Source organism: Vigna unguiculata, chromosome 8, assembly GCF_037176805.1.
Source record: "Vigna unguiculata cultivar grain cowpea cultivar isolate G323 ecotype 2 chromosome 8, ASM3717680v1, whole genome shotgun sequence".
In the NCBI taxonomy this organism is placed as follows: Eukaryota; Viridiplantae; Streptophyta; class Magnoliopsida; order Fabales; family Fabaceae; genus Vigna; species Vigna unguiculata.
Genome location: NC_140799.1, coordinates 1,406,032 through 1,525,077, shown reverse-complemented (window position 1 = coordinate 1,525,077; position 119,046 = coordinate 1,406,032). Strand labels below are relative to the sequence as shown.

The 119,046-nt window shown below is 30.4% G+C and overlaps 10 protein-coding genes, 1 long non-coding RNA gene and 1 other non-coding gene across 19 annotated transcripts; 4 read left to right on the top strand and 8 right to left on the bottom strand.

The window, feature by feature from the left end:
- Nucleotides 1–8,999: 8,999 nt before the first annotated feature.
- Nucleotides 9,000–11,573, bottom strand: LOC114195663 (outer envelope pore protein 24, chloroplastic-like). Its single transcript, XM_028086210.2, has 3 exons — nucleotides 11,264–11,573; nucleotides 10,829–11,188; nucleotides 9,000–9,353 (listed from the first exon to the last, which is right to left on the bottom strand). The coding sequence occupies exons 1-3, from the start codon at nucleotides 11,462–11,464 to the stop codon at nucleotides 9,273–9,275; spliced, it is 642 nt and encodes a 213-aa protein (XP_027942011.1). The 5' UTR covers nucleotides 11,465–11,573; the 3' UTR covers nucleotides 9,000–9,272.
- Nucleotides 11,574–13,452: 1,879 nt separating this feature from the next.
- Nucleotides 13,453–13,538, top strand: LOC114195730 (small nucleolar RNA R16). The gene has a single exon (XR_003606563.1). It is a non-coding gene; the product is annotated as a small nucleolar RNA R16 (small nucleolar RNA).
- Nucleotides 13,539–21,237: 7,699 nt separating this feature from the next.
- LOC114194603 (GYF domain-containing protein) lies at nucleotides 21,238–29,298 on the bottom strand. Its single transcript, XM_028084939.2, has 9 exons — nucleotides 29,111–29,298; nucleotides 28,084–28,172; nucleotides 27,023–27,925; nucleotides 26,807–26,933; nucleotides 25,639–26,427; nucleotides 22,739–25,472; nucleotides 22,139–22,332; nucleotides 21,961–22,020; nucleotides 21,238–21,780 (listed from the first exon to the last, which is right to left on the bottom strand). Exons 1-9 carry the CDS (start codon nucleotides 29,181–29,183, stop codon nucleotides 21,404–21,406), a joined length of 5,346 nt encoding a protein of 1,781 aa, XP_027940740.2. The 5' UTR covers nucleotides 29,184–29,298; the 3' UTR covers nucleotides 21,238–21,403.
- Nucleotides 29,299–39,973: 10,675 nt separating this feature from the next.
- Nucleotides 39,974–42,785, bottom strand: LOC114194539 (protein LIKE COV 3-like). Its single transcript, XM_028084844.2, has 6 exons — nucleotides 42,585–42,785; nucleotides 42,440–42,492; nucleotides 41,431–41,540; nucleotides 40,911–41,078; nucleotides 40,595–40,816; nucleotides 39,974–40,164 (listed from the first exon to the last, which is right to left on the bottom strand). Exons 1-6 carry the CDS (start codon nucleotides 42,693–42,695, stop codon nucleotides 40,061–40,063), a joined length of 768 nt encoding a protein of 255 aa, XP_027940645.1. The 5' UTR covers nucleotides 42,696–42,785; the 3' UTR covers nucleotides 39,974–40,060.
- A 3,202-nt stretch (nucleotides 42,786–45,987) lies between these two features.
- LOC114194538 (glucan endo-1,3-beta-glucosidase 7-like) lies at nucleotides 45,988–48,593 on the bottom strand. Of its 2 annotated transcripts, none has more exons than XR_003606397.2 (5): nucleotides 48,440–48,593; nucleotides 47,656–48,323; nucleotides 47,161–47,514; nucleotides 46,422–46,971; nucleotides 45,988–46,333 (listed from the first exon to the last, which is right to left on the bottom strand). XR_003606397.2 is itself a non-coding variant. In XM_028084842.2 (5 exons), the coding sequence occupies exons 1-5, from the start codon at nucleotides 48,501–48,503 to the stop codon at nucleotides 46,296–46,298; spliced, it is 1,440 nt and encodes a 479-aa protein (XP_027940643.1). In that variant the 5' UTR covers nucleotides 48,504–48,592; the 3' UTR covers nucleotides 45,988–46,295. The 2 variants fall into 2 exon arrangements, 1 of the variants encoding a protein (XP_027940643.1); XM_028084842.2 differs by having other exon boundaries at nucleotides 46,422–46,737; nucleotides 48,440–48,592.
- A 9,759-nt stretch (nucleotides 48,594–58,352) lies between these two features.
- LOC114194771 (uncharacterized) lies at nucleotides 58,353–64,391 on the top strand. The gene is made up of 4 exons (XR_003606440.2): nucleotides 58,353–58,560; nucleotides 58,668–60,604; nucleotides 60,972–63,722; nucleotides 63,985–64,391. It is a non-coding gene; the product is annotated as an uncharacterized LOC114194771 (long non-coding RNA).
- Nucleotides 64,392–68,605: 4,214 nt separating this feature from the next.
- LOC114193890 (Sec14p-like phosphatidylinositol transfer family protein) lies at nucleotides 68,606–71,060 on the top strand. Of its 2 annotated transcripts, XM_028083865.2 has the most exons (6): nucleotides 68,606–68,802; nucleotides 68,960–69,084; nucleotides 69,267–69,443; nucleotides 69,775–69,873; nucleotides 70,147–70,392; nucleotides 70,489–71,060. In XM_028083865.2, exons 1-6 carry the CDS (start codon nucleotides 68,793–68,795, stop codon nucleotides 70,777–70,779), a joined length of 948 nt encoding a protein of 315 aa, XP_027939666.1. In that variant the 5' UTR covers nucleotides 68,606–68,792; the 3' UTR covers nucleotides 70,780–71,060. The 2 variants fall into 2 exon arrangements, with proteins under 2 accessions (XP_027939666.1, XP_027939667.1); XM_028083866.2 differs by lacking the exon at nucleotides 69,775–69,873.
- A 50-nt stretch (nucleotides 71,061–71,110) lies between these two features.
- Nucleotides 71,111–74,131, bottom strand: LOC114193891 (Erythronate-4-phosphate dehydrogenase family protein). 5 transcript variants are annotated; one of them, XM_028083868.2, is made up of 3 exons: nucleotides 74,064–74,131; nucleotides 72,765–73,557; nucleotides 71,111–71,641 (listed from the first exon to the last, which is right to left on the bottom strand). In XM_028083868.2, exons 2-3 carry the CDS (start codon nucleotides 73,464–73,466, stop codon nucleotides 71,405–71,407), a joined length of 939 nt encoding a protein of 312 aa, XP_027939669.1. In that variant the 5' UTR covers nucleotides 73,467–73,557; nucleotides 74,064–74,131; the 3' UTR covers nucleotides 71,111–71,404. The 5 variants fall into 5 exon arrangements, with proteins under 5 accessions (XP_027939669.1, XP_027939668.1, XP_027939671.1 ...); XM_028083867.2 differs by having other exon boundaries at nucleotides 72,765–73,580; nucleotides 74,064–74,110; XM_028083870.2 differs by lacking the exon at nucleotides 74,064–74,131 and adding an exon at nucleotides 73,967–74,034.
- Nucleotides 74,132–85,196: 11,065 nt separating this feature from the next.
- Nucleotides 85,197–86,819, top strand: LOC114193426 (uncharacterized). The gene has a single exon (XM_028083219.2). The coding sequence runs from the start codon at nucleotides 86,071–86,073 to the stop codon at nucleotides 86,467–86,469; it is 399 nt and encodes a 132-aa protein (XP_027939020.1). The 5' UTR covers nucleotides 85,197–86,070; the 3' UTR covers nucleotides 86,470–86,819.
- A 3,448-nt stretch (nucleotides 86,820–90,267) lies between these two features.
- LOC114194476 (flavodoxin family protein / radical SAM domain-containing protein) lies at nucleotides 90,268–95,189 on the bottom strand. Its single transcript, XM_028084728.2, has 8 exons — nucleotides 94,193–95,189; nucleotides 93,924–94,039; nucleotides 93,245–93,420; nucleotides 92,391–92,581; nucleotides 92,216–92,302; nucleotides 91,269–91,426; nucleotides 90,976–91,186; nucleotides 90,268–90,897 (listed from the first exon to the last, which is right to left on the bottom strand). The coding sequence occupies exons 1-8, from the start codon at nucleotides 95,030–95,032 to the stop codon at nucleotides 90,745–90,747; spliced, it is 1,932 nt and encodes a 643-aa protein (XP_027940529.1). The 5' UTR covers nucleotides 95,033–95,189; the 3' UTR covers nucleotides 90,268–90,744.
- A 1,190-nt stretch (nucleotides 95,190–96,379) lies between these two features.
- Nucleotides 96,380–102,459, bottom strand: LOC114194124 (S-adenosyl-L-methionine-dependent methyltransferases superfamily protein). Its single transcript, XM_028084190.2, has 8 exons — nucleotides 101,224–102,459; nucleotides 100,760–100,909; nucleotides 98,687–98,957; nucleotides 98,493–98,585; nucleotides 98,172–98,346; nucleotides 97,575–97,817; nucleotides 97,173–97,367; nucleotides 96,380–96,818 (listed from the first exon to the last, which is right to left on the bottom strand). Exons 1-8 carry the CDS (start codon nucleotides 102,052–102,054, stop codon nucleotides 96,620–96,622), a joined length of 2,157 nt encoding a protein of 718 aa, XP_027939991.1. The 5' UTR covers nucleotides 102,055–102,459; the 3' UTR covers nucleotides 96,380–96,619.
- Nucleotides 102,460–103,174: 715 nt separating this feature from the next.
- Nucleotides 103,175–107,956, bottom strand: LOC114194123 (putative LRR receptor-like serine/threonine-protein kinase At2g16250). Of its 2 annotated transcripts, XM_028084188.2 has the most exons (5): nucleotides 107,362–107,956; nucleotides 105,216–107,276; nucleotides 104,888–105,013; nucleotides 104,405–104,427; nucleotides 103,175–104,209 (listed from the first exon to the last, which is right to left on the bottom strand). In XM_028084188.2, the coding sequence occupies exons 2-5, from the start codon at nucleotides 107,045–107,047 to the stop codon at nucleotides 103,614–103,616; spliced, it is 2,577 nt and encodes an 858-aa protein (XP_027939989.1). In that variant the 5' UTR covers nucleotides 107,048–107,276; nucleotides 107,362–107,956; the 3' UTR covers nucleotides 103,175–103,613. The 2 variants fall into 2 exon arrangements, with proteins under 2 accessions (XP_027939989.1, XP_027939990.1); XM_028084189.2 differs by having other exon boundaries at nucleotides 105,216–107,956.
- Nucleotides 107,957–119,046: the final 11,090 nt, after the last annotated feature.

Sequence of the window (119,046 nt, the reverse complement as noted above, 5' to 3'; positions counted from 1 at the left end):
GTCACTTAGTAGTAGACTATTACACCGGACAAAAATCATCAAATAAATACTTTAGAAGGTTATTTTTTTTAATTTAAAAAATGTGTTTAAGTTTTTCATTTCAATCCATGCAGTGATTTCTTTTTAACATTTAATTTGACAGACAAATTTAAAATATTTTGTTTATAAACTCTAATTTCAAATTGAGCATCTTTTAGTTCTGGCATCTGTTAAATCAGACCACCAACTCATTATAAAAGCTACTTGCATCACTTACTTTACTAACTATAAATAAACAATTTCTAGTTCAATAAATCAAATCAATTTTCAATTTATAATCAAAGATCCTATCAAAGGCATCAGTATATTTCAATTTCTCTCTATATTTTAATTTTAATTTGGGACTTTTTGTTGATTTATTTTTATGATAGAAGTTTTTGGTGGAGATAGTGAGAAGATGACTTTAGACATAGAAAAAAAAATTGAATGAAGGTTTTCTAATATTTGCACACATTTTTGCAAAGTTGGATTTTAATAAAATAAATAAATAAAATACCCAAAATGAAATAAAGATAAGCAAAAAATATTTTTTTTTCAAGCAAGATAAAAAGATTAACTATGACAATAAATCATCATTTCCTCTCTTCTGCATGTGCTAATTTTAATGTATGTGACTAATGTTGGTCCCATATGCTGAATTTTTAGCATTCTAGACAAAGACTTAATTATTAATGTCACTAGTATTAGAAACATACCATCTTCCAAAATATCAATATATCATTGAGCTAAATTTCATCCAATTATCTTTTTAGACATTTATATAATAAAATATTTATAAAACAACAATAAATAAATAGACATTTTTTAATGACATGAGATATAAAGTTTATGCTATTGTTTTATAAGCACTACTTAGAAGATTAAACCTTACTCGGTCCATAATTTAAAGTAGAAGAAAAAAAACTGATCTTAGTTGGATTTTCAGTAATATAAAAGGTAAATGAATATTAAAATAAAAAAAATGTTTATAACATGTTTATGGAGATGTATTTATGTAGTGTATATCAAACACGATTTTAAATACAAGTAGTGTAACAAAAAAATACAATAAAATATTACATAGTGTTTGGGATCTACATGATTAGGAAATCATCTCTTTCATAAAATAAATAACATGTCATCTAAGCTCTTGTATAAATGATTATATTTAAAATCATTTTTGTAATTCTATATTTTGATCTTAAATATAATAAAAAGTTATTCATATTCACTGTCATTATTTTTTATTCTTAAACGAAAAAATAGCAAATTCATATAATGTTTAAACTAAAATCTTGATAAAAATATAAAAACTTGGTAAATACATCTTTAAGATTATCTTTATAATTTTGACCTTTCTAAACTCAATTACCTCTTCAATAAAGTGTAGTCTTATATAAATGTTTTTAGAACTCTAATAATAAATTTGTTGATCAAATAACGGATTGCTGAATTCACAAAAGTACAAGAGATTTGTTTATATAGAAATTTATAAGTGTGCCTTCATACATACTAGTGTATTTCACTTTTAGAAAAATTAACTCATTCCGAGTATGATTTTACCCCGAATTAAAAGGAATGGACAATGCTTTTATATTTATATTAGTTTTCAAACAAAATAAAACTAGTGATGATAAAATTAATATCTTGTGCTTATACTCTATAAGAGGTACAATCATAACACAATGTTGTCTTCTATGTCTCTTATGTTTTATTTCACATAACTTGTTTATGTTGGTAGTGAATGTTATGGAATAAAACGAGATCAACCGTATGACTCATGTAATGTAGTAGTTATCACATTGTACGATTTATGTTATATATCAAACAACACTTTGTATTGTATTTTTGATTAGGGATGGTAATTGTTAGGAATCCAAGTGTGAGTCTAAGTCCCACATTGACCAGTATTGAGAAAGTAGAGCACCATATAAGGATCAAGGCCCATAAACCCATTGCCTTAAGGTTTTGGGTTGAGAGTGGTGTCAATGTCTTATGTGATTGGGCTCAGGTCTCATTGGTGTTGTTCTCCCCGGTGAAACCCCCTCTGTAAAACCCATCAGAGTGGCATCAGAGCTCTTGGTTGGGCTAATGGTTGCTTTGAATGGTACAAATTATCATTTGTGGGATTTATTATTTTTCAAGAAATTGCATCTTCCGGTTTTTGCTACACAGAAGCCAGATTCTATGTCTGAAGAAGAATGGGACTTTGAGCACCAACAGGTATGTGGTTTTATTCGGTAATATGTTGAAGATAATGTTTATCATCATATTGCTAATGAGACACATGCCAGAGCTTTGTGGGAGAAGATTGAGTCTTTGTATGCTTCTAAGTCGGACAATAATAAATTGTATTTGTTAAATTGCTTGATGAATTTGAGGTACAGGGAAAATTCTTCTATTTCTGATCACTTAAATGAGTTTCAAGGGCTCCTAGATCAATTGTCAGGAATGGACATAAAGTTTGATGACAAAGTTATGGGATTATGGTTGCTTAATACTCTACCAGAGTCTTGGGAGGTATTTCGGGTTTCAATTACAAACTCTGCCTCGAATGGTGTTGTTTCTTTTCAGATGGCAAAGAGCGGTGCTCTTAATGAAGAGATGAGAAGGAAGACACATGGTTCTTCATCTCAGTCTGAGATGCTTGTTACAGAAGCTAGGGGGAGAAGTCAAAAAAAGGAACATAAAGGTGGTAGAGAGAAGAGTAGGAGCAAGTCCAAGTCAATATACAAGAATTTAGAGTGCCATTTTTGTCATAAAACTGGGCACATTCAGAAATACTGTTTTAAGTGGAAAAAGGAGAACAAAGACAAGAAGGGCAAACAGAGAGAGAATGATCATGATGATGATGATCGTGTCACTACTGCTACAGATGGTGATCTTGTTCTTCTTCGTGACTTTGAGTCCGTTAATCTTGTATCTGATGAGAGCATGTGGATTATTGATAGTGGTGCTACACTGCATGTTACACCTAGGAAGGAGTTCTTCACATCTTACACTTCTGGTGATTTTGGAGTGTTGAAGATGGGTAATGATGGTGAGTCTAAAGTGATTGGTGTTGGTGATGTTTGCCTGCAAACCAACATGGGAGTGCAGTTGTTGCTTAAAGGAGTCAAACATGCTCCAGATGTTCGTTTTAATTTAATCTCTGTGCAGTTGCTTGATGATTGTGGTTATGACAATCACTTTGGTTCTAGTAAATGGAAGCTCACTAAAGGTAACTTGGTTATGGCCAGAGGGGAGAGACAATCTAAATTGTATTGGACTAAAGCTTTGGTTGCTAAAGACAGTGTGAATGCTATGTATATGGAGGCATCTTTGTGGCACCGGAGGCTTGGTCATATAAGTGAGAAAGGGCTTAACTGCTTAGCTAAAAAGGATGTGCTTATGGGATTGAGAAATGCAGAATTGGAGAAATGTTCTCATTGCATGGCTGGTAAACAAACCAGAGTATCTTTTAAGAAGCATCCTCCCTCAAGGAAGTCAGAATTGCTTGAATTGGTGCATTCTGACGTTTGTGGCCCATTAAAGGTAAAGTCATTTAGTGGTGCACTTTACTTTGTTACTTTTATTGATGATTGTTCCAGGAAGCTATGGGTCTATGCTCTTCAGCGGAAAGGTCAAGTACTTGAAAAGTTCAAGGAATTTCATGCTATGGTTGAGAGGCAATCAGGTAAGAAGCTGAAATGCATCCGTAGTGATAATGGTGGTGAGTACCGTGGACCTTTTGATGTTTATTGCAGGCAGCATGGTATTAGACACGAGAAGACTCCTCCTAAAACTCCTCAGTTGAATGGTCTAGCGGAGAGGATGAACAAGACCTTGGTTGAAAGGGTTACATGTATGCTTTCGGAAGCAAAGTTGCCTAAGCACTTTTGGGGAGAGGCATTGCTTGCAGCTGTGCATGTTATTAATCTCAGTCCCGCTGTTGCTTTGAATACTGAGGTGCCAGACAAAATTTGGTTTGGTAAGAATGTTAGCTATGATCATTTGCGTGTCTTTGGTTGCAGGGCATTTGTTCATGTTTCTAAGGATGAAAGATCCAAGTTAGATAAAAAGACAAGGCAATGTATCTTTATTGGCTATGGTGAGGATGAATTTGGCTACAGGTTTTATGATCCTGTTGAGAAGAAGCTTGTTAGAAGTCGTGATGTACAATTCATGGAAGACCAGACCATTGAAGACATTGATAAGGTGGAGAAGACCACACCCGAGAAAGATAGTAATCTCACTGATGGTAATCCGATGAGGTTGCCCGCTCACAATTTGGAGAATGTTGAAACGGAAGCTCAAGACAATGAGCAACATGGTGATGTTGATGATCAACAGTTTGGAAGTGGAGTAGAGGTTCCAATTGATGATGCTCAAGAGGAACATGATGATGATGACGATCTTGGTGATATACCTGAATCACCTCAAGTCCAACTCAGGAGGTCTAATAGACAAAAACAACCTTCTACAAGGTATTCCTGTGATGAGTACATAACCTTGACTGACGGTGGAGAACCTGAGTGTTTTGAAGAGGCTTTGGATAGTGAAGAGAAGAAACAGTGGCTGGATGCAATGCAAGATGAGATGAAATCTTTGCATGATAATCACACTTACGACTTGGTGAAATTGCCTAAGGGCAAAAGGGCATTGGAAACTAGGTGGATTTTCAGGGTGAAACAAGATTCAAATTCTACACTTCCAAGGTACAAGGCCAGATTAGTGGTGAAAGGTTTCAGACAGAAAAAGGGTGTTGATTTCAATGAGATTTTCTCACCTGTGGTGAAAATGTCATCCATCAGAACTGTGCTAAGTTTAGCTGCTACTCTTGATTTGGAGGTTGAGCAGATGGATGTGAAGACAGCTTTCCTTCATGGTAATTTGGAGGAAGAGATATACATGAAGCAACCTGATGGTTTTCTTGTTAAAGGCAAGGAAGAATATGTGTGTAGACTAAGGAAGAGTCTATACGGTTTGAAGCAGGCTCCAAGGCAGTGGTATAAGAAGTTTGAGTCTTTTATGTGTGAGCAGGGTTACATGAAGACTACTTCTGATCATTGTGTCTTTGTTAAAAGTTTTTCTAATGATGACTTTATTATCCTGTTATTATATGTTGATGACATGCTTATTGTTGGAAAAGATATTTCCAAAATTGACAGGTTAAAGAAGACACTTGGCGAGTCTTTTGCCATGAAAGACTTGGGAGCTGCTAAAAGGATTCTTGGCATACATATCTCACGTGATAGGAGAGAAAAGAAGATTTATCTATCACAAGAGCAATACATTAGGAAGGTGTTGCAGAGATTCCAGATGGAAAATGCTAAAGCTGTGAGTACTCCTCTTGCTACTCATTTTAAACTGAGTGTTAAACAGAGTCCTTCAAATGAAGTTGAGAAGACCAATATGAGTAGAGTTCCTTATGCATCTGCGGTGGGCAGTTTGATGTATGCGATGGTGTGTACAAGACCAGATATTGCACATGCTGTTGGTACAGTTAGTCGATTTTTGTCAAACCCAGGTAGAGAGCATTGGAATGCTGTGAAATGGATTTTGAGGTATCTTCATGGTACAGTTGATATGAAGCTTTGTTTTGGAGGTGATAAACCTACTTTGATGGGTTACTCAGACTCAGATTTGGCTGGGGATATTGATTCCAGAAAGTCCACTTCGGGCTATTTGATAAAGTTTGCAGGGGGAGCTGTGGCTTGGCAATCAAGACTACAAAGGTGTGTAGCGTTGTCTACTACAGAAGCAGAGTTCATTGCTATTACTGAAGCATGCAAGGAGGTGTTATGGTTGAAGAAATTCTTGCAGGAGCTTGGTTTTAGGCAAGATAACTATTCATTGTTTGTTGATAGCCAAAGTGCTATCCATCTTGGTAAGAATCCAACTTTTCATTCTAGATCCAAACATATTGATGTGAGGTATCATTGGATACGTGATGCTTTGGATGCTAAGTTGTTGGAGTTGAAAAAGGTTCATACAGATGATAATGGTGCTGATATGATGACTAAAGCATTGCCAAGAGGAAAGTTTGAAGTTTGTTGTGAGATCGTCGGTTTGGCGGTTATCTCCACATAGTTGTGAGGGGGAGATTTGTTGGGTATTGGGCTCCCTTCCTATGTGGAGAAAAGGCCCAAAATTTGAGAAGCCCATGTCTCACTTAAACCTAGTGGAGAGGAGGCTATAAAATAAAGAGAGAGGCAGAACAATAGAGTCAGAATACACTGAAAGCCCTAACACATAGAGGGAGAGGTAGAGGGAAAATTCTGTTCACGTTTTTCATAGAGCTGTCGCAGTAAATTCGGCGCTGCGGATTCGTTCACCGTTGGATCGGGTTGAAATTTTTACAGCAGGTTCGGAACTCATTGCTCTTCATTCTGACCGGTCGGATCTTTGATACGAGGTCTGAGTTGGGAGATATTAATTTCGCACTGCAGCAGTTTTGTAGAGGTTTTCCCCTCTTATTCTTCTCTATTTGAGAGCTTTGTTGCTTTGTTATTTGGTTGGGTGTTGGCACTAATTTGTGCTATTGATTGAGACTCTTTTGTAATCTTGTTGATCATAGTGAAGCTATTTCTTTGGTCTGGACGACTCGTGGTTTTTACCCTTGATTTGAGGGGTTTTCCACGTTAAAAATCTTGGTGCCTTTATTTGTGCTTTTGGTGATTTATTATTGCTGCTCTTTGATTATTGCTCCTCATAGATTCTTGCAAGTTAGGGGAAATTATATCCGCTGCATTCTCTGGTATATTGTTTGTTGTTGTTTTCCCCATCAGAGTGGTATCAGAGCCGATGGTTAAAATCGGTTCAGACGAGTGCAGTAAGGTCCCTGTATCGAAAGTCTTCCTGGCAAAGAGTTCCAGGTAAGCGTGTCCCGTTAAGATGAACGGCGGTACGAGAAGGGGTACTCGTGGTTGGGAATGCTTCCGCTGGAGGGGGAGTGTACCAATGTGGTTGAAGGGACTCACCCTTGAGGGGGAGAATGTTAGGAATCCAAGTGTGAGTCTAAGTCCCACATTGACCAGTATTGAGAAAGTAGAGCACCATATAAGGATCAAGGCCCATAAACCCATTGCCTTAAGGTTTTGGGTTGAGAGTGGTGTCAATGTCTTATGTGATTGGGCTCAGGTCTCATTGGTGTTGTTCTCCCCGGTGAAACCCCCTCTGTAAAACCTGACAGTAATATAGGCCTGGCTCGTCAGGTCGACCCGTAAAAAAAATGCGGGGTTGGTCAGGGTAGTAAGCCCGCAAACCCACAGTGGCCCGACTCGAATAAGCCCACGCAGACTGATTGCGGTCCGCATAAAAAAAAAACTTGCACTTGTGTATATTAATTATTTTTTTTATGAATTATTGCATTAACGTTTCAAATTCTTGTATAACTGAAAAAGACAAGTATTATGTATTTTTTAATGTGCTAAAATTTAAAGAATGCATTGTGTATGTCATAGTATGAATATGATGAAAATGTTAAATTATTAATTTATTATCCAACTATCCAAAGTCTTTACTTAATTTTGTGAACTTCTTAAAGTTTCTCAATTTTATCATAAGAATTAAAAAAAAACGGACCAGCCCGCGGACCCGCAGACCAAGTGCAAGGCGGGGCGGACCAATGATTGCAGCCAACATAAATTGTACATGTCGGGACAGGACGGACCAGCCCGTGATGTATAAACCTTATGTGGACCGAGTCTAAACGAGTCGGACCACCTGCATTGACATCCCTACTTTTTACGCAATTTAATGATCTTGGTGATTACTCGTTTTCTCTTTGGTGATGTGAAGTGTCACTATATCTCAGTGGTTATCGGAATGTGCAAATGATAGAATATAATTTGAGTGAAAGTTGAAAACACCCATAATAAAAGAAGGCTTGAAATTGGTGAAAAGACTTATAAACTTTCAACGTCAAACTTCCAATAGTAAAATTTAACATATTGTAATAAAGCACTGATTCAATGCAGTGTTAATTTACTACACCGCTTTTGAAACCTTTTATTTTTCTTAAATTTTGACTTCAATGCAAGGACTCCTAATCACATTAATATTTTATTTAGCTGTAGACAAAAATATCCATTTTCAAGAGAAAAAAATAAACTTTTATTCTTATAACTTTTTGTTCCAATTTTTTTTTGTCATATCTATATACTTAAATAAAAAACATCATTAAAATTATGATTTTAATGTGATATATCCTCAAATGAAAGGAACAGATTCAGCATTGACTTTTTCTCAGAAATAAATTAGGTAACTTTCAATGCATTTATATTTATCTTGGTGTAGTTTAACTTTGATTGAATGATAATGAAACTTCAGCCAACAGAAAAACAACAAAAAGGAGTGTGACTTTCAAAACTGACTTTTGGGTGCTCATAATCCATACACACTAATTTATCTTGCTATCACTAGCGGTTGAGTTCAAAAATTGAAAATTTTCACCGTTTTGTTATTATTAATTATTACAAACTTAATCTTAACAAACTTCTAGTAGCTATAAAAAAAACGGCGTTGCCACGACAATGATTCAATGCATTCACGCCTCCACGGTACAACCAAAACAATTGCTTATTCAGAGTATGATTCACTCTACCTAGTATTTTTCCTTCTCATAAAGCTATAACTACAGTTTGAATTCCAGAATCACGTTCAACCACTCCCAATTATGATTTTAATAAACATATTATCAGCAATAAAACTGTCAATCATGCTATGTATCAGTGACTGATACAAACCACTCTGCAATTTGCTTGCTGTACACAAACTCTAATTCAACTAGCTATAAAATATATTTATATTGTCCCACAAAAGTTTTTTTCAAATTGCCAAGATAGTTTAGATGTTTGGATATGCAACATAAAGTGATCCAAATATGTTGTAAACTTCGAACTTACATTGAAAATACCAGCTCCGGAAGTCATGATAGAACAAGATATCCTTCAAACATTATAGTAAGAATGGAAAAAGGATAGATCAAACAGAAAAGCTACATAAAATGACTTCTATGAAAATAAAAGTGCCCATATTTTATGGGCAAGCAATTACAGGATGTTGTAATGTGGGGAAAGTTCTGTAGTTTAAAAATCAAATGCGAAGTTGCTGGTGGACAATTAATGCCAGATTGCTCATAACATGATCAAAATACTTTCAAGCACATAATATAATATTCAGAGGCAAAATATGCCCAATGGTGATCGAAAAAGCCTTCAAAACTTGACAGTAAACCTATCAAGCAATTGAAACAATATATTGGAATCAAGCTACATCTCAAAATTCCATGTGGTCTCAGCAATAAGTTTGGGAGCTTTCAATTCCTCAGCCAAGTTAACAGATGCTAGAATCTGGAAGACAAAGCTTAAAGTTAGAAAATATGTGTGAGAAACAACAAGATGATACTCAGGAATTACTTAATTATATTGGGGAGGGGGAGTCAATCCATTTAACCAAATTTAATGCAGAAAATAGATTATAGCAGAATCCTAAGAGTCAAACCTAAATTGATTAATTTATTAATAGAAGAACACACAAGGCATCCATAAGTCATGTACGAACGGTTCTAACTTCTAACATTTCCAAGACTAAAATATATTTAAAAGAAACGGAGAGCAAGAAAGATCACAACCATGACCAGTATCTTGTTGTATGTATGCCGCCACATATGTAAGCAACTAATTAAGGCTAGGAAACTTAAGGGAAAAATCAAGACTACAGTATAAAGCATTGGCAACTTTCAAGTCAAATGAGAATGAATAAAGATAATCAATCAGTACACATTGCATCCCTTCTTTGACCAATAATTGTCCATTTAGGATGCTGATCGAATTATTTATGGTTCACAATATATATAATAAATAATCCGATACAGCCTTTACACTGATTGTTAGCACCCAAGAAAGGTGAAATTTCCGGTCCCCCTTATCGCATTTCCAGCCAGCAAATTGTGCCTCCTCGCACATAACCAACTTCACGATAAGCTACTGGCTTCATTATATTCAAACACCCCAAGATGAATGACTACATCCTCAGTATAACAGTCTTCATTCATAAGCTTAATCATCAGTCAACTAAGAAACGTTCCCTTGGTAAATGAACCCTTGAGGTTCCTTCTACTAAAAATCAACCATGAGCGAATGCTCTAGCAATATTCAATAGAAAAGCATACAACAAGACTCGTTGAACCAATGACCAAAATTCGTAATTATTTGCTGAAAGAGATTAAAGTTACACAACACACTAACACGCAAAGTTCCTCATCCAAAATCAACTCAAGCAAAACACAAACACATGAAAAAGAAAATCTTAGATTTTGGATTTACATCTAACTCAATCTCAAATTTGGGATGACCGTTACACTTCCCTCGCGCTGAAGACTAAACGTTACAAGCATATGCTTAAAAGCTAGCTCATACAATTAAGTTATCTTTCACATATATTCATTCACTAATTTTAGTCCTATCATTACTCAATCTAAGATCACTAATACCTCATTCTAAAGACAGAACATATCAAAAGTGGCATTATCAAAACTAACCACCTGCAAACGGTCCAAACGGAGTAGCCTCATTGACCGAACAACAACATTCTAAAACCATATTAGAATTTGGGGTTTCCTTCAAACCTCAAAAGCTAACACATGAAATGGACTATTTTGAATTTGTTAGTAAATCCCCAGTCAAATATGAGATCCACTCCACATATCTATAAACTCTATCAGAAACATCAAAACTCAAACATATAAAAATTCTCACAAAAAAAAAAGAAAAACAAAACCACAACTATCATCCAAATATTCATATTGATTTCCGGATTGCCTCACCTTGAATCCAGCATTGTGTTTGGGATTCCGCGCCCACTCAACTCCCAAAACCTTGCTAGATGTCTGGTATGTGGCCCTCAACGAGTCATCACCGTAAACCTTTCTCGAAACGGCGAAATCCCACGAGTTCTTCGCCACATCATAGGTGGGTTCAATCGTGGTCAACCCCTTGTGAACATAACTGTACTTCAACTTGCAGTTCCCCGAGTCCAGCGCGTAATTCGCCGAAACCTTGTTAGCAGGATCCAACACAAAGGTCCCGTCCAGTACGGTCCGGTTATCCCCTCTGCTATGCATGTAGTTCAAATTCAACGCCCTGTCCCCAACCCTAACCGTGTTCATGAAATGGAACCGAATGTCCTGCAAGAAAAACGGTGTCAGAAAAGGCTATTATTGAAGTAGTGGAAGTGGCTGGAATTTGAAAAAAAATGGAACCTTTTTGGGAACGTTGTAGTCGACGATGAAGGAGCCGGGTTTCTCGACGGCGAGAGACAAGCCGGTGAGGCTGGGGCCGTTGATGAAAGTGGCTTCCGTTACGGAGGCGCGGAACTTGACGTCGGCGGCGTTGACGGCGACGGTGGCGAAAGCGGCGCCGTTTTTGTCGACATCGTACTTGCCTTTGAGAGTGGCCTTCATTGTAAACAACGGAAGGGAAGTGCGAAGAGACAAGAGAAAAGAATGGTTGCTGGTTGCGCCAAACGCAGCCGAATGTCTCAAAACGCGGAATAATAAATGGTTAGAATCCTCACGCTCTTCACCAGCCACGCCCACATTCTCTTACTTCCTTTTTCTGGGCCTCACTAACTACTACTGGGTTTCGTGCTGTGAACAATTGGCCCGTTCAAAGTCAAACTGGGTTTTCTGCTTTTCCTTTCTCTTCAATTCCTGTTTCTTTCAATTATATATTTCACCAAATCTTTTATAAATCTAGATATTTTTAATTAAATTATTATTTTAAATTTTGGACTTTTAATTAAGTTTATATTTTTAATTTTTTCAATAATTAAACATTGTTTGTTTATTTTCTTTTTATTTATTAAAAAAATTAGTTTTGTAATTGATATAAAATCATGATCATTAGTTTGAGGGTACAACAAATAAACAATACAAAAGAAAATTTGGTAGAGAATTCAGATTTAACGATTTAATGAACAATACAAGAAAATCTAGTAGAAAATTCAAATTTAACGATTTGAATATAATATTCTAACTATTAAAACATTTTTTAATTAAAAGTAAAAATGTTCATCATTTTAATTAATCGTAGTATCATTTTATATCAGTCACAAATCATAAAAATTAGCAAAATAATATAATTATCTACAACTTAGTATTTTTGCGCTAAATAAATTTAATAGAAATTCATTTAAAAATATTCAAACTTATCTACAACTTAAACTCATTTAATCTTTGCATTTGTATTCACAAAAATATAGATTAAGACTTTAGATTATAATATCTCACTTAAACTGTTTACTTAGTTCTTTGATTTGATTAATTAAAGTGATTATGATTTCTTTACATCTTTCGGTCTTGAATTGTCATCAAATAATTAATTTTCTTTGATGGCATAATAATAATAAAGAAAAGTAACAATGACTTTTCAGATTAGGGTGAAGTTACTTATGAATTTCTACTGTAAGAGCCTCTGTATTTCAAACACAATTTTAAATTTAGACTAAAATAGTTATTTTAAAAAATCCCCGTACAATATTACCCTTACAAGTTTTTCAAAATATGTAGATTAAAATTGAAATACAATATTTATTTAAAATTATTGAAGATTAAATTAAAGAGAAAGGCAAAAGAATATACCATGTTCAGAATACATATTTTAAAAAACTTTTCAGTATTAGCCTTTATTTAATTATAAAAGAAAAATAAATTGATTTTCATTCTGTTAATTTAATGAAAAGATTTTAGATAAAAAGAAGGAGAACAATACGACACCGTATATCTGAAGGGCATGTATGAGTGCAAACCCTAATCTTCACGCAACCCTTATTTAAAGTCTTTGAGTTCAGCCTCTTTTAGCCGTCTCTCAGAACAGAGTTGTAATTCTCTGATTTCGAATGTGTAACATTTTCTATTTCTCTTCGTTTTCTACTTCCGCAATGCATTGCTATGATTCCGATTATGCCATAAATTTTCTGTGTTGAATCCCTCTATAGCATTGTTTGATTCCAAAGGAATTCGATTGGATTGTGCATTTTTAGTTTTTTTAAGTTGTTTTTTCCATTGTTGATCCACTGCATCTGTTTTACCCTCTCCTTTTTGTATCCAATTCCAATGGCGATGGAGATATAACTGATGCACAGATTTTAAAGGTTGGCTTACCAGCCCATTGCACATATTTTGAAATTGCCATGGGTCAAATGGACCTACCGAAATGCCCTAGATGAAAACAAAACACGATTTTTTTATGCATTTATGTGTTTTTTGTATCTGCAAAAAGAGATTTGGCAGTGACGATTCAAATTTTAAACCGCTTATTGATATACTGATAAGCTGTGATGACAACATTTTTTAATCTGATGCCATTAAGCTTGTATTTTAGATTTTCGTTTTGTTTTTGTAGCGTCTCTTTCCCTGATTTTTCAGTGAATCTAATATTGTGACCAAGGGTTGGCAAGTGATGCTAAAATTTCTTATCCTACACACTGAATTACTCTGTGAAGATCAAAAACTCCGCTTATTATCTGATGCCTTCCTTGTCATAGGTTTGTATTGTAGAGTTTAATGTTAATTTTGATTGTCTCTGTGTTTTATTAAAAACTAATTGATTTGTTTAAAGTATTATTGAAATCATCAATGATGAAGAAATGCAGACGGGCGGACTGAACTGATGCCATGTTGATTGTCTGCCACTTCCACATTTGGAATTTCTCTGAGATTAAGTTTCGTGTTGTTTTTATTTTAATTCATTATGCGATTGATTGTGTTGTTTAATGTTTTTATTATTATTTTTTGCTGGGAATTAGTGTTTGATTTTGTTAAAGAACAATCTTTCTGCTATGATGAGGTTGCATAAATATGTCTGGACATATGAGAATTCTGTGATATAATAATTGCTTCTTCTGAGCAGAGGTATTAGCCTTGAAGTCTGGATTTCAAAATAGATTAGAACCCTAATTTTTCATCTCTGGTTTTCAAAATAGATTAAAACCCTAATTTTTCAGGCGTAATAGGAACTTATTTTTTCATTTATATGTTCAATATGAATAAGCCAATTGGTGAAATAAATGCATACGCTTAAAAATTTGGTAGTTTCTAAATTTTGACCTACTTCACAATCATATCTCCCACTTTTGAACATTTAGAACAATAACTTATATCTACTTCATCTCGATTTGAAAGTTGTCGAAATGTCTTGGCTCACAAGAGAATGAAAGATTAAATAATGTAATTATGGCAATATAACTTATTTTGTTTTTATCTAAGCTCATTTTGATTTAGTTGACCTAATTGAATCATAAATTTACTTTACCTATAAAATAACCATTTTAATTTAAAATTACAAATATTTTAGAAATATATAACGTTATGATTTATATTTATATATGCAAGATTCGTCTTGTCGTGAATATTTATTTTAAAACACCAATACATCGTGATGATGACTAATTATGCAATTAAATGACATTCTCATCCGAGAAAAGAATTAGAAAGGGTTATAATATAGATGATGTCTTATGTTTTGCACATAATGTCAATTTAAAAAAATGTATACATTAAAAGCAATTTTTATTTTTTAGCAGTGATACAACTTCTATCATTCTCAATAATCTTTTACATACAACATAATTCACTAAAACAAAATTTCAAATCTATTATAAATTTCACTTGATATTTTTTTTACATTTATAATTAGCATTCAAATACAATCCATTAAAAAGGCAAGAAGAGAAAAAACAGAAATCCAAAGAGTGAAAATATTTTGGCTTCAACAAAAATATGTTCACTTAAATAAAATTGAGTGAAAATATACTAACTCGGTGTTAAGTTTGGGTGAGCAAAAATCCTTTCTTTCAACGAAAATATGTTGTTTTTTATGATGTCCCGGGATTCTGTGTTTAGAATAAATGTAAGTGAAGCCTAAAACTCTTGTAAATCAATTAATCTAACTATTTTGAGTATTAGCATAATTGTTTAGGACAACTTTGAAGCATGGAAAGATTTTTCATAATCCAATAATTGATCAGCTTACTTTTTTAATTTATTAAGTTATTCACTAGAGCCATTGGATGTAAAATATGAACTCGATAATTGATTAGATTATTTTTCTAAGCAATTAATCTTAGTAGTATTTCCTTTTTAAGCCAACATTGATTTATATTTTGAAAGATGATATTTTTGCAATCAGAGGCAATTGAGTATTGAGACAGAAGAATTCTTATGTTCTTGGAGATCACAGTATTGGGTTTTTAAAAATTCGTCAAAAAATTTTTAAGATGAATATGATTTTGAGAGCTTTGACTTGGCACTAGGGATTAATTGTAATTCCTGCACATAAAGGTGTATTTGTTCCTTCTATTTTTTTGCAAATTTCATTTTTTTGTATTACTTTCATTGTGTAGGTGAATAATTGATTGCAATTGTGTAAGTGGGGATAGTTCTTGACAAGTATATCGAGTTCTTGGTTCATTAGAGTATAGAATTATTTAAATGTGCTTGTAATTAACTCTTTGAAATAATGGAAATCTTCTAAGCCGAGGTTGCTTAGAAGAAAACTCGATGTAGATTTTAATTTGAATCGAACTTGTATAAAATTGATGTCCTCTTGTTCTTTCCATTATTACTTTTCTTTGTTGATTTCAAGATAATCCATGAAATTATGGATCTTAACATAATTTGTTAATTGATTAGAGAATTTGATAAAGATCGAAAATTTGTTTCAAAATTAATTAAAAGATTAAATTTTTGAAAAATCAATTCACTCATTCTTTGATATTTGTATATTGGACATATCTCCAATATATACTAGTTTGTTGTAAAACACTTGTCAAAATCACTTAAATTAATATAGTTTAATGCTAAAATTTTAAAATTTAACACATTATAAATAAATTGTTTATTTTCAAATTTTACAATTGCTGTATATTTTCAATTTTACAATAGATTGAATATGAAACCGGGTTTTGTCAATTCGGGTTATCATTGACAATGAATCGTTTAATTCGATTTGAATTTATTGTATATGAAGCCATTTTTTTTCAAAAAGAAATTAGAGACTTAAAAATTATTTAATTTCCTTATAATGAGCTAATTTTGATTTTTACATTTAGACTTTCATAAGTATTTACTTAAAAATGTCTATTTATTCCGGTGTATAATAATTAAATTATAATTAAAATTTGTTTGCATCATAGATTTTTATTTTCAAGCACACTTTGTCATTTTATTTACGTGAATAACACATTGTACATAACATTTACATGCATAGCACACTTTTCTCTTTAGATGGGAATTCGGTTTCCAGGACCCGAATGTCAGTCTTGGTTTTGGATATTTTTTTCATTTCCCATTCAGAATTCGGTCCTCAGTTACCCAAATTCTGAGATGGTTTTCTTTCGTGTTTTATATAAATAAATTAAAATTATGGTTTTTGTATTTTTTTTAATAAAATAGATATTAAGAGTTAATTTTTTTTCTTTTTGTGAGAAATGTTTAAAGGTTAAAATTATTTTTTTGAAAAATACATTTAGTATTGTGTTTTTAGTTATTTTAGGTATTATTTGAAAAAATAATTTTTTTTTCTTTTTGAATTTGCTGATTTAAAAATAGATTTTGTATTGTGTAGTAAGTTATTTTATGTGTAATTTGAAAATATAAACGTCAATTTAATTTAATTTTTTTTATAATTTGTGTAGTATTAATTTTTTTAATAGATGTTTATAAATATTGAAATTATAATTATCTTTTAATTTTGCATAATTTTAAAAATTTGTATATTATAAACACTGAAAATTTGTAAAAAATAATTTAAAAATGAAGGAAATAACTAAAATAATTTAAAACTATTTTATTATTGTATTTTAAATAATTTTGTTACTTGTTTTTGGTTTATGTAAAATAAGTAACAATAAAAGATAATAAGAAAAGATGTATCATTGAATTGAATTAAGTATAAATTTATTGAACACAATTAAAAGTACAACATAAACTAAGGGGTTTGATGTGGATCATCTAAGTGCAAGGTTATTAGGACAATAATTTCTTGTGTGTCCTTCAGTTCTACAATAGAAACACTTTCTTGATTGTCTTCCTTCCTTAATGTCCATCTCAGTCCGAACTCTACTTGATTTAGGATGACCCCTCTCGCTTCTTGTTGTGGCAGGATGAGGTCAAACCTGTGGCCCTTGGTATGGTGGCCAATATTCTTCATGTCTTAACTCGCCAAATAAATTTTCATATACTTTCATGACGACATCCAGCCTATAATGCAATAACATGTGAACATGGTAGATGTATTTTTTGAAACTTTCCACAATCGTACCACCTTTCATCTAATCTGACTACAAATTTTCATGCAGGACTTACTTCTCTGGAATTCACCATCTCCTCCACTCTGAATCTTGTCGTATTTCTATCAAATTCAACGACATGGTGCGTGTTTAACTTGGAGTCCGCATCTTGTAGGAAGTTGGTCGCATATTTAGAGTACACATGACAACCACTGACCATTGCAGTTATTTGCCTACCTCTTTTTGTGGAGTATGTGTTGCACCTGGTGTATGTGGGCTATAATATGGATGAAATTGGCAAATTCCTAGTCTTCTTCAGGACAGAATTTATTGCTTCCGCTAGATTTGACCCCACCTTCTTCCTTGATCATATGCAAGACAACACTGCTCTCTTAGTATTTGGTCTACCCAAGCTGCTGCTCATGGGTTGTCTTCTCTAATGATGTTGTAGTAGTAGTTACAGCGTGGCTCTGTCAATGCGTACGCTACAAATATAATTATAGGACGAATTTATTTTCTAATAATGGGTGTGAATAATTAACAACTAAAAAATGAAAAAGACAAATTTACATGTAATAACTTATCCATGTTGACGAGGTCCTTTTTCAGAGTTGTATTCTTGAATCTTTTTGTAAAATTTTGTGCAATGTGTCGAATAAGTTTGGAAGTCCATCCCTTGGATCTTTATTTGCCTTGTCCATTATTATGCGAATAAGTTTAGACAGCCGAAACCTCTATGGATGCAGATCATGATTGTCTTTGCAGATGCAAAGTAGACACCAGTTTGAGCATCACTGGCGATTTCTCCATCGTCATATACACAGACAAACATTGATCCTTCCATCTGAGGTTGTGGTGTAACCTGACTTTCGATGATTTTTTAGAGTGAAGTGAAATTTCAAGATTAAGATAGTGAGTTTAGAAAGTGATGGTAGTCTTTTATACCGAAATTAAAGTTATCATGTCACTTTCTGTTATGTGAACATGTGACTTGCACGATAGTTAATATTATCATGTGAGTGACACGAGCTTTTATGTACTCATGTGATTGACATGACTTCTTATGTACCCATGTGAGTGGCACGAATTATTATGAACCCATGTGACTGGCACGACCTCTAATGTTAGCATGTGACTTGACTACATTTTATAAGAGATTAGCATTTCACCACCCTTATTTTTTAAGTTCAAATTCATTGAAATTAAAAGCTGCATAAACATTTGATGAAGAAGAATGTCATAAATAAAAATACATACTTTAAATAAGAAAATATAAACCTCAATCTAAGTTGAGGGATATGTTGAAGTTATTAGAAAAATCAAAATAAACTTCGTCAGAAATTGCGTTATTATGCCTTGTTGTAATAAATGTCATTATCTCAACTAGAAGATGACATGCTTTTATCGTTCACATGTAAAAAATGGATTCAGCATCGTCATCTCCATACATCGTCATCAATGCCTTCCGCAACAAATCCAGGAGGGACATGGTACCACGGATGGCTTAGTGGGGGCTTAGATGGTCCCATCAAATGACTTCTTATGATGATGCGCATATGGTTAAGTGTAACCCCATTTGGAAGTCTACATAAGGAGAACCTTCCATCTTCAAAATCAATAGCAGCATTAAAGGAATTATATGCATTCAACTGCTCAAATAAAACCATTTTTACTTATTATACTAGATCACTCCACAACTTTCAAACTAAAGAACCACAACCTTAAATAGAACTGATTACCTTCACCTGGATAGCGTGGTAAGAAAGATAATTACTTTCACCACTGTAAAAGTTGGTGCATCTTTGAAATAAATGGTCTCACTTGCACCTTCTAATTATGACAAGACTTATCAACTTTATTGGGTGGTGCCAAAGTTGATTTATTATATTACTCTTCTAAAACGTGATAGATACTTCAATTGAGATTACGTACCAATTCAGAAATTTACTTTGACCATTGTAAAAGCTGATGCATATTTCAAATAATTGGTCTCACTTGCACCTTCTAATTATGATAAGACTTGTCAACTTTATTGGAAGGTGCCAAAGCTGGTTTATTATATCACTCTTGTAAAAGGTGACAAATACTTCAATTGGAATAATGTGCTCATTCAAAAATTTATTCTCACCACTGTAAAAGTCGACGCATCTTTGAAATAAATGGCCTAACTTGTACCTTGTAATTATGACAAAACTTGTCAACTTTATTGGAAGGTGCCAAAGCTGACTTATTATATCATTATTGTAAAAGGTGACAGATACTTCAATTGGGATAACGTGCCAATTAAAAAATTTAATTTGACCATCATAAAAGGTTACACATATTTGAAATAAATGGTCCCACTTGTACCTTCTAATTATGACAAAACTTGTCAACTTTATTGGGAGGTGCCAAAGCTGATTTATTATATCACTCTTGTAAAAAGTGACAAATACTTCAATTGGAATAACGTGCCCATTCAGAAATTTACTCTCACCACTGTAAAAGTTGGCGCATCTTTGAAATAAATGGCCTAACTTGCACCTTGTAATTATGACAAGACTTGTCAACTTTATTGGAAGGTGCCAAAACTGATTTTTAATTCAGAAATTTACTCTCACCCTGCAATTTGGACAAGACTTGCCAATGTATTGGGATAGTGTGCGAATAAAGATACATATGGTCGTACACAGTAAATTCATTAATGGTATCACATGCAACCTGACACTATGATAAGATGTGTGCACTTTTTTGGGATATCAGGTCATGTAAACCTTATTTGAATTCATAGCAAGACCCACAACTACTTGCCTTATAAATACATAAACTCCAAAAAAAAACTTAGTATACTCTGTTACTGCATAACAAATCAACCACTATCAACTCAAACCACAATCAAAATATGAACTCATTCCAATTTTTTGACATGGAACACTTTGGCATTATGGTACTTGTAATGTCTTTCATTAAATAAATATTTTTTTGTTCAATTATACTTTATAAATTTCAATTAAAATACACAAATATTACTAAAACAAAATTTCAAGTTACAAGAAAACAAGAAAAATAATTAATTTCAATCAAAATTTTAGTCATTTATTTATTAGGATATTTGAAAAATATAAATTCTAACTTTATAATTAAACTTAATACCTACAATAAACTTAGTCCATTATTTTTCTCAGCAATTAATTATTGTGTTGTAATCCAATCACAAATAGTTATATTATTCATTTTTATAATATATCATACAAATATTATAATTTCAAAACTTAAATAAAGTTTCAAGTCTAAAATCTAAGAAATTTATATACTTTTAATAAAACAATAAAAACAATGTGATTTTATATTAATTTTAATATCACTTTATATTAGTTATGAAAACTCATTCTTGAAACAAGATTAATAAATATGTAAGATAATAGTCACATCATCTAATTAAGTTTAAATGAAAAATTTAAATATAAAATATAAACTATATATTTAATAAACAAAAAATAATAATTAAAATTATCTAAATTTATGAAACTACATACAGAATATTTTATAAAAAGTTGACACAAATTTATGAAAAAGTAAATAAATTTTACTAAAAGTTGGCTATTTATAAGAAGCTTCTAGTATTTCATTTATTTACATTCAAGAATTATTCAATAGTTGTAAACTGAAACAATTTCAAACAGTGTCATGTTTTGCAGACAAAAAATCTTCCTAGAATTCATTAGTAACTTATTTTATTTAACTGGACCTATAATATTTTCGGCCTATATATTTTATTTAACTTCATGGGAAGTCAAACAAAAAATGTAATTAACTGGACCTATAATAAATGGTAAAGCAGAACTAGCATTTTCGGCCTCCATGCTTTTACTATAGTCGCGACTTTGAAAGACGCAAGAGTTGAAATCATTAGGAAACGGATTTGAAAGACGGTAATATTTAGATAAAATCATTGTCACCGCGAAGTGTCAAAACAACTCCTAACATTAGATAACAAAATTGGTTAAGCAGATCCAATAAATTCTGCTAATGTTCTGTATAAAAAAAGAACATAAAACACCTAAAACGGGAAAAACCATTTACAAAGTACGACCAAAATGTATATACATCTACCGACACAACCTCTCTTCAATTAATCTTCTACACTTTGGATCTCACCCATCATGATACGGTTACTCACAACGTTAAATCCCAAAACTGAAGGGCTCACCTTTTTCCCCTTCTTACCTTTCTTCTTTCCACCACCACCTTTAGAGGATCCTTCAGAGTAGTCAACATCCTGTGTGTCTGCATTACCTGAAGCTGTCCATGATGCACCATGTCCACCAACTTTCTTCTCATTCTTACTCTGAAAAGCTATATCCAAAACATCCGATGGTAACAACTCCTTGTAATTCAGGAACTTATCAATGAATTCATGCTCGGGATCATATGATCCAAGGTTTTCTATGAGGAGCAGTTCAGCTTCCGATCTGGATTGCTTCAAGCAAAATTCAAGGAAACTTGTATCTGCAATAATTACCATGCAACCGCACCAGAAAAATTAAGAGCTAAAACAAAATTTATGGTGATTAAAAAATAAATGTTCTATTCAAACGCATGATTCAATCCATGGTTACAATATACAGAGCCAAATCCATGGTGTCATTTAAAATGTTCAACTCAAATAAGTCTTAACGATGGACATACCTTTTGAGCCAATAAGCCTAACACACTCATTCTCACACCAATCTCTAAAATCCGTGGCTTCTGAAAATGTAACAAATAATTTCATCTCTTAGGAAGTTTGTCAAAACACCCAGACAGGATTAGGATATTCTGCAATCGGCAAGTACAATAAACAAATAATAAAGTATCTTTGTTTTACCAGAATGCTTTGTCATGGCATCTTTTTTCAATTTCAGCATTGATTGAGAAGAGGCAGGAGATGATGCTAGAGACCGTTCAGCTTGTTTACCACTCACTGATTTCTGTTTCGTCAATAGTCCGGGGGAATTACCTTTCGAGGTTACGTTTTTTGAACCCCAGTTCCCTTGGCTAGCAAGCTGAGGGAAATCAGACCTGCTCAAAGGGACAACAAATAAATCAGCCACAGCTCATCAACTGTGCTACCAAAACTGGATTCAGTATAGACGAATATAATTTTTACAGATGCCAAAACCAAAAATTTCATAACAAGAACAAAAAACATACTTTTAATTTTCAACACCATTAATAATAGAGGGACTAAATTAGCAAATTATCTAACAAGAGAAACAAAAAACAAAATGTTTATCACATTCTTCCCGGTGTAATATTTAAGACGTAAAGATGTGTTAATTAGTTGCAGTGCTTCTGCAAACATTTCTAAACAAAAATGTGTTACAAGTCAAAGAAAGCCTATAATAAAAATAAGATTGAAAGTCTTAAGATAAAAAGTTGGAGAGTAAAATTTTCAAACGCAAATACAAAGAGATAGAGATCGTACTGCTTAGCATCTTGCTTAGATTGCTCCATTGGACCCCAGAACAAATCATCATCCCCTTTGTATTTTGATTGAGAAGCTTGGGTATTTATCTGAATTGGAGAAGCAGCTTTAGATGGAGAGGATGCAGAAACCGACCATGAAGAAGCATTACTCCGTGTAGACTGGGTAGGCTGAGATTTTGGAGGCGGAGGCACTGGGCTAACAGGAATTGCAGAAGAGGCCTTTTTCTCCTGCTCCTTTAGAATGTCCCTCAATGAAGTAGGTTTTGGAACCCTACCGGAATCAGTAGACCATGCTGGAGAAGGAGACGAGCTTGGTGGTTCTCGCTCTCCTTTCCAAAGAACAAAATCACTAAAAGAGGGTCCTGCGGGGATGACAGGCAACTCTTCCTTTTCCTGCTGTGCCAAACGGGAGTTTTTTCCCTTTTCATTGGGGCTTGAAGCTATAGGTACATCAGATGATGCAATGGGCAATGAAGCTTTAGTTGCTGAACCCTTCGATTTTGTTGACTTTTTTCGGCTTCTTTTAGTGTCTTTCGCCTCAATAAAATGGCCGTCATCCAATGATTCCGACTGTACAACTATATTATGTGAGGGCAATATACTATCTGGAATCTCAGCATCTATTTCATTAGATTTCTTTAGAACTTCTTCAGCTAATAGATCATGCAGAGGACTTTTCTTGCTCTTGACATTTTGAGAAGTTTCAGACTTAACATGATTCTCGGTATTGCGCCCTTCTTTGACACCTTCACTAGATACCTTCAAGGAGTCAGGATTGGCCACAATCCCAGCCCAAGGACTTGCTAGGGTCATTGAATTGACAGAAACAGCAACATCAGATACAAGTGTTTCAGTCTCAGCCTTCCTTTTTTCTTCCTGTTGAATTTCTAAGAAAGATTTCGCTTTGACACCTGGAGCAGGTTTCCAAGCCCGTCCGGCAGGTACCTCAGTTTTTTGTGTCAAAAGAGTAGTTGAATTGATCTCACCTGCATCAACTGCTTCAGTTATCTTTCCAGTAATAATACCAGACCAACCACCAGCTTGTTGGTGATCATCACCAGTCTCTGGGACAGCACTTCCAGTCCGAGTTCCCTTAACTCTTGTTTGTTGCATATTTGTATCATTTAACGATTCGTCAATCTTAGCTTCCCTAAAATCACTTAACTTCGCCATTTCAGTTTCCGACTGCTTTGATGGCTGCAAAGTCAAATTTTTTACCACTCCCTTTGTTTGATCAAAAGACTGAGATTTGGTTGATTTTTGCTTCTTAGATTTCTTCTCACTAGCCTTTTTAGGTTCTTGAGGTTCAATCTTTCTCATATCTCCCAGAGAAGGCTCGGATATAGTGCTGTCCTTCCCAGCATGTTGCTCTTGATGCACAATATCCAATTTGGTCTTCACCTCCGTACCAGGACCACTCACCGGTGGTGACACACTAGATACAGCTGTAGATAAGGCGATGCTGGATGCAAAAGACTCCACATTTCCAGAACTTTCCCCAGGCTTAGAAGTTGAGGTCACAACCACGGCATCAGGCCTAAAATTGCTTGGCTGCACCTGTTCCACTGACTTAGCAGCGTAATCAGAAGGAGAAAGAGATGGAATGAGTGGTTCCTCTTTGGATCTGTTCTGATCAAGCAATGCAGAACCATCAACCTGAGTTGATGATACTGGAAATGACTCCTTCTGATACTGATCAATAATTTGTTCAGTAAGATTAGGGCCCCAATGTTCTGGAAGAGTATCACCAAATAATTGGTGTGGAAGACGTATAGAAGCTTGGCTGCTTACATTAGAACTTGTATCTTGACTAACTTTAGGTGGTAGATTCAAAGAATTAGAATTATGCTCATTATGCACATTGGGGATTGCTGTCTGAGAGCTCATGGGAAAAACCTCCTGTTGTGGTTGAACTAGAGAAGGATCCACACGCAAATTACCCATCGGTAATACACCTTGCAACTGTCCATAAGATAAATTACTGAAGAGCTGGCTAGACGGTTGGTCTTGCAACACTTGAGAAAGCAGTTGTTGTTGCCGTAGTAGCTGCTGCTGCTCCTCCTGCTTCTGTTGTTGCTTCAGCAATAGGAGTTTATCAATCAAGGGGATCTGCTGTGATTGAGCAGCCGCTTGAGAATGCAGTTGCAACAAGTACTGCTGTTGCAACATATTTAATATCTGAGGATCTTGTGATAAACCTGAAGAAAGTAGCTTCTCCGCTGTCAAAGCGTTATTTGGGTTATCAGCAGCAGCTTGAGACAATAAATTGCTTAAAGACAACTGGTTTTGTGCAGGCAGCCTTTGCTGCTGAATTCCAAATGGCATTTGAGGAAAATTAGGATCATGAAGCAAATCAATTTTATTCTGTAGGGGATCCAATGCACCTTGTAAGGGATAACCAGGCCAGCCAGCAGCACCATTATTTAGACCTGCAGATGTCCTATCGGATAAACCTTGGATGATTGACATTAACTCGGAATTTTGGGATTGAGGTTGCCGAGAGTTATCACTCACTGAAGACAATAGTTTAGAATGCAAGGAGGCATCTGGGACAACATCCGGTTTTGGAGCAAACGAAGCTGCATCACGCCCTGGCCAGTATGGGTAGGGACTAGGCAAGGACCGTTGTCGTTCAAGTGCCATCCTCTTAGCAAGCAAGTAAAGATTATTTCCATTATCAACCGCTGATGGACCCATATTACCAGGATTATTTCCAACAAATCCTTGCAAACCTGAATTGAATATGTCAAAATCAATGTCAAGCCTAAACATCTCAAAACATGGTAGTGTACAAAAAAGAAAAAGATTTGAAGAGAAAAATATCAATGCAGGAAAAAATATTATAGCTTAATTATCCAAAAATGAATACCAAAACAACCAAGTATAACAGGTAAGAACCTTCTGACAATGCCAGGCCATCAAGGGGAGGACTGTTCTTGCTACCAGACATAAGTGACTCCAGAAACCTATTTTCAGCTTCGGTATCAGGATTCTGACGATGCCTAGAATCACCACGCAAAATGTCAAGCTCATTCAAACCAGTAAGAGTACTCCCAAATGTACTGGAAATTTGCCGTCCGGGAATATCTGTGAAGTCATTTGGCTTTGGTGTAGAAAACCCAGGTGGAGGTCGAGCTTTAGCTCGTAAATGGGGCATGGCATCACCAAGAGACAACCATGGTGAGTCAGCTGCTGAATTTTCCAGGCGAACAGGTAAATCAATACCAAAATACCCAGCCTCAAACCATCCAATAATATCAATTCCTTTAAATGGACCTTGGATTAGACCCTTAGGATCTTTATACAAAAGGGATAACTCCTCTGGAACAGTCTGTTGAACTCTTCTGATTTCAAGTTCGCTGTCCAAAATGCCAGACAACTGCCTCTTAATAACAGGATCTTCACTAGCTTGCCACTTACCTACATCTTTGGAGTCAGATAAATAACCCAAATTATTTTCCCACTGATTATGAGGATCTTTTGGCTGGTGTGAGTTCAGATCTGTTTTTCTCAATCTAACATCACTAGTTACATCTCTACCATCGTGAAACTGGGCAGCATGGTCACCAAGTGGCATTGTTCGCCATGAAGCACCAGGATGAACAGAAGTATTTCCTTCAAATGATGAATCTTTATTACTGGAAACCTCTTCAGGCACTTTGTAAGAACCTCCATCTTCACCTCTATCTGTTCATTAAATATATTATGACAATCTAGTGGAAAGTAGAGACAGAAAATTATGCTCATGAAAAACCAGAGACCATAGGGCGGCAGATATAAGTAAGAAGAACACCATTTAATGTGATATTTGACATTGTTCACATAGTTGAAATCGAATACATAAATGGAGGGGGAATTAGTAGTTAAGTTCGTTTGAGGCCATGCAAATCGACTTATTAGACCAGTGAATCTTTTGCGTCATGGAAATATGGGTAAAAACCATACTCTGTTTAGGGTCAAATCCTCACTCTACAACTCCCTCTACAAGGGTAAGAAAAACTACAGTTCCAAAGTTACCTGCATCTAAACCTATCTAGAAGTACATAAATGTACATGCAGAGCTTACCTTGGAAAGGTCCACTTCCAGGCTTCATTCTTCTTGTGTGAGTAAAATCTGTTGACCTTCCATCTTTTGGAACCTGAGGAGCACTGCTGCTAATTATCTCCCCTTTGTCAATTCCATTCAAGACAGCCTGTTGAAACAAAAAAGCTCATCACACCAAACCACTAAAAAAGACATTTGCATTCAGTAATTAAAAAACAAACCAAAGAAACCAATTACCAGTTCCTCAGGATTTGGTGCCAGAATAGCTAGAGGCTCCAAGGGTTCATCCTGAGTAAGATTAGGTACCTGCACAAAATCATCAACTAGTTTTCTATTTGTACCCATACCAGTCACTCTGTACACATCCAGCAATTTTGTCCTGTTATATCTAAAGGGGTTCAGTTCTTCAAGTCCACTTTGAACCTTTTCCAATGTAGCTCCAGAGTATGTGCTACTCATAGAGCTAGCAAGAGAACCAGTCCGGCCATGTCCAATACTAGAAACTGGGGGTGTATTCTCCCCACGACCACGCCCATAGGAAAATGTAGACACTGGTTTGTTTGGGGTTGTATGGGAAGGATCTACCCTTGCACGGCCTTGTGAGTAGTTAGGTCTCCATGGCCGATAGTGTTCTCCCTCCTTCTCATCCTTTCCCTGACTGGAAATGTTAGTCAGACCTTTTTCCAAATGTATATCACCGTCTTTTCCAGAGTCACTCCACTTTTCACGGATGCCTTCTGGCTCCTTGTCATCAGGACCCCAGCGAGTGTTCCACTTACTTTCACGCCGCTGATCAAAGTTAGTTTCTCTGTTTCCTGAATCATTCCATCTGTGATTATCAGTTGCACCACGCCGTGCTTCAGCAAAGTTCCTTGCAGACATATTATCTGTCCACCGTTCCACTCTGCGAGAATCACCTAGGTCTTTGTCTCCATCTCTCCAACGATCCTTCCGAATGGAGGATTTGGTGTCTCTCTCCTCATCACGCCAACGATCACGACGTCCACTTTCTGAGTCAAACATGGATGGCCTAAAGACATCCTTTTTCTTATGGACATCATGCACATCCTCTCCATTTCCAGATGTCTTGACAGTCTCCGAGCGATGGCCATAAGGTGGGTTTGAGACCATGTGGTTCTCCTGAGTAGTTAGAATAGGAAAAGGAAAAAAAAAAACATTAGCAACTGAAAATTATTTCTGGAAAGTTAAGGCTGCACCTATGTCTGATTTAGAGACAATATCTAGAAATTATTCGCAGACAACGATACAAAAATATGCAGAACTAGTTAAGCACACACCACAGATCCTGTTCCAAGTTTATTCTCCCCCGGCTTTGGCAGAAGCCACTGTGGTGAGAGTGGAATGGAATTGTCAGATCCTTGGACATCTGCACAAAATGGATAAAAGCATCAATTAGTGAAAAGAAAATGAAGATTCTAACCTTTAAGTTCCAAAACTATAAAGCATGTAGTACAGAAGACTGACAAAAAATATACAACAAACACGTCTGCAGTCCTCAACCAAATACGAAGTTTAAAAAAAAATAAAAGAAATATATAATCGCGATCGAAGGGCTAAATAGGAGCAAAGTATATCAAGCAAAAGGAAACTGAATCACATGGCAGCAACATAAATCTGGAACCGTGTTTCTTTACCTATTCTGGTAAAAAAAAATGAGGGCAGGAAGTGGAAATAATCAAGGAAAAAAATACTGTTTCAACCGTAACGAAACTAACATAATATCCATCACTGTTAACCCCAATAGCCAATTACAGCATTCACAACGACGAACTCAGACTTCAAAAACCGGCTACCTTTGCTGCAGTGTAAAGCTCCAACCTTCTAAACCACAGTTTACAAGAAAAAAGGGCACACACAAAAATAATATTGAAAAAATTCAAAAACCGAAAAAAATCCAAATGTAGTTCACAAAATAGCAAAATAGAAAAACCCTCGGTAGTAAAAACAGAAGATTATTGAATGTCATTCCCGTTTCGGAACCATTGAAGCGGTTCGGTCATCCTACCCGAAGAAAAAATAAAAACCCTAAACTCTCACCCGCAAACGAAGTGCATTTCGGTTGTTCACAAAACTGAAAGGAAGAAAAAATGAAAAAAGAAATAAAGGTTTGGGGAAACTAGGGTTTAAAGAAGCAAGTGATAAACCACAAGTGAATAAAATAAAAGAAAAAGAGAACGCAAGCGACGAAGGAGAAGAGACAAAACAATGGAAGCTAAGACACATAAATCGCTGGATTCCAATCCAAAGCAAAAATGAAATTGGAAATGAAAGAAAGAGAGAGAGAGAAAGAGAGAGAAATGAAACCTTTGGAGATCTGCAATGGCGGTGCGACGGAGAGGTGGTGGCGAGTGTCGGAGGTGGCGCGTTGTTCAGCCATGGATGATCAGCGAGAGTTGGAAGAAACGAATGAAAAGAGCGAGTGAGCACTGTGCGAACGAAAACCCTTTGCGAGAAAAACCAAACTGGGAGGCCAAGGGGGAATATAGGTTAACCCTTTCAACACACTTCATAATGTGTGCTAGGGTGCACGATAAGACCCTGCGACCCACGCGCGCACATTAGTGCCAACCCCTGTGATTCTCGAGAAGGAAACGGCCACGCGCCTTGGACCCGTCCGTGTCCGACCCGCCGCGGGTTTTTGAAGGACGTGTATCTCACGCGCCTCTTGAATTATGAAAGATTTTTGTTGTGTTGAAAATGAAATTTCCCTCGTATTTTTTTTTTCTCATCACCACCATTGGTGCGCATTTCTCCCATGACCCGATTTTTACGAAACGACTTTCGTTTCGTTGTTCATATGGTAGATAATTTTCAAAAAAAAATTCAAAAATTATAAACTTCTTCTACTGTTATAATTTCGATTAATAAAAAACTATATTATTTTTTATTTTATTTTCTTTTCGATTAATACTTTTATTTTTTACATATTATCCTATTTAGTCAAAATGTTTATATTGTTTTACTCTATAACAAACCAAATTTTGTAACTGTTTTCTAATACCTTTTTTTTACATTTTATATCTTTATATTTATTCTCCAACTTTCTAGTTTTCATCATCTGAGAAATACTGAAGTATGTTTATTTATAATAATAATAATCATATATAAGAAGAAAAAAAAACTTTTACAACTATTTTTCTACACATTTTATTATAACTTTACCTTTTATTTTGATAGAAAATTATAAATGTTTCTATTACATAACTATGACATTATGAAATTAATAAAAATTATAATTTATGTATTTTTTTCTATCATGAAAGATTAGATACACACACTCATACATGTGGATAAACTCGGTTCTCAAATTTAATTTTTATTTATTTTTCATTGTTAAATAAAGCTGTAATTAATATGAGATTAATTACCCTTATTTATATTTGAGTTTGAATGGAATATCTTAATCGTGTTTGACTGAAAAATATAAGGAGTGAAAAGGACTTTTGTTTTTCTAAGATTTTAATTTATTTTTAGGGATAATTTATGCTTATAGATATTTTTGCGAAGAGACGAAGAATGGCACATGCAGTGTAGGGTAAAATCACACGAAATTGTTTTTTCAAATTTTTGTACTATTATGATTTTGTACTTTCTGGCTTTATATTGAATTTTGAATAATTAAATGAACTGTTATTAACTAATATCTATAACTATAACTATTATTTTAGCTTCGTTATTTCTTAATGTTAAATTTACAATAAGATCATTAGATTAATTGTTTCAATTTTGTTTGGCCATTTGAAAGATAAAACTAAAGGGGCATTAATTTTCAAACATCAATATGATAATAATTAATATTGTTGATATTGTATTACTTTTATTAAATATAATAGTATAAGTTTATATTGCTCGTTCTAATTTCTTAAAATTTTATATTTGTTAGTACATATATATGTATGTATATAAACTTAAATATTTTTTAAAATTCAAATAAGTTTATATTACGCATATTATCCTCGTTTCGATTTCTAAAAATTTGTTTGATACTATAAGTTTAATAGAGATTTTATGTCAACATATTTTTATAAAGTTTTTTTTTTTCAATCTTAATTAAAATATGCCAAAAAATAATTATGTAAAGTTCTTATCATCTCTGATAGATGTAACATTAATTTTTGTAATAGTCATTCTCGAATGATATATATATATATATATATATATATATATATATATATATATATATATATATATATATATATTGAATATATATTGAGTATTACATATTCTCTACATTATTGGTTAATCTTTTACGTGAAGTTTTTAACTTACATCGTTTTCCTGGGAAAAAACCGTATTTTTTAATTTATTTTTGTGAAAATATTTTAAAAAATATATAATGACAAACTTTGTAAAAGAAAAATCATATTCCCAATCAACAAAATAAAAAATATAGGATAAATAATGTAATAGAATAGAATAAACTTAAAAAGTACATACGTTAACCAAGGAGAAGACAATAAATATTAATAAACTAAAAAGTTAAATATGATTTTGATCTTTTTATTAAAAATTTGAATTAGTCATCTTAAAAATTTGGAACGAATTTAGTCTTTTATTTTTGGAAATGCATGGATTTAGTTCTTTCAATCAAATTTTTAAATTTATTTGACGTTTTAAATACATTTCATTATAATATTTTAGTTTGCTTACATCATTTGATTTAAATTATTAAATTCACGGATTTACATAATTGAAACACTAAATTAGTTTAAAATTTTTAAGAACATATCATTACATATTAATATAATCGTTGTATAATAAAATTTAAAAAACAAATATTCATATATACATCATAACAGTGGGTCATTCACAATAAATGTTGGCAATTTATCATTATGCACAAGACATTTTAAAATTTGATAACTTTTTTATATGTGGGTTAATAGATATATTTATATGTTTTGAACTCATCTCCGGCTTTGTTGACGTGGACTGTGATATAATGATGAGAAAAAAGTTTTATATTTAACAAAAAGAAATGAACAATAATTATATAAAAATATTGTGGATAGTTTAAACTTGTTTTCTTGTATAACCTTAAAAGAAAATATGATAAAGGGTAAAATTGGAATAATAAAATATATAAACCAAAGTGGAAACTTTCGATATATATTATTCTATATAAATATTATATAAAAGAAATATGACGTGATTAAAGTTAACTTATTTGAGAGATAGATATTCACGAGATATTACATATATTATTACCCGCACGAATGTAGTGTAAATATTATACAATGTGTTAGAGATGGTAAATAAATTCGTGTCTGAATCCGTTCTCGTTTTGACAAGAAATCTCCGCATTGATTGGGTATGAGTATGGGTATCAGGAATCCCCAACTTTTTCAATTAGGTATGGGGATGCACATATCTCCGCCATAATATCCGTCCCCGTTTAAATTATTAAAATATTCCTAAATAATATATATATATATATATATATATATATTATTTTTATTTTTTCTAATTATTTTGTTTGTCATGAAACTCATTCGCATCTCAATTATATTTTTCATCTTATCATAATCTTTATGTAATTATGTTAAAAAGATGTATGTCAATTAAAAAATTTTATGTCTCACATTTGAATATTTCTATTATTTTTTAATATTTTTATTTATTGTATATTTTCCTTTCACATGAGAATGTTTAATACTCTCAATTTAAGTATTTAATAGCACAAACATTTCGTTTACTAGGTAATATAAAAATAAATCATTTACTTGTTATTATTATTATTATTATTAGTTTTTGTTTCATTTGAAAAACTCTTTTATTTCACTAAAACAATTTTTGTTATTTCTCAACCACTGAGTATATATGTTTATATTTGAAAAGTTTTCTTAGATCTCTAAGATATTTTTTAACTTATCATATCCTTAATTATACATTTGTTTTCATTTTGTACGATTTCTTTCAATAGTCTATCAAATTGTTTGTAAACATTTGTTAATTTTTTAATATATTTTTTTCTTGTTTATTTTCATTATGTAGAATACCATTTTGATATATTTTATCTAATTATTTTTTATTTTCTAACTCATTATCAATCATACTGTAATTTTTTCAATATAATTGTATAAATAACTTTTATTTACTACAATATAAAAATTTAATGTAATTGTCATGAATATTTTTTTATCACCATCCAACATAATTGAAGTTCAAAAGATACAAAATATATGTTAAAAATTTATTATTATGATTATTATTTATTATTTGTATCATTTTGATCAAGTAATGTATTATAACTTTTATTTGTGTATAAAAAAGATATTCATTGGAATTTAAAAGATTGAAGTAAACAAACATTTAAAATATATTTTAATTTGAATATTTGTTTTCCTTTTATATTTTTTAAAAAATATTTTAAAATTTTATCAACTAGGTTTCATTAATGTTTGCAAATTTAATAAATGTGTTGGTTCTCATGAAATTTTATTTATAATCTAAAATGTAAAAAATTATAATTTATTTTAAAATTTTATTATGATTACTATTTGTTCTTTGTATCATTTTGATCAAATTATGTATTATAACTTTTATTAGTGTATAAAAAGAGATTCATTAGAATTTAAAAGATCGAAGTAAACAAACATTTAAAATATATTTTAATTTGAATATTTGTTTTCCTTTTATAGTTTTAAAAAAAATATTTTTAAATTTTATCAACTAGGTTTCATTAATGTTTGTAATTTAATAAATGTGTTGGTTCTCATGAAATTTTATTTGGTATTATAATCTAAAATGTAAATAATTATAATTTATTTTAAACTTTTATTATGATTATTATTTGTTTTTTGTATCATTTTTATCAAATGATGTATTATAACTTTTATTAGTGTATAAAAAAATGATTTATTATAATTTAAAAGATTGAAGTAAACAAACATTTAAAATATATTTTAATTTGAATATTTGTTTTTCTTTTATATTTTTAAAAAATTATTTTTAAATTTTATCAACTATGTTTCATTAATATTTGCAAATTTAATAATTGTTTTGGTTTTCATGAAATTTTATTTGGTATTATAATTTAAAATGTAAACAATTATAATTTATTTTAAAGTATTTGATATCCAATAACCAATCATCCTTCAAATATTGAATATTTGATAATATTATGTTTCCTTTATCGTAATTCTTTTTATTATTTTATAAAAATTAATTAAAATTAATATTGAAGAGTAAGAAAATGGGTATGGGTATGGGTACGAGATTATACCCGTTACCCGGCGGGGATGGGGATGGGACAAAAGTCTGATACCCGTTGGGTTTGGGTATGGGGATGAGGATGATTTTTTTTTTTTACGGGGATGGTTATGGGTAGGATGGCAACGGAGCGGGACGGACATGCGTTTCGCTAAACATATATACTCAGTGGTTGAGAAATAACAAAAATTGTTTTAGTGAAATAAAAGAGTTCTCCAAATGAAACAAAAACTAATAATAATAATAATAAGTAAAGGATTTATTTTTATATTACCTAGTAAACGAAATGTTTGTGCTATTAAATACTTAAATTGAGAGTATTAAACATTCTCACGTGAAAGGAAAATATACAATAAATAAAAATATTAAAAAATAATAGAAATATTCAAATGTGAGACATAAATTTTTTTAATTGACATACATCTTTTTAACATAATTACATAAAGATTATGATAAGATGAAAAATATAATTGAGATGCGAATGAATTTCGTGACAAACCAAATAATTAGAAAAAATAAAAAATAATATATATATATATATATATATATATTATTTGGGAATATTTTAATAATTTAAACGGGGATGGATATTATGACGGGGATAAGTGCATCCCCATACCCATCCCCATACCCAATTGAAAAAGTCGGGGATTCTCCATACCCATACCCATACCCAGTCAATGCGGGGATTCTCCGTCAAAACGGGAACGGGTTCGGACAATACCCACGGAGACGGGTTTATTTGCCATCTCTAGTTATGAGATAGCGAAACCCATGTCCGTCCTGCCCCGTTATCATCCCTGGTTAATGGGGTATTTAGGTTTAGTTTTGAATCATATATATATATATATATATATATATATATATATATTAAGATATAATTGATAAAAAAAACTTAATAAGGATCTTAAATATTGGTTTATTTTTGTATTTTGATGACACAAATTAATTACTAATACGTCATGATGTTTTTAAATAACTACACATAAATTAAATGTTTAATTGATTATATGTGACTTTGTATGTTTTAATTAGCTATTCTTAGTCAATTTAAAAAAATTAGTATTTATAAGTAACTGTTTAATTTTATTAAAATAAATTTAAATGAAGAAAAGAAGATAAAATAATTAAATTTACACAAAGTAATATCTTTAAATTGGTATACAAAATAAATTTGTATTAAAAATAGAATAAATTAAAAATTAAAAAAAAACTGTTAATGAATGAAATAAAATAAACATATGTTAGAATAATTTTATGAAAAATATATAAAAAATTATTATTCTTAAAAAAATTATAATATAAATAATTATGGTCAAAAAAAGAAATTTGTTTATATAGTTATTATATATAATTATAGATAGTCATAAGCATTGTAGATTTTTATGTTATTTTAATATCACAAGAACAAGATAAAAAATAAAATAAAACTACTAAATATCACAAAGTCTTTTCAAATTGCAAAATAGAAGCGTAAATATTTATTATAATTAATAAATAATTGTCCTAATAAATATATTTTAATAACAATACTCTTATATTTTATACAAACGTAATTAAATTGTTATCAAAAACTAAATATTTCAATCAAATAGTTAATTATTCATATACAAACAAAACACATATTCTAATTTTTCTTTTAAATGTAATATTAATAAATAAAATTTATTATGATACTTATGTTAATAACTAATTATTAAATAAATAATTAAACTAATACCACGATACTTCAAATTAATTATGTTAAAACATTAAATTTGACTAGTATTCTTTTTTTAGAGGATGAATCTGAGAGAGAGTTGTCAGATAAATTTCAGTAAATTTAGATTGAGAGACAGAATTAGAGTTGAAGTTTGTGTTGTGTTTTTTTAAAGAACTTAAAAATAAATGAATCGAAGTTTCAAATTTATAATTAATTTATAGTTTTTATTCCTGTTGTCTATATTTTTTTTTCCTCCGGTAGGAGAATTGCCAAAAAAAAAAGGTGAGGTATGAATATTGTTGAAAGGACTCGTGTTATAAATGAATTACAAAAATGAATAGAATTAATTAATATATGTTTCAATTTGAATGTATTAAGTTATGCTAACTGTTTTATTAATACCCGAGTTGCAAGAATAAAAAAGATGATAACAAAAATGAAGGGAAGTAATTGAAAAGCAACATGAAAATAAATAACAAATATTATTTTATTGATCAAGATGAATTTCTCATAATATTGTTTCCTCTAATCATTTTTGAATCAATAATTTACGTTATAAATTATAATTTTTCTTTACACCCCTGTATGCAAGTATTCATCATATTGTTCATAAGATCACGAGCACCTGGTAAACATGTAAAGTCAATGGTCAAAATCATCGACGGATAATAATATTTTGATAATTAAATTTTAATAATTTTTTTTAATAATTTGAGATGATATTTTTTAAGAAATTTTAAAATATAAAAGAATAAAATATCACTTAGAATATAGCATCTAAAATTATAAGAAAAAATTATTAAAATTTAATCGTAAAAAGATTATTTATATAACCATGAAACTAGAAAACATTTAATACATACCGTTGTTGATGGCGTTAGACATCGTTAAGTGACAATCAGTGATACAACTATTAACAGAATCTGACGCATGACAGTGTTCATTACAATGACGGAGGCACCTCTCATGCAGTTCTTCGTTAATTGCTGCAAACGCACATTTGAGACCACATTTTATGTCACATAAAACACTATCAGTTGATTCTGCATGTGAAAAATTTAATAAAATCATGACCGTAATTATAACCCCAATAGATTTTATCTCAAATTTCCCCATTGTTTTCTCTAAATTCTCTCTAAGATTATGAAATTAGTACAAAAGGTTTATCTCACTTGTGGTGTTTCAACAAAGCTAAACATGAATTTATAGAAAAATAATTGGTATACATTTTGACCCTTGAGAATATTTAGTAATGAATGCATTATAATAAAAAAAATATTAATGATTTATTTATTATTTTCTCTAATATAATTAATGTAACATTTTGATTATGTATCATATTTAAAACAATGTTTATTTATTATTTTCTCTAATATAATTAATATACATAATTAATGTAACATTTTGACTATGTATCATATTTAAAATAAGATTTAAATGATAATTGACTTTGCAAAACAAAAGGTATGAAATGAAAAATATAGATTATACCTAAGTAATTGGAAAGAGCATAGAACCCCACAAACTAAATGGACTTGCCCTTTTGAGTTGCGACTTGAGATTCAATTTGGAACAATCAAACATGGAAAATAAAAGCATGATTTTGTGTTAGGCAATATTTAAAAATGTTTTGTAAATCATGGATACCCACTAGTAATACAAACAAATGGAAAGTGAAAATGAAATTTCTTTGTACGTGCTCGACCCAAAAGAGTTTTTAATGCTCATTAAAGCTCATCAATTTTCACTAATAGACATTTCATGCTTATAGTTGTTTGTGACCTCATTTATAAGATAGTTATTAATGACCTCCTAGGTTAGGAGCAGGGATGTTAACTCAGCAGTAGAGTAGTAGCTCTCTCGTATCCTACCCATTGGATAAATATTTGTCTCGTACCCATACCCATATTCGTTTAGTATCCGCTATGCGGATACCTGCATAAATTTTTAATATCCATGAATATCCATAGAGGGTTTCCTCATAGCTTACACTTTGTTCTTGTTGTTCCATCACGAAACTTCCTCCAATGGTGGGTTTCCTTCATGGTTGAGCTCCAAAACTTGATGTTTTAGATTACTTCATAGTGAAGTTTTCCTTCGCATGGTTCAAGCACCATCTTTGCCGCTTGGGCGGTAAAAACAAAATTTTAATTTTCTTAAAACTGTCATTCAATGTTCAAATTGTGATTTTGGGGCCTAAGTATTTAAGCTGTGTTTATTTTAAAACTGTTGGAATTCATAAGAAATTACATTAGTTTTCCACACATGTTCATATCTAAATGCTTTTGTTGATTTCTTTAAGTATCAAAAAGTAAAGTCTAAGTTTGCAAAAAAAAAAAAAGAAAGAGGTAGGTGCTAACTTTCTTGTGAAATATAAGTAAAATAAACATTCGTCGCAATCCCCTTTTTAAACATTTGTTGGCCTAAACAAAACAATTGGATTTTACAAAAAATCAAATACCACAATTGGTTGGACTTATAAGGTGTGAGTTGAGACTCTTAATTAAAAAGAAGTGACAATAAGTGTAATCATAGTACAAGATGAATCTCCATTTCTCATTTAGCTTAAGATGTTCAATGCAATGCAATTACGCAACTTAGATCAACACATGTTCCTCATTTGATTGTTTTCACTAATAATAGGCATTGATCAATGCATATAATCACTGTGACCACATTTATGAGATAGTTATTCACCATTATTTCTAAAATGCTCAAGCACAATGACCATATTCTCTTAGCTCCATATAAAGTTTGACCAAGAAGTACAACACATAGTCATTCTTCATACTTTTACTTGTACACTAAACAAATTTCTAAGCTCTTACTTACTTAAGCATCAGAGAGTATTTTGTAGGTGGATCTCCCCCTACCTAGCCGACCTACCTTGTGAAGGCATCATCAGGATTCTGCCACGTGTCTTACAAACTCAACATCCAAACCCGGTAAGAACAATTTGTATTAGACCCATTTGTAAGATCTATAGGTAACACACCCTTGTAACTTGCCTATGGATTCATACCTACGAATTATTTTATTAATAGTTAAATAATATTATTTTACGAATTTTGTATGTAAAATTATACTTAAATAGTATGTATTATTCAATTTACCAACAAATTATAATAAATATGTAATATATGCACCTAATGTTCAATTTATCTACCAATTACGATTGACAAATAATATTGGTATGTAATGTTTAATTTCCTACATATTTGTATCTATGTAATAATAAGTAAATAAATCATGTTTTTTTTTTTTGTAGTTTGTACATCAGAGGTTCAACATAATTTGATTTTTTATATTTTTGTTTTAGGTTTATTGTGTCATGGTTATTGTTAGGATTTGACACAATAAAGAGATTAATGACTTGTTTATTTGTTACTTTTTATTTCAAAGTACAAGGAACTTTAAAAAAGAAAAAATAATCTTAATCTAAAAGTTAAGTTATAAGTAAGTTTTGGATTTGAGGTATGCCCTAGATTAAAAGTTAATCTCTAAATTGATTGGGTAAGATTTGGTCGATTAGATTCTTAAGCAAATAAATATTTTTATTAATATGATTAATAAAAATATATGATTTGTTACTAAAAGCAACAAATATATAGAAAGTATTTTTTTTTTTTTTTAAATTTACGTGGGTTGTTTTACTATTTTTATAAGATGAGATCAAAACCTATGTATATATGAAACTCCGATGACATAAAAGTGAGATTGTGTCACCTCGGTCGTAGTGTGGATACACATGTAGCACCTTCATGTATTTGAAGGGAAAAATTCTTAAACCCATACAAGATATTTTTTTTCTTAATTTTTGTCTTCCTATTATCTAGTATGCATAATTTTAACCAAAATAGATCCAATATTTTCGTTCTCCATGAATAAGATTCAATCTAATAAAGAGATTAATGACTTATTTATTTATTACTTTATTTTACTTCAAAGTATTGGAATAATGTATTACGAGTGGGTCAATATATCATAATTCTTTGTTTAAATACTTTAATTTTTGTATACTCATAATTAACTATTGTTATATTCTATATTTCTAATGTTTTTATTTAACTTAAATTAGTTATGTGGGCTAGGAAATACTTTATATATATATATATATATATATATGTGTGTGTGTGTTTTTTTAATGATAGCCTAAACTAAACATCATGTTAACTATTCGATTAAATACTACGAGTGAAGTTTTGCTAAATTTTTTAAGCATATACATAGAGCACAAAATTGAAAGATTAAATATAGATAAAAAAATTAAAAATATATTTACTAAGGTCAAGGAAATCTAAAGTTGAACTACTCTTAAAATATAAACTACACTATTGTCATCATACTTTTGATGCATATGTTGCCTTTCTTGGTGCAAAATTGGCATGACCATCCACGATAGTTAATATTTTAGGTATTGACATGCCACCAGATATAACAATTTCTGCATCGCCATATAAAAAGGTAAGATAATATATACAGTAAGAGAAGAAGAAAAATCATGTATTATTCCTTTGAGTTAAATATGTTTGTAGTTTTAAACTTGTATGCGAAATTGAAATTCGTCTTTGTTTTAAACTTTAATATATTTTGATCCTTAAACTTTATAAATGAATGGATATAGTCCTTCTAACCCAACTAGTTTCTTTATGTGTTAAATGGTGTTTTAATCTGACATTTGAGTGATAATGTGTCAAATGATGTAAACAATTAAGACGTCAGCTTGAAAGTTGAATTAGGAGGACTATATCCACTTTTTTTAAATTTAAAAAATAAACTATATCAAAGTTTAGAATAATAATGAATTTCAATTTGACATCAAAATTTAAGGACAAAAGACATATTTAACTCTATTCGGTTAAGAACATTCGTACCTATTCCTTCTCGAACCGATAAATTTGGTCTTAGAATATCATTTGGGCTAATGAGAAAAATATCTCCCATGTACAAGTGATTGGTGGGAACGTAAACACAATATAGTTCTTCATCATCTCTGTTCCTTATTATTACTGAAGAAGTGATGAATCCAATTGCATACTCACCAACACGAGGGTGTCTTATGATAGCAACTTCCTTGAATGCATTTGAACTTTGATCTATGAATTAATTAATTAACAAAGCTTAAATTTTGCTAAAAAACATGAAAATAATGATATAAAATTAGGTTAAGTAATGTGTTGAGAAATATACCAGGTGATATTGCTACACTTATTTGTTTAGAAGCAACATATATGTAGCTTACTAAAGGCATTTTCTTGATGAACCATTCACCAAGGGTGAGAAGAGAAACTCCTAACCATGATGACATGAAAATTCCAACCAAAAATATAAAAGTAATGGAAGTAATAAATCCAAGACCTGTAAATTGAAAAAAAAAATTAACTTGTTAAAGTTCATGATGATGATAATACATCTTACAAATATTTAAGCATGAGAATTGAATTTGAAACTAAATTCCACATTGCAAAAGTCTATTGTTTCCAAATTGTAAGAAATATAAATAAAAGAAACAATAAGAACAATATTTGTAGCAAATGATATAATTCCATCCTAAATCTAAAAATTATACAACTTTAAAACATGTCATATCTTTCATATTTGTTGTGCAAGTTTTGATGAGACAAAAAAAATTCTCTTTCTAAGTGAATAAACTTATACATCAAATTTATAACCAAAATGATTAAAACAAAAATAGGGCAAAAAATCTTACCAAAAATGTTGATTCCTAGATGATTATAAATTGGGGAGAAGAAACCATCAACAAATCGGATAAATCCCCAAGTAACATAAAATGTTATTGCAATGGGAAGAAGGATAACACTGCAAATTACACCACAATCTCCTTCAGAGACTTAACAGATAATAATTCATGTAAACAATAATAATAATAAAAAAAAAATCCCAACTTTATAATGTTACAAAAGTATATTAAAGAAACTCCCTTAACCTTTTGCACCTTTTCAAAGACATTCACAACCCTTTTAATTTGTTAAAAGTCCATTTCTCATAAAATAACCCTTTAAATATATAGTACTATTTTCCATCTATGACCTAAGTACCAATAAAACTCTAAGATCAGTTTCAAATTATGACTTAAGACTAATTCGATCCACAACTACATACAATTTTTAAATTATGATCCATAATTATATACTAACAACTAAGGTGTGTTTGGTTCAGAGTTAGTAAGGTGTGTTTAGTTCAAAGTTGGAGAATTGATTCTACTTGAACTAATTCTCCACGTAAATTTTTTATGTTTTAATTAATTTTGGAAACCAAATATACAATATGTTAGAAAATTAATTCAATCCACAACTACATACAATTTTCAAATTATGATCCATAATTACGTATTAAATGACTAAGATGTGTTTGGTTCAGCGTTAGAAAATTAGGATATGTTTGGTTTAGCGTTTTGAATCAATTCTCAAACGTAAAAGTAAGAATTAGTTACTTCTCATTGTAAATATTTTATCCTTTAATTGATTTTGGAAACCAAACACATACTGATTTTGTGTTAGAAAATCAACTCTACATCAATTTAACGCAAATCAAACACATATAAATTATGTGTTAGAAAATTAATTCTTCATCAATTTAACGCAAATCAAACACATATCGATTACAGTGTTAGAAAATAAATTCTACATCGATTTAACTGCATAACGAAAACACACAGTAAATCATGTGACTACCAAAATGAACAAAAACACTCATACCATCCAGACACGAACTTCTTGGAGGCCCAACTGCGAATCACTTTCAAAAGTGCCTACAACAAAATTGGTTTTATGAATTAAGAAAAGGATGAACATTGCTAAAAAAAAGAAGAAGAAAATGATTTGGAGAAAAATAGAAAGGAACCTCTTGGCCAGTGTGATTGTGGGTAACGGTGGGAGAAGTGGTTGATGATTTGGATGCATTTTCTGATAAACTGGAGACAGGAATCAAGAGCTCAAGATCTCTTGATGCCATCTTTCTCTTTTCCCTGTCACCCTTTCTTTTTCCTTTTTTTCTTTCTCTCTTTCAGAAACAGAATGTTAAACTCAACAACAAATTTCATTCACTCTTGCGTTGAATTCGTCATATCAATTTTGGTGTGTTGCGTCTTTCACATTTTATTACTTAATCTTGTGACATCATTATTTTATCAAATTTCAATTTTTAGTTTTTTATTATATATTATATTATATTTGTACCAAATATATTATACGTTTAATTAGTCGGATGATATTCATTTTTCATATGTCAGTTTGATACTACTTTTAAAGATGTATTAATCTAGTTCTAACTTTTGAAAAAGTGTCTTAATGAGCTTTCTTTCTGACAAAAAAATACTAAAATAGCTAACTTAATTCATGACTTTTATTACTAAATTTTGATATAAATATCAATACTTAAATTTTGTAAGTCATTTTAAATATCAATACCATTAATGGTGTTAATATTTTTTTGCTGAAAAGAACTTAATTGAGATATATTTTCAAAAGTTGGGACTTAATTTACACTATTTTTAAAAGTGAATACCAATCTAACACATCTAAATAAAGTGAGTATTATCAGATTAATTAAACCTATAACATATTATATATTATATGATGTAACTTAAGAATTTGTAATAATTAGTATATGGAAGTATTCACATTATAGTTATATAGTTATATATAACTTTTATGTGTTTACCGAAGGAATCGACTATTGTGTGTTAATTCATACTACAATCATGTTTTCTACTCAAGAACAAAAAAAGCTACTATACTTTAACTTTAACTATGTGTACCTTCAAGTTTCCAAGTTTCTGAAACAATTTTATTTTATTTTTGTTATGATCCATATTTCTTTTATTTATTGTATTATAGTCACGTATCTAAAAGTGTCATATAGTAGTTACCGAATAAATTGGCATTATTTGAGTTCAGTCCATACTTTGAGGAATCAATGAATCAATAGATTTTCTTTATATTGTGTGAATATTTACATCGATGGATTTTTTATTTCAATTTTATTTTTTTAAATAATGCTTTAAATTATAAATCCAGATAAAAAATAAATTTTAAATTATAATTTAAATAAAATTAAATAATAAAATATAAGTGCAAACATAATTAAAATTTCTTAAAATCAAATAGATAAATAGTGGTTAAATAAAATAATATATTTCGGTTTTAGTAAATAATTTTAATGTAACAAATAATTGTATTAATTTTATTTAAATTTTGTTAGTTACGTAAAGAATTGAGAACGTATTTAACTTCTTTAAGAAAATCTTTTATTTTATGTTTTTTTAATAAATTTAAAATTCTCATCGACTCTTTTGAAAGTTAATGACATATTAAACAGTATAATAAACATAAAATTAATTCAAACAGGTTTTATTAAATTAAATTTGCGATCAACTAGAAAAAAATTCAATCCTTCTTTAGTTTTATAAAGGAAAATAAAAATCAGTGACTAATAACATCATTTAAAGGATAATTAATGATTATTATTCATCATATTTATTATTAAAATTTGGAATAATTAATTTCATTAATTAAAACTAGCAAAAAATACAACGTTTTGCATTTTTATTTTTTATAAAAATTAGAATTAAGATCAATAAAAAAGTAAATAATTAATTTTTTAAATAATTGTTAAATATAAAATTAGAAAAATAAAATATGTAAAAAAAAATTTAAAATAATGATTCAAAGTAAAATATTTATAAAATAATTAATTTTTAAAATAATAATCAAAGAAAAATTAAAAATGAATAAAAGAGGATATCTTTTTATATATTATTATAGATTATAGATAATATAAATTTATATAATAAATTATCTAAAGATAAAAATATTTTTTTGTCTTTTTATTCTTACTATGGTTTTTTATATATAAAACAAAAAATTTATCTTTAGAATTTCTAACTTCAATACCAAGAAGCAAACAAAAATATATCTTTATTATTTTTTAGTGAAAATTTTAAATGTGAAGACTTGAAAATAAATATCTATAATAATATATATAGAATTTTTTTTGTATCCACATTTCATAATATCACTTATACCCTTTACAATATAATTATTTATTAATTTTTTTAAAATTAACGGTTTCTTTTACCTATTTTCTATGAAACTGTTTATCTTTTATCTTTTTTTTTATTCATCAACAATTATTCTCTCTATTCATTCCATTTTATTTTTAATAAATATAAATTTATTTTATATATTAACTTAATAACATTACACTGTTATCATCTACTATTATAATATCATTTATATTTAAAAAATACGTATACAAAGACGCGATAACAACTGTGTTCATGCTAATCTCTTTAAAATTTCTAACATTTTTCAAATTCTTCTGTCATAACAAAATTATTTTTTCTATAGAATTTTTTTCTCTTTCTCCGTTATCACTTTCAAATTATTTTTCTTTTGTTTCTTTAAAATAGCATGTCAATTTTTTTCTATTTTTCATATTACTTTTGTTTTTACTTTATCACCGAGAAAAGCAAATTATATAATCAATCCTAATTATATAATATTTGTATCCGAATTATATAATGTTTGCGGATATTTTGGTTATCTAAATAAATTAAAATCTCATTAATAATTAATGTCAAAATTCATTTAATGTCACATGAACTTGTATAAAATTTAATGTTTAATAATTATTTTTATCCGTATCCTTTTATATATTACTAGCAAAAAATTTAATGTTTAATAATTATTTTTAATCCGTATCATTTTATATATTACTATCAAACACACAGGCGCTTTTGCTTGTGTATCCGAATTTTTTAATTTTTATAAGATCAATAATATTTATTTTTAAAATATATATAATAAATTTTAAAATAGTTGTTAAATAAAATAACTGTTTAAATTTTTTTTAGAATAACGGTCTAAATAAAAAAGATTTAAAAGAAAACGGTTACAAAAAAATAATTATAAAATAATTAATTTTTAAAATAGTAATTAAGGGTAAAATTAAAAAATAAAAAGTGGACACAAAAAGAAGAATCCCCTTTATATATTGTTATATATTATTATAGATAAATTAGAATTTTTATTTTTCAAGTAATCGAATAACTATTTGACCGTAATTATTAAACTACAATTTTGGTAACGCTAACATTTTAAGCATTTGATCAAACAATACACCTTCACTTTTTTAGAAATTAAGGTGATTTAAATAGCAAGTAAACATTAAACTCGATTGCATTTTTCAGAAGTAAGAATAAATTTATAGCACAAATAATTATACGAAATAAACATGCCAAAAATTAAGTGAGGGAAACAAACATATTACTAAGTCAGTATATACACAATGGACCCCGATGTTTCAAATGAAAACAAACATATAATCCACACTTCACAGTTCCCACATTAACAAAGCATCAATTTGCTTCCGATAATGACATTAAAAAATGTGACACTATAAATAGAGGAGGATCCTCCTCATACATGCACACTCTCCTATTATTACTACACAGCACTCAAAGAACCAACCAGGGAGAATTCTTGGCAATTAAGACAGAATAATTTAAACAACAAAAAGTGCCCTCCTTTATCTACTTTCTTGTTATTTTGGTTAGGCATTTCCACCGGCATAAAGACAACTCTTGTAACCTACAAAATCAAAAAACAAAGTGCAAAGATTGTAAACAGAGCATGTCATTTTATGATGGAAGAACACATGGATGAAATGGAAACTTACTTGGATTATTTGTTGATAACATGGCTGTTTGCGAGAAATCACAACTCAATGGATTCCGTCCAGCAGTTTGATACAATAGATTCATGGCATATGCAGCATGGTTTAGTAAAGTGTTAGGTTCAAAACAAGCACCTCCTTGTTGAATTGCAGCACAATCAATCCCCTGCCCACAAGCATAGTCCAAATTTGCTTGCAACTGTTCCTCTGACACTCCTGCTTTCGGCACACACCAGGTTGCACTACTATTTGTTTTGGTTGGACTTGGAACTGTTGTTGGCTTTGGAGTCATGGGAGATTTTGACACATCCGGAGTGGTCTTCAATGAAATTAAGAAACATATTATATTAAATACCACAAGCTAGAACAACATTAAGATGAGAACTGTGAACATTATTAAAGACTGCAAAATGGTGGCTTCATGTCCACTCAAGAATTCTGCACTATTTGGTGTTGGACCCGGGCCTACTGGCGCTGGAATCACCGGAGATTTTTGTGTCTGACCCGGGTCTGTTGGCGCTGGTATCACTGGAGGTTTTGACACATCCGGAGTCTTCAATCAAATTAAGAAATACATTGTTAAATACTGCTATAGACTGCAAGTCTAGAACAGCTTCAGGATGAGAACTATGAACATGTAGTATGAAGATTAACAAAGACTAAAATTATATAATTTCTCATCAGTCATCAGCAACAGTTTCTAATTATTGACAGTATTACTCATAATAGAATTCTTTCTTACCGGAGCAACTACTGGCACGGGGCTACTGGTTTGTTGCTGTTTGGTGAGGCCTGCATCATAGATCATGGTTTGATCAGGGTTGAAGAGTCCAAAGGCTCTCTCAGAAGCAGCACCGGGCTTCAAGTCTTCATCATACAGAGCAAACAGGTACGTGTCCACTGATTTTCCAGGCATCAATGGAGTCCCAACCATAGATCGAAGGTGTGCAATGAGATTACCATTATAAGCCTTAGCATTCTCAAGACTTGGACCAGCTTCATTGCTGTCTCCCTTGTAGGGCCATCCTGTCTCTGCAACCACAATCTCAACATTCTTAAACCCCAGAGAATCCAACGCTGATCGAACCGCATCCACCTGCACACATAAAATCATCATCACCACCAACACTTTCAAGACACCATACCAGTAACAAGTCAACACTGAAACTATCAAAATTGGTTGTGATTGCTGATGATAAAATAATTTCAAACAGCTTGTAAGCATTGTTGTGGATACCTGAGCATCGAACATGTTCATGTACTTGATGTTGGTGTTAGAGTCAATTCGGCCGGCGTTAGGCTGAAAGAGGCAGAAAGCAAGGTTATCGGCTCTGCCAGGGTCGCTTCTGTAGGCGAAGTAGGGATAAGGGTTGATGGCGAAGGGCGAGCCCGTGGCATTGTTAAACGACAACAGCCCCTGCAAAACGGTGTCGTACTCAGGGTGGAACCTTCCGGCGGAGGGAGGCTCCGAGTCCCTCAGAACCGCCATCGAGTGCACCGTCGACACCTTGATCTTGCCGCCGAGAGAGGCCGCCTCCAGCGCGCCCTGCACGTTCTGGATCGCCGGCAGCATCTGGTTCACGAGGCCCGCGTCGTTCGAGGTTATCACTTCGTTGCCAACAGTCACGAGGATGATGTTGCTCGCGGGATAGTACGGCACCACGTTGGTGTTCACCCACGTTTTCGCGAAGTTCGGGTCCGACGCCAGGCCCGGTATGTCGCCGTTCGCCGCGCCGATCACGATTCCTATTCCCGTGTTCGCCAGCGCTTTTATGATCGCCGGGTCGGTTCCGTACAACCGCACTTTCCCTATCGCCGTCGATTGGAGCAGCTTCGCCGTCGCCGAAGGCGGCGGCAGGTTGTCGGCGACTTGCCCATAGTTCACGCCGATGAACGACTCCGAACCTGCACAGATTAACAACATCAGTAACTTCACTCACTTCCTTCTTTGTTCAAACTCATTCAAAAACTAAAAATGGAAACAGTGTCACAATTATATTACATTAAAACGAGAAACTCACTTGCATGGTTAAATACAAGAAAGAAAGGAAGAAACTGAAGAAGAATAGCGAGCGAATTTGCCATTTGAGAACTGTGTTTTCTTTTGTCAACTTTGCTCTGTGTGAATGAAGATGTGTTGTGAAGGGAGAAGTATATAAAGGGAGGGAAAAGGGAAGGGCCAATTATTCATGAAGGGTAAAACCGTCAAATTCAAAAGGAAGTGTTTCTTAATGTATTCAAAAGTAACGGTAACCTATAATGTCTGTCCGAGTTCTTCTTCTTCTTACCTACCCTTTTTTCATTTATTTGCTTAACTTTTGATTTTGAACATTTGAAGAACATATAATTTGAACAGGTTGAAATTACGAAACGGCTTTTTCTTACGTACTAATCAAAGAACATTCTCAGCGGTGGACGAAGAAGAAAGTAAAGGATTTTACTTGAGATCATCACTGTCCTGAAAAGCAGCACGTTGAATCTGTTGGGGCCTCGTGGCAACTCGAATGTTGTTTTGCTTCCAGGCACAACCAAAGACCAAGGAAACTCCGAGAAGGTTAGCATAATCCAATCCAGAACAATGTTAACAAATACAAAATGAGATAAAGTATCTTTTTCTTCCATTGATCAAATTTAATTTAATTGGATACAGAAGCACCTCTTCCTTTTAAGAGGAGTCAATTTTGCAATGCTATCCACACAGATTTCCAATTCAAACCAACGTGCCACATTCAAATTTTTTAACAGCTTTTTTTTTTTTTGGCAAAACTTGTTTCTACAAATTATATTAATGGATTAGACATGTTTTTCGTCTTAAAATTGTAATACAAAATTTAAATTTATTTTTTTTCTAAATTTTGATACATTTTCGTGTTCAAACTTAAAAAATAAATAAATATATTTCTCCTAATTCAACTGATTTAAATTTTGTTGACATGTCAAATACGACATCTTAGGCTAACGTTTGAATTGCTTACACGGTGTGATCCACTTTAGCTCAAATGTTAGTTTGAAATATCGTTTAATATTTATTGGATTAAAAATAAAATATCCATTAATTTTTGAAATTTAAAGACAAAAATATATCAAAATTTAAGACAAAGATGAATTTTAATTTTACGTTCAAGTTTACATACTATTATATTTAATCAAATATTTATATATCAATGTAGTTTTTAAGTAATAGTTTTTAAGTTTAATCGAAAATTATAAAATTCACTTATAAGCTGGAGTTTACACTCATTTATATCATGTAAAATTGTCTAATGTTACATTGAGACATTTACATCACAGGTCTAAAATAAATATTTACAAATATTTCGATAGCAGCACGATAGAAATGACACATAAATCTAACAAATAACAAATCTCGTTAAAATATATTTTAGATAACTCTTAAATCATATTGACAAATGAACTTTAAATCTAATTTATCTGATTAAATTGAAGATAAGATGAATAATATTTTTCTCAATGAAGAAGTTAATGCTTTCGAGGGTCATTTTATATCAAACATGTCGAGTGCAACATTTAGGTCAAAATAGTGCTAAAAAGAAAAAAAAGTATTAAAGACGTGTTGAGTGGTTGTTTCCTCTTTAGGCTTGGCTCCACGTTAAAGTTAGCCACAAAATGAAATTAAAGGGCATTGGAGTTTTTCCCAAGGTGTTGATGAACTAAGAGATGGACCACCACCTCCACTTCCTCTTAATAATTGCCACTTTTCTACTACACTAACGACTCTCATTTCTTAATTCATAAGTTACCATTCAAACATAAACAAACAAAACATTTTTATAGGAAACATGTTCCTCATTTTTTCATCTACATCTTTAACTTTTCTATTTTACAGCTATTATAGTTAAATACTATTTAAGTTATTTAATTATGAATTTTTTTAGGTTGTAATGTTTTAGTATACGTAAAATTCACAATTCTTTTATTTTTATCAGTAAATAACACTACTAAAAAAACTCATATTTTCTGTTAATTTTATTTTAATTTTTTTTGTAGAAAATATTTATAAATTTTGTTATAAAAAAATTGTAGAAAATTGCTGCACATTCTTTTCCAAAATATTTTGTATAAAACACTTTTGACAACAAATGTTGTAGGAAATACTTGCGAATTTTATAATTTTATAGAAAATAATTATCCACGAAGGAATTACCTGCCAATTAAAATTCTTAGAAAAAATAGTAGGAAAAAATATTTTCTTGCAAATTTTTTTAACAAATTTGTAAAAAAAAATTCATGTAATATGAGAATTTTTAGTGGTGTAACTATCAATCTCGAAAATAAATATTATTTATCTAATTGAAAATAATTTTATTAAAATTTTATTCATTCTATATAAATTAAAAGCAATACTTTAATTTTATATCGTTTAGATATAAAAAAAAATGAAATATCAAAATCAAAACATGTTGACTTTATACTAATTGATAGTATATTCAAAATTTTCACATGTAACCAACCACATGCATACCACTTGAGTTTTTATAAAATTACCTTTCATAACTCTTTTTTTAAGACTTTGCTTACAATTTCTATATTTGAAACTAAGAAAGCTCTTTCAAGAAGAAAAAAAAAAACATTAATAAAATACACATGATTCATATATCTTTCAATTATTTTTCCGTGTTTGTACACGTTTTCTAAATAAGAACTCGAACACAATAATTCCAACAAATATTGATGCAATAGATATTGATATTATAATAGAGAATTAAGTGTAGATTTAATTAATTCTGCTTGTAGGGTAAGAATTGTCCTACGTGAGAGTAAAATTATACAATATCATTTGTCTTATTGGTGTAGTTTTTTTATTTTTTATTTTTGAAGTTTCTTTAGTCAAATTTTTCTATGGCAAATTTTTTAAAATAAAAAATATATAAAAGACAGTTTTCTTGTATTAATGAAAAAGTAATATAATGAAATTTAGAGGATGTGAGTAAGATATTCATTTTAAAATAATAAGAACATAAAGGTTAATAGTTAATGTTAATCAATTTATGAAATAATTTTTGTGGTGGATGATTTTGTGAAGGAGATAAAGAGAGCACAGTGGTTTAATATAGGATTATAAATTCCATAATTAAAAAGTGTAAGGCACAATTGTTTATGTTCATCTTATTTTAAAGGTTGTCCAATCTTTTGGGCCTAAAGGGGTTGGTCCAATCCAATTTCTGACCTAAGGTACCTAAACCTTAACTTGTGCTCACTTTTCGTAAAAACAGATTCCTCACATCCCTTAGAGCAACTACCGTCATCCTCTGTTAGGGTTTGGAATCGTCAAAGCCTAGCAAGCTCAGTCTCATTCTTCCATTCCGCGTAAGTCTCTCCCTACTTAAGCTCTATGTTCATTTCGTCTCTTCCTTATATTCTCAGTTAAAGCTTTCTAATGAGCTCGTTTTGAACTTGTCCCACTATTTTTCAGTTCGCGAAGCTGTTTCTTAAGCTATTGTCCTTCACTGTTCGAGTATCAAAGCCTTAGCTAACGTTTTCTAGGTACGGGGAAGTTAGAACTTACTATTTTATTTCGTGTTCTTGTATGCTTTGTCTTGTTTCGTGAGTTGAATGTTGGGTTGCCATTATAAACTGTGTGGGAGCTGTTAATGATGAAGGATCGTCTCGGATTTGGGAAGGAATTCATCTAGAATAAAAACTCGCCCAGGCTGCTTGAGTGAATGGTCACCAAGGCGACGAGCGCCAATTTTGAGCGAGATGGTCTCGCCTAAGCGAGCGGGCACGACAGTGCCACTGTTCCTGACTCGAGCCCTCGCCTAAGCGGAGGGTGCTCGTCTGAGCGAGAGAGACCTCTCACCTGAGCGAGGCTCTTCTGCCTGAGTGAAGGGCTGAGCGAGGAGTATGCATGTTGATGGATTTCTTTGCTCTTAGATGTTGAATGCTTGTATGAATTGTTTATGCCTTTCCAAGTATGAATTGAGTGGCTTTGCATGAATAAGATGGATGATGAATTGTGATTCATGGCTTTTAACATGATATGAGTATGCTTTTGATATGGGATGATTTATGGAATTAAAATGATGTGTTGGTATGGACTTGGCATGAGACAAGAGTGAAGGTTGGTTAATGAATATGACATGGTGTCGGTATAAAACACACTCCTACTTTCATGGTTTGAGATTTGTGAAAGAAAGAGATTGACATGGGATACAACGGAGGATGGAATTGCCAAGGTTGGCATGGGATATTTACATATGTGTGTTGAATAATTACTTGTTTTGATGATGATATGGTCTATGGTCAGTGCGTAATTCCTTGGGATCCCTAGGTGGGGTTTTCAGGGTCGTGCTTCAGTGGTCGGGATGTAATTCCATGGCCCCTGTTAGTGGGTGTCTATGGTGGTGCCCCATCTGTATAACTTGGTAAGGATTTAAGGTAAGGTTGCATCCTGACACTCTAAGAAGTTAGTTAGTCTCATCTGGAGCAAACTGACTCATGTGGTGAGAGTAGCAGGAGGTCTGAAATTCATTAAGGGCTAACCTTGTGGTGAGGGAAATTGATTCATCGTAACACTTGTAACACATAGCTCGAGGGTGAGCAACTCGAGGGTGAGCAGAACCACAAGTGCGAGCATCCGCTGAATCCGACCAGGTTATACGTATTCGGATGAATCGAGTCGAGTCGTGTCGTAGTGTATTGTCTGAGAAGTCATAACATGCTTGGTTGATAGGTGTATATGAGATTGTGAAAATATATCTGATTGTATGGATGAAATCTTTTGTGCTCTAGCTTACCCTACTTTTATTGTTTTGTTATGTGTTATGCTGTGTGGTACTCTCTTTTGCGATGATCATCAACTGGTTGATGTGAGCAGATGCGAGGAACACCCGTGGGCAACAGGGAGGTGATGGTGCCGTTGCATACTCCTCATAGACTGGACTTTAATTTCTTAATGGGCTTTCTTTAGGGCTATGACTCATGTATTGCTTTATGCTTTATTATTTTACCTCCATGTGTTAGACTTTTCATCTGGTTTTCAGTTGGCATCGTGGTGTGCCTAGCTTTGTAGGGGTTGTGTTAAGGATCTCAGGACTGCACTGTTATACTACTTGTGTGTAGCGTTTCTTTTAATTACGCTTATTAATTAAATGGGACGTTAAAAAATGACTTGTTATAAACTATAGTTTAAAAGACATTGAAATAGAAGTTATAAATGAGTGCTAGTTGCATGGTTTAATGGAAAATTATCAACTTAGTATAGGTATTAGGTTTATTAATGTGTTAGAAATAATAATTAATAATATATATATATATATATATATATGTATATGTATATATACAAAAGGGATTCTTGTACTCTTCTACGGGTGAAAAAAATATTAGACATAGTACAATCAATTTTGTATAACGTGAATTAGGATTACCAATAAAATATTTATAAGTTTATCTTTATTCACCAACTTCATTTTCAATGTATTTGATTGACTCTTTCTATGCTCTATTAAAAACAATTATTTTAGTTTGTTATGTATATTTTTTATACTTGAATTTTCGTTGTGATTTTGTTTAGTCTGACACCCAATTTTAAAAAAATCATTAATGTTTGCTGTGATTTTGTAAAAGTAACTATTAATTTTTAAAAATTTAATAAATAATTAAATTGTAAAGGGTAAAGTTGAAATTATGAGATGTTGACACAAAAAAGAGAACCCATTTTATATGTAGTTATAGATTTTTGAAAATTAATTTCAGCTGTGCTTATCTAAAAATCAAGTACTTATACAAGTAAATTGACATATGCACTGTTATAAAATAGAAAAAAGTGCAATTGATTAACTTTAAATGTTTAAAATTTTTTAGATATTGAGAAATGCTAGAATAATAATGTTAAATATAAAGAATAATAATTCAATGAGTGTTAATATAAGCACTCATTGTAATAATAATAATAATATAAATGTAAATATAAATATGTAAATGTAAATTGATAAGTGTTTATATTATTTTGACATATGAATTTGCTACTTAAAATGCATAAATTTTTTGTAGTTTTTAGTAAATCAAATGCTTTTAGTTTGTAAATACAAAAAAAATGGTAATTATAATTAATTATTTGTGAATTTATGGTAAAAAATAAGCACTTGTATATGAATATAAGAATTGATGAAATGGATTGTGAATATTTGAAATGCGATCACTAGAAGAGCCGTTAAACTTTAGAGAAAACTCTCAAGAGAGGGAAAACTTAATCAAACTAAATCTGAAAAACTAGAGTGTCAAGATGAGAAGTTTATTCACAAAAAAATAAAATAAAAAATAAGGAAGGAAACCTCAGAGTTGAGCACCCGAAACTAGTGCTAAGTGCTAACGTGTTTCTCTATATATATAAAGCTCGTGTCTAGGCTTAAGCATTGAGCGAATGAGCAGTTTTAGGAGAGAATATTGAGTATGGACATAGTATCGGAAATTTGTGAGGCTAAAGAGATGTTGTTCATATTGTAAACATTGTACAATTAGTTGTTGATGGATTTCATTGCAACATAACACTTATCATGAGTAGTTGAACTTCCCTCAGATTGATTTAATGAAACAATATATTTCACATTACTCTCTTTTCATTTGTGCAATCATATTTAGATGTTTCTGTTTTCCGTTAATTTAGGAATTCAACAGCTGAACTAACTGATTCAAAACAAATAGTGTAAGTTACTAGGCATAAAATTGCATGTTGGCCCCACAAATTTGACTCATAATGTAGGTATTGAGCATACCTTATGCCAAGAAATTAGGTAATTTATTTAAGACTTAGATACATACTATAAGAGAAATTCTTGATTCTTGACCTTCCTGAACAAGGAAAGTAATATCAATAATTAAATGACAAAAAGGTTGATTCATCCTAACTTAAGTTACAATATAATCTTACCACGAGGAATCTTTGTAAGGTTATTTGGAACTTTGTTTTAATCTATCCAACATATTTGAACAATAAATTATATGTTATTTTATAAACTAAAAATGTTTTGTATCTGAAATAGTTTCTAAAATAAATAAAAAAAAAACTAAAATAATCCTTACCACAAATAAAAAGTATAGAATTGAGTCTTTAATTTAAAAATTATTACATCAATTGCCTTACAAATATATAATGTTTCTTTTTTTATTTCTTCTTACTTTTCACTTTTTTTTTCATAGTAAATAATAAAGTTACGTATAAATCTGATCAATCTGGAAAATGAAATAAGAAAGAATCATATAAATAAATTCTAAATAAGTAATGGATCAAATATTTCACAATTTTTTTTTGTTAAATTAGTCTTTTGGTCCCTCTTTTTGTCATGAAATTTCACTTTGGTCCTCAAATTTTTCGCTGTCTCAATTTGGTCTTCATTTTCTTAAAAATGACTCAACTTGGTTTCATTGTTAACTTTGACCAAACGGTGTTAAAGTCAACGTCACGTGTCAATTTCTGGGTTTTTTTTTAATATTTTTTATTTTTGACACGTGTCACTTCACATTTGTGTCACGTGTCAAAGTGACTCAATTTGGTCCCTATATTTGTTTTTAGTTTCAATTTAGTTTCAATCTTTGTAAAAATGAAACAATATTGTTTTTCCTTAAATTGATACTAAATTTACTTTTTTATAAATTTTATAGTGATATTCTTACTAAAATTAATGTTTTTATTAAATATTTCTATAAATATTTTAAATTAACTTTAAATTCTACACAAAACATTAGACTTTGATTTTGTTTTGAACTTGAAATTTAGTTCTTAAATTTATGTGTGACAAGTTATTTGATTTTTAATTTTTACTAAGTTTCTATAATATGATGCACCTGATGCCTTTACATATGATGACAAAATTGTTAACTTTTGAAATTAAGTTTGGGGTTTAACTTTGTTTAATAATAAAACTAAAAAAAAACTTATTTAAAAATATTTCTACAAATATTTAATAAAAATGTCAATTTTATTAAGAATATTACCATAAATTGTATACAAAGATTAAATTGAGTCTTAATCTAAGGAGGGCAATATTGCTTCATTTTTACAAAAATTAAGACTAAATTGAAACTAAAAACAAATATAAGGACCAAATTGAGTCACTTTGACACATGACACAAATGTGAAGTGACACGTGTCAAAAAAATAAAAAAATAAAAAAATAAAATTTAAAAAAACCAAAAATTGACACGTGACGTTGAATTAACACCGTCTAGTCAAAGTTAACGGTAAAGACCAAATTGAGTCATTTTTAAGAAAATGATGACCAAATTAAGACCAAAAGAGTAACCAAACTGAAATTTCATGACAAATAGAATGACCAAAAGAGTAATTTAACATTTTTTTAAATAGATATTACATCACTTGCATTGAAACTAAAACAAATAATAAAGATAAATATTTACTCGCCGAAGATGATGATATTTTGAAAATTTTCGTTACAATATGTTTGTCAATTATTAAGAAAATGTAAATGATAGATAACACGATAAATCAAACTTGTAACAGAAGTTAATAAAATTTTTAATCTCGTGTTAAAAAAAAAAACAGATTAACTTAAAGGATGTCTGACTTTAAAGTTAAAAGAAAATTATTTTAAAAAATATATAAAAAAAGAATAAAGTAAGTAGACATCATATTGTACGAGGACTAATAATTAAATTTATCCAAGGAAATAAATTCGGGAATACAGTGTACTTAATAAAATTAAACAACTTAAGTGTAAATAGTTGCACCAAATTAAATTAAGAATCTATGAGATCTATATAATATATTAATTATTTTGAAAATAAGTGAAAACTAGTATTTACAAAAATATATGATATTTTATGATATATGATTATATTTACCTGGATCAATAGACAATGTTAAATAATGTGGTCCAATTAATTTTATCTTCAAAAAGATTATAAAATATTCTAACATATATGTATCGATATTCACATATGAATGATAATTATAACAAATTTTGATAGTTTGATTATTTCTTAATATTTTTTTATATCAAATATTTGGTATATAGAATAAAGTGTCACATTATTATTATTATTGTTATTATTTAATCAAGGTAAGTTGTTATTTTATTGATATTAGTTAATATTACATTACATGTCTTACCACATTTATCACATGGATCTAAGATTCAAAATGTCCTATAAATATATCTAGTATTTCCAAGGAATACTCATCCTCTTGTGCTCATTTTCTTTTATTCTAAAAGATTTAAATTCTCTTGTTGACCTGGGTGAGTGTAATATTTTGCAGGTGGATCTTTTCTATCTACTTAACGTCAAAGAGTCTTTTGCAAGTGGATATTTTCGATCTACGTCTACGCTAGATATTTATCTTGTCTATACAAAGATCTACATTATCAATTCCGGTAAGTACAATGATAACAACAAAGTTCATGGTTAATAGTTATATGTTAATGTATACATGATATCTTCGTATCTGAAAAAATTATAAATATGTTACATGAAAAATACAATAATCTCATAATTTTTTTATTGAGTTGGGAGTCTTTTGACACTTTTTAAAATTACATTTAATAGCATCAAAATTACACATTTCTAAAATTATATTGTTTAAAAAGGAATTTAAACATATTTATTATTATTTACTTAGAATATTATTCTATATGAAAGTAAAAAAAATGTTCTACAACCGATTTTGTAAAGACCCCGTCCAAGGCCCAACAAACAGAATCGGCCCATAAACAATGTATCCGCGACCCAATTACAAATATCCAAAACCGACATATAAAAAACGTGTCAAGAATATCTACGTCATCGAGAACCTTCTTTTCTTTGTGACCGCAAATACCTTACCCAACCGAACCAAGAACCCGCCGATTCGGCATTTCTTTTAACGCAACGAACTCATCTAATCTGCACCATTGGATTAATCAGTTTCAAATAAATCACAGCCGTTGATCTTCTTCAGATTCTTCTATATAAAACGATCCCAACGCTTCGTTATCCCATTCCACTGCCCACGTGAGTGCCCTCGGCTTCTTCTGCGTGACTCATCAAACCCTCGTTTTCATCGCCTAAAGTCAAATTCTTCGTTCTGGTATGGCCGATCAAACCTTGTTCTGCTTTTTAGGGTTCGTTAAGTGCAGGTTCTGTCGCTTCAATTTCGACGGAGGCGAAGGAGATTAGTTTTACACAGGCAAGTAATCGCTTAATTCGACCCTTAATTTAATTAGGTACGGTAGATTAGGAGTACTTGTGCGAATTTTATGTAATTTTTAATCGGTTATGGTTTTGTGTTGTTAGGTTTCGGAGATGCCGGTGTTGATCGTGGCTATTCTGTGGTGGATGTTGATGGTCACTTTTCAAAAGACTCAACTGACTAATTATCGCGAGATTCATCGTGCAACGTTGGTTGTGTGCCTTCCGGATAATCGACAATCAATCCGCTCCTCCTGAATCGGTATTATGTCGAATTCGTGGCTGGTCAGGTATCGTGCGCGGAACCAACCTACGAGATCTCGGGATTTTCCATCCGATTCGCGATTACATGGATCTTCTACAACCACTAAGAGGTATATCAATAAAGGATCGAGTGGATTCGGAGTTTGAGATTTTTTGTAAAAGAATTGATTGCTCTGGCTTAAGGTATTTTGATTGGGCTGATTCTTGATGGGACTAATACCGGAACAGGTTGTATTGGTAAGATCGTTTAGGTATTTCATGTGGTTTTCGGATCTGGTTGATATACTTGGAGGTATGTTTGCGAGGGGTGTGTGTAAGTCATTGTTCTGATGTTAGCTCTTGTTAATGGACCTTTGCCATGTCAGGTGCGCTTGTATGGCAGGTCCGAAAAGCTTTAATAAAATGGTTATAATTTTTTTGTCTGGGGAAGGGAAGGTATCGGGGGTTTTATTTTAGTTTTTTCCCCGATTCTTTTCCCTCTCCCCGTGGTGTCGTGTTTTCCCCTTTCCCTTTCTCCCTTAATCTCTCTTCTCCGCCCTCTGAATTTTTATATATTCTGGTTCGCTTACCGCGTAACGGCTCAACAAAACGACAAAACGATTGGCTACTCGGCAAAGGTACATAACACTTTAATTTAGTTTAATTTCGTTGTTTATGAATTTACCCTTCAATTTTACAATATCCAATTAATAGGGTTGTTTCATTTAATCGTAATTAAAATTTAAGGCATGGCTACAATTTATGCATATTTCAACTATTTCTTGACAGTATGTTCTACAATTTCGCAAATAAATTATTTGTTTAAACATATATACTCTGCCATATTGTGATTTGTAATTTACATCAATGGAATTGATTTGAAGGGGGTTTGTAATAAATTAATGACTAATAAGAAATTGCTAAACTTTATAGAAGGAGATTTGGACAATATAACTTGCACCTTTCAGTTCTGTGGTTTTATAAACGTTAACTTGATTTATTAAAGGTAATTTATTAAACTGAGGCATAGCATGATTTTTAATATTTGTTCCAAATTTATATATTATTCAACAATTGAATCAAGGTGGCTTTGGATTTACATTAAAATGATCTGCAAATGTTTCTATTATTCTTTGTTGAGCGCTCATGCATATCAACAACTAGTTCAGCAATTGAATCAAAGTGCCTTTGGATTTACGGTATAATAATTTGCGAATGTTTATATTTTTTGTTGAGTGCACATGCACATCAACTACTTCATTCATATCAGATGCGGTGCTTAATCAATTGTTTCATTGTTTTTAGCACACACACACACAAATTTTTTTAACTTATCTCTTTATAAATAACAGTCAATATAGTAGAATCCTGCATGTATTATGATAGTCTCTTTGGTTAGGGTGATGGCTTACTGCAATAGTATAATGGAGCTATTATTGATAAACATTTGTACTTAGTTCTTTAAAGGATCATTGGGATTTTGATGTACTTTTATGTGTCAAAAGTCTGCCATGGTACCCGAGGCAGTGATTACAGATTGCTGTAAATAGCTGTACCTAGTATAGCTTTAAGGTTCCTTATGTCTGCAGTATTCTGGTTTGGATCAGCATCGATATTGGCCATTGTCGAGGACTGTGCCACTGGCCTTACATGTTCCTTTGGAGTCTAGATAGTATTTGAAAAGAAGTTTGAGATCATGCGGAGGATGAAAGTACGTGCTAGTCTGTTTTTGCGAAGCGGAGAAGGACCTTCAGACATGGAAGAAATGTGTGTTGATCTCGGACCATTACATGTTATGGGTATGGATATAGTTTTGTCCTTCCTGAATTCTCTTGTTGGAATTTCGAAGTAACTTGCATGCATACTTACAATTTGGTTTTGTTTATTGGATTGCATTGTATAAATGGTTAGTTTTAGGTCATGTGTCGATTTTTGTTTGGAATTTTCTGTTCTTCCTTAGCACACAGTTGTTTAAATTAAACATCAAATTATGACATTCTCTTGCATATTTGTAATTTTCTTGGAACTTCAGGTAGAATTTGTTGGGCACAATTAAACAATTAAGTATTTGATTAGTATCTCCACATGGCTTATGATTAACAATTGATGCTCTTATTGGTGATTGAATTTGCATTTGTTCTAACATGATTTGTGCTCTATTTGCAGGTTAGATAATAATCCTCATTCAATTGAAAATTTCGATCCACGTCGAGGCTATTTTATCAAGAGATTTGACTTTGGTGCTTCATCAAATGATGCTGGATCAACAACAAGCCACAGTGCATTATAATCAAACGATTGTTTTATGTCCGGTCACGTAACGTCGACGTTATCGGTCACGTCTTTTATATTTGACGACATCTTAGGGGATCTGTATGTTGTTGACGAAATCTGAAGTTGGTGGTTGTTCTCAACTTCTCATAGCCTTGGTCATTGTTATTGAAAAATTCGTCGTTGTTCTGTAGTCTTGGGAAAAATATTTGTCTCTGGTTTGTTCTCTACTCCATTCTTTAAAACTATGAACATGCTAAAACAGTTTTTTCCAGCTATTTTTGTAGATGTTTTCATGCAGAGATATTTTGGTGCATTTTGGCCGTTGCAGGCTAATTAGTGATTTCATCTATCATTATCCCGCTACTTATTGTTATTAGTTTTGGTTTTTTACTACCCTTGTTTCACAACATATTGGTTATCAGAATTCGGTTTCGTCGTTATATTTTGGGAATCAAATTTTGTGGGAACCTGTCGAACAGGATCCCAGGTCTAACCTGTTCCGCAGCCCACCACACCAAAACATGATGGGTGAACGCGAACAAAGGCCAATAGCCATAATAGCCTAACGGTTGACCGGTCACAAAGGACACTTGAGACAGAGCCCTCTTAACGAAGGGTACCTCAAATACATTCGTCCCTAATGTTGTGATGGATTATCAGGATGATCATCCTGGTTTGTAAGTTATTGGATCGAATATAGTTTCGATAAATACTAATTAATACTCAGGGAGGACCATATGCACAATGTTGTTTGTATTTTCTATAATCTGAAATTGAATATTCTTATAGCATACTCTTTAATGTTTCGTAGTCTTCTATACATACATAATTGCTGCATTTTAAATACGGTATTTTAGTAATTTACTGTATTTTTAATTTTGAACAATATTGAAATTGTTCATAGGTGTGTTCATTGGTCCTCATAATTTGGGGTTTTAATGTTTGTGTGCTCGACAAGTGTATAATTACTTTTAGAACAACCGTTTTATGGAAGTAGTTTGTTACTTATTTTGAGTAGTTTAACTACTGATTTTAACTTCTCATCCTGCTCCTTAATTTCTCCTAATTGCTTGTTTTTATTCATTTCGAAAATCTTTTTTCTTTATTTGTCTTTTGACAACTAAATACTTAATTTCATGAAGTATTGTACAATTTTTTGGCTTATAAACTTGGTATGCAACCTTGTGAACGATACAATGGATCCACTAGCTCGAATTGGAACGAGCGCCCAATTGCTGTTGCATATGGGGGAGGTTGGTGGTTCGAATCCACCTGGATCCGCCAACACACGTGACATTAAAATTTACTCGCGTTATTTTAGAACAATATAAATAGAGAAAAGTAGCTTATGAGTTTAATACATTCAATTGGGTTTAAGTCTCCAAGAAAACTGATGAAATCCATTTAGTTATTCATATTGCATCAGTTGAAAATCTGACTGGATAAGATATTGAGATATTCATCTTGAGAAAAATTTTGTATGTTTTGATTTATAATTATTTGTTTGGTCTGTTCTGTTAAATATTATTTCTTTTTGTGACAGCTTTGCACATCTTATTTCCTTTGAATTTTGATGAAATCCAGAGACTACTTGGCTGATAGGATGTCAATTTTTAACAGTTGAAGGGTTTGGCGACTGATGCGTGTGTGGAGATACACTGGCTGGTCCTCTCTACCTTGGAAAGTAATCAGGTTTAGATTTTTGTGGAATTAGATTTCTGAGCAATTATACTTCTGGAGTTGGCATTGATAAATGTTAGGTTCACTCGCTTCTTTAGTAATGTATATCATCTCAGACTCATTAAAAATTATGAGATTTATGTAGATTTTACGTTCTTTTGATAAGTTTCTTTATGATTTTGAATATCTAAAAACACCTAATGTCTACCCCTTTCTAGAGAGTAGTGGGACTTGAATACCAAAACATGTTGTGGAGTTGGGGATATAAGTTTGCTCATGCAACCAGTTGACAGTGGCTTGCGACCCCATTTAAAACTTGCATTTTAGTCGACTTCTGGTATCAGTCACATTTCCATTAGTTTAATCAAGACATCGTTGAAGAGAGTCCTCACGGTACATAGTTCTTAGGACATTGAGACTAAAAAACTAAAATAATAGGGATTCTATATTTCATAATTTTTTTAGATTGGATATCTATTTTTCCAATTCAGATTTTGTACCAATCGAAACACTTCATTTTTCTTTTGATCCCGTTCTACATCTCTGTAGATTATTTTAGACTGAATCAAATCCCCTTAGCTCCGAGGCAACGATAGCACGACACTGAGCTTCCACGTTTTCTTGTTATCGTTGTAAGTTTTTTTTATAAACTCTGTTTCTGTTCGGATACATAAATCGTTGTAAGTTTTTTTTATAAACTCTGTTTCTGTTCGGATACATAAATCTTCGTTTCCCGTGAAAAACCTTGCATGTTTTTGCTCATCTCTTAATTTTCAAGACTCATTCTGGACAAGTGGAAATTGTGATGGGTTTTTAGTTTTCAAGACCTGGAAGGAACAAAAGAAATTTTCTTTTTCAGACAATTCACTGCGGAAATTTCAGTAGCAGATTATGCTACAACATGTGAGGCTTGCATCAGATGACACCTGCAAACAAGAAGTTTCCTATATTTTCATCAAAAGGGTATGATTATGATTGCATGGACCAAATTCGCGTTTCTCTGTTACAAATTTTAGTTTTTTCATTACGGTATTTGGCTGCTCAAGATAAATTTCAATTTTAATTTGTATTCTACCCTGCATACTTTTGTACGTTTGTAGGCTTAGAAAATTTTGATACTTTTTATCTTAATTTCTGATTAAGTTTTTGGTATTCTGAGCCTATATCAATATGAGGGTATAGACTTGTGTGTTGATTTTCGTTATTGGATTGCCATTTTTCATAGGTGCTATGGAGCTTTCAGTAAAGTATTCAATTTTTCTTTCAAGTGACGCCTGAAGGTTTGTGTCAATTTTTTCTGTTTACGGTTTAATTTTCTTAAGAGGTGGAGGAACTCTTTGAAATAGAAGAATACGAGGCTGAATAGTTGTTACTGGTTTGAAAGCTACAAGTTTGAGTTGAAAAGTTGAAACTGATGACAGTTCCAAATGATAAACTATTAGAACAGGCTCAAGATGAAAGAGATTCATTGCAAGTGTTGTGATATTCTCATTGCAAGTTGTAAATTATATATATTTGAACTTGAAAAGATTGCAAAGTAAAGCAACTTCATGAAAGAGGATGTCTTTAGGGTATAAAATACTGTCACACTCTAATTTAGTTTTTAATAAATTTGTAATTTTTAAAGATAAATTAGTTTTTTTTTTATATATATATTTGGTACGTACTTTTAGAACTGGACACAATTTTTGTTTCATCTTCTAAATTTGATTGCACGTTTATGAGTGGATAGATTGTATTTTTAAAAATCCAATTCAAAATTTCAACTCAAGCTAAATAAGTGGGTTAAAATTAAATTTAAATTCGTATTTTCTTCTTGTAAAAATATAATTTAAATTTTATAGATCGAAAATGTGGAAAATTGGATTACATCTTAAAACTAACTCTATACTTTTTAAAGCAAAATAGTTTGAATGTTTATAAATTGGTTTACCAACAATTTAAAAATTAGTTCTGAATTCAAAATAAATTAAAATTAATACATGTTTCCAAAAAATACTTTAGAATGAAATTTGTTGAAATATTTGATATTTTATAGAATATACTATTAATTGACAGTTTAAAAAGAAACTAGTTCATTTTTAAATTTAGTATATGTTTTGTATAGATTTAGGTACAATGTTTGGTACATGTATTGGATCTGAGTCACATAATTTCTAAAGCAAAGCAAACAGTGCATTACTCAAACGTTTAATGTTGAAATTTGAGAATTTAAGATATATCAATTGCTATATTTTAGTACAAAAATATAAATCAATGTAAACATTATATATATATATATATATATATATATATATATATTGATATTTCCTAAACAAGATAATTCAGTTAGGTCTATTCAAAAACTTTTGAACAGGTTTTCGTTTTTAGCAAAGAAAATGTAGTAAGCTTTATTAAGAGTTGAAAAAACGAACAAATGAAAAAAAAAAAAATTCATATTTCCACATTAAATAAAAAAATGCAACACATAATATTATGTGAAATAAAAATTACACTATTGATATACATGTATAATTTTTTTTATTTTCTTTTGTCATTGTATTACTAATAATTGTAAAATTGAATTAAGAGAAGTATGCATAAAAGACGCATTTTATAGAGATGTTTCAAGCTAAATATCATAATATTTTTGAAAAAAGTGATTATATCATATCACACATTATTAGGTTAAATAAAATTTGGTATCCGCTAATATTTGTTATCTTATATTAAGATATTTTAGCTTTCCAACTATTTTTTTAAAAGCGGTATTAAATCAACTTCCAAATATTCAAATTTAAATATGTAAATTTGTATCTCAATCCAATTATTTAAATTTCTTTTAATGTAAATTCAAACTTACTTTCAATCTACATATCATTTGGGTTTATATGATTGATTTAGTAATAGAAAAGAAAATTCAATTTTAAGAAAAAAATTTGTATTCCTACCTCAAACATTTTTAATGCATTCTTCTTTTTTTTTTTAAATATGTTTTTGTCTTTCAAGTTTAAGTGAATTTTGAAATTAATTCTTTTTTGAAATTTTATACCAATTTAGTCATTTATCTTTAAAAATGTGTAGATTTAGTTCTTCTTACCTAATTTTGTTAAGTTTATTTGACATTTTAAACACGTTTTATGATAATATTTGAGTTAACATTAAAGCGAAAATGTGTTAAAAGATGTAAACAATTCAAATACTATCATAAAAGGTACTTTAAATGTCATATAAATTTAACACAATTTGGTTAAAAGGATTAAATTTGACTAAATTTACATATTTTTAAAAATAAAAGACTATATTGATCAAAAATTTAAAAAAAAGACTAATTCTAAATTTATTTAAACGTAGGGACCAAAATATATTTAACTTTTTGTAAGAATGGTGAGGAGTGAAGTTGGTCATTGATATGATGGTGCAGTTGGAAGATGAACTTTCCATGCCATTGTGTGTGAAAAACACAAATGTAAAACAAAAAGCAGTTGGAAAAGTTGGCTAGAAAGTAAGAAAAAAACCAAAAACAAAAGGTGTAGCAGTTAAAAATATTGACCATTTTAAAAACAAGTTTAGATTTTTATAGAATAACATAATTAAAAGAACTTAGAAGTCAATAGTTTTCGTTTTTTTTTATCCAAAATATCAAAAAGTCAGTAGTTAATATATATATATATATATATATATATATATATATATATGGATAAATTAAACTCACAAACTCTCTCATCTTTATTTCTAAATTTATCAAATCAATTTTATATATTTTAAACATTAGTGCAGATTGAATTCACAGTCTCTTTACGATCTCTCTTTCAACTTTATCACAATAATTTTGAATGAAAAAAACAATAATATTTATATATTTTGAATTATTTATATAAAATCAATATTCTTAAATCACATCAAAGAATGACCCAATAATTCTTCCTAGAAATGATTAATTTTATTTTTTAATTAGAAAAATATTTCAAATTATGTTTAGATTATAGTGTTGAAAGATTTGTACACAGATATTTATATATAGTGGTTGGAATTTTATCATAGTTGCCCATGTTTTTCGAAAGTGGAAGTGTCGCTATATACATGCATTCAATTTAACCTAACTTTTATTATTGTCCTTTTAAGAAGTTGCCGACTACCAAGGACATGCAACCTATGATGCAACAACTCCTCAAACAAACTAACCACAAGTTTAATTAAATTTTAAGTATTTTATAATTTGTGGTACTTTTATTAAAAAAGAAAATTCTTTTATTGAGTTTCAAACATATTTTTTATTTTTATTTGAATATATAACCACTTTATTACGTGTAAACATGATATTTTTATTTTAAATATCTTTTTAATATATTTTAAAATATAAAATTAAGATATAGTATCTGAACGATAAAAAAAATCTAACTAAGAATCCAAATTTAAAGAAATATACAAAAAATTTAATAAAAAATTCAAATTAAAAAAAAAACACAAAAAAAATCTAACAAAAAATTCAAATTCAAAGAAAAATACCATAATTTGTTAAAGTAGACCTAAGATTTATTGTTTTAAATTTCTTCCATGTCATGGGTATTTGAAACGGTGTTTCTTCTAGCAACGTAAAATCTAAACCAAACAGCGTATAATGGACGTTGATTATTTTTCACGTCTAAAACTGGTCAAAAATTGTGATAAATAGGAGAATTTCTTACCCTTTTGCCAATTTTCTCAAAATTCACGAAATTCAAAACCTACCATTAAAAACATCTAGAATGTGAAGAATGGTTCAGCCAAGTAAAAGTCATTAATTGTCAAAACCAGTTATTATGTTATTAAATGCATTTTTCTTTTCATTTTTATCTTCTCAAATTTAATCCCACATTTCATTTACATAACTAATAATGAATATAAATATTTTCTCTTAGTGTTTATATGTCGTTAAAATTGTAAACTATTATGTTTATCTCACAATTAATTAAAATTTTATACTTTGAGAATATCTCGAGATTTTACCAGAAAGAATAAAAAGAAGTAATTAGGTAGTTTAAATAAACACACAATTCTATTTTACTTTTAGGGTTTGATCGTAAATAATTGGTTACCTTACAAATTATTCCTCATTTGTTCATTTTACTATTTAAAAGCATTAATTACTTTTAAAGATTTAGGACGTTTAATAGATTTATATACATATATGTTTAATATCTTCTTCGTGTAACCTTATTTATTACCTTTTCGTTTTATTGTTTGCTTAACAGAAAAAAATATTAAAGGCTCTTAAAATTTTTGAAGACTTTAATATTTAAATATTTCTTAGTTAATGCTTTTTAAGATCTTATATAATTACTCTTTTATTTCTGGTTACCAACTTAACAGATGGGTCTTGTAGATGTAATTTTTTTTTTCTACAATCAGTTGGTAAAAGAAAACAAAATCTTTTATGATAATTATTATTCAAGTAAACCCATAACTCGTAATTAAAGAAAAACGTAAAAGGTTAAATATTTAGATGGAAAACAATAATTACACCTATTTTATTTATATTAATCAATGTAAATTATATGAATCGCTTTAAAATTTCGTAAAATTATATCGTTATTTTATATTATCTTAACAGGTTTCAGTGGATGAATTTGACTACTTAGTAAAAGAGATTGTAATTTAGACTTTACAAAATAAAGTACAGAATCGAATATATTTAGCTAAATATAAAATAAAATGTAACTATAACAGTTGATTTTATATTATAATCAATGGTTACTAAAATAGTTTTTTATTGTCAGTCAAATCTTTTTGAAATAATTAAAAAAATATTATCGTTGAAATAAAGAATTAATACAAATTTGACGAAACTGCACACATAATATATAGTCAATTATTTATGCTTTGTTATTATTACAGTGTCCTTTGTTTTTGTTTTCTTTCATACACACACTTATCACACTTCTCTTCTCTCCTCACATTGCTCAGTGTTGTGAAGATCTTCTGGGTTCTTCTGAATTATTTTGTCTTCTTGTGAAGAACAAGTCCATGCTTACCTAATCAACGACAACCATAGAATGGATGAAAACATAGTTTATGTTTAAAGGTTGTGTTTCTGTTATTGTCACTGTGTTTGTGCTGTGTACTTATTATGTTCCATTGATGGATCTGTTGCCACGAGGAGAAAAAAATTGTTTGTAGGATTCATGTGTTTCTTATTAATTTATTCTTGTTGTGTGTTGTTTGGTATTTTTCATTCTTAGAGATAGGAATTGGCTGTGAAAAACAAGAATTTTTTTCCGAGGAATCTTCAGTTGCCATGTTTCATCGTTGGAGCAATTCTCCTCAGCAAGACCAAGAAAGCAGCGAGCTTCATGCTGAATCAAAGGTGTGTTGGTTTTTGTTTTGTGATGTTATGTTTTGTTTTGGAGAAGTTTAGGTTGGTTGATTCTCGTCTTCCAGAGGGTCATATATGAAAAGACTTTAGGGATCACAGAAACTGTGTTTCTGGTGTTTTGTTGAGTAAGAATCTTGGTGCTGATTATTCATGTTCAAAATTTCTGCAAGCAGATCAAGGAGCTGAAGGGTGAAATTGGACCCTTATCAGGTCACAGTTTGATATATTGCACTGATGCATGTTTGAAGAGATATTTGGAAGCTCGAAACTGGAATGTAGACAAGTCCAAGAAGATGTTGGGGGAGACTCTGAAGTGGAGATCAACATATAAACCAGAGGAAATTCGCTGGGTAAGTTCTGGCTTAGCTTCTAGTTTCCAAATTTGAGTTGAATCTAATTTTGGTTAGTGAATTAACAAAAAAAGTCATTCTGATTTTTCAAATTTGAAAAGAAAAAGAGCCCTTAGTTTAGTGCTTAGGATCTGAAAACTTCTTTGTCAAATTTAAGAGTCTGAAATATTCTGAAGAACTAAAAACATAATCAAGTGTTCTGGGATATTTTGGTATATATATATATAAATATATATATATATATATATATATATATATATATATATATATATATATATATATATATATATATATGTGATCTAAAAGGCCTTATGGTAATGTTATTTGTCAGCAAGAGGTTGCAATGGAAGGGGAGACTGGGAAAATGTACAGAGCAAGTTTTCGTGATAGACAAGGAAGATCTGTTCTTATTCTGAGACCAGGAATGCAGGTATAATGGTTTGGATATGGAGATATTTAGTTAATCAGTTTCAGGTTAAGCTATTCACTTTGTTTCTATAATTATGGCATTTAAAGTTAATCCATATACTAGAAAACCACTAGCTTCAAAGACAACTACAAATTTGAGGGTGATAGAAAAACATATTCAGAGACTGTATGGTACTTACAGGAACCAATTGAATAGTTTTGACCTTGGTTAAGGTATTATTTCTCAGAGCTTGGTGGCTGTAGAATCTGAAACTTTTTTATGTGTTGCGTGTAGAACACTAATTCAATGGAGAATCAGATGCGGCATTTTGTGTATATGTTGGAAAACGCCTTGCTTGATCTTCCACCGGGTGAAGAACAAATGGCATGGTTGATAGACTTCACTGGCTGGTCAATAACCAACAATGTTCCCTTGAAATCAGCCAGAGAGACCATCAACATTTTGCAGAATCATTACCCTGAGAGACTTGCCATAGCATTTCTTTACAACCCCCCTAGAGTTTTTGAAGCCTTTTGGAAGGTTTGTGACTTTGTTCTTATTAGTCATGTCATTACCTTATTAGTAATAATTGGCAATAATATTGATTCCATTGATGTTATGCTTTTAATGATGCAGATAGTTAAGTACTTTTTGGATAGCAAGACATTTCAGAAGGTGAAGTTTGTGTACCCAAAGAACAAAGATAGTGTGGAGCTCATGAAGTCCTACTTTGATGAGGAAAACCTTCCCAAAGAACTTGGTGGAAAAAGCACAATGAGTTATAACCACGAGGAGTTCTCCAGATTAATGGTTCAGGATGATTTGAAATGTGCAGCATTTTGGGGATCTGATGAGAAACTCTCAAACCACGTTGCTAATGGGCATTCTGCAGCAGTTTTCAATGAAACTTCACCTGACAAATGTTAAGCTCTGTTTAGATTACCATCTGGGGTGGTGAATGTACGTTGGGAGAACCGTGCTCTTTGTTTAATTTTGGAAGGGTTGGTAGGGTAATCCAAACATACACTTAGTTTTAGTGCAGAAGATATGAATACTATTCATTATACAGTCATTAGTTAAAAAAAAAAATTAGGACTAAGTTGCATCCCCAGTTTAGTTAATTACTGATAAGAGGGATTTAGAGTATATCTAAAAGTTATTTACTGCACAACAGTTCTATATGATATGATAAACTTGTTCCTATTCTAGCAGATGTATACCTGACAATGAAAATGCTGTTCTTCAGAAGAACTAACTATTCAACTACACAAATTTCAAACATCATCCATTTACTGTAGCACAATTTTCTGACGATTTACATGAAAACGCTTGTGCCCCTTACAGCCTATATAAACCACCAAACAATCACACGATGGATGCCATTTCATGGTGGTGACAAAATTTGAGCATCTATGCCCTTCTTTGAAACAAGAACATTCTGTTTAAAGGCTTATGAAACGGGAATGAGTGTACAAAAAAGGGGGAAAAATATTACTGATAGTTTGTTGTTGCCTTTGACCTAAAGAGCATAGATGTTCAAACTCATTAGGGGTCATATGAACCTCCTTTTAAAATTACGAGTAGTTGTTTGGTATGAACGCACTAACAAGCTAACCCCTATTCCAACTCCTACACAGATGCCAAGTCCAATTCCAACACCAACACGTACCCCAGCATTGAACCATGATAGTTCACCATCTTCACCGTCTGCATATGCTGTTCTTTGCCAATACATGCTGCTGTAATCCTCTTCTTGTTCCGTTTTGAAGCTTCTTCTGTAGTCAACATGCTATAAAACAAAACATGGGGTGGTTATAGACAACACACATCATTAGTGCATGGAAATTTTCACCGTCATAATGTATTCTCACTATGGACCAAGTATAATGTTTTACGTGATCAAAAGATATGTTTTCAAATGGAATTCTCACAACATTCAAAGAAAATCAAGGCATGGATCAATGCTTGCGTACTTTAAAGTAAATGTTGCAGAGAAGATGAAACCATAATGAAAAGTCAAGCTCTTAATGTAGATGCTCAAAATTAATGTGGTTGTGTCATAAAAGAAAGGGAAGATTGAATGTTCCGGTGTAATTTGATAAGTCTTTTTGTCAATCCAATTTCGAAATTTACACCATGAGGATGTGTACTGCCTTTTGAGTTTAAGCAAGAAGATTGAATGTAAGCTAAAAAAGAAAAGTTATTATTAAAAAAAAATTATTATTTTGGTTAAAATAATGTTTTTGGTGTCTCGTCTTATTTCTATTTATTTAAGTGGTATTATGGTGTTTTACATCTGAGGGATTAAATTTGATGAAGTTTGGTACAAACAAAAAAGAGAACTAGAGACATCACATTTATGTTGAGAAGTGAATATATTTTACAGATACGATCACAGGTATAAATATGAATAAGAGAATAATTCTGTAGTGTACACTAGTATTGCCAAAAAAATCAGGGAAATAACTATTCCGATATGTTATAGCTAAAAACGGAACAAAAGACAATACAACGTATTCTAGTTATTAACTGCATAATTCAGATCACATTGATTCTTAATAGATTTCCAAGATCAAGTTCTTTGATCATGATTGCTTTCCTTAATTATGAAACCATAATTCTAGGTCAGAATCCAACAGATGGTCATTTAAAAATTAAACCTTTTGTCTCCTCGGAGTTTTGAAAATGAACTGTAAGTGTGTAACCATGCTGTCACATTTCATGAGTTATTTTTCCAAATGAACAGCATATTAGTTTAACAGAATCTTAATACAATACAGACTTTATTCATAGAACCTCATTTATGCCAAATTTTCTATATTATACAGAAACTGTGTCATTTATATGAAATCTTAATCCAAGAAAAACACAGAATTCAAAACATCATGCCAAAAAAGTTTCAGTTCTTTTACCTGCAAATCATGTCCATGATCAGATACATCTTTGTGACATTCAGTAGTTTCGTATTCTGGAATGGCATCCAAGGCACATTTCCTGTTATGCTTCTTTCGGCAATTGAGTTGCAGAGTCTTAGTTAAGATTATAGGTGTTCCCGAGAAGCTGCCAGTGACATAAACCTCAATTTCAGGGCAAGGAAATTCAGTTACACCAACATATTTCCCCTTGAAGAAGCCACAACCAGGTGCCATTTCTGTTTGGCAACTCATACTCCATCTCTTGACACTAGTTTTTGATTCCCCTACAAAACCATTGGTATTAGACATCTCCAGAACCCCAGAGAGAATGCAAAGCTCCTTGTCATAAACCTCAAACTTCATGCTCCCAGTGAAACGTATACTATCTGTATTAACAAAGGTAGCTTCCTCAGATTTCTTATCCACTCTATCCCTTCTCAGAACCGAAGACTCTGCATCACAGTAAATGCTGCTCCTAACACCATTCACCTCCAGAAGGGTATCATGACTGAGAGGAATATGGTGGAGAGAGAGAAACTCCGGGGTGGATTCATCAACCTGAATTCCACTCACTCTCACATAAAACACTCTTAGATCGAACCAAGGTGAGGGTATCATCATGGTGAAGGGTTTATAAGGAGAGTATTTAATGATCTGAAGGCTTCTGTTACCAGCTTCTCCATCATAAGATCCTTCCATATCCACTCACTTCAAAAACCCTCTTATGATTGAAAACATCCTTTGGAAATGGAAGAACCATCAAAGTCTACATCAGATTTCCAATTGAAACCTGCTTCACAATCAGCCGAATACCTGGAATCATCAGACAATTGAACCAACACATGGTGTACAAAATTTAACAAAAACCAAAACTGAAGCACACATATGGCAAAACATGGTATAAAGTTAAAATTTACAGAGACATCGCCTGAAAATAAATAAAACAGAAGAGAACAAGTGAAGATGTAAACTAAATCATTACTCTGAGTAGAAAAAAACAGCAACTGTTGAGTTACAACAAAAGATGAAGAAAGAGGGTGATGAAGTCTGAAATCAAAGAGTTTTATATCTTTCAACTATATCAAATAACACAAACACAGCATCTTCGTTACTAATAGCCAAATCTGTGTTAATGTCAGAAGGAGCATAACCACAAACAAATTCAAAATCCCTTTTTTATTCCATAATTAAACTCTAACCACGAAAAATATTACACATCCCAATCTGAAATCACGATCTAGCAGCATGCTAAGCCACTCATGTTTTAGATGCAATCAAATTCTAAAACTAAAGTACCTGTCAGATCGTTTTCCACCTTTTCGTACAAATCATCTGTGTTCTGCCCCGTGGTTTTTGCCACCTTTATTTGCATAATAATAATAATAATAATAATAATAATAATAAGGATAATAATAATCATAAGGATAATCATAATAATAATATCTACCTCGAGTTCCTTAGAAGCATATGCTGCAACAGTGTTAATATCTTAAGTTAATAAGAAATTATAAACTGTGACGTCGTTTTTGTATGCAGAAAACAAGGATATTAGATTATTTAAGATTATACTTTAATCCACATTTTTCTCGAGTTAATAAGAAATTATTGTTACAACACAAATGATTAGCATGCCATTTATGATAAAGTTTTGATTTCGAATACGGTGGAAAATAATATGATTGAAAGGCAAAAAAAAAACTGAGATTAAAATCTAAATATAGTACTTAAATATAATGCTAAGAGACTACAGTAAAACGATTAATGAGTAAAAATTGGATTAAATATATTTTTTATCTTTAATTTTCAGTGAATTTTGAAATTAATCCATTTTGAAATTTTAGATTAATTTAGTCCTCATTTTTTCGAAATACGTGAATTTAGTCATTTTAATCAAATTTTGTTAGGTTTATTTGATGTATTTAAGATTGTATTTGAGTTGTTTATACTACATTTTTGCTTTAATGTTAAGTCAAATACTATTATGAAACGCGCTTGAAATATCAAATAAACTTAATAAAATTTGATTAAAATGACTAAATTCACTTATTTCGAAAGATGAATGACTAAATTGGTCTAAAATTTTGAAATAAACTAATTCTAAAATTCATTAAAAAGTTAAAGGACAAAAACATATTTAATCCGTAAAAATTTAACTAAAAAGTATAACTTTTTAATATTTAATAAAAAAGTATTAATAATGACTCAATTAAAAATAACTGTATATTTTAAAATTTAATTCAATCATGTTATAATTATATATTTTATGAAGAAATTGAAAAGTATTTGCTACATAATTTTTGTTGAAAATATGAAGAAAGTGATAGAGAAATAGGGTTGTGACACCTGGTTCATCTTATCCGATAAAATCAGATAAATACGAAGAAACTGATTTACAAATAAAGATGTTGGTTGAAAGTGATGTGATGTGATTGTTATTAGGCCAAGTCTTTAGCCTTAGTTTAACCTAATTAAACTTAAACTTGGATCAATCTTATTAAACAATGGTTATGGTTGGATTATGAAATATTTAAATCGATAATATATTAGGTGACGTGCTTTCAAAATCATCGTGTTTTTGTTTAATTTTTGGGTTCACAATATAACTTTAAAAAATGTTATCACTTAAGATTTTTTTTTCTCTTACAGATAATAATATCTACAACAACGTTTATCTTCATTAAATGTTTGAAGTTTTCAATATAAGTGATTATTGTGGTTTTCAAAAATATTTTTGTGCGAAAAGTAAACAGGATTAGAAACACGCTCCTTTTTAAAAAAAGAAAAAGAAAAACATATTCGTTTTCCTTATAAAAGGACTAGTGATATTTTTCAATCAAAGCTCACACAATGCACGCAAGATATTCTTAAAAAGTTATTTTTTGAAAAACGAAATAGAAAAGATTTTGACAATTAGAGTAATTCTCTGTGTTTTTTCTTATTGTAAAAACGATATTACCTATATGTTTTTTCTCTTACTTTTTATTTACTGAAAATTTGGACTTATAAATCATGATTGCCGAAAAACTTTTGTTAGCTCCAGTTATTTCTAAGTGCACCTCTATAATTTTAAAATAACTATTTTATTTTTATAAAAGAGACTTCCGAATTATTTGTTCCGGAAAATTTTTTAGAGTAAGATTTTTCTAAATTTTCAAAACATGATTTTGGGGACACGACTTCTGAAACAGAATCTTTAGAACAAGATTTTTGGAACAAATTTTTCAAAATGAGTTTTCTAAAACGAGTTTTTTAGAACAAAATTTTCAAAATAAGCTTTCAACAACATATATAGTACCTTTCAAAATGAGCATTTCAGAATATATATATATATATATATATATATATATATATATTAATTTTCAGAGTAATTCTCTTCTTTTTCTTTCTCTTAAAGAGTACAGTGGAGGAAGGATATATTTTCTTTTTTTTCTAATAGTATAGGTGTAGTAGTAATATTGGGCATGCAATAAGAAAAAGCTTTATGATTTTTTGTGATCCATTTTTCTGAAGATTTTGAGGCTGAGATCATGTTGTTGGATTTTCACTTTGGGCCCATGGAAAGCCCAAAGGCCCACTAGTAACTGCATAACTAAATTGTAGCTTTCTCATAGATATTGTAAGCATAAGTGATTTTAAAATCTTAATAAAATACAAAAGTATATGATAATATTTTTTTGGGTAAAATGTTATAGATAAGTTATCAACCAATAAAAAATTGATTAGTCCTCTTTTAATGGTTTATTTTTCCAAACATGTTTTTATATTCATAAAGATAAAACTGAGACATTATTCAACAAAAATGACTCTAATCCAGCTTGAATCGACGAGATACTAATAAATATACGAGAAATTTTTTGAGATTTTTTAAACTTGTATTATTAACCGTAGTTAGTTTAGTGATTAAAGTAGAAAATATTAACCAGTATAATTAAGATAAGAGTAAATATTTTAAATTGAGAGAAAATATAATTGGACACATAATATAATATATTAAAGTATATTGTTTTAATACTAGTTAAACAATTTATATTACTATAAAACATGTCATAAAATTTATATAATAAAACCCTAAATTTAGTAGGGCTTAGATTAGAAGGTGTGTGTTGTGACGTATTACATTTATCTTTGAAAAACAATAAAATAAAACAAGAGAAAACAAATGTTTCAAATCAAGTTACTTTACTCAGATAGATCCACAATTATTTTAAATATTTAATTTAGAAAAATGTTCTATTAATCTCCATGTTTCAGTCCAATACCAATCACTTGTCATGATTCATAATGCCACAAAAAATCCATTTAAATATGAAATTAAGAACTAAGTTTAGATTACTCCTTCTTAAATATAGTTAAGATGATATTATTTGTTACATCAATCATAACCATTCTAATTACTAATATATTTTATTTCTTTCACCAAAATATAATTTATACAAAGAACCATGATTTCCTAAATATAATTATGAACTTTTATGATACATACTATCTCACTAATTGCTCGTTAAAATTAAATATTTTACGTCATTCCAAACACTAAAATACGTTATATAATTTTCAAACTTTGTATTTGTTTATTGATTCTTTTTTGCATCTATGAAATATTGGTAGTATTGAAAAAAACATGATGAATTTGATCACTTGTTATTTTTATATGTTTGATAAATGAGTATATTATAAAAAATATATATGAAAACATAAGAGTGACGTTATTACATGTATTGATCAAAGATAAAAAAAAAAAAAAAAAACTTATTTCCATACATGTAAGAATATAAGGAGTAAGGCTTTGAATTTAATTAATTTTATTCAAGCCTCGGTTTTAATGTCAATCGTATCGTAAAGTGTGATTATTACTCTGAATTGGTTTTTTTTTTAATTTATATTAATTGTAGAAGAAAATATTGGATTAAATGCTCTACTAAATCACTACCTAAATATATAGCATTTTAATGTGTGGTTAGGTAAACTAATAAAACATCACCTTCAATATAAATATTGTAAGATAATCATTTTATTATAAGTTTATGTTTCTTATATAGTTATATATAACATTAAATTCTAATTCACATTTGACTCAACTACTATAAAAATTTATTGTTCAACCACACATTAATGGTTTCTTCCTCAGGTGCTAAACCTAACTCAAGAATAAATGGCTTCGTCACACTGTGAAACTTTCTCCACTCACTAAATGCCAACAAAATTGGTGAATGTTGAAAATTGTTAGTTAGGAATATTATTTCATTGGACTTAAGATTGTAAAAAATATACAGAATAAATTATCCTATCTTAGTTAAGAATTTAAATAAACTAGTTTAGATGTATCTACAATAATATATAAAAAGAAATTTTCTTCTTTCTTTTTGTCTATATTTCAAAATTTTAATTTTTTCTTTTAAAATATAATTATTTATTAAATTTTTAAAATTGACCATTATTTTTATAAAATCGTTTATCTCTATTTTTTCTCTTTCTTTTTATTTATCAGTTGTTATTCTCTCATCTTTTCTAATATATTTTACTTTATTTTTAATAAATATAATTTTATTTTATATATTAACTTAATAAAATTACAATATTATTTTTTACTAATATAATATCATACATATTTAAAAAAAATATAATATCATACATATTTAAAAAAAATATAAAGAGAGTGTATAATAGTTAATTAAAAAGAAAAGAAATATGTGTATGAATTATTGAGTGAGGTTATATAATTGGTGAAATAAGATAGAAGAAAATGATGGTAGATAGTTGCACCTCTTTTGCATAAAATCCAAATGCACATGGAAGGGGAAAGATTTTCTCTAGATTCGTATTTCAATGGTCATGATGAATCGGTCCCACCAAAACTTTTACTACAATCTATTATCGACAAAAATTAAATTAAATAAATCAATAGGAATAAAGCATAAAAATGGTTCATTTTTTAAAATAGAAATCGATAAAAAAAAGTTTCAAAGTGTGGAAGATAAAATTGATTAAACTAAAAGATTGATTAAGCTATGAGAAGCTATGAATAAGAAATATAGTAAATAAAGATTGTGAAGTTCTCTGACACCAACCACTACAACTAATGAAAAAACATGGTCTTTCCTTTATTTTTTATCTTTCATTTCATATAGTCCAATCCTTTAAACTTTTTCTATTTATTTTGCTTTGATTTTATGATATTTAGAGTTAGATTTAGATTTTTGATTGCGTACTCTTGAAATCACAATCATCTAATTTAACCTACCATCCCCACAAAATTATACACTAATATAAACACAACAAAGGATTAATATAAAATACACCCTCTTTCAAAATACAACCTAAACATATATATATATATATATATATATATATATATATATATATATATATATATATATATATATAAAGAAAGTATTCAAATTAAAAAACCAAAAATAATTTAATTTCATCACAATATTAATATATAAAAATTAGGTTAAAATACCATTTTGGTCCCAATTTATGTCAAGTTTTGTCAAATAAGTCATAATTTTGGTTTTGTGTTCAAATATGTCTCAATTTTCATTAATTTTATTCAATTGAGTCCTTTTTTGCTAACACCGTTTAAATCATTAACGGTCATGAACAGTGATTATCATGTGTCACTTCGTGATTTTTTTGGATTTATTAATTTATTTTTTTAATTTTTTTTAATTTTTTAAATGTCCATGTTTATTCCAGTAACATGTCACATGTCAAAGTTAATGTTCTGTATTCAATTTGGTCCCTATATTTGTTATTTTTGTTCAATTTAGTCTCAATTTTGTTCCTATTGAAGATGTGACCAAATTTAATTTTTATATAAGTTATAATGATGTGAATTTTAATATATTATATAAAAATATTTAATAAAAACTGTGAATTTTAATATAAAAATTAAATTTGGTTTCAATTTGGAGAGAGACCAAATTGGTTCATGTTAACAAAAATTATGACTAAATTGAACAAAAACAACAAATATATAGACCAAATTAAATATAGAACATTGACTTTGACACGTGGCACGTTGCTGGGTTGACACGTGGACATTTAAAAAAAATTCAAAAAATTCAATAAAATTCAAAAAAGTGCACGAAGTGACACGTAAAAGTCACTGTCCATGACTGTTAGTGATTTAAATGATGTTAGCAAAAAAGAACCAAATTGAACAAAATTAACGAAAATTGGGACCTATTTGAACACAACCAAAGTTATGACTTATTTGACCAAACTTGACAAAAATTAGGACTAAAAAGATATTTTAACCTAAATATTATAAAAACCACACATAAATTTATACATCAAAGATATTTAACAAGTATAATATCAATTGACAACCTTCAAAAGACTTGTATTAGTATGTCTTTTTAGAGATTGACATTTAATACACAAGAATTTATATAATTATTATGAAATTTTATCAACCAAATATTTTCTTAATTAATTCATCTTCTTATTAATGTTCCTTAAGTATATAAGTATTTGATGTTGTCCAACTTTGAGTATACTATCGCTTGTAATAAAAAATAATAATACAAAGTAAGAGAAAATATTTTAAATTTGATGAGTTATGGAGTGTTGTTACTATTGAAATTATTGATAATATATTTTGAAGTGTTTGAATTTAATTAATTGTAATTGTGTTTTCAATGGTTTTAAACATATTTTAATTTATAAGAAAATAAGTTATTTTACTCTTTTTTATAAATATTTATTCAGAGCATAACTATTTATTTTTTATTTATAAATTTTTTTAGGTAAAACTTCACGTTCCTAGATAAAAAATGCTTATTATAGTTTTTCTCTGATAAGTCATTAACAACACTGAAAAAAAGCTATATACCAATAACATAGTGTAGAACAAGAAGTTGCAACACATTTATTTCGAACTTATCTTATCAAATTTTATCACATTCAAGTAAATTGGATAACTCGTCACATTTTTCGCAAATTTATTTTGTCTGTATATTTTAAAATATTGATTTTGTGTTTGTGATTTAATTTTTATGTTTTGGTCTTTCAACAAGAAATATTTTAACATTGTTGTTATAGTTTAACAATGATGACATAGAATTTCATATTAATATTTACCTATATTTTTTTTTATTAATTTCGTGTTTAATTTTTCTCATCGTAACAAAAAAAAAAACTTTCTAATGTATTATTATCGATCAATTTACATATTAATATACCAACATGTTGGTTAAGATTTGAAAGAGTTAGGAAAAAAATACGATTGATTAAGACCTTAAAAGAGAGATATTTGATTAAAATGTTTTCACAAAGATCCCATCTTGTATCTTTATCTATTTATATTATTCGTATTCAATATAGTTCTCTCGTACTAAAAAATTATTGATTAGAGAAAACACTTTATATTAAGAATGTAATTAATTTGTATTGTATACATAATAAACATTATTTTAATACCAACTAATCAGGCTTTATATTTAACTTTATTCTTGAAGTAGTTATTACAAAATAAAATATTATTTTACAATTATATGACAATTGATAATTAAAAGACGGTGTAAAAACTTTATATTACGTGGCTATTTCATTATTATTTATACATTAAGCACTATTTATTAATTTAGCACAACTATATTTATATTGTTGATGAAGTGTTTAGATTTTAGAACATTTTAAAAGATAAAAGTTTAATTGTAAGATTCAAAATATTTTAATAATAATTTTTTATTTGAATAAAAAATAAATTTTATAAATAGAAGTCAAACATTTTTCTTAAATCGTTATGTCTCTAATTTAAAATGAGAGGTTTGACAATTAAGTTGTTGTTACATTAAGATTTTAAGAAATTTGAAGGGTAGAAATTTCAATGAGACTAATTAAAAGCTAGTTATGATAAGTTTATTTAATTATGTAAGTAGTTTAGAAGTTTTTTATCTCTTCTTCATTTAGATCGTTGTTGAAAGTTTTTCATCGACTAAAAAAAATTAATTTTATAGTATATATTCTATTATTGTAAAATATATTAAATCGGTAAAATATATTTTCTATTTATACAAAGGTTATACAAAGTTTTAAAAAACTAGCAGGCAATAACTTTATCTACACTGTATAAAAGTCTGTAGACAAATAAGCTATATTTTCCAATTTATTTAACATAAAATGGATAAAAAATGTTTTTTTTAAAGAATAAAAACGGTTTAATTCAAGCAAGAAAAACTATCATTTAGTTGGTTGGATTCAATTTAATTTGTAACAAAAAATAGAACCATTTTTAGCAATACACTGAACAATAAAAGACATCTAAAAGTAATATTTGAAATCTTATATTTTTTTATGATATAAAACAAACAAGATAATAATTACATATTGTTTAACACAAAAAAAAGAATAAAAATCTAATTAAAAAATAAAATTTAAATATTCAATAATTAAAATAATAATAATATAGATTCAATTTAAAATATTCAAACTTATAAAAATCAATTAAGTAATATAAAAATTTTAAATATTCAATAATTAAATAAATTTAATTAATACTCAAACTTAAAGTAATTAAACTCAAATAAGTTTTGATAAATTTAGGATGATACAACATTTTTATTTCATAAAGAATTCTGCTACAAGTAGTTCGGGTATTACAATGTTTTAAAAGGTGTACCAATGAACACCTGAACAAGTCTGGTTTATTATTATTATTATTATTTTGTTGAAAACATATTAATGATTTTAAAAGTGTTAATTGTTTTACGTAACACTGTTTGCCAAGCATTATGTATTTGTATAATTTCATTTCGAAAATGCATGCTACATTTTTTTTCTTCTGAAATTGCTTATTTGTCTATCACCTACCAAAACAAACACAAAAGTTATCATAAAAAGTGTTTCTTCTAAACATGTAAAACTATTAATGATGTAATCAACATCAATGTTTTCATTGATTGTTCTTTTTAAAGGCTTTTTATTATAGCTTTCTAAACATTTCAATTTATATGTCTCTTCCGTGGAAAAAATTGTGGCTTTATGTCGGTGAAAATATGTTAGAAACTTTGAATTAGCATATATATATATATATATATATATATATATATATATATATATATATATAAGTAAATTAAATTGAGTTAATTTTATATATATATATATATATATATAAGTAAATTAAATTGAGTTAATTTTAGTAGCAGAAAGTAGAAGATGAAGATTAGGTGTTAATATTAATGATAGAAAATATAAATAAAACCTGAAATGAAGTTTTAATCAATAATATAAAGAAAAAGAAATATAAAAATCAAAAAATCTAATTACTTATGGGTTCTGCAGAATCTCATCAGATCCCTGCCATTAATTACGATCAACATTTGTTTAAGTTTATACCCATCTAAATTTGTATTTGAAAAAGAAAAATTTTTGGATAAATAATTTTATGACTTATTTTTAAAAGAAAAAATTTTGTAAAAGTTATTTGACTTTATATTTTATTACATATATAAATAAAATAAAATAAGAAGTTTCTCTTGTAACATATCTCTTATATCTATCATATATTTTATATTTTTCATATTTTTACATTTTTTACAAATTTTCAACACTCATACTATTTTATAATGTAATTATATAACTTATAATAATTATAACATTTTATATTGTAACATGGCTATTAAAATTTTATAAGTTCGCATTCAAATTAAATCCGCATTAAACGTTTAAGATAAAAATACGAACTTAACCGAATGTTTATTATATAGTACCATGTATTACTTTTATTGAATTACAAATCTATTATTTTTTTTTTATAGATTATACCATAAAATATAAAATGGAAGCAAAATTAATTTCTAAAATTGCGAATTGAATATTGAGCAAAAGTTATCATAACTTTTTTACTATACTTTTAACACCATAACCTAAACATTGTTTTTTGACACATTTAAACAATTTTTATATTTTTAATCTAAACTGAACCATTCACACATATTTAGTCTGATACACTTAAAAAAAAAACTATATAAATAAATGAGTTAAGGGGATCCAAAAACAGTTCATATAAGATTCACCTTAAATTAAATTAGCTTGCTTTTCTATACCCGAAGTATATTAATTATACTTACAGTATATTAAAAAATAGTTTATCTATATGATGATCTCTATAATAATATAACTCAAAATAGACGCGCATTATAGTCAATTTTTCCTGTAATAATAAAAAATAATAAAATTGTTATTATTATGATTATAAAAATAAATATACATAATTTTTATAAATATTTTTAATAATTTTATTGTGAATATTTTTTTATTTATTTTATAAATTATTTTTTATTATAGATATTTATTTTGATTTAAAAAATAATCAAATTTGATTTTTTGTTGTTGCAATTATAGATCATCAGTGGCTTTAAAAGCCATTATTCAAAAAGTACCAAATCAGTGGTCCTCCCTTACACACTAGCTAGACTTTTGTTGAACACTATAAACTATATATATTATTTTCACACCACATATAAATAAAAAGTACTATATTAATTATTGACATGTACTTAATTAATTATTTATTAATATATTATTGACCGATACTTCTTATTACTTTTTTTTTCAAAAAAGTTGGTAATGAATATTGTATATATTATAACAAAATTAAAATGTGTACATGCAAATATTTATTATTTCATTGGTGAAAAAAAAGTGTTAAACAAGTATTAATAATATTATTAGTGAGTTAATGATAGATTAACAGTAACATCAGTGAAGCAAAGTTCCAGAAAGACTCTTTCTGAGTCATTTGGCAGAAGGTGATTAAATAAAAAAACAAAAGACGAAGCTTCGTTAGAAGAAGTTAATTACTGAAGGTGGTTCTCTCAGTTATATATATATATATATATATATATATATATATATATATATATATATATATATATATATATATATATATATATATATATATATATATATATATATATCTGATAACACTGTCAAAAGCCAAAACAGTGTCATACATCGCTAGTTTGGTCCCTCACACACTCGTGTGTTTTTTCTATCGTCCGTTTATCATTTGCCAGATTCAACTTCCCACAGAAAACATCTTTTTTTCTTACTCTCTTCTTATAATATTCAAATTATTATCACACATGGACCACAACCATTACATATGTATCTGGTTTTCTTTAATCTCTTCTGCATAATCATAATGCTGTGTTTATTAACTTTTATAATTAAAAGAGACTCGAATACGTCCAAGAATACTAATGTGTAAGCTCTGAATGATGACGTTGATCCACAGTTTTAACAAAAAACAAAAACCTGTCTTATGAGCTTGTCGAATAACAAGTTTCACTTAAATTAATAGTTCAGAAAGAAACAACGGTTGAATCCATTACAATGTTTGCACAAAAGGGTATCACATTATGAGTTCAAAATCCAATGAAATGGTAGAAAGAAACAGATTGTAATGAACTGCATTAAGGTGGTTTATAGAGACATGATGAGGGTATTAGAAGAAGTAGCATTTTTTAGAAAGATGATGGATGAATGATTGAAGATAGAGTTGAGAGTGAAAATGGTGCTGAAAAATAGTGAGACACAGAACATTTAAAGCTGCAGAAGAGTAAGGACGCGAAACCCGGGAAGCAACACAAGTGGTCAGACTGGAACACTGGGTGTGAGTAGTACAACACACACACCAAATCTGGCTACCTTACCCCTTCGTAAAAACCCCACATGCCCTTTTCCCATCACCTCTTTGGTCCACACCCTTAACCATGGTTAATCCTCTTATTACTTTTCTTCTCACATTTCACTCACCACACTTTCTTCTGGGTTAGTCAAGGACAAAGAAAAACCTTCTTCATTTCTCATCTCTGTTTACCCTTCTGCACACACTGTCTATTACTACTACTACTACTCTACTTTCTTCTAGTAGCATAAGCAATTAACATATCTACTTCCTTTTCTCTCTCTTTTTGCTACTTGTTTGTTTTTCTTTTTTTTCTGCTGTGTAGTGTAGATAAATTGGAATGACACTAGACGGAATGAATGGACAAAAAAGGAAAGTGAAAGATGATGCTATGAATGGTTTATTTAATTGCCACCCGAATGAAGACCTATAGTCCTTTGTTTTTTTATGCCACTATAGTTTACAAAGGCCTTGCCTTTATAGAGTTTCCAGAACCGGGATTCTGGTCAAAGATATTGGTCTTCTTGCTTTTAACATATTGCAAAATAGAGAGAGAGAAGGTATTTTGCATTACAAACAGAATCATCTTTTTTTCTTCCTATCATATCCACTTCAGTGATCTCTCTGAATTGAAAATTTGGAAATAAGAGATTGTGAGTATTGATGATGGGCAAGAAAAAGCCACAGAAAACTAAGGAACTTTCTGTGGCAATAGCTGAAGCATCATCAACCATAGATGATGAGAAAGAGCAACAAGAAGCAGAACCTCAACCTCAACCTCAACCTCAGGCTCCTAGAAAGAGAGGTAGACCTCGTAAGGCTATTGTAAAGATGGAAGAAAATGAAGAGGAGAAGGCACAAGTGATAGAGCAGAATAGAGGAGGTTCTTTGTCAGCACAAGGCACAGAGAGTTCAATGGAAAAAGTTACAACCAACGAGGAAGAGGGAACATCATCAGCAGCATGCATGAGGGTTGCAGAACAAGAAGAGATGCAACTCCCAAAAGTGGAGCCATCCAGAAGCAGAGCTAGGAGGAAAAGCAAACCCAGAAAGAGTAGCTAATATATATAATCATTGCTCTTTTTTCTCTTTCATAGTTTCTTTCTTTCACTCAACTTTTTCCATTAAGTGATTGATTCTTGGTTGGTTCCTTGGTCTTGCCATGTTTTTGTTATTTAGAGAATCGGTATCGAAACTGATATTGATGCTGCTGTTGTTGTTGGGGAACACAAGTGTCAATAGAAACACTTGAAGAGTTATTGGTTAACCTTCTGCTGCTTTTTCTCTTCGCTGTAAGTCGGTGGTTTTGATTTATCTTATCTTTGTTTGAAAGATATGTGCTGTACTATGGTTCCATGACTTCAGTTACTGGTTTCTTTGGTTCAACTTGAATATTACTATCCATTGCTTCACTCACGCAGAAAAGAAAGTTAAAATTATAAGATGTTCTTGTCTGAGTGTGTTGTTTATGTTGATTGCCTGCAACTATCAACCATAGTTGTGCTGAAAAAACATCCTTGTTGAGTGTTTTTTTTTATCTTCCAGAGGTCTCAGTTTAGCTTATAGTTGTACATAAACCATGGCTTTCTTTTACTGTGTTTTACCTCTTAATATGAAATATAACAACATGGTATTTGATGTTACTGCTTGATATTTGATGTTAGTTATTATGTGGTTTTATACAGTTTGATTGCTGTTATTGCTGTCTTATGATGATTCTGTCTGCAGCTGTAGAAATTGAAGGTACTGTTTTATTTATTGGAAAAGGGTGATTGAGTTGAGAAGAAAAAAGAGAGAGAAGCATAACATAGAATGTGAGTGTCACGTACCAATGAATAATGCAGTAGCCGCTTAAGCACACCAATGAATGATAAGGATGGTTGGAAGTTAACACCACTTTCGGCATTAACACAAACCAAACCAATCCTTTTTTATTCATACTTTTCTCAAACGTTTGAAAATCTATTTTGTTGGTTTTTGCTGTCATAGGAAATGTTTTGTGATCTTCCATGCATGTGGATGAATATAACAGAACAAGTTAAGTGATGTTTTCTGATAGTTTTTCTTAAAAATCTGTTGTTTAACCTTTGTCTATTAATTGTCCATTAAACTTTTGTCTGTTGAAGAATGATCGACATAGTTTATGTGATGTTTTGGACGATGATTATTATTACTAAGGTGGAATTTTGTGTTTGACAAGCTAGTTTTCACCTTTGTTGGTATTTGTGAAACCTATGGTTGGTCCAATGAACGAGAGAGATTCCATCATTGTCCTACAACTTGTTTTCATTACTTTCCATGCTAAACTTTTTAAGTGACGTGTGACGTTTTTCTCCTTTAATTTTACATGGCAAATGTGGAACAAATGGTGACTTAGTACAATGCTTTGACTGTGATAAAGAACAAGAAAATCTAACACATTTTGCATTTATTACCACTGAATGTGATGATTAAGTATACTTTGCGTTGCATTTAGCAATATTTAGTAATAAATAAAATAATTTAGCTGTCTAAACAGAGGTGTGGACCATGTTATGATAATTAGATTTTAGAAAACATTGTTCACAGCAAGGTCAACCATTCAGTGAGAATAGGAAAGGTAAGATAAGGTTATTGTAGTCTAATAATCTTTTTTTATTAATATTTATGTATATTAAAATTTATATTATGAACTTAGTGATATAAGAATAAATACTTGTCCAGAGCATACATAGATTAAAGTACTAGTTTTATTTTGTATATAGTTTTCAATAATAACTTTATTTTACTGTTTTCAACAATTTTGTTATTTTCCTCTAAAATAGTTCAGTCCAGTGTGTAAAGTTAGTACAAAAACCTATTATAAAGTTGTGGGACCGATTGGAAAAAATGGTTCTACGTGCAAGTAATGTTATCACGTGTTCCACTTGAATTGTTCTACAATCATGTATATTATTATACTATTAGAATTGCATTTGGAGTTGGGAGGACTTTGTAAAGTTTAGCTGAACAGAACAAAGTGCTAGATAAAAATATCATTTAATTAGGTTAAAATATTACTCCTTAATAGTTCCCATTATTTCAATAAAATTTCTGACACTTCCCTTTAATATACTTCTCCCTTTTATTGGTAAAATTTAGCATACTTTTTCTTTATTTAAGCTGCTACGCCCCGTTTATATATATATTTTTTCTAATAACTTACATGGAATTTCAATAAAAGAAAAATCAAAAAGTAACCAAAAGCTAAAGCTAAAGCTACATAAACAAATGATTAAAAATTTAAATAAAAATTATTATATATTTATTGAATAATTTATCAATTAATTTTTTTAAAGAGTTAGACAAGTTAATTTAACATCTTCAACTTTCACCTAATTTTTAAAAAAAAAATAGAACCACTTTTCAACTTTCAATCAATTATTGAACTTTTAGCTAAGTAGCAGTTTCTTTTGTCAGAAAGGACTTTATTTGAGTCGTAGTATGTTTTTGTTCAGTGCTCTTAGTCATGTCTTCTAGTCAAATTCAGTGGTGATCCTTGCATGGTTAGTCAAGTTTGTTATTTACCCTATTTGTATTTAACTTTTGTCCCAATTGGAGAAGAGATAAAGATTTTAAAATGTGTTAATTAGAATGACCAATACAGTGCTGTGCAAGAGAAATTATTGGTTTAAATAACTTATTGGGGGACAAGAATATTGTACTACATGTCCATTTTTTCTTCATGGAAGTTTTGACATAGTCCACATGCATCGCATAGGCAATCCTATTCAAGCTGGACAGCTTCCACTACATAACTAAATTCTCCTACAAAATTTTACTTTTCATTCTATAAACTTATTTAAGAACAAACAATCACGCACCAATTTTGATAAAAACATTTCTTAACTTCTAGGATTTTTTTAAAACGTGTTTCCAAGCAAGATGAGAATTTTATTCTTATTCAGAGGTTTGCTCTGACATTTTATCGTTCTCGTGTTTGAGAGAGCATACAGATTTAAAGCGGAAATCCACACTATCATTTCTCAGCTTATTCGAGTGCACGATTAATATTGAAAACTAAAAACAAAAGCAACTTATATTGATGAGAATTAAGCTTTAAATCAGAAGATTCTGTAGTGGTCCAAAGTTGTCTTCAGCTGAAAGATTGATGCAAATGGATTATAATTGAAATGGACGGTAATGGAAAATTGACAGAACATAGTACTTGCAGTGTGAAAGCATGTTTTGGGAGAAAAGGGAAATCTGAATTGTAATACTAGCAAAAAAAAAAATGAAAAATAATGTTTCTTGAAAGATCTCAGGTGAAAACACATACTGAGTTAAAATATGAAAAAGATCTCAGAATGAGACCAACAAAAATCACGGATGGTAAAAAGTATTAAAATGCTATATTGGTACAATGAAGTGGGGGTAGCACTAATAGATATGACTGACTCGTCCAACAATCCCACAAATGCACTGCATATGAATGAAGGGAGTGACGCAGCATCCGGGAAACTGCTTAGGATTTGGATATTTTGACTTCAAAGTCATAAATTAAGAGTGAGAACAATGGCTTCAATTTAACACCATTCGGCATTTATTCCCCAATTGTCGTTCGCAGGAAGTTGACATAGCTTGAGCTTTTTTAATAATATCATTAATTTGAATTTCCATTCTCACTATTTATAGAGAAACATGATTAAGAGACAAATGATCAATAGAATCTTTCAAGGACCAAAGAAGTTCAATTTTTTATACAATAGTGAAATTGTGGGTATTTGGGTAGAAGATGACATTTTAGTCAATAACTAACATCGTTGGTTATTCGACAATATTTGAACTACATTAACAGTACAATAATAATTTAAAACTTAAACTACCAATCGAAGATCGAGATTTGCACTATCAACATGTTTGCATTGCATTATAATATTACTTCGAGATTTGCACAATCTACATGTTTGCATTGCATTATAATATTTCCACCTAATCTTCCTCTCCTGGAAGGCTATATAACTAAAAGAGTTCCAAAAATATTACAACAGAGCAACACTAAGCAATGCTTTGTACAGCATAAACTCAAACATATTCTACAGATCTCAATATCAAAAACAAGTTGCTTCTGCGACTACAACATTGACATCCAAAATTTGAGGTAATTACGGAAAATATAATATTCTTTTAACGTGCAATTGGGAAAACTTGGGGGCTTAAAGGCTTAAATACACTGAAATTGTACTAGCCTATGTATGAAGCCATGTATTACAAAACTATCCCATTGAAGTATGCTGTATAACCTAATGAGTTATACACTGAAGAAGAAAGATCAACAGGAAAATGAATGTCAGTGGCCAAAAGCTCTTTCTCACATGTCTAACCTGATTGATTGCGGCTCGACTTGTGATGTCTCTCTTTCCTATATCTCACTTGCCCCGGATCAAATCCACCTTCCTCCGATCCATAGACAGCCCAGGATGGCGTGGCAGTCATGTAATCTCTGCTGTCAAAAGTTTTTCCAGATGCCACCTGAAAACAAATTGAGGGTAAATTTCATAAACAAATAATCCAGATTTGTGACAAAGAAAGTGGGACTCGGATACTTACCAAATCATGAAATTTTTCATAGTCTATCCATGTATACCACTGCCCATCGATTTTGAACTTGTTAGTTTTTGCTAAGAGGACACAGCACGAGTGAGCATGCTCACATGCAACTTCATAGTCTCCTTGGCTTTTCAAAGCTAGGGCCTCTGAAAAAGCTTTCACATCAGTATGCCAAGGGACATTTTCCATAGTCAGTTTTGATGTAGTGGACCTGTGAAGAGTACGTTGTCATTTAAAAGAGGGTCTCAAACTAAACCAAGTTGGAGTATAGGGGAGAAAGTGCAGTGACTTACGAGCCACAGTACGTAACTCCCTTGATTTCAACAAAGTCAGGATCTCCTATACTAAAGAGCTTAGAATAAGCATCAACATCTTCAGTATTCCAACCTTTCACCAGGGTCAGGCGGTATACAGTTCGCTGATGTTTTTCCCTCAAAGCAGTCAAGGAATCCTGGCAGATAGTTATGAACATACATAGATAAACTGATCAAGCGGGTAAAGTATACACCACGTGGTAAGATTAAATCCAACAAAAAAAGAAAAAGAAACTCAATTAGTTGTATTTTTTCTGTAATTAAATAGTGTCTATTACAACTAGTATTTATAGTGAAAGTAGAGGGGTTCTGACAAAATAAATACTCCTCTAGTCCTTATAAGAAACAAATCAGCGGTGTACTTCTTGTTTCAATTATAAGAATCATAACAGACTCTTTTTCAGATGTATTAATAGCTAAATTCCTTTTATACACTTAATTTATTATGAAGTCTACTTCCAGACTCTCGTTCATTTTCCATCCACGTAGATACATTCATCAGGCTTTTGCCAGTATGGTGATTAACTTGTCTGTGATTATCTCCAAAAGAACCATATACTCCTTTTCAGATGTATTAATAGCTGAATTCCTTTTATATCCTTAATTTATTATGAAGTCTACTTCAAGAAACTCGTTCATTTTCCATACTAGTAGATACACTCATCAGACTATTGCCAGTATGATGATTAACTTGTCTAAATCTCCAAAAGAAAGATTCCGTATCCAATTTTGACAATATGATTAGCTACTCGCAGACTACTAACACAAACAGTTTTCTTTTTTGGGATCCATTACTATATCCATGCTTTAAAGTTGGTAATCATGGTGGGAACTAAGGATCCTATAAAAAATCTCTTGGACAACAAAAAAAGACATCTCTGTAATTCTCTGCACCTTATTAATACACCTGTACAGGGAATACTTACAATGAATCGCTCCCAGAAATCGCCAAATAGTGGTCTATCAATTGCCTTCAAAGAGTCCTTTGTTGCAGCATCCACACTGACATATAACTGCAAGGCGGAACAAGAATAATTTGGTTTGACTAGCATTAACAAAACCAGCACGAGCATAATTTAATATCTCTAAATGATGCAATACCTGGGTAATCGGTTTCAGTGATTTAATTTTATCGGGAAATTGTGCATTTGTAACTAGAAAAGTGGAAATCCTCCTTTTGTGCAGCTCATCCACAAGTGCATTTATCTCTGGATACATTATTGGTTCACCAACAAGAGATAATGCACAATGACGAGGTGAGAGACCTTCATTTAATCGCTCCAAGGTGACTCCTAGAAAAAGTTAAATGAGGCACTTGAGAAATTAATCAATGAACACAGTGATGTTCAGAACGGTGGAGTTGCTCTGAAGCTAATATCTACAACATCATTCAGAATGCACACATTGCAAGGTACTTGTACAAAGCATAAATATGGGAATTAATACATCAAAATGGGCTTTGTCACCATACAAATGCCCAGGCATTTCGAGATGCTATGCTACCTAGATTCAATAATGTTCATATAAGAATACAACCACTGAATAAATGATCAAAATTGGAAGTTTTTCTCAAAGACATCATAATTTAGGTTTTGATTGAGGGCAGGGCTTAAATGGAGGGACAGATAAATTTCCATTTTTGAATTACGAGAGTCTTACCAAGGGATTGAAAGGTTACATGATGATCTCTCATTTAAAAGAGGTTTTCAAACAAGACAATATTTACTTGAAATGAAACCTTTACCACTACCCCCTCTTTCCATCTAAACTTCTTCACTATAACATATCTTTAGTGTGCCCGACGCTTTCAATTAGAGCATATTGACTGATAGTACACAGGATATGATCAAGGGCTACTTTATCTGCTCATTACTGACCAATCCCCTATGTAGGTCCATTATATAACAAATATCATTATAATTCAAACCGATTGCAGCATAGGTACATAAGTTTACCAGGAACTCCTTTCATTTGTTTAACCATATTTTTATGGAGGTCTATTGCAGAATTTACAATCTCCATCGGATCATCCATCTGCCATTGCCAACTTTTCCCTACTGGATTTGTGTGATGCCTCCAGCAGAAAACACATTTATTTGCACATGCCAAGCTAGGTGTTGCCTCCATACATCTGTATCAACTCAAAAAAATTGAAATAGTGAATTAGGCAGCTAAAATATGCCCAGCAATATGTAAAACAAATGACTAATCCACTTTTTTGACAAGAACATGAAAACTCCACAACTAATTTCAGATGTATGGACAGGATAAAGCATTCCACTGTATGGCCAAATTCCAGATGATGTGGAACGGTAATTACAAGTCCACCCCACTTTTCAAAAGCCAAACTATTATATTACAGCCCAAAGTTATCTTCAAATCAAGGTACATCCTCTTTCTTTCCTCTTCCGTGTCCATTCATTACCTTTCTTGTGTGTGAAATTTAAATTAGAGCATCCAACGATGCAGAAAATCTCATACCAACATAAATAATGAACTCCATCTTTAAATTCAGCGGGAATGAATAAGATAAAGAAATCAATCACCTACAGTTCCAGCTAAAATATAATGTTATGACATGAAACATACCTAGACATATAGCATAAAATGAATAGCATGTAAACTTGCCATTACCTGTGACTCTCGATTCCATAAAACGAGTGCTTATAGCAACCACCTCGACCACGAAGCTGCGCCTTGGTCCATCTACAAATCTTGACGCCACTATGCGACCCAATGATTTTATACCCCTGCAAATCGGTAACCCTCGAATAAAGCCATTTCAAAAATAGAACTTAGGCCTACGTCTCATCTACCAAAGTTCAGACAGAAAACTAAGCCATCACTCACTAATCAACACACAACACGCAATGTGACATTATGACATTATTCAGACTGTATACCTGCTTCTCTAAATTTGCTCGAATCACCGGGGTCACCATTTCCTTTCTGCCACTCAATTTCCCATTACTCTCTTCCCCATTAGCCACTGCCTTCCGCCGTGAAGGAGCTTTACCAGCAATATCCTCAAGATCAACAATCTCACTCTCCACATCAGACTCCTCTTCAGAACTCGAATACACGCCATATTCCAGAGCACCACCACCAACATCATCATCGCATTCCGCAACACCACCTCCTTTCAAAACGGCCACCACCTTCTCACACCACCGATCGAAAACCTTGTCCAGGTCACCACCGTCAACATCCCCCTCGCAAAGCGGAACCACCTCCTTGGCGCCGAGCTCCCTCAGGTGCGTCGCGAGGCCCTTCGCGACCGCGTTGAAGGATTCGCCGTAGGCTCGGCTACCGACGCCAAAGACTGCTACACGGCAGTTCGAGAGGAGGAGGGAGCCGGCGCGAAAATCGGCGGCAGCTTCCGCGAGCCACGTGGCGAAGAAACGGGAGGCAGATGGCGGTGCGCCGTCCTGCCACGTGGAGGCAACGAGGAGGAGAAGCGTCTCCTTGGGCAGGTCCTCGGGTTCGTAATGCCGCGAATCGACGACGTCGAATGCGACGCCGCTAGAGGCGAGGAGACGGTGGAGGCGGAGAGCGAGGGTTTTGCTGGTTCCGGTTTCTGAGAGGAATATGATCTTAGGTTTAGGTTTAGGGTTAGGGTTTAAGGATAGTTTGAGGTATCTTAAACGACGAGATTTGTAGAGACAATAGAAGGTGGTGGCGGAGAAGAGGGCGAGGAGTGTGAGACGCGCGGGAACTGAGGATAATGAATTTGATATCGACATTGATGAAGTAGAAAATGAAGATTTGGGAGAGAAAATTTGTTATTGAAAAATGGAGCGAAATGAAGGGTCCTTGAACACGGTTTAATTCATCGATCTGTTTCGGAAGCTGTTTGCAGCGGCCAATACCATCGGAGGAACCAGCGACACCAAAAAGGTTTATGGGCCGGGGTTTAGAGTTGCAGGCCCGGTTCTTTTGTTATCATTGTAAATTAAAATTAAAATTATATTATGTAATTTTAGTATAAAACTCTTTATGTAATAAAAATATATATTTTAGTACATTTTTGCTTCACTCAATTCTTTTTCAATAAAACTTACTATTTATAACTACTTTAGGGTAATTTTTAATAATACCACAATATTTTAGCCTAATTTATAACCATTTTACATGTCTTGTAATAATGTATTAAACGTATCTATAATAATATATAAAGATGATTATCTCTTTTGTGTCCACATTTCTTAATACCAAATATACAACAATATTATTATTTATTCATTTTTTAAAATTAATAATTATTTTTATCTATTTTTTATAAAACTGTTTATCTTTTTTTTTATTCATCAACAATTATTCTCTCTATTTATTTCATTTTATTTTTAATAAATATACATTTATTTTATATATTAACTTAATAACATTATACTATTATCATCTACTAATATAATATAATTCATATTTAAAAAATACGTACACACAGACGCTATTTGCGTCTGTGTTTACACTAATATATATAATGTCATTGTTTTAAAAAAGTACAAAACATTTAATTATAATTAATTGCAAACTTAACTACACTGTTTAGTTTCACTACTATGATTCATGACCATTTCTTATCTTTCTATACTCTTTTACTTCAATTTGATATTTTTTTTTTTAAGTTATTACAAACAAATTTTCGACAAATTTAAATTATATGAACAGTCTAAATTATCAATTCAAATTTTCCTTCTTTTTTTCAAATCCAAATCTCACTTCCTTCTTTGTTTCACCAAATTTCAAAAAATTGAACCATTCAAATAACTTATAAGAACTTAATTATAACAATGTTAAAAATGAATTAAATTTTTACAATGGAATGTTTGAAGCATTATATATATATATATATATATATATATATATATATATATATATATATATATATATATAAATATATATATATATATAACTTGTGCCTTCTTATAAATTTGGTAAAACTAATCGAACCAAATTCCTTTAAATTAATTCTAATGAACTTTATAGTCAATTTTTTAAGATCTCAGAAGAACCTATTAAGTAAATACATTATTGATCAATAATGTATTCATGAGATGAATCAATATCAATTGACAGAAGTAGTAGTCTGGTTTAGTGATTTATGGTTTGAATCCTCCTCATACTACTTTGGTTATGGAATATATTCCCTTGAGTATGCTCAATGGTTCAAAAAAATGGATTTGTTACATGAAAGATGCCTGTAAAAACTCCTTCATTCATATGATTTCAGGTAGAAGGAAGATGATGGTAATAATACAACAAATGATATATCAGCACTTTTGGTTATGGTGGATGTGTTACAGAAGAAGAAAATTGCATATAACAGAGACTTAAGGCCTCCACAAAGTTTTCTGTGCACACAAGATACCCTCTTTATCCTGAGCAAAAGTCATCCTAATCTCCCACTGCATGCTTTTCAATATTTCTTCCAAAGGATTTAGAATTTCAACTTTGTCACGTATAATTGTCCAACCTCCTGGCCTTGTTATACGGTCCATCTCAACAACAATGGACACAGGCTGCTTGCACCTGCAAAACAATTGTTTCAAGAACATGGAACTGATCTTAAGCATGTAGTTTTACCACTAAAACTGTCATAAGTACTTCTAATTTCACTACAAACCGATGGAGATCACACATCGACTAGAGACAAGCTTATAATATATAAGTGGATTCAAACTTCATCTTACAAGTTGGTTTTGTGGGGTGAGTTAGGTTTAAAGTTCACCTTTTAAGATGGAATCAAAACCATTCAAAGTCTATTCTAAAGATAAGATGAGCTTACAAGCTGATTTTTAGGGTTGAGTTAGGTTTAAAGTTCACTCCTGAGTATCTAGAGAAAAAGCATGCATCGCAAAATGTCAAGACTTTGTCCAATAATACCTGTTTTTGAGCCGTGAGAACAAATGATCAGCATGCAGAAGGTCGTATGTTCTTGGATAAGTGCCAAATGACTCACACCAATCATGGTACATACCAATAAGCCCACGTTCAAAAATTATGGGAAGTGTATCAGGTGCATGAACAGGCACTACATTCATCACCCAGACCTTTTGTTGAGAGAGAGCTACAGCCAATCTGAATTTACAAGGGAGAATTGTGAATTCATTTTTGCCAGTGTTTCAAACATATGTAGGAAATCATGCAATGAACAAAAAATAGAAATGCATTAAGTATGTATCAGAGAATAATGCAGCTCAGTCATTGATGCAAGGAACTTATCCATGATATCTACAGGGACTTTTTCAAATTGAGTACAAAATTCAAACTGGTTTTCTGGCATACCCTCCATAGATGGATTTCATGTCCATTACATTCCGGATACTTGTCCAGTTAATGCCTAATCCACTGATATATGACTTATTAACAACAGCATTCCAGTGATTGGTGTCTGCAATCACTTTCTCTTTGTTGTTCACCCAATCAGGATAGGTTTCAAGCCTCTTGGGCCATTCCTCAGGCCACTCTGCCCCATGTTGTTCAATTCCAGATGGAATAGGGTGCAAACATGTCTTCATGGGAACATACCTATTCAAAGAATATTGAAAATTTACCAATTAATGAGTGAGATTAACCTGATTAGAAATAAGCCATACCATGTGATGAACTCAAGCAACGAAATGCAGTACACAGATTCACAAACACACAAATGATGAGTTTGGTTTTGGAAGTATCCCAAGCATGTAAAGTCTAAACATAATGTTCAATCATAATCTTCTTTTCCTAGCTTTGTTTGGAAGCTCAAATGATCAATTCTAAGTTTTAACCATAAATATAGTACATCACCAAACAAAAACAAATTGTAACTGGGAACATATTGTAGAAAGCAATGATATACTGCTGGAAGATCAATTTAGCAAAATAATATTTACAGTAGGATACCAAACTGCATCAGGATTTTCATTTTCTTTGCAAAGTGGTGGAATCTTCTTCCTCCTCAGATCGTATATGTCGTTTCCTTCAGGCTTCTGATATATTTTAACTCCAACTTCTCCAACATCATCACTTTTGTGAGCCAGAACATTCCAACAAATAGATGCAGTCAGTGTTGTCATGGCTGGAAGAGAAAAGATATGTAATTGTCACTTTTATGACATAATTTTTGTCATGTAAAAATACAGAGCAAGGTTAATATATACACAAAGCATTGCCAGATATACAAGCATTTATGAAGGCACTTATGAATCAAGCATGAGACCAAACCTTCTTCTTCTTCAATGCTGTCATGTTTGGTTGACATAATAAAGTATCCACCAGGTCTTAGAATCCTATTCATCTCCAATAGTAGTTTTCCACCTGAAAAAACAGTGGGAAATTTCAAGCTGCTCTTCTAACAAATAAATGTAATTTGGAGAAACTATTTCCAAAAACAAGAAACTGAAGACAGGAACACAAACCATTGGAATGCCAAGGTATGCTGCAACCTGCACAATGTATAGCATCAAAAACTTGACTTGGAAAAGGAAGTCTCCTTCTATTGAAAGGACTAATCACTGCCGGAAAACCCCGTTCAAGCGCCACCTGAGCCAAGTCCACTAGGTCATTCTTCAATCCTAGTGATAATGTTAAAACCTCCTTATCAAGGAGAGCAGCTGCAAAGCTTGAATCTGTACATCCAATGTCCAGGACAACACGAATGTTTTTACCCCATTCAATGTCTGGTACCATCTATAGAGTTCAGAATGAGTATCAAAATGTTGCCGAGATGACACAAATAAAGAGTAACAAAATCTTTTTTGTTTAGTTGAAACTTGTAAGCTGGTATAAACAAATATCAATATTACCATCACAATGCAATTATAGAATATACAAACAGATATATAGTTATGCAAATAAAACCAAGCGCTGAAAATTGACATGACAAAGAAAGCCCAAAAGTTATTCAATAACTTGTTGAACAAACTATAACAATACAATCCTAGAAATTTTAGTGTCATATACATTTTCATTTTATCATATCTATTGTTAGGATATATAGTTCAGCCTTCTTGCCAATTGGCATAATATAACTCTTTCATTCTGCAATCTCAATCTACGTAGTTTCCTTTTTTTATTAAAGGGTTTATTTGTAACAGGCTTAAAGCTAAGTAAGCTGTAGCATGAAGAAGAGTATTAAAACACATGGAATGTCACAAAAATATCTTATCAAATTCATAAAGAAGTGGAATTTATCTCTAACTCAACCTTACAAAATTGATTTGTAAGTGAGATTTACACTCACTTATATACTATAATTTGACCTTAACACACCCCTTCACGCCAAGAGTTGAACATCTCAAGTTTTTGGACTAGGGGAAACCTAATAGCGAGTAACACGATAGGCCTAACAAACTTTACTAGGATAGATTTTGAATGACTTTGATACCATTTTAAGACAGTGAAATTTATGTCTAAGGTGAGATTTGCTCTCACTTATATACAATATTTTGGCTTTATCTCTAGTTGATGTGGACTCTTCAACATAATTAAAATAAGTTTTGTTTCAGAAACAGAAATAATCCATCATTAACCAATGTTCTTGACATTGGCAATACATGAAAGTATTTTCTATATTGCCATGTTTTACATAAAAGAATTGCAAAGCACGAGATCATGACTCATGAGAGTTGGGTAAGGTTGTATAGTTACACACTTGTACAGAACACGAGCAGGATTGCACTTGAGAAGAGGTTTAAACCACATAGGAAGTAAAGCAATAATAATGAGACAATGGCAGCACAGGGTTGCCATAATAATTGACATATTTCTATGATGCAAAATTAAAATGCTGAATTTTTTATGTGCTAAAATAAAACACAATGATTTTTATGGAACCTGGATAAGAAACTAAGAAAAGATCAATTTTCCAGAAGAGAATGAACAATGTGTATTTCAAATATGAAAGGTATTACAGAAAAGAACAGCTCTGGTTCCCCAGTAATATATTTCCCACACCCCTCTTTCTCTCCCCATGTCTTTTTCAATACAAACCTCTTTTACTCTTAACTCTACTGACATGTTAACTAACTCTTAACTACTTCTAACTAACATCAAATAGCCTTATTCCCATTTCCCTTATTTCTTCTCTCATAAACCTTTGTAATAAGGGGTTGCCTCCATCAGATTTTCAAGGCATAACATTTGGAAAATAAGAGTCAAGCTTACTGAACTAGCCGGTATCTAGATCTCAAAATTATCTAACTACATGAAGTACACACCATATGAATTTGGTAGTGTTAAAAGGAGACACCTACCATAACTTGTAATTTCCCTCAATTCACTGTTCCCCCAAACAGAGAATCCCAGGTATAATGAAAAAATTTAAGCCACCAAATTACCAACAAGCTAATCTCTAATGTCACTAAGGTAGTTCTGAGTTTGTCATGTTTCACAAATTAAACTCCAGAAGTTCCTCTTCTTATAGTTTTCATCGATGTATCAATTCATGCTTAAGAGGTACCAAACATAGCACAACCTAGTAGAAAACTTACCTCTTCAATGGACTCAAGATAGTGATGAATCCCTCCTTTGAACTCAGATTGGTTTTGGGGAAAAGTAAGATACTCTTCAGACTCCATCAACCAACTATGCCTCTTTATGTAAGCAGCTAGTTTTGGGTGTGCAACATTCTTATACAATATCTGCACTGACACAAGATGTTACCATGAGAAACAAGAACATAAGACACCGATATTTAAGCTTATGTCCCAATTTGAATAAATTTCTAAAGAAACACAAACAAGACAACAACAACAAAAAATCAATCTTTTAGTACGAATCAAAAATCAACTTGTGACTTTTCATAAGCTACCCCATCTAATTTCTCCACAAACACCTATAAATATAAACTAATAACGGATATCTTGTATCCCAAAAACCAAATATTTATCTCGATTCAAATGCTCACAAAACCAATAAGTAATCCAAAATAGGATTTTATGCGTTTTTCATGTACCTTCAATTTGCTCTCAGGCCAAGGCAGTGGAGATCCATACCCTTCATGAGGAAGAGGAACAAGACACATAAGGGGTGTCCTAGGGCAACTCCTCTCTGTGTGCCGGTAGCTTGTTACTTTACCACCACCAACTTCAATGTCAATGCAGGGAATGTAATTATGCTTGCTTCTAGAACTACACAATTTCCAGCTATAGCTAGCATTTGGATCAAACAAGGGTCCCTTAATTTTTCCCTTGCTTTTTTTTCGAAACTCCTCCACATCTTCCACCACCTCGGAGGAATCATCCTTATCCACGAATTCAGCCAAATCACTGCCACCATCAGCATCCACATCAACATCACTCTCACGATCCACTTTCTCCTCTTCATCCTCCACCTCCTCTTTCACGTTCTCTTTCTCTTTCTCTTCTTGACCATGTTGGGGTTGAGGCTCCTCTGACCCTTGATGATTCCCTTTCTCCTTGTCCTCCTTATGTTGCACGTGTTTCTTCTCTTTCTTGCTGTCCTTTCCCTTGTGTTGTTCCGAGTGAGGACGCGTGGCAGAAGAGTGAGAAGACCCATTACCGTTACTCTTACTCTTTTTCTCACTCTCACCACCCTTTTTAGATTCATCTCTCAACTTTTGCGGCTTGTGAGAAGAAGAAGAAGAAGAAGACACGGGTTCCGCAATGTCCTCAAAACTCTCCCTTTGGGAAACGACAGAGGAAGAAGAAGAAGAAAACACTCCCCACACAAAGATGAAACAGAGACCCATTACAGTCACAGCTGCCATCTTCACCCACAATCCATGAGGGCGTTTTGCTTGCCGAACCAACCTAGCTATGGCCATACTTCAATCCAAAAAACGAAATTTTTGTAATCCAATGATCGATGCAAGCTCTTGAACTACCACCACCCTCCTGATCTAAGTCTATGGGTCCAACAAATGAAAATGTGAAGAGTGAAACAACGGAAATCGACAACACTTGCTCAAATCTGAGAACTGAAACGAACAGGTTTAGTTGGTGTGGCCTTGGTGGAAGAAATGATGTCTGTTTCAGAGTGACGAATGGGAAAGTTAAAAACTTTGACAAAGGGGAAGCGTGGGAATGGTTATTATGGAAAACGAGAAGTCAAAGACACAAAAGGGGTTCGAAGTTGCGTCAGTGGTTGAGGTATCATGGTTAGGCAGAGGACATGTTCCTCGGAGCTTCGATCCGTATGAGGTTTGATACAGAGACACAGAGTAGATTATACGTAGTCAGCGCTTAATCAACAACGGTAATAACCAATGTGCTTAAACATTATTATTACTGATAATTACAAATAATTACAAACAACTATAATTACTGTTATTATTGTTATTTCTCAAAACAAAACAAAAATGTTTTGTTCTTACTTGAATTTTATACCGAATCTTTGGTGAGCAAAATCTTTTGTCTCTTTAATAAATGTGAATTGTGTTGTAGAGATTAATTATGAATTATCATAATGAAAGATGAATTCAAGAAAGAGTGTAAAAATGTTAAATACAAGTGAACAGGAAAATGGTGAAAAATAAATAGATACAAGTATTTAAATTATATCTAACACACATTGGAAATAGATACAGGTCCTTCAAGTTAGCCATTTGAATGAAAAGTGATGGGAACAAATACACGATTATTTTGAATTGATATTTTTTTTTATGAAGACTAAAAAACTTTAAGTGATCTATAGTTGGATTTTTTTTGTGACATGATGCTTAAACTTTAAAACACGTGACTCCCTCTAAAAAACATTTTTGTTTTGTTGTTGATAAAATCTAGAAGGAGCTAATCAGTTGCTTGTTCAAACTTGTGAATCTCTCTGGCTTACCAACACACAGTTAAAAAACTGGTTTATGATTTGAATTACACTGCAGAGGTTTCTATAACTAAACCTCTAACCACATACGTAAAGAACAAAATTATCCACCAATCATGTCACACTTTGAACACTTCAAGATCAGGGATTATGCCACAGAACTCAATAAGATTTACAATGCTAAATACAAACTACCAATGAACTGCACGAGTAACACAACCTTTTTCCCACTTCCAATTCCTCGCAAGAATGAAAACCCTCTCATTATCTTACATTTTTGTCACACAATTCTTGGAGGGCTGTTTGAATGAGTAAAAAAAATCAGTTTTTTGAAGCTCTCATATAGCAGACATTTCACTGAAACCTCTTAATCTGAGTTTCAGAAAACAAAAGGCTATCACTGACACTGGCAGTACTAAGTTTAAGGTTTTCCATTGCTTCAAAATGGACCATAATGGATGCTGCCTAGGTACTGCGTTTCACCTGCTACTAAGAAGCAACTGCTATGGCACCACCAACCAAAGACCTCACAGACTAAACAAAAATCAAATCTTTCACAAGTTCTTACCCTGCTTCTCCAGCCTCCACATCTTGCACTTCCAATGGTTCAGGAAAAATTTCATTGGATGACCTTTTGTTGGAAGATGAGTGATCATTGCCACTACTTTGAGAACCTACTCTTGATTTTTTAGTGTCACTGGTACTCTCTTTGTTTGCATGTGTTGTGGCAACAACACTGTCTGATGAACTGTGTCTCCAGCTACCAAAAAACGCAGTGCTCCAAGATTTCCTAGAAGAGTTTGATCTCAACCTTGCTGAGCTGATGTTATCTTCTCTCACAATCTTCAATGGATTTTCCAATGCTTTCAGAACATGTCTCATTGGAGGACGTTTTGAAGGCTTTGGATTCAAGCATGCATGAGCCACAATTGCCATAGCCCACACCTCTTCCAATAGGTCCTCATCCACGATCAATTGTGGGTCAACAATCTTAGTCACACGTTCTTTATCGTACAGAGTGATGTACGGCAATGTTTGTTCTAACCACTCTTTTGTTGTTCCATCATCTGACTTGCTCACTTCAATGTTGCCAGTAATGAGTTCCAGCAAAATCTTCCCGAAACAGTACACGTCGTAGGTGCATGTCACTGATGATTTACCTGTTCATTTGCACACCATGAAAAAAAAGGTTTAGGATTTCTCTTGTTACAGTTTTAAACAACAAAAGAGCCATGAATCTTGAAGTCAATATGTTACTCTGCACCAATTTTCAGCATAAAGTTTCTGGCTTAATATGAATGGATCAACAATCTGATAAAAAACTAAATAGACATTGCTAAACCAATTTTACTCACCAGGATCGCCTTCACTAGTAGATCTGCAAAACACAAGAAAATAAACAGTTCGTTACAACCTTTTCTGGATACAAATATGAACAAGAGAATGAATTTCAATATCAACAAAATCAGCATGCAGTAATAACTCTGTAAGCTTGCTTGTGCTCTGTGCGCCTTGATTACAAGAAGCATCCTTAGCAACAGAATGCAATCTTTTTTACACATCAATTTTCAGTGACTTAAGAACACATGCAAATTTAAATTAAATAGGTCAAATGACCAAGACAAAGCAACAAAAATACTAATCATAGGTACTATCAAATCATTTGTCTGGCCATTATGTTGCAACCATTAAGCTTCAGTATGTTTAAAAATCATCACAGTATCTCTTTGAACACTTCTGCTCAACCATCTGAGTATACCCCTCTAATCTAACAATATCTCTTTGATTTTCATTCATTCATTATCAAACAGTTATGCTTTATTAATTCAAAAACTTACGGTGGCTTGCTGAAAACCCTTGAGATGACTCCTTGTTGAACATCTCCTTGAGCGGTAACCTGGCTCAAACTTCCAAGTCGCACTTCAAATTTATCATCAAGAAGTATGCTGCTAGCTTGGACATCCCTTCATAAATCAAGAGTGTAATTTTAGTAATTTGCAGAACTACAAAAGTTCTTTCACACTTCCTAACTTTACTCACTGTTAACAGTGACAATGATAACAATTTATAACCATATTTTGCAGACAAACTCAATTTTTGTGGCGTGATTCATATTTTTATAACCATAGTGAGAGAACTGTAACAATTTATAATGCATTTGGTTACCTGTGGACAAGGGGAGGGCTGCACTCATGCAAGTAAGCTAGGCCTTCAGCAGCTCCTATTGCAATTTTCAATCTCGTGATCCAATCCAAGGACTGTAATTTACCATCTGACTCATTAACTCTGTGCAAAGAAGTAGCCAAATCTCTGTTTGGCATGTATTTGTAAACTATGCATTTCTCATTCTCATTGTCCAAGCAGTGGCCAAGGATTGGGACCAATCTTGCATGTGAAACCTTACTTAATAGTCTCAATTCCACGACATATGATTCTCTCTTAAATAAATTCAAATCTATCCTTTTGACAACCACAGTTGCTCCACTCTCCAAGACTCCCAAGAAGAGGACCCCGGAATGGCCGTGCTTAATGATATTTGCATCAGCAAAATTGCCAGTTAAACGGATAATTTGCTCAGAACTAAATGCTTCTCCCACGCCAGTAACAAAATCAGCATCCTTAGGAGGTATAGGGTTTTCCCCTTCCTCAATAGGTCCCTCTTCTTTGGTCCCCCTTTGAACTTCTGAGCTTCTATGACTGTGACATTGTTTTAGAACCAACACAAGGACCAGTGTCAGCACCGCAATAAAGCCAAGCCCACCAAATATTCCTACCAGTATGAATACCACCCTTCTGCTGCTGGACTTGGATTCTGCAAATGCAAAGGTTAAATTTCTTGCAGCATAAAAATCTCTACACTCTTCCAAATTCCTCTGGTTTGGAGTCATTTGTAGGCAATTTCTATCTAGAGTAACATTACCACCACTTTGAACCTCACCTTCCAAATAATTACTTGACAAATCAACTTTTTTAAACTTGTACAGTAAAGTGTTCACAAGTCCATAGAACATGTTATTTGACAGATTGAACGCAACACCAGCAGAGTTATCATTCCAACTTGTGAAATTCTGCAGTGTCCCAGTGAAGTTGTTACTGGACACATCAAGAAAGCTCAACCTGGGAGTTGAGCTAAAATTATGAGGAAGAGCACCATCAAACGAATTCTCGCTGAGAATGAGAACCTCCAGGGCCGAGAGCCGAGAAAAGGACAAATTACCAAAAAATGAACCCGACAGAAAATTCTTGCTAAGATCAATCTCAACCAACTTAGAAAGGTTACCCAGTTGAGAGGGAACCGACCCAGTGAAAGAATTCCCAGAAAGGTTCAAGTTTTGAAGACTCGAAAGGGCACCCAGTTCAGCTGGAACAGTCCCAGAGAAGTAATTGTTAGAAAGATCGAGCCTTGTGAGATTCCCAAGTTGAGTCACAGAAGCAGGCACAATCCCTGAAAGAGTGTTATTAGAGAGATCAAGAACAGTGAGTCCTGTGAGGTTCCCAAGCGTTGAAGGCATTTTACCAGTGAGAACATTCCCTGAAAGCACCAAAACCTTCAACCTACTCAACTCCCCAATTGAATAAGGAATCAAACCCATTACAGAACAAAGCCTAAGGTCAAGTACATCCAACACCTTCATTCTCTCACCCAACCACTCAGGAATAGACCCATTAAGCATAAACCCAGAAGCATTAAACGATTCTAACAGTGTCAAATTCACAAGAGAATCCACTTCAAAACTTGGGTTAAGGCTACCCGACCGGGTTCTCCTCAAACCGGACACGTTTATACCCACAACTCGACCGTTCCGGCAATGAACTCCGGTCCAGTTCCCGCACGGTTCTGCTTTTATGGGCCAATACTTTGCCCTAATCCCCAACGACGATCGAAGCTCCCTTAACGCGTGCCATTCCGTTGTCGAACTCAAACGCATTCCCATTGTTAACCCAGCCATTAACAACAACATTGAAACCACACTCACTGCAATTTCCCCCATTCCCATGAATCCTAAAACTCACTCTCACAAACTCAACTCCACTTCTTTATTTCACAAATCTCCTCTGCAGTGAAAATTCTGCTCCACTCGAGTAGAAACTACTGTCACTGCAAAAGTTCTCCTTCTGGATTTTCAAGGCAAAACACAGTGGCAAACCAGAACTTGAATTCGAGACTCCTACTTAACCTGAACCAGTTGATCCATGCGCTGAGTGTTAAACTGAACTTGACTTCATCTGCATCATGCATGCACCAGTTTAGTTCAATTCAGCAAATTCTACACACAACCCAGAATTCTTTTTTTTTTTCACTTTTGTTTACCTGCACAAGATGTTGTTGTTCCGCTGTCTCTTCTGAACTCCGACACAACCCACGAAACGGATCCATCAATGTTTCAATCGGGAAAAATGTCTCTGTTTTTTTATTCCCTCCCACGAACGTGGATGAAACAAGGCTTTGGCATGTTTAAGGTTGTATGTTTGAGTAATGTTGCGGTGTGTTTTACATGACCAAAAGGGGTGATGGTTTCGAAACAAAGGTGAAGCTTTTGCAACTAAACATTAAATGAGTGCGAAGAAAATGGATAGTGCATTAATGGTTCCCCCAACGGCCACAAGTCTTAGTTTGTTTCTAACTCACCGAAGATATTAATGAAGGTTTGAGAGAGAGAGAGTGAAGAAGAGGGTGTCACTGTGTATTTTTTTTTCTGAAAAAAAAAGGTTGGAGTGCGTTAATGGTAGTTATGGTGTGTGTGGTTATGGAGGTTTGGTTTTATTGGATTGGAAATTTGGATAATACACTTCATTACAGTAACAAATCAAGGAATTGCAAAACAAAAAATGATTGTCAAATTTGATGTTAGAAGTTTCGTGGAATTGCATGGCCTTTTTTCTGAGTTGATTTTTCTTATCTGGTTTCTACTGTACACAAGAAAAACAGAGACCCCTGAATCGCCGTCCACTGATAAATGATGACATGGAAGACTTTTTTTTTTTCATATTCTACTATTTTACAAGTTTTTTTTTTTCATATTTCATTATTTTCACTTAAAGATAATGCAAACACTTTAATTATGTAAAAGTACATTTGTAATTCAAGGTTGTGAATTCGGAATTTGCAAGAAAAGTTTTCCTGTATCAAAGTTGTGTTTTTTTTTTTAAGGGTTAAATAAAATTTGAGCATATATAGTCAACAAATTTGTTATGGTTTTATTATTAAGAATAATAAGAAGAAAAAATTGGTTGTAGAGAAGAGTAGCAACAAGTTGTAGTTGTTGTAATGTCTTGATACGAAGAATTTTCAAAATGAGAACAATAAACATCACATGAGAACAGAAAGATGGGTCCAAATTCCTTAGTTTTATGCAGAAAAAGTGTGAAATTGACGATAGGGGCATTTTGTTTATTGGATTCATAACAATTTTTCTTTGATTTAATTGTGTTCAATTCAAACTCACTCTTTCTTATATTCAACTTTATAACTCAGTTGACACATATCAATTTTCATTTTTTTTTTAATATTAACGTGACGTTGCTGATGAACAAGATTCCCTTTCTATTTCAACTATAATCGTATTATCTGTATCATGTGTGTATTTAGGGATGTTCAAGCAATCCGTACACGTGTATACCTAGATAAAACTCGTCACAACAGGTAAAAAGTGGATATTGTAAATTAATATTTATGGATAACATGTACGGATATTTTTAATACTTGATTTTGAATTAGTTATTTTTATAACAATTAGTTTTAAAAAAATTTCATATCTTTGTAATTTGTCATTCAACACTATTTAAATGGATTATTTAGATTTTGTTTTAAATTTATGAATGTTATGTATTATATTTTCTTTGAATTTACGATTAACATATGTTGTTAAATATTTATTTCTATTTTTTTGTAAATATTCGTAGGTACCATGAATATTCGTACATATTAAAAAATTATGCGGGTATCCGCATAACAGATACCCGACAGATATGGGTATGGATGGATATTTATCTAATAAATAAGGTACGGGAAGCTACTACATGTGTTATTTGACAACCTATATGTATTCTCTAATGTACAAAATATTTCCATAAATCGTATTTTTACTAATTTATTGATGTTTAATATTAAGATAATAAATAAATTTATATTTCTCGATGTTCGGTAAACTACAATAAAATGATTTAAAAAAATTAATTAGTAAATAGTAATTTAGTTTTTATATTTAGTCGTATAATTTATTTTGATTTTTATAACATTTTTATTGTGATATGTTTTAAATAGAGCTAATTTGAAAAATTTTACTCATTAAAATCTGAATTATCTTCCAACATAAAATCCATTTAGTTTAACATGTAATACTTAATAATTTGACATCCTTGCAGCTTTCAAATTTTGACAGTTGATATATTTTAAATACCGATTTAATAGAAAAATCAAATTAATTATATTAGAATTGTTTAAACTCACCTGATTAAACAAATATTTATAAGAAGCAAAATGATCATAAAAAATGATTAATTAAACCTAAAAGGAAATAAATCAGGAAGATTCAATCATCGATAATAAAAAGAAAAATTTGAAATCGAAACATTATCCTGAAAAAAAATGAGTTTAAATCACTTTTTCTTTTTCTTTTGTGTTTTGGATTGAATGGCTTGCATATAAAATAGTATTCCAAAATTTATACCTGTTTTATAATTAAAGATAATTTAAAACGTTTGAAAACTGAATTAGATAGGGTTTGACCAAATCAAAGCAAAAATATTTGTTAATTCACACGAATAAGAAACTAAATTTAAAATAATTATTTAAATGAGTTAAAACAAAAACAAAAAAATTTGGTAGACATGCGTTACATGCTAGGAAAGAAAATTGGGCGGATTTAGACCATACGATTGTTCTTATCTTCTTTTAATTTAGTTTTTTATTTTGTTTTTAGTTTTAATTTATTTGTTGCCACCTAATTTTGTGACTAGGATTCACACAGGTTGAATTTTAACTATTTTATCATATGATTCAATTAAAAAACTTTTAGTTAAATTGAGTTGAGACTCTTTTGTATTTTTTTTTTCTTTTGAAATATCAGTCTAATTCAAAATACTCTTAATCGAATTTAATTTACTGAACTACAAGTCTAAACAAATATTATTAAATTTTGTAATTTTAAAACTTTTTAATTTGTTGGAATAATCGTTTTAAAAATACACCATAAGTAAAAGTTAGCAAAATATTATAACTACAGAAATGATTAAAACCAAAACATATTATTATATTAATTAAAAGGTTAAATATGTTTTTTATTCTTAACTTTAAGTGAATTTTAGAATTAGTCTATTTCAAAATTTTAGACTAATTTAGTCATTCATCTATCGAAATATGTGCATTTAATCATTTTAACCAAATTTTGTTAAGTTTATTTGATATTTCAAGCGCGTTTCATAATAGTATTTAACTTAATATTATAAAAAATGTGTTAAACATTTTAAACAACTCAAATATAATATTGAAATGCATACAAAACATCAAATAAAACTAACAAAATTTAATTAAAATGACTAAATCTACGTATTTTGAAAGATGAATAACTAAATTAATTCAAAATTTCGAAATTGACTAATTTTAAAATTCACTAAAAGTTAAGGGACAAAAATATATTCAACTCTTATATTAGATATAGATACAGATTAGATGTTTGGTTTGTATAGATTTTGTGGATGAATAAGTGGTATCTTTTATTTATCCTTTTTCATGTTTTTCGTTAACAACTATTGTACTGATAATTTAGTTGTTTTAACTTTTAATAGTAATATAAGTTGTTTGATATTTTGTTATCATGTATTTTTATATACTTTTTTATAATAGTTATAATTTGTCTTTGTTTTATAGTGTGATACACATGTTTTCCTGTATTTATTTATTTGTTTGTTTATTTATTTATTTACGTTAATGATAGATAACTTTTTTTTTATTGAATAAGTGTTGACTCTATACAACTTTATGAAGGTTGCCACTAAAAAAAAGTTGGTACCTTTTAAACTACTTTAGTGAAGTGTCTCTTATACCATCTATCAATAATTCAAATGTACTATTTATACATTATAAGTTAATACCTATAACTTATTAACTTTTTGTTTAGGGTGATTATGAAAATTTTAAATTTGGAATTAAAAATAAAACTTATTGCAAAAGGATTGAAATGTTTCTTTGAAGCATTTTAAACTAATGAAACTAGTTTTGGAAATGGAAAACAATAAAAAATATCATCGTTTTAATTTTAGTTTTTAGAAATTGACTCATTTCTTTCAATATTTTTCTTCAACATTTTTATTTTTTTTCTTTTAATTTTTCTTCAACTTTTTTTATGTATATTTTTCTTTTAATACTTATCTTCAATCTTTTTTTATATTTTTTCCTTTAATACTTTTCTTCGACCTTTTTTATATCTTTTTCTTATTTGTTTAAAGTGATTTAACAGATTAAACGAACTATACAGCTTCAAAGTAGTGATAATGATGAAGTAATACTTAAATCTATATTAAAATTTCATTATTTTTAAGACTTTATTAAATTTTAAAATTTTAATAGATTTGAATGGTTTGAATTTATTATTAATTAAAAGAAATATTAGTGTTTAAAATTTATTCTGTTTATTAGTAATTCACATATTAAATGATGAGTTATAGATAAAATAGATTAAAAAACAATTATTATTTAATTTGTTTGATGGAAAAGTCAATCTACTTAGATCTAAGTAAAAAAATATTTTAAAAGATATTTTGAACACTCATTATATTAAAAAAACTGACAAAAATCAATTAAATATGATTTGTTTTGTTTTTCCTTGAACCAACTCAATAAAATGCTGTGTTTTATGTTTTTAGTAGCACAAATTCTACCATTTATTTTAACTTTATTTAATCATAATTTAATATGGGTGTATACTGATAAAAATCCATACAAATTGGTTTCCGGTCTCATTTTAAAAGTTCAAAGTGAATTTTTGTGAGAATAAAAAGTGATTGTTTTTCATAAAATACTATATATAACTTTAATTGATGAAACATTTGTACAACATTTTAATTACTCTAAGCACACGCCCTAAATAACATTTCTAGTCGAATTAAATTAGTCTGAGGTCAAACTTTAAAACACTGATAAATTATATAAGACTTAAATAATAACTTAATCCCTATTTTATTGAATTTGTTCAATTTAGTTTTAATATTTTTTTATCAATTTTGTTAGATTTAATTTTTTTCTAACATCATTTAAATAGTTTACGATCAATAAACAATGCATGTGATGTGATAATTCATGATATATATATATATATATATATATATATATATTTTAAATATTTTTTTTAAAATATTTATCTGTCAAACTAGCATAGTGTTATGTGATAATAACACTATCACATGTCAGTATAATGCCATATGTTAATGACTTATATTTAAAAGACTTATATTTAATCTAATATTTATATTATTATTTCTGTTCAATTCAATCTCATTATTTTTAAATTGATCAATTTTATAAATTTTATAATGATAATTTTATTAAAATTCTCATTTTTATTAAATATTTTTTTTTAGTTTACACTTGTTTAAAATTATAACAAAAAAAAAATAAAAAATGAAGACTAATAACATTAATTCAAAAATTTTAAGAGGTTAAAAATAACAAAAAGTATTAAATAAAAATTTAAATTAAAAGTAGTCACACAAAATATTAAATAAAAATATCATATAACATTATATTAGTTGATTATAAAATAAAATTGTAAAATTTAAATATATATGTAAAAATAACTAATTTTAGATTTTATTTTTGTCTTTTATCACAATAATTATTACAATGATTTCTTTTAATATTGTAAAATATGTTTATGTTTGTTTTATTTTTATTTTTATTAATAAACCTCTTAAAGTCGTAAACCAACTGTGTTAGTCCTTATTTTTAAAAGTTTCATTATAATTTTAAATCAACTTTAACACTAAATTATAAATATTTCATAAAAATGCGAATTTTAATTAAAATATTATTATAATATTTATATAAAAATTAATTTTTTTTAATTTAAAAATAGACACAAAATTTTAATTTAAAAAAATGGGATTGAATTAAATAAAAATAATAAATATATGATTAAATTGAATATAAAATATTGAAATGTGACATTACAATAGAACATGACACTCTTACTATCCTTGTACCAAGTTAGCTTGACACATGATCACCTTTTTTAATTAATTTGAAAAAAATAAAGAATTGACACATAATATATATGTCCACTGTCTATTAATTATTTAAACGGTGATAATCAACAAAAATTACATCAAATTTTAAAAAATCAATATTAAAACTAAAATGTAAAAATCTAACAAAAACAAAGATCAAATTAAATTAATATTAAACCAATAGAAGGAAAACACACCATAAATTTAAAAATATCTCTAATGGATCCCAATGTGAGAACAATTATGAACATGATCCTAAATCGAAGGAACAAACTCTTTATTCTAAAACACACTTACTTGCTAAAATATTTTTAATTAAGCTAAGTTGTTTGACAGCACACAATAGTCTGTGTTAACTCTTAAATAAACATATATATTTTTTAATTACATAACTCACATTTTTATTATAACCGTTGAATATGTTTTTTTTTTCTCAATTTATTATATAAACTGTGTTTTATTTTTAAATTAAGTTATAAAATATACGATCTGTGTATTTTATAAAAGTTATGTTCATCAAACACATATGTGAACGTTTTGTTACAATCAACCGTAAACTATTGTTTATCACATGAAAAGTACGCAATGTATCATTTATTAGAAAAATTATTTTATATGATTGTCGTGATATACAAATACTAAATACTTTATAATTTAATTTAGAATCAAAATAATTTTTTTTATTATAAAAATAAAAAACATATTTAATCATTATTGTAATATATTTCTGTCATTTTTCTTCGACCTTTTAACTTAATTTTTTTTTTGTTTTTCAGAAAGTAATTATATAAATACATCGAAATAGAAAAATAAAGGGAAGTGCCCTATTTGGTGATGTTGTGGAGCACGTGGCCAAGTGGAAGACTAAAGTATAGTGACTGATAACAGTGTCAGCATCAATTAATTGTTCATTTTACAAGAAATTTAATTATTATCATTAAATTAATCAATGCCTTCGTCAACCCTTCCATTAATAATAATAATAATATAAAAGATTATTCATTAACATCACTAGTTAATACAAACCTACATTTCAATTAGATATTATTAAGGTATTGAAGTTTTATATGGTCCTACTTTTTGTAATAATTTTATTCATATAAGTTAAAAAAGTCAATTAATGAGGATTTCTAATTGCATATTTTCATTTTATTAAATATTTAGTTTATTTTAATTTTAATTTAAGTAGTCTATTGTTTAATTTTGTCATTATTAACAAGATAATAAGTTTTACATCTGAGTTATTTAATTTTGACGGTAGAATAAGTTTGAAACAAACTAAAGAGTTTAATGCGGGTGTTCGAGTTTAAACAAACTGAAATGTTAAACTCATGATAATACCTACCATGATTTTATTTAAAATTAAAGAGTTGAATAGTTATATTAATTTATCATTTAAAGAAAAGTTAGTTAAAAAAGAGATAAAAATTGACCCAAAACTAGAAAAAGAAAAAAACAGAAAGAAATAGAGACGGAAATTTCAACGGTGCAATTTTTTTAGCTTCGTGTGTTTCATGTGATTTTTTTCCTCGTAGTAAATTCAAATTTTCAATAGGACAATTGAAGAGCACAACAATAAAGTGTGCAGCACATGTGTTTTTTTTGTATTTAGAGGATAAAATAAGTAGATTTGGAGATAAATTTGGTGAAAGTCGATAAATAATTTGAATTATGTGATAAATTAACATAAATTTTTTAATAGATAGAATTTGAAGATTATTAAAATATCTTTGATGGTGAAAATATATGAAATGATTTTTTGATTAATTAAAAATATTATTTAATAAATTTTAATAAAAACATAAATTACATTAAAATATTATTATTATTTTTATAATAATTACTATTATTTGAAATATTATTAATAATTATTATACATATTACTTTTATGATTTATTGCTATATTTAATTACTATATATATTATTTATTATTATTTAATTATATATATATATATATATATAATTTAATATATTAATATTATATATATATATATATATATATTAATTATTATACATATTTATATATTTTTATTATTATTATTATTATATGTATATATATAAATATATAAATAAATAGTATTACAAACACTACACAACATGCACACACAACATCAGTTAGTAATCGGTGTCACTCTCGACACTACACCAGCACCAGTTACATAATTGATACCACACACACATCACCGCACTTGTTATGTAACCGATGACAACCACTCACAAATCCACGATGTGCTCCCACCCACACACCACCCAATCTTTCCACACCACACCAGTTCACTCATACCAGTGCATGTTGCAGTTTCATGATCGGTTCACCTTAAAATAACACCACCACTCATCTTCGAACTTGAATGAGAGACAAACATGTTACAGGGTTAATTTGGTAAAATAAACGATAATACTCTCAAATTGTGACATATCAGCAAAGATGAAATATGGAACTCATTCTCTAAATCCATTTTTACAAATAAATGCACGATCCTTAAAAAAAACATTTGACGGTCTATAAATCCATTCGTGCAAATCAAGACAAGCAATAGATTCATGCATTAGAACACTGCGTAAGAAAAAGCTAAATTTATCGCTCAAGTTTAATTCACTTTATTATTGCATACTCACCTAATAGAAATGAGATAAAATAGAAAAAAATAAAAATAATAAAAAGATTACATTCATGTAAAAATTGTTTGAACGTTGATGCACTTATTTTTTGTTTTAAATAAATGAATGAAAATATTTTGTTTTGACATAAGAAGGGAAAAGGAGAAAAGATGGGTGAGAGAAAGACGTGTGGAATTTGGATTGCGTGGAAAGTTATGTCGGCTGCAACCTATGGTCGCAAGTGACAATTGGACATGAAAACGACTTCAAAACAATATGTCATTGACTCGTTCCTACTTTTCTTACAACAAAATCTTTATTGACTAAGTCTTTCCTCCATTATTCAAAATTAATTTGCTTTCATTTATAAAATCCTTTTTTTTTACACATAAATTCAATATTTAGGATCTACTTTAAAAATAGGTAGATTTTAATCATTAATTATAATTAAAATAGATTACGATTAATAGTGTAAATAGTTATAATATATAATCACGATTTCAATTTTTTATTTACTTAATAATAGAACAATCTAAACATGATGATTGAATTGAAACTTGATACATCTAATTTTTGTCATATGATACGTAGTGTGACTTGTAAGAATATATAAGTTTAATTAATCTTTTAATTTTTAATTGAGTCTTTATCAAATAATTTAGTTTATCAAGTGTTGTAATCTTTTATATGTTTTAATTGAGTTTTGTCATTTAATTTTTTCATTAATTTGGTAATGGTTGTTATTTTATTCACTATGTTCTTAATTTGTCTTTACATATTAAAAATTATAAGATAAATGTAAATGAGTGACTTTTGCTTTTATTGAAAATAAAAATGCTCCCCGATGATTTTCATATTATTACGTACAATGATTAATAAATTGTCTATATCACCACCATAAATGATACCATTCTTCTTGTTATGCAACAACATTTTGAATGAAAATAATAAAAATTCAAGGATAAGTATGTTTTTAGTTTTGATACCAAATTAAATTTCGTCTCAGTCCAAATTTTTGATATATATATATTTTGATCCTTAAATTTAAAAAATAAATTAATATAGTTTTTTTACCCCAATTACATTAAATATTTTTTGAGGTGTCTAACACATTTCTCAATCAATATTGAATCGAATATGTGTCAAACAGTATAAATAACTCAAATACTAATATGAAACACGTTTGACACATAAAAAAAAAGTTAACATAATTAAGTTAGAATGACTATATTTATTTATTTTTAAATTTAGAGACCAATATGTATCAAAAATTTTGGACGGGGACAAACTTCAATTTTTGGTCAAAATTCATAGACTACAAACATACTTAACCCAAAAATTTATACGATTTTATATTGACTATAAAAAATTATATTTTTTAATAAGTGAAAACAAATAAACAATATAACAAGATAATATAATAATCGCGCTATCAATTTAATGAAAAAAACTAAACCACACGAATCCAATTAAAAATAAAAAATTTGAGTGCACAATATATTAAAAAAATTTAATAAATACCTAACTGAAAATATCTAAATTTATATGAAATTTAAAACACAATTAAACCTAAAATTAATAAAAAAAGAAATTATATATTAAAAATAGGTATTAGAGCAAATGGGTAGTGACTAGTTGACACTGAATAAAAAAAGTAGGAATGATTGGTTATTTGATCATTGTCATCCTTCAATTATTTAGGTCTTGAAAGCCACTTTTGTGTCTTCCTTCATCACTGCTTTTGCAAAAATCTCATTCATTGCCTTGGCTTCACATACACGTGTGTTCTTCTTATCGATAATCTATGTGTAAATTATTTTCTTCCACTTTCACAATATTTTCTTCATCTTATTTAAATATTAATCAATCTTTTAATTGTTAATATCCCCTTCATGTGGCTTCCAATATTCTAACAACCCTTTGACAATTCACAAAGGGTGACATAGCAATAATTTTCAACTATAATAAACATCACACATATCCAAATTATGAACACAAATTAACAAGTTTTTGATATAGTTTGTGATTAGAATGAGTTCTATGGTGTATAAATTATGTAATTTTGAAATATAATTTCAATTTTTTATACTTAGTAAAATTGAAAATATATTACGAATCACATTTTTCATAATTTTATAATTTAAAAAATATATTTTGAATTATATAATCTATAATTTTTGGATTACATAATTGTATAATTTATAATATGTTTGAATTGTATTATGCATGATACATCTTTTGAATTTAGAAATATATTCTATAATATATTTTTAGATATGCAATATACCATACATTTTTTAGATTGAAATCGAGAATTCAAAATATCTTTTTGAATTATGCAATCTTTTTTTTTTCAACTTGTGAATAATTTGAATTTTCTTACACCTATGAAAGTGTAAGAAAAAGATATCGGGGTGGTAAAAGAAATATCTTGAGTGTAGCCCAACGAAGCCCAACGAAGCCCAACTAGATGTGAGTCTTAACATTTGGGTCCGCTTACTTATACCAGAGTAGAGTAGATTGAATTTTTGTTAAGCTTAATCTTTTCATCTTAGTTTAATTTGATACTTTCAAATATTTGTTTTATGACCACACTTATCATTTTTAGGTATACATTTGATTATTTATAGTTTTTTAATATTTTATTTATTTATTATTATTTTTTCATTATAATATCTAAGTTTTTCCAATTTAAAAATGGTTAAATATGTTTTTGTTCCTTTAACTTTTAGTGAAAATTGGAATTAGTCTCTCTTGGAAACCTGGAATCAATTTAGTCCCTTATCTTACAAAATGTGTAGATTTAGTCCTTTAAACCAATTTTTTTTAAGTTTATTTGACATTTTAAATGTGTTTCTCAGCTAACATTGAAGCGAACATGTGTCAAACGGTGTAAACAAACTAAAATACTTTAATGAAATATATTTGAAACGTCAAATAAACTTAATAAAATTTGGTTAAAATGACTAAATCCTCGCATTTACTTAGTTGAGGACTAAATTAGTTCAGGATTTCTAAGAGAGATTAATTTCAATTTTAACTAAAAGTTGAAGGACCATAAACATATTTAATCAATTCAAAAATTGAATATGTTATTTTTACATTAAATACTTAATAATATCATATTTATCTTGTTGTGTTTTTCATTATTTAAAAAAAAATTCCAGCATGC

What these genes read in the sequence shown, in the direction of transcription:
- LOC114195663 (XM_028086210.2), bottom strand. Translation starts at nt 11,464, where the DNA reads ATGAAGGCCACTCTCAAAGGCAAGTACGATGTCGACAAAAACGGCGCC. An exon ending in ACTACAACGTTCCCAAAAAG is followed by an intron (nt 11,189 to 11,263) that starts GTTCCATTTTTT and finishes TTTTTCTTGCAG; the next exon opens with GACATTCGGTTCCATTTCAT. An exon ending in AACACAATGCTGGATTCAAG is followed by an intron (nt 9,354 to 10,828) that starts GTGAGGCAATCC and finishes TTTGTCTTCCAG; the next exon opens with ATTCTAGCATCTGTTAACTT.
- LOC114194603 (XM_028084939.2), bottom strand. Translation starts at nt 29,183, where the DNA reads ATGGCTGAACAACGCGCCACCTCCGACACTCGCCACCACCTCTCCGTC. An exon ending in CACCAAATCCTGAGGAACTG is followed by an intron (nt 26,934 to 27,022) that starts GTAATTGGTTTC and finishes TTGTTTCAACAG; the next exon opens with GCTGTCTTGAATGGAATTGA. An exon ending in TAGGCTTATTGGCTCAAAAG is followed by an intron (nt 21,781 to 21,960) that starts GTATGTCCATCG and finishes TAATTATTGCAG; the next exon opens with ATACAAGTTTCCTTGAATTT.
- LOC114194539 (XM_028084844.2), bottom strand. Translation starts at nt 42,695, where the DNA reads ATGGCATCAAGAGATCTTGAGCTCTTGATTCCTGTCTCCAGTTTATCA. An exon ending in AAGAAGTTCGTGTCTGGATG is followed by an intron (nt 41,541 to 42,439) that starts GTATGAGTGTTT and finishes TGTAATTTGCAG; the next exon opens with TGTTATCCTTCTTCCCATTG. An exon ending in TCTAGGAATCAACATTTTTG is followed by an intron (nt 41,079 to 41,430) that starts GTAAGATTTTTT and finishes TTCAATTTACAG; the next exon opens with GTCTTGGATTTATTACTTCC.
- LOC114194538 (XM_028084842.2), bottom strand. Translation starts at nt 48,503, where the DNA reads ATGGCAAATTCGCTCGCTATTCTTCTTCAGTTTCTTCCTTTCTTTCTT. An exon ending in TGAACATGTTCGATGCTCAG is followed by an intron (nt 47,515 to 47,655) that starts GTATCCACAACA and finishes TTATGTGTGCAG; the next exon opens with GTGGATGCGGTTCGATCAGC. An exon ending in CCGTGCCAGTAGTTGCTCCG is followed by an intron (nt 46,738 to 47,160) that starts GTAAGAAAGAAT and finishes ATTTCATTGAAG; the next exon opens with ACCACTCCGGATGTGTCAAA.
- LOC114193890 (XM_028083865.2), top strand. An exon ending in AGCTTCATGCTGAATCAAAG is followed by an intron (nt 69,085 to 69,266) that starts GTGTGTTGGTTT and finishes TTCTGCAAGCAG; the next exon opens with ATCAAGGAGCTGAAGGGTGA. An exon ending in TTTTTGAAGCCTTTTGGAAG is followed by an intron (nt 70,393 to 70,488) that starts GTTTGTGACTTT and finishes TTAATGATGCAG; the next exon opens with ATAGTTAAGTACTTTTTGGA.
- LOC114193891 (XM_028083868.2), bottom strand. Translation starts at nt 73,466, where the DNA reads ATGGAAGGATCTTATGATGGAGAAGCTGGTAACAGAAGCCTTCAGATC. An exon ending in ATCATGGACATGATTTGCAG is followed by an intron (nt 71,642 to 72,764) that starts GTAAAAGAACTG and finishes TTTGTTTTATAG; the next exon opens with CATGTTGACTACAGAAGAAG.
- LOC114193426 (XM_028083219.2), top strand. Translation starts at nt 86,071, where the DNA reads ATGATGGGCAAGAAAAAGCCACAGAAAACTAAGGAACTTTCTGTGGCA.
- LOC114194476 (XM_028084728.2), bottom strand. Translation starts at nt 95,032, where the DNA reads ATGTCGATATCAAATTCATTATCCTCAGTTCCCGCGCGTCTCACACTC. An exon ending in CACTGAAACCGATTACCCAG is followed by an intron (nt 92,303 to 92,390) that starts GTATTGCATCAT and finishes TCCGCCTTGCAG; the next exon opens with TTATATGTCAGTGTGGATGC. An exon ending in ATTTCTGGGAGCGATTCATT is followed by an intron (nt 91,427 to 92,215) that starts GTAAGTATTCCC and finishes ACTATCTGCCAG; the next exon opens with GATTCCTTGACTGCTTTGAG.
- LOC114194124 (XM_028084190.2), bottom strand. Translation starts at nt 102,054, where the DNA reads ATGGCCATAGCTAGGTTGGTTCGGCAAGCAAAACGCCCTCATGGATTG. An exon ending in GGCCTGAGAGCAAATTGAAG is followed by an intron (nt 100,910 to 101,223) that starts GTACATGAAAAA and finishes GTGTCAGTGCAG; the next exon opens with ATATTGTATAAGAATGTTGC. An exon ending in GAAAATCCTGATGCAGTTTG is followed by an intron (nt 97,818 to 98,171) that starts GTATCCTACTGT and finishes TTCTTTGAATAG; the next exon opens with GTATGTTCCCATGAAGACAT.
- LOC114194123 (XM_028084189.2), bottom strand. Translation starts at nt 107,047, where the DNA reads ATGGGAATGGGGGAAATTGCAGTGAGTGTGGTTTCAATGTTGTTGTTA. An exon ending in AGCCCTCCCCTTGTCCACAG is followed by an intron (nt 105,014 to 105,215) that starts GTAACCAAATGC and finishes TGATTTATGAAG; the next exon opens with GGATGTCCAAGCTAGCAGCA. An exon ending in AGGGTTTTCAGCAAGCCACC is followed by an intron (nt 104,428 to 104,887) that starts GTAAGTTTTTGA and finishes TGTGTTTTGCAG; the next exon opens with ATCTACTAGTGAAGGCGATC.